The sequence below is a fragment of the Pseudorca crassidens genome, chromosome 15, assembly GCF_039906515.1.
Source record: "Pseudorca crassidens isolate mPseCra1 chromosome 15, mPseCra1.hap1, whole genome shotgun sequence".
Taxonomy (NCBI): domain Eukaryota; kingdom Metazoa; phylum Chordata; class Mammalia; order Artiodactyla; family Delphinidae; genus Pseudorca; species Pseudorca crassidens.
Window position 1 is genome coordinate 19275457 of NC_090310.1, and position 132426 is coordinate 19407882.

At 40.6% G+C, this 132426-nt stretch overlaps 1 protein-coding gene across 7 annotated transcripts; it reads right to left on the bottom strand.

The window, feature by feature from the left end:
* Window positions 1-17860: 17860 nt before the first annotated feature.
* TNRC6A (trinucleotide repeat containing adaptor 6A) lies at window positions 17861-115349 on the bottom strand. Of its 7 annotated transcripts, XM_067706352.1 has the most exons (25): window positions 115173-115349; window positions 114755-114802; window positions 92869-92956; window positions 85638-85659; window positions 68488-68871; window positions 56134-58707; window positions 54639-54815; window positions 53575-53750; window positions 52414-52446; window positions 50747-50827; window positions 50322-50373; window positions 45308-45450; window positions 44767-44913; window positions 44466-44603; window positions 43867-43995; window positions 43338-43415; window positions 42866-43076; window positions 39222-39353; window positions 28133-28291; window positions 27326-27466; window positions 25794-25901; window positions 24348-24569; window positions 22133-22203; window positions 21206-21345; window positions 17861-20690 (listed from the first exon to the last, which is right to left on the bottom strand). In XM_067706352.1, exons 1-25 carry the CDS (start codon window positions 115175-115177, stop codon window positions 20315-20317), a joined length of 5835 nt encoding a protein of 1944 aa, XP_067562453.1. In that variant the 5' UTR covers window positions 115178-115349; the 3' UTR covers window positions 17861-20314. The 7 variants fall into 7 exon arrangements, with proteins under 7 accessions (XP_067562453.1, XP_067562457.1, XP_067562452.1 ...); XM_067706356.1 differs by lacking the exon at window positions 68488-68871 and having other exon boundaries at window positions 115173-115348; XM_067706351.1 differs by lacking the exons at window positions 114755-114802; window positions 115173-115349 and adding an exon at window positions 103732-103859.
* Between the last annotated feature and the right edge of the window lie 17077 nt (window positions 115350-132426).

A 132426-nucleotide genomic window follows, 5' to 3' on the forward strand; every position in this document is an offset into this window, starting at 1 on the left:
GTCATAGTTTGTCCCATTGTCGTCCGTCAGAGAAGAAGAATAGACCACAATACAGAAACAGTTAAAACTCCACGAAACACATATACGTATGGGCCACCGCGAGCTCGCTTCAAAACCGAAACTTCTTCAGATGGCAGTTATCACCAAGGGAACTGCCGAAACCGAGTGAAGGGGAGACAGAGTTTGCCTCTCCTTCCAGATGAGCCACCAGGGCGTCCCCTAGGGCTCATGGACGCCGGCTATTAGCACGTCTGCCTAGCCAGAGGTCCGATACAGATTCCATAATAAGCCGATTCTTACGGCTTTCCTCCGATAATGGCCCACAAAGAACAAGGGACAAACAGACAATCAAGCTCGAGCTTACCTGGTACCTCCAACTCCCGATGTTCTTGTGGTCCGGGGCGAGTGGAATCCCGGACGAGCCCCCAAATGTTAGACCTGCGCGGTCTCCTAGGAGTTTCGACTCGCCCAGGAAACAACAAGAGTCGGAAGTCGATGCAAAACGCAAGAGGTTTATTGAAGGCCGGTGCACCGGGGTTCCTTGGTCCTCACGCAGGAGGTCGATGAAGGAACCCTTTTGGGCGCGAATATGTCAGTTTTATAGGTTCCCACTTCCCCGTATGTAAATTATAGATTTGGTTGTGTTCTCCTGCTGATTGGTCCCGGCTTAGGCTCGGACCAGAGAGGGAACTTGTCCCCAGCTGCCTGATTGGTCTTTGACAGACACCTTTTTTACATTTTGTTATCTCCCTCCTTCTCGGAAGGGGGCCGGACATCCTGGAAATTCACTCATTGTCTAAGAAGCCCCTATTGTCTGGAGAGTTCTTAATCATTAGCTGGAACAATGTCCCTCGAGTCCCACAATAGTAGCCACTTGCATGTGTTATCTTACAACAGGAGGTCCTGGTAAGGAACGCAGAACTAACAAGCTACCACCAACTGGAAGAATTTGGGAAAGGTCAAAAGGAGAGAGGAGACACCAGTCCATATGTCCTACCAACCTCCCAGAATCCTTCTCGCTGGAATCCAGCTTGGCTGAGCGATGCTCGTGTCACCAGGAAGGACCCTGAGTCACAATGATTGGCCAGAGACCACCCAGCAACTAACCCCATCACCATAAAACCCGAGACTGTGAGCCACGTGGCAGAGCAGTTCTCCCGGGTTCCCATAGCCTCCTGCTCTCCTCCCGGGCGCCCCTTCCCAATAAAAAGTCTCTTGCTTTGTCAGCACCTGTGTCTCCTTGGACAATTCATTTCTCAGTCTTAGACTAGAGCCCACTCTCAGGTCCTGGAAAGGGTCCCCCTTCCTGCAACAAACCCAGTTTTTGGGTAGCAAAACTCCATGGAAAACCCCATTTGTTTTCAGTAGGACAAACTAGTGACACATAACGCCATGCATGAATCTCAGAATTATGCCAGATGCAAGGAAGTACACACCTTATGGTCCATTTATGTGACGTTCAAGAAGAGGAAAGATGAATCTATGGTGATAGAAGTCAAGAGAGTTGAAAGCATTTTCTGGAGAGAGGAAAATTTCCATATCTTAACTTAGGTGGTAACTATCTGGGTATATACCACTGTTCAGATCCATTGGACTGAATAAGATTTGTGCATTTGATTACATGCAAATTACACCTGAAAAAATAAATAGGGCAGAAAGTGTGAATGATGAGTTTGGCAAATGCGGCTCTTGCTTCTCCGACGGTAGAGACTGTGGTCTTTACTCAAATCTTACCTCCCAGGATTTAGTTCCAGCCCATTGTCTCCACGTAAGAACGTGGGTCCCATGTTGTCGAAGCGCCTGAGTTTTCAAGAGAAATCCCAAAGTCTGAGTTTTTATATGAACGCTCCTGTTTATAAGGTCTGGCAAGTAATTTGGAATTAACAAAAACCGTTGAAATGCTGTACAGTCAACCCTCTGTATCTGCAGTTCTGCATCCTGGAATTCAACCACCCACAGATCACAAATATTCAGGGAAAAAAAATCTGGAAAGTTCCAAAAAGCAAAACTTGAATTTGCCTCGTGCCGGCAACCAGTTATATAGCATTTACATTGTATTAGTATAAATAATTTAACGATGATTTAAAGTATACAAGAGGATGTGATACATGTAGGTTATATACAAATACACCATTTTAAATAAGGGACATGAGCATCCTCAAATTTGGGTATCCGTGGGGGTCCTGGAACAAACCACCTGTGGATTCCAAGGGACCACTGTGTGTATCAAGTGATGCGTGTGTGATGTTGTGATTTATAGGAAGAAATATACATTTGGTCTTCAACCCCATTTCTGGCACAGAGCTCCTAAAACTTTTGGAATTTTCTAATTGACCAGAGTGAGTAAGGTGTCTTTTGTTTTGTTAATGAGGCTACATTGGGACCTCAGCTATGGTTGGGGGCCTGGTTACCAGGACAACTAACCAGGTGTTTAGAGGGTTGGGGAAGGGAGAGGGGCTGGAGGTTGAATCAGTCACCAATGGCCAATGACTTAATCAATTGTGACTATGTAATCAAGCCTCCGTAAAAAATCCCAAAGGACAGGGTTCTGAGAGCTTCTGGGCTGATGAGCACGTGGAGATGTGGGGAGAGTGGTGCTTTTGGAGAGGACATGGAAGCTCCTGGCCCCTTCCCCATGCCTTGCCCTGGGCATCTCTTCCAACTGTCTGTTCCTGAGTTATATTTTTTATAACAAACGGGTTATCTAATAAGTAATATGTTCCTCTGAGTTCTGTGAGCCACTCTAGCCAATTAATCAAACCTGAGAGGGGCTTCCCTGGTGGTGCTGTGGTTAAGAATCTGCCTGCCAATGCATGAGACACAGGTTCAATCCCTGGCCCAGGAAGATCCCACATGCCACAGAGCAACTAAGCCCGTGCGCCACATCTACTGAGCCTGCGCTCTAAAGCCCGCAAGCCACAACTACTGAGCCTGCGCTCCAGAGTCCATGAGCCACAACCACTGAGTCTGCGTGCTGCAACTACTGAAGCCCACGTGCCTAGAGCCCGTGCTCCACAACAAGAGAAGCCACTGCAATGAGAAGCCTGCGCACCGCAATGAAGAGTAGCCCCCGCTCGCCACAACCAGAGAAAGCCCCGCACACAGCAACGGAGACTCAACACAGCCAAAAATAAAAACAAATAAATTTATATATAAAACAAATCAAACCTGAGGAGGGGGTCTTCGAAACCACTGATCTAGAGCCGGTGAGTCAGAAGCACATGAAGACCTCGATTTGCAATTGGCGTCTGAAATGGGGGAGGAGGTGGAGGGGGGCAGTCTCGTAGGACTCAGCCCTTAACCTTTGGTATCTGATGCTACCTCCAGCTAGATAGAGTCAGAATTGAGTTGAATTGGACACCGTGCTGGTATCAGAGCATTGCTTGGTGGCCAGGGGAGGGGGGGCTGGGGAGAGGGACCCACACGCTGATATTGGTCCCAGAATCTTACCCAGTATCCCCAGGGCACACCCTCTGCCAGGCTGATCTCCGCAGGAGGTCATGATTCCTTCCTGTATTTTCTACAGCCTTTTAGAAACACACTTTCATCCACCCACACTCTATCGTCTGGTGTTGCTATTTATAGCAACAACTGAAAAGAGCAAACCCTAAAAACACTGAAATAGATGAGTTTTCCTGACCAGCAGGCAAGGGTGGAGCAGTGAGCCCAGTTGGGGGATAAAACGGGATACATTTTTTAACTTAGTAGCTGTGAGACCTGGGTGCAAACTGATGTTCACGCGCCTGCTTGGCAGGAGATGAAATGAGGATGAAACAAACGAGATGCCACAGAGAAACACCGGGCTAGTAGAAGGTGCTTGGTCAATGCTGGCTCCTTCCCTCTGCCTGAATGTAACCCCCAGTTACCTGTGTGCTGCCTGCCTTCCGTTTAGTTGCCACTGGGAATCTCAAGCCTTATTCTTTCTCTTTATGATGGCTTCAACCAGGAAACACTGAGCATTCTCCCTCTGTTTCAGGTTATGTTTGCTCCCTGCTCCCAGAGTCACGTTTCCCACAAATCTGTGACTTGGGTGGCCTTTCATCTGCAGCGGCTGCAGAACAGTGAGCAGCTTGGGAGCCCAGAGACGGGGGCAGGCAGACCCGAGCCTCCTTCGTGTTCCTCTGCTGCCAGCTGTGTGTCCTTGTGTAAATGACTTAACTGCTCTCTGAACCCAGGTTTTCTCATCTGAAAAAGGGGATGTCATAAGAATAGTCCCGAGCCGTTTTACCAGGAAGACTCAATGATTTAATCCATATAACATTGTCCATAGTACTAAGATGCTATTTATTTCTTTTTTTCCTCTCATTATTTCATGAATGCCCAGTTGAGTTTCTGGAAAACTACAAGACCTGAGGCGTCACGACAGACTGAATGCAGAAGCAGATGTCGGCATCCAGCTGTCTTCTATTCAACCAGTCATTAAAGAGATTTTCAAATGGGTAAAACAATGCCACTCTTCTCACTCAATCTTTTGGGAAAATATGGTTGTTTTTCATAAAAATGTTATTTACTTAACATGCAAAGGGTTTGTTACTGTTCTTCTAAAATTAATTAACATTTTAAATTGTTTCTTCATTTAAACACCTGATTTGGTAAATATCTCTACCTATAACCCACATCAATGAGATGAAGGTGTTCTTCCTTATAATGGGATCCTGAGACAACAAGTTTGAGAATCCCTGCGCTGTGACAAACTTGACAGGAGCCTGTGGATGTGGGAAAACTCTTGGGAATGGTCTGTCTAAACCCAAATCCACATAATTCATTAAAAGGTGTGTTCTGATCAAGTGGACCCTGCATGGGAAGCCTATTCGTGGCCACAGGGTCTGTGGGAGAAAGTTGTTTGTAACTCAGGAGACCTTGCCGGTCAGTGTATAGTGTGCATCGTTAATGAATGAACAAGGATTCTCCTTAATCACTAAACACTTTAACAGCAGGTCATCTGTGACAGCGAGGTTGGAGTTTGGTGTGTGACATGGACACACTTGGAGATTAGTGGAGTGGAACAGGATCCCGTGAAAGCCAGCCTGACCCCCACTGCCCCCACTGCCCCACCAGACACTGCACGAGTCTGGGTTACAAGAGGTGGTTGTAGTGACAGCCTGTGGTCATTGCCATCATGTGAGTTCCAGCCTGGGGCCAGCCGTATGGCTTGTACTTGAGTCCCTGGGCTCTGCCTCCAGTGTTTGTTGAAATCCTCGTGCTAACTTGGTGGCTTACAGCCGCCTCTCGGCTTTACTGTGCTGTGCCTCAGTCTCCCCCATTTGTCAAATAGTCAGGGTTGTTGTAGGGATTAAATAAAAGAATTGTTTGAAGTAGTGACTGGCCAGCAAAATCTGCCCTCCTCCCTCCCTGCATGACATGTGAGAGGGGGTGGAACGAGAGGGGGTGTGATCTAGGTGATTTCTGTCTCTCTTGCTTAAGAGAGAGCCATTCTTTCCTGCCTTCCTGCTGGTCAGGATGGGGATGAACCGGAGTGACGTTGGAGGCACATGTGGAAGCCAGAAGTGCTGCCAGCAGCCTGGGTTCCTGGTGAAGCAGAGAAGCCGCCAACGTGGAGCCTCCCGTGGATGGAGAAATGAAACAGACAGTGTTGCAGGAAGGGGGACCCCTTCCGGGGCCTGAGAGTGGACTCTTTTCTAACACTTGGAAATGAATAGTGCTGAATAAGCAACAGACTTTATTGGGAAGGGGTGCCTGGGTGGAGGGCAGGAGGGGAAGGGAACCCAGGAGAACTGCTCTGCCACGTGGCTCGCAGTCTCGGGTTTCATGGTGATGGGGTTAGTTTCCAGGTGGTCTCTGGCCAATCATTCTGACTCTGGGTCCTCCCTGGTGCCATGTGCATGCAACCGCTCAACCAGGATGGATTCCTGCAAGAAGGATTCTGGGAGGTTGGTAGGACATATGGACTGGCACCTCCTCTCTCCTTTTGACCTTTCCCGTATTCTTCCTGTTGGTGGTGGCTTGTTACTTCCGTATTCCTTACCAGGATCTCCTGTCGTAAAATAACTCATGTAAATTGTTACTGTCTTTGCCTGGCCACGGTGGGCAGTTTCAGTCAGTGTTTCCCCTAACAAGACTTTGGAGCAGAGAAAGGTTTATTGCAGGGCCAAGCAAGGAGAACGAGTGGCTCGAGCTCAAAAAACCTGAACTCCCCAATTTTATTTTATTTTTTTTTTTGACCAGGCGGTGCAGCATGTGAGATCTTAATTCCCCAACCAGGGATCGAACCCATGCCCCTTGCAATGGAAGCACAGAGTCTTAACTGCTGGACTGCCAGGGAAGTCCTCCCCAGTGGTTTTGGGGGAAAGTTTTTATAGGCAAAATTTGGGGTGAGGGCTGCAGGGTGTGTGATTTTCTTCTGATTGGTTGATGGTGAGGTAACAGGGAGGTGCTCCAGAGATCTTGCTCTCAGCCTAAAATTGCCATCCTCCACCGGGGTGGGGGCCTTAGTTCTACAGAAGAACTCAAAGATATTGTTATGTATGTTCCTTGCAGAGGAACCAGGGCCCTGCCCCATGACTGCACTATTGTTTCTTGACTGCTCCCTCCTTTGTTTCTGCATTATTTCCCTTCCCTGATTAGCAAGTTTTGCCCTTGCTCTCTGCCCTTTGGAACTCAGGGAAGGTCATGGAGGCTAAATGAAGCCTATTTCCTACAAACAAGAAACGGGACACACAGAAAGGATTTGTACCCAGGAGCCCCACAGGGTCCTGCTCAGTTCCACCCACCAAATATGGCCCCCTGCTTGTTTTTGTAAATAACGTTTTATGGGAACACAGTCATGCCCATTTCTTTGCATATTGTTTCTGACGGCTTTTGTGCTACTGTGGTAGAGTTGAGTACTTGTGACAGAGACCATATGGGCTGTAAAGCCTAAAATATTTACCATCTGGCTCTTTACAGAAAACTTTTGCTGCCCCCTGACCTACAGCACCACTCAGTGAGTTAGTGTCCCCAGAGTTTAAGGCACTAACAGGAATGATTTTCATCCCCAACTTTCCCTCTCAGAAGATAGTACAACCCTCTGGTTGGGGAAATGTGAGTGGAAAGAAATGTCATCCAAAGCAACTCTCTGGTAAGAAAGATAAGCCATTCTCAGAAACCCTTCAGGGGACTTCCCTGGTGGTCCAGTGGTTAGGACTCCGCCCTTCCACTGCAAGTTCGATCCCTGCTTGGGGAACAAAGATCCCACAAGCTGCTTGGTGCAGCAAAAAGAAAAATGCCCTCCAGTCTGGCTAACAAGCCATGAACATCAGTATGGTTATTTTGAGGCTTTTAACGTAAATATAATCCTTCTATATCTTTATCAGATCCATTGAGAAAGGCAACAAACAGGACAGGATTGTGACCAAAGCAATCTCTCGAGACTTCTCTCTGTTACATGCTTTCATACTTAAAATCTCAAAATAGTATGCTGAGGGGAAGAAGCCAGACAAAAATAGAGTCCATACTGAATGATTCGGTTTACACAAGATTCTAGAAAATGTAAATGAGTCTGTTGTGACAACAGATTAACATTTGCCTGGGGGTGGGGATGGCAGGACAGAGGGACATTACGAAGGGGAACAAGCGAATTTTGGAGGTGATGGGTCTGTTTATTAGCTGCATTGTTGTCATGGTTTTGTCAGTTACACCTTTGTCAAAACTCTTCCCATTGTACATTTAAATATGTGTCCTTTATCTTAAGCCATTTATACTTCAACAAAGTTGTTTTAAAAAGTATGAGTCTTAAATATATCACTTATATGTGGAATCTAAAATATGGTACAGATGAATCTATATATAAAACAGAAACAGACTCACAGATATAAAAAAAACCTTACGGTTACCCAAGGGGAAAGTGGGGGAGGGATAAATTAGGAGTTTGGGATGAACAGATATACACTACTATACATAAAATAGATAAACAACAAGGTCCTACTGTATAGCACAGGAAACAATATTCAATATCCTGTGATAAACCATAATGGAAAAGAATATGAAAAAGTATGTATATATATATATATATATATAACTGAATCACTTTGCTGTATACTTGAAACTAACACAGCATTGTAAATCAACTATACTTTAATTGAAAAAAACAAAGAGAACTCAGATTGAAAAAAAAGTGTGTCTTAAAAATAGAATAAAACAAAATAAAAAATATAAGTCTTCTGTAAATGGGTTCTTATGGAGAAACACAGACCAATGCAACATAAAAGGGAAGCAGTGAGGATCTATTTCCAGTTCTTCCTCTACAAACTTCCAGAAGGAGATGGTTAATCTCCACTGTTCAACCACATCGCCCAGCCAGGATTCCTTTTCTATGCTTCCCGCTGTGCTCTGTGTCCCAGAAGGCTGACTTCAACGAGCTGTATCTCCTGGCCTCCTTTGCTTTCTGGCCTCCAGTTAGATTTGGCCAACGGGAGGCACCAGCAGGAGATCAGAGGGTAGAGAAGAGCGGTCGGGGTAATTTGTCACTTCCCCTGGGCCACACTACCCCTGATCCCTGGCTGCATCCCTGCGGTCCTGGCAGTGGCTTCGTTCTTCCATGGCCACTGCTCTGCAGAAGCTGTGTAACATTATTCCCTCCTTCTTTCCAGTCTAGGAATAACTGTTCCCCACGGTGACTATACCAACCCTTGTTGGTACCCCCTAACCCCGCCTAAATCTCAATAAACAGTCCCTTTAATACGGTATCTTTGGTTAAATTCTTTGGACTCTGATATCTCTTTCATGCCGGAACCCTGACTCACAAGGCTTCCCACTGTCTGTAGGATAAATTCCATATGACACACTCTGTAGGGATTATCCTCCTCTCCTCGGTTCCTGGGACCTTGGGTGTGAAATTCTACCTTTTAGTTACTTGTTTATTTATTTATTTATTTTGGCATAAGTTTAGTAGATTTTCCAGGAGAAAGGCTTTCCTGGGTCTAGCTGTCTGCTCTTCTAAACAAAGGTTAAAAAATTTTTTTTTTTTCCTGAAGGTCATGGGGAGTGGTATCTTTAGACACCCTCTTGAGTGTGAGCTACAGAAACCCAACTCAAACTAGCTTATGCAAAAATGTTGGTTCACACAACTGGAATATCCCAAGCTTCAGGTCTGGTAGGATCCAGTGTCTCACATCATGTCATCGGGCCCTGATTTCCGTGGCTGTGATTTCTGGTCTTGTCTTTGCTCTCAAGCAGCCTTCTTCTCCACCATGGTCTTGAGAGGCTCCAGCTAACATCCACTCAGGTTCAAGTCCAGTAGGAAATGAAGATTCCCCAACAGATTTGACAACAGTCCTAATGGTCCTTGGCCTGACTCTTATTGGTCCACACCGGGTCACATGCCTATTCTTGAACCAATCACCTGAGTCACGGAACGCAAGATATTTTTCCCTGCCGTCCTTGAGTTGTTGCCAAAGAAAATCAAGGTTGGTATTTCTAGGAGAAGGGGAAAGGTGTGCTGGACAGACAAAACCAATGCACATCCACCCCCTTTGCTCATTGGTTCATTATGAGGACTGAGTGAAAAGTGCTTGGCTGGGGCAGGGTTTATGACGGGCTCTCCCACAAGCATGTGGCTGTATCCTTTCCCTCACAGAAATTGAATGCCCCAAATCCCTTCCGTGAGAGGGTAGATGTGCCCAAGAATGCAGACAGTCCTACGTCATCTTTCTGTAACTCCTTTCTCTCACATAATCCCCTGAGGAGCCATACCCTCCTGGGAACCATTCCAGACTCTTCCTAAAACTAAGCAATGTAGACATAGAATGCATGTGTGACCCATCAACTTTATTTTCACCCCAATAAAAATGAGATAATCCTAATAGGGTTTTCTGTAACTGTACTTTGTTTCACTTAACTATGTCAGAGATGCCTTCCCGTAGTGCCTTATCCATATCTATCTCATTGTCTTAGTGGCTGAATATTCCAGCTTCTGGATAAACTATAGTTTATTTAACCAGTCCTTTCTTGGAGCAAATACTGCTGATGTCACCCAATATCCAGTTTCCACTTTTTCACTAATAACAGAACACTCGCATTGTCTATGGGGACATGACATTCCAAATAAAGACTACAGGTCACAGCCCCCCAGCTCGGCGTGATTAAGTTCTGCCTTGTGGGAGGTGAGCATAATTGAGGCATCGACATGGGGGTCCTGCCCTTAAAGAGAAGGGGCATGTACTCTCCATGCCACTATATCTCTTCTTGCTGGCTGGGATGTGACCAAGGGAAGGAGATATCTCAGGCCATGCAGATGAGAGGAACACTGCAAGCATGGAGGGAACCTGGAGTACCAGCCCTGACTCCTGGCAGCCAGACTGCTCAGTGAGAGAGAAGCCATAGCAACATGGTCCTGTTAGTGAAGCCACTGCTCTTTGGGGTCCCTAGTCCAGGGGGTGAGCCAATACCCTGAATATGTGGTCCTCCAACCAGCATCAGCATCACCTGGCTACACCCCAGACCTCGGGACTCTGACTCTGCCTTGCTCCAGACGCACAGGCCAAGTGGCCATGGCTCACGGGCCCAGCCGCTCTGCGGCATGTGGGATCTTCCAAGACCTGGGCACGAACCCGTGTCCCCTGCATCGGCAGGCGGACTCTCAACCACTGCGCCACCAGGGAAGCCCTCTGACTCTGCCTTCTAACAAAATCTCCAGGCGAGTCCAAGCACTTTAAAGTGTTGGGGTTTTTTTTTTCACTTTAAAGTTTTAGGACAGATCTGATATCCTTAATGAAGGGCGGTTCCACTGTCTGCAGTTTTCTATTGCAAGCAAGGCTGCAGTGACAATTGTGGTCAACGTCCTCTCCTAGACTGGAATCTCTCTAGGTCAGATCCTAGGCGTGGGATTGCTGGTCCATGGAAGACGGACCTTTACAAAAGGTTTTGAGAGTATTTTTTGGCTGTTTTTGATTTTTTGGTTTGGTTTGGTTTTGTTGTTTTTTTTTTAAGATTTAAGAAGTTTCTAGTGGGAAAGCCTGCTAATCTCAGAAAACCTTACTTCTCACACCTTCTTCTAGGAAAAGGGAAATCACGGTATGCCCCCTGGTGGCTGTCTTCTTCATTTACAGGCAAGTGGGTCCAGGGCTAAAAGACCTTGCAACCCCAAACCCGCCAAGGGTTAGTAAACCCAGAGCAAATGAGGATTATGCTCTCACCAGGGCTGACTGGGTGCCTTCAAGGCTACTCCCCACAAGAACCGCTGCAGTGGTCATGCAAGCAAAGGGCTGTATGCAAGAGGACTGACACGCCAGTGCAAGACTGACAAAAAGAGTCCGAAAAGAATGGCTAGATGGAAACATAATTGTTGCACAACAAACCACACATATAAAAAATGTCCAACGCTTCCCTGGTGGTCCGGTGAGTAAGACTCTGCTCTCCTTATGCAAGGGGCTTGGGGTCGATCCCTGGTCGGGAACTAGATCTCGCATGCCGCAACTAAGAGACCTGGTGCAGCCAAAATAAATAAATAAATACATTTTTGTTTTTTAAGTCCAATGGATGAGTTTTTTTTAACTTAAGTATAGTTGATGTAAATATTATATGTTTCAGGTGTACAACACAGTGATCCACAATTTTAAAGGTTACACTCCATTTACAATTATTATAAAATATTGACTATATTCCCTGAGCCGTACAATATATCCTTGTAGCTTATATATTTTATACATAGCAGTTTGCATCTCTTAATCTCTTACCTCTACCTTGCCCCTTCTTTCTCCCCACTGGTAACCACTAGTTTGTCCTCTGTATCTGTGAGTCTGTTTCTTTTTTGTTATATTCACTGGTTTTATTTTTTATACTCCACAGATAAGTGATACCATGTGGTCTCTGTCTTTCCCTGTCTGACTTATTTCACTAAGCACAATACCCCTCAAGTTCATCCATCCATTTTTTACAAATGGCAACATTTTATTCTTTCTTATGGCTGAGTAGTATTCTACTGTATCAATATATATATCCCACATCTTCTTTATCCATTCATCTGTTGGTGGACACTTAGGTTGCTTCCATATCTTGGCTAGCGTAAGGGATGAAATAAAATTTATATTTTAAGCAAGACAAGAAAAATTAAACAAAGCGTTCTCTGTGTTTGCTTGGGCCTCTTCCCTCCCTCCCTAAGGTGCAGTGTGCATCTGCGTTACACATTAACCAGAGCTCCTCAAAGATGGGAGTGCCTGCTCAACCATAAAAATCAATTTTTTTCTTTCTTCTGACACTAGCAATGTAAATTCTTAAAGGAATAGTGTTCTGTCCCAACTCTGCAGGGGGTCATGACGACCTGCTTCTCGCCTCGTACATGCTTACTTGGACTATGTACCCTTGGTGAACTTTATGTAAAATGATCAGTATGTCATTTTGATGTATGGTCCTTAGTCTCGAAAATGTGTATGACTGCGTCTGGCTTCTAACAGGCAAGTTAGCTCTCAGAGCTTTCTAAGAGTCTGTTTCCTGGGTTATAATCCTCAATTTGCCTCAAATAAAATTTTTTTCTCCTTAACCTGATTGTTAATTGAATTTTCGTCGAAATAAGTAATGCTGCTATGAACATTGAGGTGCACGTATCTTTTCAAATTAGTGTTTCTGTTTTCTTTGGGTATATACCCAGGAGTGGAATTGCTAGGTCATGTGGTAGCTCTGTTCTTAGTTTTTTGAGAAACCTCCATACTGTCTTCCACAGTGGCTGCACTAAGTTACGTTCCCTCCAATAGTGTACAAGGGTTCCCTCTTCTCCACATCCTCACCAACATTTGTTATTTACAAATAACTTTTTTTTTTTTTTTTTTGCAGTACGTGGGCCTTTCACTGTTGTGGCCTCTCCCGTTGCGGAGCACAGGCTCCGGACGCGCAGGCTCAGTGGCCATGGCTCACGGGCCCAGCTGCTCCGCAGCATGTGGGATCTTCCCGGACAGGGGCACGAACCCGTGTCCCCTGCATCGGCAGGCAGACTCTCAACCACTGCGCCACCAGGGAAGCCCACAAATAACTTTTTGATGATAGCCATTCTGAGAGTTGTGATATCTCACTGTGATTTTCATTTGCATTTCTCTCATGATTGGCAATGTTGATCATTTTTCATGTGCCTGTTGGCCATCTGTATGGCTTCTTTGGAAAAATGTCTATTCAGGACTTATGCCCATTTTTTAACTAGGTTGTTTGTTTTTCTGATGTTAAGTTGTATGAGCTGCTTATGTATTTTGGATATTTACCCCTTGTCAGTCATATCATTTGCAAATATGGTTGTCTTTTCATTTTGTCGATGCTTTCCTTTGCTATGCAAAAGCTTTTAAGTTTAATTAGGTCCCATTTGTTTGTTTTTGCTTTTATTTCCTTTGCCTTAGGAGACAGATTCAAAAAAATATTGCTACGGTTTATGTCAAAGACAACCAATAAGTTTTGACATATGCATGCACCTATGAAACCATTGACACAAGAAAATATCCAACATCCCCTGAAGTTTCCTAGCACCCACCCCATCCCCAGACAGTCAATGATCTGTTTTTTGTCTCTATAGATTAACTTGCATGTTCTAGAATTTTATATAAATGGCATTATGTAGCATGCACTCTTTTTTGTTTGGCTTTTTTCACTTAGCATCATTATTTTGAGATTCATCCATGTTGTTGAGTTTATCTATAGTTATAGTTCCATTGTATTGATTGATCAATTGATTTTTAAATTTTTTCAATTAAAACATTTTAATTGAAGTATAGTTGATTTACAATGTTGTGTTAATTTCTGCTGTACAGCTAAGTGATTCAGTCATACCTATATATACATTATATATACATTCTTTTCCATGACAGTTCTGTTGTATGGATATACCACAATTTGGTTTTTTATAAATTTATTTATTTATATTTTATTTTTGGCTGCGTTGGGTCTTCATTGCTGCACACGGGCTTTCTCTAGTTGTGGTGAGAGGGGGCTACTCTTCGTTGTGGTGCGTGGGCTTCTCATTGCAGTAGCTTCCCTTGTTGCAGACCACGGGCTATAGGTGCACAGGCTTCAGCAGTTGTAGCACGCAGGCTCAGTAGTTGTGGCTGGTGGGCTCTAGAGCGCAGGCTCGTAGTTGTGGTGCACGGGCTTAGTTGCTCCACGGCATGTGGGATCTTCCCGGACCAGGGATCGAACCTGTGTCCCCTGCATTGGCAAATGGATTCTTAACCACTGCACCACCAAGAGAAGTCCAAAATTTATGTTGGTTTTTAAAAGGGTAAAAAGCAAAGCTCGCCCTAGCTGTTGTGAGGAGGGTGGACTGTGGGGCAGGAGCAGAAGCTGGGAGAAGAGAGGAGTGGCTCCAGCAGGAGATGTCCGGGCTGAGGTCGTGGGGCTGAGGATGGAGAGATGGTCAGATTAAGGATCTCTTTTGGAGGAAAAGCAGATGGATTGTGGATGTTGGGGGTCAGGGACTGAGCTGGTAGGTGGTCTGATGAGAATTTCAACCCAGAGTGGTCTAATTCCAAAAGCCACGCCCTTAACCGATAAAGGTTCTTTTACATACTCTCCCCCTCTCTTTTTTTTTTTTTTGGCCACACGGCATGCGGGATCTTAATTCTCCAGTGAGGGATGGAACCCATGCCCCCTGCAGTGGAAGCACGAATGGAATCTTAATCACTGGACCACCAGGGAAGTCCAAATGGTACCTACTCTCAAGGGCATGGGTGGGCCCATGGGAAGAGCTTTCCCTCTGCCATGTTCCCTGGGCCTTAGGCACTCAGGAAATCCCACTTCTGCCCATCACCTGAACCGCTACTTATGTAACTAAGATGGTCTTTATTTTTTATTATTTTTTTAAAAATAAATTTATTCATTTATTTTTGTGTTGGGTCTTTGTCGCAGTGTGCGGGCTTCTCATTACAGTGGCTTCTCTTATTGTGGAGCACAGGCTCTAGGTGCGCGGGCTTCAGTCGATGCAGCACGCGAGCTCAGTCGTTGTGGCTCGTGGGCTCTAGAGCACAGGCCCAGTAGTTGTGGCGCACGGGGTTAGTTGTTCGGTGGCATGTGGGATCTTCCTGGATCAGGGATCAAACCCGTGTCCCCTGCATTGGCAGGCGGATTCTTAACCACTGCACCACCAGGGAAGCCCCAGGGGTTGATTTCTAAAACTATGAAATTAGCAAAAACCCAGGTGGTTCAGTGATATGGTGAAACTGAGCAGGACCCTGTGGGGCTCCTGGGCACAAAAGCCTTTCTGGGTCCCCCATTTCTTGTTTGCAGGAAAAAGGCTTCATTCAGCCTCCATGCCCTTCCCTGAGTTCCAAAGGGCAGGTTCAAACAGTTGCTAATCAGGGAAGGGAGGGGATGCAGAGACAAGGAAGGAGCAGCCTAGAAACAATTGTGCAGCCTTGGGGCAGGGTCCTGGTTCCCCCTCAAAGGATACACGTAACAATGTTTTTGAGCTGTGTTGCAGATACTGAAACACCCACCAGGTGGGAGAAGTTAACTGTATGCTGCCCACAAGCACAGACCCAGACTGGATGGATCCAGAAGGTTGATGATGCTGACTCCCAATTGCCTCACCATCAACCAATCAGAAGAATGTCCACAAGCTGACCACACCCTCTTGGAACCATTACTATAAATCTCCTCACTGACCCCCTCCAGGTCAGGACACACAGTTTTGAGGGCACTAGCCCGCTGTGGCCCCTTTTGCCTGGCAAAGCAATGAAGCTATTCTTTTCTACTTCACCCAAAACTCCGTCTCTGAGACTCAATTCGGTACCGGGTACAGAGGCCAGATTTTGGCTACAACGGTAACATGGTAATGGGGTCCATGAATTGGATTCAGGCTTGCAGACTGTTTAGATCCTGGGATCCATGTTTGTCCTCTTCTGGAAGTTGCTGGACTGTGGATACAGCTTCCCTCACTATTCAAAGCCCAGCCCTGCTGTACCAGCAGGTTGGGGTGCTTCCCCACCTAGTGAGTCAATGGCTGGCCAGGACAGGGGCACACTGGTCCCTGAGGGCTGAGACAGGGCCCCAGAGACTCAGTGTAACCTAGCAGGACTCTATGGGGACCTTCCCCCAGATACTCTGCTTTCGCTCCTCCATGAAGTACCTAGATAATGGTATTTGATGCAAATTTCCTGGGTTGTTCTGCAGACGTGAAACTGCCCCCCACCAAATGGAAGATGTTAACTACTTGATGACCATGAGCACATAGCCCCAGGCCTCCTGGAGCCTAAGGACTGATAAAGTTAACCCCTGTGACACCGCCCTGTTCCCTCACGTCGGTACCCTGGGACCCCCGCTCCCTCACCTGGCTTTTAAGAATGCTTTGCTGAAACCCCTGGAGCTTGAGGCTTTTTAAGGCATGAGCCACCTTGTCTCCTTGCATGGCCTTGCAATAAACCTCTCTCTGCTCCAAACTCCGACGTTTCAATTTGTTTGGCCTCACTGTCCGTTGGGCACGTGAACTTGTGTTAACATCAGGACTGGGAAGTCACTCTGATGCCCCTTTACCAGAGCAATCTCTGCCACTCAAGTCATCCGGAGCTGGAGCTCTCCAGCCCTGCTTCAATTCAAGTGGGGTTCGTGGGCCTTATCATGGCCCATCTTTCTGAAGCAGCAGAGACTTTTTGAAGAACAGCAATTTAACTGGCTATTTGAAACATTATTTCTAGGTGAAAATGGGTATCAGGGAGCCAAATGCAACATTCATATGCAGCTTTAACCTGAAGTGAAGAGCTCAAAACTCTGCCCCCAGATCCCAGAGAGATCCACATCTTCTATCCTCTCCTTAACTTGGGGAGTGTGTTGGTGGACAATTTGAGCCACACTGTACTAGGACTTTGTGTTTCCTGTTCTAGGGCCAGGCTGGGGTGCTCTGAAAATGAGAAAACACATACAAACACTAGGTGTGTAGAGAAGCCTTTAACATACTGTTACTGTTATCCCCTCCCCCCGGGACCCTGCAAACACCTACTCAGAGGCAGGGCCAAAGCCCTGGTCTCTGTAAGGGGCTCTCAAGTTTCATCTGGGTGGTTTCTGGCTCTCATCTGGGGACCCCGCCGCTCACATCTGAAATCAAAGGATCGACTGGAAAAGATCTCCTAAGTTTTGAAGAGGGAAAATCAGTCCAGTCCCAATGCATGCAAATTATCTCTCGGCCAAATGTTAAGCCAGCTTGCTCAGTGCAACCTCCTTGTCGCTCCCGTCTTGATTCAGCCATCTCCTCCTTTGGCTCAGTCGTTACCCTTAACACTACGTAGACCCTACCTGTCAAGAACTTCACCTCCACCTTCCCTGGTTCATGCACCCTCACAGTTTGACAGCACGGCACTACCACAATTTTTGGTCCTCAAATGTCAACGGGCAACAGCTGTTATCCCTTCAATATCTACTCAGCAACTACTGTGTGTGTGACCACGTGGATTACAAAGACTAGCAAGAGATTATGCACTGGCTGCAGCTCATTCATCAACAGCAATGATCAGAAAGGGGACCATGGTTTTGAAGCAAGCACCAACGGGAGGACGCACCTAAATTTGACCCGGGTAAGCTGAACCCAGTGATTACTGTCTTTGAGGGGAAGGCAGGGTTGGGCAGGCCTACAGGGGAAGGAGAGTGGAGCCACAGCAGCAAGGCACAGCAGCTCAGGATGTCTAGAGCTAAGACACGTCCAGGGGCACGGAAGCTGTGTGGCCCTTGCGAGCTATATTTGGAGATGCATGACTGGACGTGTTACAATGTTTAGATCAACTCTTACAGGCTGTTAGTGACTTGAGGTCACAGACCCAGGGGAATGTCACGGTCAAACTAATGGCCTGGACTAAGGACTGAGGGACAGGCAATTGGGAGAGATTAAGAAAGATTTAGGAGTAACACAGTCGCTTAGGGACCAGAGCTGTTGTATTTAAGGACTAGGCAAACACCAAACCACTTTTTAATTTTTTAAATCAAACACTTTATTTTCACAAAACAAGCGCAAAAAACTCCCAAACACTTTAACAATACAATTAACGCAGTTATGAAGTCAATTATATACTACTCAAAGCCCCAAAAGGTCAATCAGCTTAACGTTCCAAACATTTCCAGACGTGGTTTTTCAAAGCTACCTTTGGTTTTTGGAAAAACCAGTATGGAAGTCAATATACATTGAATGCATTGAACAGCATTTGCTTATATTAAGGTGTCCACCGACATTAGCTTACACCTGGCAAGTTGGAGCATGATCTGAAGTCATACACTGAAATACGTACACAGGTTCTGCCCCGGAGCTCCTGCAGTGAGGAGGGAGGAGGGCCGTGAAGGGGGAAGAAAAAGGCCAGTCCAGGCTGTGGCATTTCTCGTTGTGTAACAGAGGTATGAGAGTTTAACACTAGAACACTGTCAAGTCATTAAGCTTCATGTTCCAAATGGTCTCTTGCTGAGGCTTGAGATGGGCACAAATGGTGGGGAAGATGAGTCACAGAAGAGTTTTGAGCGACAAGATCCCAAAGATGCTCAGAGGGCCAGAAGGAGCAAGCGACAGTTTCCCACTGTTCTCACATTATTTCAGGGTGAAATTGTGTATAAGTTCGGATAAAATATTCAAATATTTGCTTAGATTTTTACCAGTTGCTCTATGAGAACCCTCATACATAGCAACTTTGAAACTTTCATTATAAAAAAGAGCGTACAAATAAATTCACAAAAAAGAGACAATTAATGTTGAGCAGCCAAAAAGTCATGGTTTATTATATCTGAAGAAATTTCATAATTCAAACACAACCAAACTGTACATTTTACAATCACATTCTATTTGTAAACAGTTAAAAGCCACTGACTTCTTTTGCATCTTAGGACACAAACAGTTAGAATCAAGGCAATGAAATGATGGCAAATTCTGTACTGTTAAAATTTTTACCCTTGTTTAGTCTCTCTTCTTTGACTAAGCAAGCATTATAATACCATTTGTGGGCAAAAGAGGGGAAAGGAGAAAGAAATTTTAAAAATGGTGTAACTCGTTAGTTTGCAACAACATTTAAAATTTTCTTTATACAACGAACAATTCTGTAAGCCCAATACCTTGGTTACAGTATGCATAGTTACTGATTTCGGCTTTAAGGTACAACAGTTAAACATTAACACAGTCACAAGAGAGCAGAAACATATAGAGCCACTTGATGGGATTACAAAAAAATTATTACCTACTGATTATTAGCAAACCATCATCACTCACTAATAAAAAGACAGCATCTGAAAGCAGAATCTCAAACTCCAGCTTTAAGCGTTTTTTTGTTTTTTGTTTTTTTTTCTTTTTGGCAGAGAAGATTCTTTAACAGAGCAATATGTAGTATCAGTGCTAAAAGTTGGGGTTTTTCTTTTTTTCCTATAAGAAACTACAAGGAGGTTTTTTTTTTTGTTGTTTTTTTTTTTTTTTTTTAAACTGGGGAACTGGTTTTCCTGAGAACCATGCTCTTTGATTTAGGACAGGAATAGAAAAACAAAAGAACATGGCCAAATGCTGCTCCTTTTTCCCAGAGATAGAAAGCATCTTTTAAATCATCCTCCATTTTTTTTTTGTCTTTTAATTTTTTTTTTTAAATGATGGAAGAGTAAACATTTTTTTCTCAAAAAACAAACAAAAAAATCTGTAAACAAGAAGGTTCAACGTGGGAACCTTCAAAACAAAATGGAAAGCCTATTCAAAGTGCAGGGCCCGTCCTGGGTGGCAGGTGGGCTGCAAGTCACAGCTGTGGCCACAGTTTTTCAAACTGCAGAGCGAATTCTTTAGTTTTATAACATGAAAAAACTGGTGCAATACTTTCATTTATAGTCCTAAGTCAGTATCATAACTTGATCTTTTAAACTCCACGATACCACAATAAGGTAGGCAAACATCAAGGCATAGTAGAGAGCGCACACCTTTTAAGAACATCCTTGAGTAAACATTTACACTGGAACAGCTGCCCCCCCATATTGCCGATTAGACGGAGAGAACATCATTCAGTGCAAAGTTAAAAGCTCATACATTATCAGCCCAAAAAAATGGTTTTGCAAAAAGAAAGAAAGAAGAGAAAAAGAATGAATGGGGGGGGAGGGGTAGAAAGGGGAAAATTAAAAAAAAGAACCCAAAGGCTAAACATGATGAATATACACAAGTGAGCTCATTCTATACGGTGTAGCATGTATGGCGCTATTTGGGAGTGTAAATAGATAGATACCTTTTCACATTATAATATTGGCCTGCATGATTCAAGTATTCAAACTGATATGTTTCAGGGAAAACAAAGTGGAAAATGTGCAGAGAATAGCTGTTCCCACAGGTGGCCCTGGCTGCAGGCGGCGAGCCCAACTTAGTGCTCCTTTCTTTCGCGTCTTGAGGTCGCAGTTCTGAGTCGAGTCTACACTGTTACATGGACTCTCCACCCCCACCCAGGTGGTCAACAGAAAGAAAAGCGTTAATGGGGGACGGGCTGCTAATTCCCCGGGGGTCGCTGCTGCTTGGGGGACCCCACAAGCTTGTGGAATAATGTGGGGTCCCCCAGAGGGAAGTGCCGTGAAGCTCTCCACAGTTGGCTCCCGACAGCCCAGCACCATTCCAGTGATTGAGATCGGCCCGGCTGGAGAAGGAGTGGGAACAGTCGAGGGAGCCCAGCCGGCTCTGGCTGGACCCGAGGGACTGCCAGCTGGGAGAAGGGGTCAGAGACTGACTTTGTGCAAAGAAACGACTGATCTCCTCTTCACTGGCAAGCTCAGCAAGAATAGTAGTGTTCCCCAGTACACACCTGGAGGAGAGAGACACAAGCGGGCTAGCTGAGGGGTCTGGGTCAAAGTCAGGGTGACACTGTCTCTGCTACAAAAGCAGTGGAGGGCGAGAGGAAGAGGGCGGGGCACACAAGGACCCAGCGTGCCCTCCCTTCCAGCCAGCGTGTGCCCCGGAGGCTGCACACGGCGGGGGCACAGCGCCCAGGGCTCTCCAGGCCCAGCCGTGCCACCCGGTGCTGCTGTGGCATCAAGATCATGTCTTCTTGTCCCTAACAAGCAATTTAAGGGACTTTCTAGGGCCATTTGCATCTGGTGTGATGCATCCCTTTCTGAGCGCTGCCCCTGGAGCCCAAGGCACAGTGAGGCGGCAGCTTTTATGAAGCGCTCACTGCGGGACCCCAAGTGCTGGCCCAGAGATGGCACACAGAGTCACCAGCTGCACTTTCATACACACAAGGGAGCCCTAACGAGAGAATTCCAAACTTGCAATCCCAAGGGCATTTTCCAGGTGCCATGCGCAGAATGGCCAACTTACATGTGCAGAGACTTTTGTGCCTTCACTACCTCTTCTTTTGAACTGTAACGGACCAAAGCATTTCCATGCGGGAGGTTCAGGTGGAATGTGATCAGTGGGCCATGCTGCATGCACAGAGTGCGCAGAGTTGAGCCGTCAATCTAGGAAACAGAGCGTGGGAACTGCCAATTAGATGCACCGCTATGAAGACTGTCCGGGTAGGTTGTCCCAGGCTGGGACTCTGGTCCTTTCTCTCTTGCCCAAGGTTCTTCACTCCTGGTGCCACTCTTCACTGGGACTCACTGCTGTGACAGGGTACAGTGCCCCCCTCCCCACCTCCACTGGTCCCAGAGCCATACCTCTGTGGCCTCTAGACTCCTGGACATTCCCCAGATCCCCAATTCCTTAGTTAGTCACTGCCCCTGCTGTGGCTTCATGTCTTCTCTCTTCCCTGCCCTGAGGACAGGATGCATCAAGGCACTGCTCCCTGGGGAGGAGGGGGGTGGGCTCTTAACACCCAGCCTCCAGAGGAGGGGGCAGTCCAGGGACTAAGAAAATGTTCTCATCTAAAAGGGCAGACAAGTTTTCTCAAAGTGCAGTACAAGGACCACCTGCATCAAATCCATCTGAATGCCCTTATGGAAATGCAGGTCCCTGACCCTAGCCCAGATATACTAAATGAGAGTCTGTGGGGTGAGGCCTAGGACTCTCTATTTTCGGTCAGCTCCCGTGCATTTTACAGTGTAAAAACCACTGGGTCAGACCACCAGCCTGCCTGAGGCATCTGAAGACCATTCTCTGCTGTTTTCTCTGCCCGGCCTTGACATCTACTCAGCACCACTTTGGAAGGCCTGGGTAGTCCCCATCTCAGACTTCAACCAGAATGCAAACCTTTGCTTCCATGCTACCTGGCGTATCCACATAAGCCAGGATACCTGATGTTCTTACCTGAGGTGTAAGGTTTTTCAGAACAAGCCAATTTGTTATTCTCCCTGAGCTGCTCTCACCCCAGCTGGAACCTAAACAAGGAAGAAAAAGGACAAGTCAGTTTTCCAAGACTGTGGCCTGAATGACTGTTCAGGACAAACATACTCCAGTCAAACTGCAGACATTCAGGAGGACCATCTGGGCTCGTGGCGTCCTCCTCTTCCTTCTTACTTACCTGTGCGTCTACATGGGGTATTTTCTCTGTGGGCCCAAGATGCCGGCTCACTCCAGCTCTGACCAGGTGTTAATTTCTGGGGCACGTGGCTCTGCCTCTGGGTGGAGAGGGCTCAGAGGGCTGCCAGCTCATCACACGGTGGGCTAGTGAACCAAAGGCCAGATGCCTTTGGGGTCTTCCCATTTATAAAGCTAGAACTATCGCAAATGGTAGCCTTTGGGGAATCGCCTCAGCTCACGATGATCTCAGGTTATCAACCGATGACTGCATGTACGTCCCACAGGGTGTGAAGTTCGAGGGGATTTAAGAGCTTGCAGTCGTCCAGACATTCCTCGTTTCAGTCTGGGCTACCACAGGGGCTCCACACCTGGCTCTCCTGCCTGGCCCTACAGCATCGTCTCTCCCTCCCAGCAGCAGAGCTTTAAGACATGATCAAGTCAATTCTGCCTACAACTACTTAAAAGTGCCTCAGACCTGATGAGGATGATTATAATTTATGTGACTTTCTGTTTGAATATAAAAAAAAAAATCCCACAAGGACTCAGAGGCAAAAAATATACAAGTCAATTTTCACTGCAAAGTAAAGGAGCTGTTACAGTAGAGGATTCCTGGACTGAATGTCAATATTATGACATAGTGTGCGTGTGTGGTAACTGCAGTCATTGTAGCTTTTGTTGTGGTCATCCATTTACAATGCTTGCTGTCAGTTTATTTATCTCTTGTAAAAATAAAATACAGTGTGTGTGTGTTAAAAAAAAAAAAAAAGAACTTAAAAAAAAACCCAAAAAAACAGTGCCTCAGAAACACTCCGGGTGGCTTAGGAAGATGGCTGCGTGACACAGCTCGTGCCCACTCAGCTCGCCCTGAACACCACCCCTTGCCAAGCTCCAGCAACTCCAACAGGAAACGCTTGTGCTTTCCCAGGTCTCTGTGCCTGGCACATGCTGCGCCCTCTGCTGGCCTGGCTGTGACTCTTACAGGCTTCCTGAGCCCATTCAACTCCACCAACCCTCCTGAGGGTGAGGGTGCCACCAGGCACTTAGCCGGCATCCAAAACACATCTGTGGCCTGAAAGAACCACTTACACACGACACCAATTACACTAACTTGCATTCAGTGGCTTAGAACAGACTCATGTGCTTTTTTCACATAATTAAAACTTTCCCCCAAAGGAAACACTGCAAGTTTTATTTCAGCCAATCACCTGTCCAAAGAAGAAACTATTAATGAGGTTTTACTGCAATTTTCAGCCTGGAGATGAGAAAGTTCGGTGCATTTGAGGGGTGGGGTAGAACGGATGAACTGGTAGACGAGCTCTGAGTTGTATTTGTGGCTGTGTGTGTTGTGTATGTTGTGCGGAGGCGGGTGAGGACATGATGCCAGTACAAATCCAGTGCTAGCCATTTACGGAAGGAGTAGAGAGGTAAGGGAACCATCTGTCCCAGTTTTCCTGGGACAGTCTGGTTTAGGCCTGTACAGTTAATTAACAGCACCCCTTTTCACTCTCAAACGTCCCTGTTTAATCAATAAATTTTATGATCATCCTAAGTACAGGCCAAGCTTTCACCCAAACAGACCCCATTCTTCAAGGTCCAGGTGGGCTGCTCCCACCTCCCCGGGCTTGTCAGATGACACTTCTGCTCCATGTGACGTGGTATTATGACAAGCCTGCCATGAGCAGGAAGTTACTATACCTAATAAGATGAGCCCCTGAGGAACTTCTGAAAGAAAGGAGATCGCCATTCCATTAACTTTATCACTGACAGGTGTGTCTTTGGGGAAATGTAAGTAAACTGGGCAAAATTTAAAATAAAATTTAAGACTCTCAAAAGCATGGCAATTGCAGAAGATAGCAATGAACTAGGAATCTTACGTTAAGTTCTAATCTTACTTTATAGAGGATGCAACAGTCTGCTATTTAGGTCTCTGTTAAACTAGGCTGTTGGTACTGATTAGTGTTCAGCAAATAAACCACATGAAACCTTATGCATGTCGTCTTACCTGGGGTATACCTGGCGTCAGAATTTCCCCATCCTCCACCTACACGAAGGGGAGAATTATCCCACGTAGACAAGGGTGGCTTCTGACCAGTCAGTCCCGGAGGTGGGCGGGACGGAGCAGTGATGTTTTTAGGTGGCAAAGGGACCTTCCACAGCTCATGAGCCAGAGAGGTGTTTGTAACTGAACCAGGAGACCATGTCAATTTGGAATCACTATTTCTGGCTACTCAAAGGAAAAAAACAAAAGTGGGCAAGAGGGGAGATAAACGCTTTCAGAAAAGAGAAAATTTAAATAATGACAACACTCATTCCCCCACTAAAAGCAAATCAAACAAACAAAAAAACTTAAAAAAAACCCCAAATCAAACTAAACTGCAGAACAAACAAAAAGTCAAAAGGAAACCGCTCCCTTGCCTCAAAACAGACTGTCTGTCTCATTAATAGTTTTAAGACCTGTGAAACCCTTAGTCCAGCGTATACAACTACATTGAACACTGCTTTGAGCTGCTCGAAAGTAGCAAGTGGGAACTCCATACCTTAACAACCATAATGAGCTGCTCAGGACCAACACTTAGGCCATTTGATTTAGCATTGTGTTATTCATTCGTGAAAAAAGGACTACAAAAGCAGCCCTAACTCAGGGAATCTTCACAGCAGACATTCGCTGGGGGCTACTCTATGCTGAGCGCTGGGCTGCTGGGCGCTTGGTGTACGCTACCTCTAATCCTCACACACATTTTACTGAGGTTCAGAGAGGTTAAGCAACTTGCCTATGGGTCCAGTGCACAGCCAGGAACACAGAAAACTAAATCGAAATAAACCCAAAAAAATGAGCGAGCAGAAGGGGATAGAAAATTTTATAACTTCTGTCACCATCAATTATTTTTTCTACCTGCTCATAAGGAGCATGTCTTTAAGTCAGCACGTCTCAAAGTGTGATGGGAAGACTGGTCACAACACAGTTTATTACTGGTCTGTGACAGTACAAATACAGAAATTCAGAGTGAGCGTTTGTAAACTCTTAACAGCAATCTGATGCTGCTGTAACTCCCAAGTGTGTACTCCAGCAACTCGAAGTCCAGGTTTACTGTATTTTACAAAAGTTACCAGTTTGCAAAGGATTGGGCATTAAAAAAGTAAAAGGTCCTTCACTACAGATTGTTGAGGACTACTGCTTCGAACTAAATTATATTTAATCTGAGACAGCTCTCAGATGAGAGTGGCTATTCAGTGAAACCTGATTATTTTAGTAAATGACTACTGGAGACAGTACATTTTAAAAGGGGGCAAATGGTGTTAAAAATATCTTCCCAGGCTCAGAAATATACTCTCCCAGCTCCCTGAAAAGAAGACTCTGAATCAAAAGAAGAGGTGAACACAACGGCCCTGGCCCCAGGTTCTGCCCCTTCCTCTGCCAGAGACTTGGCAAACCCAGGACAAGCCCCACCTGAAGTGCTTTGTGCTGTACTGCTGAGGGGAACGTTGTAGTTGGAGGCACGAATGGATGACCAGGCACTAGTTGAAGGCAGCGTGGTGTTCAAGGATGAGGATGACCCTACACAGGAAAAGAGCACAATTAGTCATCCCCAGAGCAGGGGACATGGCATTCGAGAAGAAGCAAAAGCACCCAGTGGACCTGCACCTTAACAGTATGCCACAGAAAGGAAACAGCCACGTTCAGGGCCACGGGAACGGTGCCCATGACTGTAGCTTCCTTCCTGCCTTCAAAACAGCACGTGGAGAGCTTGCTCACTGTTTCCACCGTGGCTCAAGAGGTATCCCTCCCATTCCGGTCTTCTAATAACTGTCTGTGAGAACGCACCCCAACAACGGGATCCAGCAAGAGACAACAGCAGCCCTGCTTCTCAGCAGTGGGCTCCACCAGGGCTCCCAGTCTGTCTCTGAACTCTAATGACTTCTTATTGGGCAGCTCACCAAGGTGCCCTGGCACTGGCACTACCAGTGAGCCAGGCCTCTGTCCCCTCCCATCGTGCCCTACATTCAGTCTCGAAAACCTAGCCTTTCTTCCTATTTTTTAAAAAAATCCCCTTGACCGCTACCCTAGTTTAGCTCCAGACCCGACCATTAATGGGGATCACTGCAACAGCTCCTGCTGCCAGACTCTTTCATTAACCACCAGGCTGTGAGGTTTTATTGCTGGCTCCGTCCCCACGTTCTCCTGTGAAGGCAGTGAGTGGCTTTAACTATTGCTATACACAGTTGGCTGCTAAACTCAGTCGTTTTAGAATGATGAGGATTCTCATCTTACCACTGTGACCTGGCAAACACCTGGTAACACATTCTGTATTTAACGAAGTGCTGACTGTTCTACATTTTCTTTATTACAAACTGTTTAAGGGGACAGCTGTGAGGCTGTACGTTACAGAAAGAGAAGAGATCGTCACTCATTTCATTCACCTTTCTTCTACTGCATGCATGGAGTACTTACATATGCCTGGGGTGAAAGACAACCACGGGGTAGGTGGGAGGAGGATTTCATTGGATAACCCACTAAAAGTGCATCTGGACTGCAGCGACCCTTAAATTTTTCTTATTTTCAGTCTCTGGGAGACAAAGAAAGCCAATTCCTTCTCCAGATGAAAGTTCTTTAACATCCAGAGTGTATAAACAAATAATAATATAACATCTTCCATAAGAAACACCCATTTCTTAATAACCACAATACGGAAACTTGTTATAAAATGGGTAACAACCTTCAGTTGTTAATAGTTACTGGAAAGCAAGTGTCTGCTGGTCCTCTGCGTTTACCCCATCAAGTGATAATAAATCCTCATCATTTTAAAAGTGGCTGAAGAGTCACCCACGGGAAACCGAGAATTCTGTTATCCCTGTCACGAGCCCCTTGGAGGTCAGGCGCTGTGCTGTGCTGGAGTGACTCTCGCTGCTCAAATTTTCACATCTACTTTGAGCCACTGTCCTGCATCATTCAGAAATCCTGAGTCGTATCCGCCTACATACCACTGTTCCTGTCCCTGAGGTGGTCGACTTCCCGCACAGTATTAATTGAAAGATTGTTTATGACACTGCCAGGAGTGACATAAGGGTCAGTTTCAGGGTCAATGTTTGGATAACCTTTCCATGGTTCACCAGGGCGAAATTCTGGAAATAAAAATTTAAAATTAGTTCAGGCTTAATCATCAGCTGAAAATCCATCGGTAACTACCCAAAAGTTTTATTCCTAAAGTCTATGCAATTATCAAATATCTCCCAATACTCTCAAATTATTTTCCAATACCCTAACAGGCTGACTCAATATCACAATTAATATACTGTTTTTTATGAATAACTTGCAACTTTTTTCTGGGTTTATATATCCTTAGAAGTAACACTTTAAAAAAAAAAAAAGTAACACTTTAAAGTGCTTTATTACAAATCACAAAGCCACAGCAAGTTGGAGAGGACGAAACAGGTCATAGGTGCATTTCTGGTGATTCCTCAGTAAATGCAAATGCTGTCACCTCTGTCCCCAGACACAGCTAGAGAAGAACAAGGAATGAATGTTTATATCTTTCTTCGCGCTGGCCTAATCCCTTTGTGGGACTAACCCCGCCTTCACAGACTGGAGCATAAAGGCGCTGGCAATGGGCCAGGTCACTCATCAGCCCAAGACCTGGGCTCAACTTCCCGTTCCCATTTCTGTGTTCTTCCTCATCCTTCGCGTAGTTCAGTCCAATCACAGATTCAGGGCCAAATCATTAGTATATCTAGAGGTATCGAAACCTTAATGGACACAAACTCTCATAAAAGAAGATGTCGGCATTTTACCTGGTGGCCAATTAACACTGCTAGAGCCGTTAGGCGATTTGGCACGTGGCCAGCCATCTCCTACTGAACCCGGAGGACTGGCTGGTGAAGTACTGCTGTTCATAAAGTCATAGGGAACAAATGGAGACTCTTCCAGCCTGAAACCACTTGAAATAGCACCTAAAGAGAGAAAATGGAAGGGAAATGTGACCAAAATACAGTATCACATTTATTTCTTGTAGTTTGTCAAATATAGTAAGAAAACTTTTCATTAGATCTGTGGGTTCCAAACTGTCCTGTAGATTATGTGAAGATGTGAGGAGAAAAGAAAGCCCTGTGCTTTCTTCCAGATTTCAATCACTTCTAGCCTCTGATATGAATGAGGCCCTTGCCCACAACGACAGTATATTTTCACAAAAAGCCAAGTAAATGGACAGAGGGCAGAAGGAGAGAATGTGTGTCAAGGAGGGGGCAGGGACAGCATGGAGAGTCTGGGGGAAAAGATTCTAGCCAGTGGGTGCGGCCTGCACAAAGACTTGAGGAGAAAAACTGTTCGGCACATTTGAGGAACTGAAAGATCATTTTGCCTGAAAAACAGTAAACGGGAGAGAGAACAACATGAAGGAGTGGGGCCCTGATCTTGAAGGGCAGGGATGACCAAGTACATTTTGTTTTAAATGCTTGGAATTCAAAGATCCTGAGGTGGGGTGTGCACACTCTAGCTGTCCCAGGCCCTACCACTCCAGACTGGCCTATGCCCTGCCTGTTCCCCGAAAGCATCAGAATTTACAACACCCTCAGACAGGGCTTTGTAGGACTTGGCAAGGAGTTCTTTATGCTGAGGGGTTTTAGGAAGGGAAGTAATACAACCCCATTTGTTTTGAGGTCACATTTGCTGCAGTGTGGAAAATGGAAGGAAGGCTAGCATAGAAGCAGGGAGACCATTAGGAGACACAACAGATGCATACACTACGTATTTTGGAAGCAGAATGGGTACTATTCACAGATGGACTCAACGTGCAGACTGGAGAAAGGAAGAAATCAAGAATGTCTCTTAGGCCCAAATACCCATCAACAGATGAATGCACAAACATAATGTGGTACATATTGTCCAATTCAACTATAAAAAGGAGTGAAATACATGTGCATGCTACAACACGATGAACCTCGAAAACATTACGCCAAGCCAAAAATACCAGTCAAAAAAGACCAGATATTATACGCTTCCACTTACATGAAATGTCCAATACAGACACATCTACAGAAAACAAAAATATTAGTTTTTACTTATGGCTAGAGAGATGGGAAAATGGAAGTGGGAGAAATGACACCTAAGGGGTTCTTCTAGGGTAAGGAAAATGTTCAAAAGTTGATTGTGTGGGGCTTCCCTGGTGGCGCAGTGGTTAAGAATCCGCCTGCCAATGCAGGGGACAGATTCGAGCCCTGGTCTGGGAAGATCCAACATGCCGTGGAGCAACTAAGCCCGTGCACCACAACTACTGAGCCTGCGAGCCACAACTACTGAGCCTGCGTGCCGCAACTACTGAAGCCTGCGCACCTAGAGCCTGTGCTCCGCAACAAGAGAAGCCACTGCAATGAGAAGCCCACGCACCGCAATGAAGAGTAGCCCCTGCTCACCGCAACTAGAGAAAGCCCACGTGCAGCAACAAAGACCCAACGCAGCCAAAAACAAGCAAAAAAAAAGTTAAAAAAAAAAGTTGATTGTTCGATGGATACCCAACTGAGAATGTTACTGAAAGCCACAGAATTTTATACTTTAAAAGGAGAAATTGTATTATATGTAAATTATCTCAAACTTTTTGAAAAAGAGAATGCCTCTTAAACTTCTAGCTTTAATAACTTGATTGAAGGAGGTACAATTTCTGGAATGGGGAGGAGCAAGGGTGAAGAAAGTAAAATTGAGCAGGTCCCTGTGTGGCCCTCCCGTGTACAAAAGCCATTCCATGTCCCCCATTTCTTGTTTGTAGAAAAAAGGTTTCAGCCTCCTAGACCTTCCCTGAGCCCCAAAGGGCAGATTCAAACAGTTACTAATCTGGGGAGTGAGGGAATGCAGAAACAAAGGAAAGGCAGTCAAGAAACAATAGTGTAGCCACCGGCCGGATCCTGGTTCCTCCTCAAAAGATATACATCACAACCTGATAGAAATCTGAGTTCTTCTACAGGAACTGAGGCCCCCAACCCAGGTGGAGGATGGTAACTTCAGGCTGATCACAAACACTGGACCACAGACTGGATGGGACCAGAGGGCTAACGACTGAGACTCCTGGAACACCACCGTGTTATTTCCCCACCAATCAACCAGAGGAAGGTTACACCCCCTGTAGCCCCCCCACCCCAATTTCGCCTATAAAAATTCTTCCCCCCCTTAAAAGCATTGGGGAGTTTGCGCTTTTTGAGCACAAGCTGGCCATTCTCCTTGTTTGGCCTTGCAATACTCCGTTCTCTATTCCAAACTCTGACATTTCAGTCTGTTTGGCCTCACTGCGCATCAGATGAACTTGGATTTGACAACAGAAGGAAAACCAAGTGTCTTGTCCATTCATGTAGAGTTTGAAACAGATGTAAGGAAAGCCCTGGTTCATGGACTCAAGGCTGCTCCAGCTATGAGCTTCTGGTAAAATACAAGACCTCATGCCACTCACTGGTGGGCACTAACCTATCCCTGACTTGATTCAGTTATTCCACCAATTCCATTTCCCTCTCTTCTCTGGCTTCCTCATCTAGTTATTACTTTTATCGTAGTGAACTATGTATCTTAGGCTAATTAAAACCACTTGGAAATACAGTGGGATATATAAAGTAGTAGTTGCAAGTAATACAGTAAGTAAGCATAACTGCCAAACCTGAAGTGATTAATTCTTACACAAGAACCAGCAATGATGAAAGCATCCGCCCCCCTTTTTAAAAAGAAACAATATCTACTTATTCAAACTTCATTTTATTTAAAAGGACAATAGACACAACTTAAGCGGCAGCCATGATCCAATTACATTCTATTAGACACTGCATGGGAGAGCATCAGAAAAATGAAATGTAAAATTTATGTGGTAGGTTTAGTTTAAGCAAATAGAGCTGGATTTACACTGGAGAAGTGGTGCCGTCTTAGAGGTAGGGCACTCATGAGATGACAATGACGGCAATAACAATAATGATGAAAGCTGAGACCCACCGGCCACTTATGTGTCTAACCCTGTTCTAGTGCTTAGGCGCTTCAGAGTTACTGCCTTATCAATCCTCAAAACATCACAAGCATTACTATTATTACTCCCATTTAGCAGATGAGGGACCAAAGTTCAGAAAGGTTAAGCTACTTGCCAGCAGCTAATAAACAGCAGAGCTAATTAGGAGCAGAGGTAGGTGTCAATTCTAGGGTCCATATTTATTTTGACATTTTGCCATTGTCTCAGCTCCCACTCCCTCTCTTAAGGAAAATTCCAAACATGATATACCACTGTATGGCAAATTAGCTTAGAATTCAGAGCTGCTTGATTTCATGTTTCAATGTTCCTTCAATTACATGACAATTTCACCTTTAATTTCTGATAATCATCAGTCCAATGTGTACAAACCAGCAAACTGACCTTTAAGCCAAGTTTAGTCAAAGTTTCAAGATAAAATCCAATGAAAAGGGAAGGAATGAATGTAACAAAATATCCTTTTAATACTAATCAGAGGAACAATGATTTGTTGTTACTTAAGTCAGAAAACAAGAGTCTCCCCTGGCTCTTCCCTATTATTTTAAAATCACTAAGTCCTGTCAATCCTGCTGCCTACCTAGCTCTTTTTTCTCCTCCTGTGATTGCAAAGATTTCTGAATTACTTTGTTCTGGGTCCCCCTGTATATAGCATAGAGTCAGATTTTGCTTTATGATCCAATATGAATTTCTTTATAGATTCTTTAAAAACTCTTTGAAAATGTTGATTTATCTTTTCTGAAACTGTGGAAGGCTTATAGTTTTTGTTTAGTGGGTATCTTTATAACTTACACATTTAACCTTCATTTCTTTTTAAAATATTTTGATTGAGATATAATTGACATACAACATATTAGTTTCAAGTGTACAACATAATGATTTGCTATTTGTATATATTGTGAAATGATCATATAGCTTTTGAATAATGACACATGAGATCAGACTACTGTCATCTCGTTTGACCACGCTCTGGATTAGGCAGAAGTTTCCTAACTAATCTCTCTGTCCACTTCTACTCCCCAGTTCTTCACACTGCCTCTTCAAAAATGCCAATCTGATCATGTCACTTTCCAGCTTAAAACTCTTCAACAGTTCTCCATTACAGAGGAGTAAAATTCAAACTCTTCAGTAGTTTGTAAGGCTCTTAAAACTCTAGCCTCTACTAACGCTTTATGGTTTTCCCTCCTTTGACCTCTGCCTGGCTAATGCCTGTTTATCCTTCATATCTCAGCTTAAGGGATCACAGGCCTCCTGGAAACCATTCCCAATTGCCCTCAACTAACTCTAAGACTAAAATAAATGTATTCCAGCTCCTGAACATTGTACTTGTCTCTGGCAATGAGGAGGGGAAAGGGATTTTCTAAACTCTGGTAAGTCACAGAATCTTAGGACCATAAAGTATCACAAATACCCCAGTCCAAACCTCACTTGACCCACAATTCCCCTGTTAAGCGGCCTTGCCTCCACTCTACTCTACTTCCCTTAATGAATCTCGTTTTTTGACTCTGGAAGGTGTGCAGTAAAGGGTCAGCACAGGGCTAGACTGCACATGGCAAAGAGCTTCAGACTAGTCCTTGATGGCTCCTGGGTTCCTGTAACTCACAGAATAGCACGCCAGATTAAGAGTTCCTCTGCATACACTGGGCCATGGCCATGCCAGAGAGTTTATGATAACAATGTGATTTATGGTGAACATCTGTTTTTGTTTGCATGGGGCCTGGGTTACGCTGTTTTGGTCTGAACTCTGAAGGGTCTGCAGGGGGTTGGAGACTGACAAGCAGGTGTGCTCCATGTCTACACAACTGACCCCTGACAAAAAAATGAGGACACTGAGGCTTAGCTGAGCTTCTCTGGCTGGCAATACTTTGTACATGTTGTAACACATTGTTGCTGGGAGAATTAAGTCCGAGAAACTGCACTGAGAGAGGACAACAAAAGGCTGCTCCTGGTTTCTCCTGGACTCTTTTCTATGTGCCTTTTTCCTTTATTGATTTTAATCTGTATTCTTCTGCTCTAATAAACCATAACCATGAGTATTTCCGTTTTTCTGAGTTCTGTGAGTTCTTCTAGGAAACCAGTGTACTTGGGGATCTCTGACACGGAAGATTCTCTTGAATTTGCCCTTTCTTCTCTGCTCCACAACTATCTTACTAGCCCTCTAAGCTTCACTAGATGGGGATAAAAATAGAACCCACGTAAGATTGTGATGCAAAAGATCAGAGCCAGCCAAGCGTCCCCACAGGCCTCTCCTGTTTCCAGGCTCAGCCCATCTCAGCCCAGCCTGACTACTGCTATCGGATCATTCCCGCTTAAAAAATGATCTCTACACTACTCTGGTACTATTGAAAAACAACCCCCGTTTTCTACAACATGGAAATACAAATGCCAATAAGGCCAATCAGGTTTCATATACAAGTGAAGCAACCTGCCTACAGAAAAAAAATCCCATGGTCCCTCCTCAGATAGAAACATGACTACGGGGAAATATTCCCCTGGTTAGGGAGTACAGAAAAATATTTCTCCACCAATGGGAGGGAAGGTACAGGTGTGAGGGGAATGGGAAGAATGAGCCATGGGCAGCAGCCACTCAACTCTGGGTGGTGACTGCTCTGGAGCTTGGTGCTGGCAGACCTTCACATTTCTCCAGAGATGCCAGAAATCTGAATCTGTACGTGAAATTTCCTGAATGTTTAAACAGATGCTGGTTCAAAAAAAATATTTTCAAAATAGTGTGTAACAAAGCATAACACTCAGACCAGTTTTGGGATCTCTTCTAGAATACAAAGTTAGATGCCAATTTTATTTTTATAAGGACAAAAGAACAAACTGCACCAAAATAATAATGGAAATAAGACGATGAACATTTCTCTATTTTTTTAATGTAAGGAAAACTGAAAACAAAGCAAACAAATAAAAAGAGTGTGCCTGAGAAGAAGATTCTATCTCTACCAGGAGAAAGAGAGATAGTAAGAGAAGGAAAAGAACCACAGAGCCAAGAGGAGCGCTTCTGGGAGAAAATGATAGTATAAACAATTAGAGAATTATTATGGTAAGAAAAAGCACTTTCTTTAAACAGACTGAAAAGCTTAAAAAAAAAAAAAACAAAACAAAAAACAAAACCCCAACCTTTTAAGACTTGAAATTTAGAGGGTTCTTATATACAGATATAAAACCAACCTGGTCTTTCTTTCTAGAGATGAAGACCAAAACCACACCAGGTCAAGGTATATTTCTCAAGTCATTTTTACAAGGAAGGAAAAAATACAACAATGAAGAAAGAATAAAAGCAACCACAGAGAAGAAATTCTATCAAACAGTCTTGATTTTTAAGGGGATAAAGTAAAAGTCTGGAGATCTCAAAATAGTATCCATGAAGGGAAGACTACTAGTCTTGGGCTGCTTCACATTAGTTACAGGGCCTGCTAAAGTAAAGAAAATGAGAACATTTCGGGGGTGGGGAAGCATATAAAATTTTTGTAATTTTTATTAACAATACAAAAATAATTTAAAAAAAGAAAAACTGACAGTTCCAAGATGTCAAGTTAAGTAAATAAAGAACAGTAGAATAAACTCACACTTATGGTCAATTAATCTACGACAAAGGAGGCAAGAACATACAATGGAGAAAAAGACAGTCTCTTCAATAAGTGGTGCTGGGAAGACTGGACAGCTGCATGTAAAAAAATGAAATTAGAACATTCTCTAACACCATATACAAAAATAAATTAAAAATTGACTAAAGACCTAAATGTAAGACCAGAAACGATAAAACTCCTAGAGGAAAACATAGTCAAACACTCTTTGAGATAAATCCTAACAGTATTTTTTTGGATCCGTCTCCTAAAGCAAAGGAAATAAAAGCAAAAATAAAAAAATGGGGCTTCCCTGGTGGCGCAGTGGTTAAGAATCCTCCTGCCAATGCAGGGGAGACGGGTTCGAGCCCTGGTCCAGGAAGATCCCACATGCCGCAGAGCAACAAAGCCTGTGCGCCACAACTGAGCCTGCGCTCTAGAGCCCGCGAGCCACAACTACTGAGCCCGTGTGCCACAACTACAGAAGCCCACGCACCTAGAGCCTGTGCTCCGCAACAAGAGAAGCCACTGCAATGAGAAGCCTGCGCACCGCAACGAAGAGTAGACCCTGCTTGTTGCAACTACAGAAAAGCCAGTGCGCAGCAACAAAGGCCAGATGCAGCCAAAAATAAATAAATAAAATAAATTTATTTTAAAAAAATAAACAAAAATAAACAAATGGGACCGAATTAAACTTAAAAGCTTTTGCCCAGCAAAGGAAACCATTGACAATGAAAAAACAACCTAATGAATGGGAAAAAATACTTGCAAATGATATGACTGATAAGGGGTTAATATCCAGAATATATAACAGCTCATACAACTCAACATATAAAAAAAAACAACACCCAATTTAAAAATGAGCAGGAGACCTAAACAGTTTTGCAAAGAGGACATGCAGATGGCCAAAAGGCACATGAAAAGATGCTCAACGTCACTAATCATCAGGGAAATGCAAATCAAAACCACAATGAGATATCAGCTCTCACTGTCAGAATGGCTATCATCAAAAAGACCACAAACAAAAATATTGATGAGGATGTGGAGAAACGGGAACACTGTGCACTGTTGGTGGGAATGTAAATTGGCACAGCCGCTGTGGAAAACAGTATGGAGGTTTCTCAAAAAATTAAAAATACAACTACTAATGACCCAGCAATCCCACTTCTGGGTATATATCCAAGAGAAATGAAAACAGGATATCAAAAAGACATCTGCACGTTTATTGCATCATTATTCACAATAACCAAGATATGGAAACAACCTGAGTGTCCATCAATGAATGAAGAAGGTGTTGTATACACATACAAAGGAATAACATTCAGCCTGGAGAAAGAAGAAAATTCTGCCATTTACAACAACACGGACGAACCTTAAGGGTATTCTGTTGAGTAAAGTAAGTCAGACAGAGAAGGAAAAATACTGTATATCACCTATACGTGGATTCTAAAAAAATACAACAAACTAGTGAACATAACAAAAAAGAAACAGATTCAGATATAGAGAACTAGTAGTTACCAGTGGGGAGAGGGGCAAGATAAGGACAGGGGATTAAGAGGCACAAACTATTAGGTATAAAATAAGCTACAAGGATATACTGTACAACACAAGGAACTTAGCCAATATTTTGCAATATCTACAAATGGAGTATAACCTTTAAAAGTTGTGAATCACTATATTGTACACCTGTAACTTATATAATATTGTACATCAATTATATTTTAATTAAAAAAAAGAATAACAGGAACATACACTGAAGTAAAGGAGAAAGAGCATCAACCTCCTTATTCTGAAAAAGAGAACGTTACTAGAATATGTTCATTAGATTGCTATGTATACAAGAATAAAACTATTTGTTTAAGCTAATTACTAAAAAACAAAAACTAACTGCTCACATTCCAGGTTTATGCAAAATCAAACAATAAAATGCATGATGAAAAAATAAAAAACAGATACTAAGTTTAAAAAAACAGAGAAGATAAAATACAAAATTAAAATATAAAATTACTAATTGAATTGACTGAAAAACAAACTTATGATAATAGGCTGCTTATAAGAAGACATCACCACCCACTACCTGCATGTCACGTGCCAGGCAATGAGGTAGGAGCTTAATAGTTATTATCTCATTCAATCCTCAACAGTTCTATGATGCATCATTTCCACTTTACAGATGCAAACACTGTGGCTTAGAGGTTAAGAACTGGGATCAAATCCCAGGTCTATCTGCCTTCAAAACCTATGCTGCGGGCTTCCCTGGTGGCGCAGCGGTTGAGAGTCTGCCTGCCGATGCGGGGGACACGGGTTTGTGCCCCGGTCCGGGAGGATCCCACATGCCGCAGAGCGGCTGGGCCCGTGGAGCGCTGGGCCTGCGCATCCGGAGCCTGTGCTCCGCAACAGGAGAGGCCACAACAGTGAGAGGCCCGCGTACCACAAATAAAAAACCAAAAAAATCCCTATGCTGCAATGATGACATGCCATTTATATAACGCATACCATATACATACCAGTATGCCCTCAGTAAGTATGCTGAGCACTTGAGAATGTATGATATACATTACACCTAAAACAGCAGTGTGAGAAAGGAAACATTTTTACAAAGAAACTGAGGGTCAGACATGCAAAACAGACATGGAAAAACTCATTTTAATCAGAGTAGACAGAAAACCATACGGCAGAGACATTTTTCTGGGTCTCCACGTCCTACCTCTCTACCCATTCTTCTCCAGGTTTCTTTACTACCACTGGCCCTAGGATTGTGTGTCCTTATTCCCTTCTATGCGCCGTCTCTCTGGGCAACCTCATCCATGTCGACGACATCAACATTCTGATGAACACAAAATCTTACTCTCGCCCAGATTTTTCTTCTGAGTACCAGGCCTCTAATTCTAATTTCTTACTGGGCTTTTCCACGTTGAGCTATCCCTAAAATACCACACTCAACAAGTCTAAAATCCATCCATTATTTGTCCCAGCAGGCCTGCTTCAATTCCTACATTTACTGTACCATTAACTGCATTACCGGCCACTCATCCTTTCACCTAGCAAATGTCCCCCGAGTGCTGCAATGTGCTCAGTGGGCCCACAGGTAAGCAAAGCATGGACTCTCTCCTCCAGGAATTTATGTCCTGTTACGGAAAAAGGCCTAAATGGATACTAACACAAGACAGATACACATAAGAGGTGCTATTCAAACACAAAGCCTGGAAGAGGCTTCTTGGAAATGACTCTTGAGCCCAGGGTAAGGTATAGGGTTGGACTGAGGAAGGCAAGAAGCACAGGAGGCACATCACAGATAATCATATATTTGCAGAATGAATTAAGTTAGTTACCAAGCCCTTCTGTCCTTAATTCTAACACTCTCTTCAATGCATTCTGTCTTCTCATGTCCGTTGCCCTCTGTCTCACTTAGACTCCTTTAAGCCTTAGGTGCCTTTATATATCCATCATTTTCATGTTTAAAGTGATTTTTTTGGCACAAAAGTTTTCCACGATTGCTCAATACCTACTATTGCAGCTACACCTTCCTCCTTTCTCTCACTTGTACCTTCACCCCCAGACATGCCCACCTAGCAGAGCTCACCAGGAGGTCCTGTCTTTGAACGTTTCACATGCTATCCTCTCCATGGTGTTCTTTCTCCACTCCTTTGGTAAACTTAAGACTCAGTTCAGACCCATGGTTTGTTATTCCTGACTCACTTCTCCATTAGATTTCACATTCTTATACTATTTATCCTATTGTATGTATTAACTTTTATAGCAGCTATCACAGTGTAGTAAAGCGGTTTACATGTTTATTTTTGCTACCAAACAATGAGCTTCTTCAGGGCAATTATTTTTACTTGTTTACATAGTCAATTGTGCACATGTATGTACATATGTATCTATGTATTCCAGGTGGCCTAGCACAGTTCTTGGAAAGCAGAAAATACTCCATTAACAATTACTAGATGAATGGAAAGGAACTGTTAGAAATCAAATTATGGTGGAAGTTTTTAATCCCTTATACCAGATTAAATTGAGTAAATGTTAAGTAGAACACTAAAACAATAAAATAATAGCAAAAAACTAAATGATCATCTAAAGAGGGAATAATTAAAAAATAAATGTGTAATCTGACCTGTTTTTCACAATAGCACAATAAAGGTCATTTTTTTTGGTTTTAACTAAGACTTAATAACTAATAAAGCACTTTTTAATAATGAGAAAAGGTTCTTAAGAGAATTTAGCTATGAAAAAATACATATATAAAATAAAATAAAGCCTAAATTTAATATTCTAGTTATTTTTTTAAAAGTCAAAATATAAGAATGCATTTTATACCATGTTTGCTGGAGTTTTGATCCAAAGATGTGTTCACAGAAATGCTGTCCACTGTAGTCCACTTCCTTAGTCTTGACTGTGGCTCTTTAATACTGTTCATATCCATATTTACATTCAAGTTTGAGTTCAAGCCTAAAAATAAGATAATAATTTTAAAAAACCACTTTATAAAATATAGCGTATTTTCCTTCTGGTACCACAACTTTCATTTTCTAGAAAAACATATGTAGCTAATCTAATGTTTTCAATCCTAATGTTCCTTAATAAATACCATCCTGCAAATGTGGCACAGCCAGAAGATTATAGACAAAGGCAAGGCAGGCAGGACAGACACTCTGGACTCCTGGCCGATGCCACGCAGAAACAACGTCAGAAGAGCGAACCATGGCTAGATTATCAAAGAAAGCAACACACAGAAATCCTAAATAGCTTGTCTAACACTCATTAATATAACATTTTCAAAACTGTTAGTACCATAAAACTGTTAGTACTATAATTGCATTAACTGTGGGAAACTACTCCATATAATATTGATTATTTTTAAATTCCTTGGCAAAATAACAGAAAATTCTATGACAGCCGAATATTAAAGTTTATCTCTCTATTAAAATATACCTCTTTAGGTACTTCCCAAGAGAAGAATTACATATGATCACTTTCAGTTGCTAACTTTTGCTTATAAACAATTTTCAACTGCCTGACCCGCCAAAGGATAGTATCATTTAAAAGTAAAAATGTCCTGCTCTAACAATTGTACCTTAGGACGAGACTCCCATATCCCAAGGTGCAACTTACTTGAACTCTGCTGATGACACACATCAGACTTAGATATTCTCTTGGAACAAAGATGGAAATTTCTATCTGAGATACTACAGTCAGAAAACTGACCATTAAGCCAGTGTTTCTTAAAGTGTGATCCTGGGGACCATCATCAACAGAATAATCTGAGATGCTTGTTAAAAATGGAAACTTTTCGGAATTCCCTGCTTCCACTGGGCACGGATTCGATACCTGGTCGGGGAACTAAGATCCCAAAGGCCGTGCATTGTGTCCCGCCCACCCCCCCTCCCCCCCGCAAAAAGAATTGATGATAGATGTTTTCTTAAGCTTAAGTATGCACAGGGTAAGAAATTACAAATATAGGGACTTCCTTGGTGGCGCAATGGTTAAGAATCCACCTGCCAATGCAGGGGACACAGGTTCAATCCCTGGTCCAGGAAGATCCCACGTGCCACAACTACTGAGCCTGTGCTCTAGAGCCCATGAGCCACAATTACTGAGCCCTTGTGCCACAACTACTGAAGCCCGCACACCTAGAGCCCGTGCTCCATAACGAGAAGCCACCGCAACGAGAAGCCTGTGCACCACAACTAGAGAGAGCCCGTGCACCACAACTAGAGAGAGCCTGCACACCACAACTAGAGAGAGCCCGGGAGCAGCAATGAAGACCCAACGTAGCCAAAAATAAATAAATTTAAAAAATACAGTTTAAAAAAATAATAATAATTTTAAAAAGTATATAAATGGGCACACAACGAAAAGTCAGGGTGAGTTCTTAAAAAGTCAGTCAGGTTCTATTACTTTCTTGCTTCCATCTTCCAAGTGCTGAAACTCACACTAAGATCCTGCATGCCATGTGGCACGACCAAAAAAAAAGAAAAAAAGTTTTCAGTGGGAGCCAGAATCTTCATTTAACACACATCGAGGTGGTTCTTAATCTAAAGTTTCAAAACAAATGGTTTTTAGATACTTGGGTCTGATGAGTCCCTGTGATACCAGGTCAAGCTTAAAACTTTAATAATATAAATTCTCTAATACCACCCCTATTTGGAGAGAGTAATTAAATTTGCTGCTCTCTGGACTCATTAATTAGACCCAATACTTGGCAAGTTTTTTCTGTGAAGGTTTAGATAGTAAATATCTTAGGCTCTATGGATCACATGGTCTCAGTGTCTCTATGCAACTCTGTTGTTACAGCACAAAAGCAGCCATAGGAAATACATTAACAAAAGAGTATGGCTGTGTTCCAATAAAATTTTATTTATAAAATCAGGCAGCTGGCCAAATTTGACCAATGGGCTATAGTTTACCAATGCCTGATTCAGACAACCATACTGGTGCTTGCTGGGTTAAGCAGACTTCCTTTTTTTTTTTTTAAATAAATGTATGTATATATGTATGTATGTATTTATTTACGGCTGTGCTGGGTCTTCGTTGCTTGCGCGGGCTTTCTCTAGTTGAGGCGAGTGGGGGCTACTCTTTGTTGCGGTGCGCAGGCTTCTCATTGCAGTGGCTTCTCTTGTTGTGCAGCACGGGCTCTAGGTGCGCACGCTTCAGTAGTTGTGGCACATGGGCTCAGTAGTTGTGGCTTGCGGGCTCTAGAGTGCAGGCTCAGTAGTTGTGGCGCAGAGGCTTAGTTGCTCCGTGGCATGTGGGATCTTCCCGGACCAGGGCTCGAACCCATGTCCCCTGCATTGGCAGGTGGATTCTTAACCACTGCACCACCAGGGAAGCCGCTAAGCAGACTTTCTTAATCAAGAAGAAGTCTCTTGCTGTAAGGGTAGCGAGGCTAGGAAATCCCTTATTTAGAAACTTATCTCCTCATTGGCCCAATTTATATGTCCAGTATGTGATCAGTGAGAGTCACTTCCTTTCACTAGTGAGACAAAACCTCTCAGTGTACACGTGGGTATTCTTTTACCACTATACTGTTGTCTCTGGGATGACCCGGCTTCTCTGGTATTCACCTACAGTGGTAACTGACAAGGGAATGTGAAGAGATTGCTAACAACTCCTAAAACTCAAAGTTCCACCTATGTCCTAGCAGAGAGTCCATGGCAATACCAGGGAGAGCCAAATCCTGTATCAGGTTCAGCCAAAGTGAAACGGCACCAGGGGCAACAGCAGGCCCAACTCCTGCCCACAGCCCAGAACATGCTAGTTAACTGACTTGTCTTCAACAAAACTGGGCCTGTTGACCAACAAAGCTGGTTTACAAGAGAGAAAGAAAAAGTTAAATGAATAGGGTGTGAACGATCAAAGGTCAAAATATATTCAAAGGCACAAGAAGAAAAGGGGCCTAAGGAAGGAGAAGACATATAAGCCTGAAATTCCCAGAGGGAATAAAAAGCCTGGAGACGTCATAAAAAAAGAGAAGGGGGGGGTGCTATGGCAAAAGGAATAAAGGCAATCCCTTCTCTCACCCCTATTTTCTACATTTATGCCAGTAATCATTTATAAATATTTAAATAGTAATTAAAATTTCAGATGTGACTGTTCCCAGTTGTTTCCTCAAAGCAGCACTGCTCAAAATTTCTCTGGCGTGCTCTAATAATTTCAGTCCTCCCCTCCAATTCATATCCTACAATTAAGATATCTGAGTGTTAAAAAGAAATAATATCTTTATACTAACTCATTTCAAAAGAGCATGGGATTTTTTAAATAGTGTGATTTTCTTGAATGGAGAGAGGCGTTCCTGAAGCATGAAGAGGCTAGCGCTAGAAGAGGCGTGGCCACCCTCTGAGAGGGAACAGCTAAAGATCAGTGTGGCACTCACAAGAGAACATCTGGACAGGTAAGACAGCAGGATGTTAACTTGTGACCATGAAGCACCAGCCGAATGCTTTGGCCAAGGAGAAACCCACCTATGGGGAAGTTGCTGAAAGCATTTATTGGTGATGGCCCTTTTTGCAGCTCAGGTGTAGTGTGGGGCATGACATTTTCAAGGAAAGATTTCATGGCTGGCTGATGGAGTGACTGCTGCTGAGATGGCGGAGTCTGTTGCTTCACCAGCAGGTTTGGATCAAGTTGACGAGACGGCTGCATCATCTGCTGCTGCACACTAAGAGGTCGACCCTTAAAACGACAAGACGACTGTGAAAAACTGTGGAGAAAAGTCTTTACAGACACCTTCATTCCCCTTCACTTTTGAATTCACTTCCTTCTCAGTAGGAAGGTGAAGAATCACTATATACCAGTTAATAAGACTTCTGGGCAGACAGAAGACTTAATGAACAACCTTTTCCATTATAGTTCAATAAAGCATTTCGACTGTCTTCTTACAATGGAGTTGATATAAGCTGAGTACAAGCAAACAAGGGGAAGGATCAGATCTACCTGCTGGTCTTGCTGCTGCCGGTTCCCAGAAGGCACGCTTCTCTGACTCTGCGCCCTTTGCTGCTGCGCTAACAATCGCTGGAGGGAAGATTGCAAAAAGGTCATCAGTACCACGTCATCACAGACTAGCGTGCCCTAGAGTGACGGTGGCAGAGGGACCTACAAAGGCATGGTTTCATCTAGTCAATGCCCACATGCCCTGCCTCATCTAATATCTCTTGTTTAGACTCTCTGGCCTCCAGCCATTCTGTTGAATTCAGTCTTTTGCTCAATCTAAACTTCCACTCCATCAGGGAAATTTTTCCTCCTCATCATACCCCGACCACCAGCCCAGACCTGGCTGGCCTTGCTCACAGAGCACCCTGCCCTTCGAGTTCACCATCTGTCTTCACACATGGACTGTTAGCTCCCTGAAGGCCATGGCTATGCCCGTTTTATTGACTGCAACACTTCCTGTGCACACTCTAGTGTTCAGCACACAGTAGACACTCAATAAATGTATACTGAATAAGGCTATTATTCTGCTTACCTGTAACTGGGAGATCTGAGAAAGCTGGTTTAGTTGGGATAGCTGGTTCAGCATGGCTACCTGCTGAGGGCCAAAGAGCGGATTCAGGCCACCGTTGTTTGGTGCATACTTCAGCAATGAAACTGGAACCTGAGGATCACAATGGCAGGTTAATAACAAAAGTAACTCAAGCTAACAAAATGTACTGTGTATTTTAAATTATCAGTAGAGCAATTAAAATTTGTGGACTATTACTGGGGGGGGATTGTGTTCTAACTGTCTTTCTTGACTTCACTAATTTATTGTTCACATATGTTTTCACGTGTTAAGTATAAAGTGACAGAGATGAATCTTAAGCCAGTCAAATTTACTTTGCTATTGTCCTCCTCCCCTCAAGGTATTTTATGAAAAAGAACGATAAATTTTAGATTTAAATTATCTTTGACTCATTTTCTTCACCCTACCACATCCCTCTGTAATAATAACTAATTCAGAATTAGTTTCATCTCAAAGTTGCCAATAAATACTATGATGATCAACTAGTCATCTCATTCAAATATAAATTTATTCAAGGTTCTTTTCCAGGTAAAGAGTAGAGAATATAGTGGAAATTTATTCACCTGAGGGGAGAGTAATGGAGGAGGCACTTGAGCACGGAGATTAGGCTGAGATGAACTGAGAGGTTGTGCTGGAGGCTGCTGCAGGCCCCGGGGTTGTGCTGCTGTGTTTCCAACACCAAACATACTGGGATTGCCATTCTACAAAAACAAACAACCACCACCAAATAACACTGGGATTCTTTAGGGACAAACACCTCATTACCACACTGAAATACTGATTTAAACACAGCAACTACATGTAAGAGAGATCTTATTACTTATACAAATCAACAGAGAGCCTAAAATACACACGTGGACTTACCTGTCTAACAGAATTCAAGTTTTGCATACCCAGCCCTGCTATGGAGCCAAGGGCCTGGTTAGGTAGTGCACTATTTGAAGGGGGAAGCTTCATGCTTTGACTGGACATAAACTGCATGTTTTGGGATTCATCTGCTACAATGCCATCCTGATTGGACAGACAGAAAGATGTGCAACACCAGCCAAGCAAACAAGTGGAAGGGAGAAATCATTGCAGGAACAGAAGAGAAGTCATATGACATTCCAGCATCAACAGGAAACAGGTAGAAAACAGAAGAGATCGGATTAGTGTTAATTCTAGAGTACATAGAAAGAACCAAACATACTTTATGGGATTAAGAGGAAAATATAAATGCAACCCCTGTGATAAACCGAGACATAAAAGGACAATGAACTACAAGTCCAGTAATATTTGGCACTGGGTTATAAACACTTTATATTATATTAAATGTTCTAAACTGTTAATGAGAAAATTATGCTATTAAGTGTATTGCTTTCTTAGCCACAGGGTAAAACAAACATAAAACAAAGGAACAACTTACCTTATCAAAATAAGGACTGCGCTCCATGGAAGACTCTTTGGAAATCTGAGGCCGAGAACCAGGGCCTTTCCCGACCGTTCGATTGTAATCACCAATATTTAGGCTATGTTTATCTATCTCCATTCGTTTGTCTTGTAACATTCCTAATAAATGCAGGAGACTACGTTATCAAGTAGGAAGATAACTAACCTAGATGGTTTCAGATAAATGTACAGTAGAAAGAAAAATACTCACTTCCAAACCAAAATGAATTCTGCCTTGACCAGGACCATGTGAAGAATGCACTTAATAAATCTTGCATTCCTCACAAGTTGGGTTTAGCGAATACTGTTATTTTATTGAACCAAATTAACTTGAAAATAGACTAGGAAATAGACGGTTAAGACATCTATTGGTCATCTATAATCTGCTTAATTTTAAAATAACAACATAGTTTCCAGTAACAAACAACAGAAATAGCACTAAGACAAACCACCATCTAGCATATGCTCATAAAGTGCCAGGCACCGTTCTGAACATGCATTCTCATTTAATGCTAATAATTCTACTATCATCACCCCCATTTAGCAGACAGGGAAAGGTCTTCCTCTTTTCTCAGGGCTTGCTCCGCTCTCCTCATTCTGACTAAGCTGCAGTAAATATGACCTCCTCTCATGGAAAGCCCGTCTGGCAAAAAATCTTCACTCAAAATAGCCAGCTCCCAGGCTACAATCCTACTTAAACAAATCTCTAACTCCACGTCCTTATCATATTATACCCGTTCTGGGTTCTCTTTCTCCTCCTCTTTCCATAGCTGAGCCCACTTCTTTGTGTTTCTTCAATGCTGGGATGTACTCAGTATGTTTAAGGTCTCACTCTTTCAACTCTCTCTCTCAAACTGGCCTCCCCCAGGCTTATTCACTACCAAGGTGACCCTTAAATACAAATGCCTACTCTGAATTCACTCCTGTGCTCAGTCACACATCTTCAACTGCCTGCTGAGCATAGCCACTTAAGTGCCCCTTGGTCACTTTTAACAGGTGAAACCAAGCACATGATATCGCCTCTAGATCTTCATGGGACTCAAAAGTGGCATCTTCATTCTCCTAGTCACACAGCCTTGAAACCTGGTTTTTACCTTGCGAGAATACCTTTTCCTCCCATTTCCCTGTTCCTCAGTCTCCACATTTTCTCAGTCCTCAGATCTCACCCATAATTTCCTTGCAGCTGCTGTCCTTCTTTGAGATGCCTGCTGCTGCAGCCACCACAACACTCACCCCTACTACCCTCATCCTAGGCAAGTGGAAAAGACAAATTTTAACAAAAGGATTCTTAAAATAGGTACAATTTTCAAATGCTGCTGCTTTCCAGAAGTACTGGTCCAGATATGTGAATAACCCACACTTCAGCACTTGTAATTAAGAGCTCTCCCTTAAATGGCAACGAACTTTTTTTCTTTGGCAACAAACTTTTGCAACAACCTCTCCTCTGTTCTCTTTCCCCCGTTAATGGTGTCACCATTCACTGACGCACCCAAGCTAGCCATCTTGAACTCTTTTCCTCACTCTCCACATCTAATCTTGTAACCAAACCCAACCAACTCTTCTTCCAAGTCTCTCTCCAAGCTGTTCTTTCCTAACAATCCACATTATTTTTGCCTCCCTAAATAAAATCTTTTCAAAAAGTGGCATGATACATCCTTTCTCCAAACCATTCTGTGTCACTTTATTCATTCATTCATTCATTCATTCATTTTTGGCTGCGTTGGGTCTTTGTTGCTGCGCACAGGCTTTTCTCTAGTTGCGGCGAGCAGGGGCTACTCTTTGTTGCAGTGCGTGGGCTTCTCATTGCAGTGGCTTCCCTTGTTGCGGAGCACGGGCTCTAGGCACACGGGCTTCAGTAGTTGTGGCCCACAGGCTCAGAAGCTGTGGCTCGTGGGCTCTAGAGCGCAGGCTCAGTAGTTGTGGCGCACAAGCTTAGTCGCTCCGTGGCATGTGGGATCTTCCCGGACCAGGGCTTGACCTCGTGTCCCGTGAACTGGCAGGCAGATTCTTAACCACTGGGCCACCAGGGAAGTCCCCGCATCACTTTAAAAACCATCTGAGTGCCAAATGTGGCAGCCGCCCCTTGACCAATCCTTTAAGAAGACCCTTGGCTAAAGTTACCAATGACTCGTCCTAACCCCCAGGATCAAATCCATTCCATGACAATCACTTTCCTCTTTTCAAATCTCTATTCTCATCTGACTACTGAAAAATTACTCTATTCTACTCTAACTTGTTCCATTTCTCCTCAGATCTCCCTTAAATGTCATTATTCCCCCTGGAGTTTGTCTTTGGCCCATTACTCTATAAGCCTCTAGCTGACCTTCTTTTTTTGTTAAACTTTTTAACCTTTTTTTTCTTCCTGGCCGTGCTGGAGCAGCTTGTAGGATCTTAGTTCCCTGACCAGGGATTGAACCCAGGCCCTTGGCCGTGAAAGCTTGGAGTCCTAACCGCTGGACGACTAGGGAATTCCCCAGTCAACCTATTTTTTGAGGCTGTACTACCATCAGTGTCTAGTTACACTTATTATCTCCAGCCCTATCTCTTCTAAGCTCCACATCCAGATTTTCTACTGCTTACTGGACGTCACCACATGGTTTTCATAGCAACTTTAAACTCAGTAACCTTGTCTATCAAACCTGTTTCCCCTACTATATTTCCTATCTCAAATAACGCCCAGTTATTGATTTATTGTCTCTCAGCTCCAAATTCACACTTTCTGACTGCTCTGTGAAAGTATCTGGGCTCTACATTTTTTTCTTTCACCAGTTGGCACTGAGGCTTTGTCAATAGAGGGCGCTGGAGAGACACTGCAGGCGGAAGTTTTGCCTACGTGCCCTTGGCGGCTTTGGCAGTGCTTCCAGCTTCTCCTGTGCCCTACACTTGCAGTACAGGGTGATCAGCCTCACTCGGAGGCCAGCTTCTCCCAGCATTCCCACATACCTCCAGGCAGCTTTGTAGCAGAGTGTCTAAGGTGAGACATCTCTCCATGAACAGCTTTTCCCAGCACCCTAGAAGGGTAGATTTCCAGAAAGTTCCAACAGCACAGCAGCACAGCAACTTCTCTGCCATTCAGTGAGCCATGGAGGAGGCAGAGCCTTGTCATCACAGGAATAGATGCATATTCTGGATACGGACTTCCCCCCCCTGCCATCCATGGTCTCACAAAAGGCCTTATCCATCACCCCTCACAGCACTGTGTCTGATCAAGGAACTCACTTCATAGTAAAGGAAGTAGAGTAATGGGCTTAACTAACTGGTCTTACCACATGTATCATCACCCAAAAGTAGCTAGCCAAACTGATAGGTACAAGTGGTTCCTGAAGACCCAGTTACAAAGCACGCTGAAAGACAACATTCTAAAAGGATGGGCTTCTGTCCTACAGGATACAGTTAAGAACCGATGTCACTGAACCAGCTGGCAAGGGGGCGGGGGGCTCACCTGCTGGCTGGAGTGACTGACTCTGATTACCAAGGGGGACCTGGTTTCCTGCTACAAAACGAAGGCAGCAAAGACTCTGGAATCCGGGCAGGTGGGCAGGGGGTGGGTGTGTGCGTCTGGGGGTGCTTCTTAGTAATTCTGTGCCCAGTAGTAAAGGTTAATGAAAAAACTATAACAACCAAAAAAGCAAAGATGACTGAGGGCTCAGACCCTGCAGGAATGAAGTTTTGGGTCACTCCACCAGCAAAAGAACCCAGAGCAGCTGAGGTGCTGGCTGACAGTGGGGAAGTATGGAATGGGTAGTAAAAGAAGGAAGCCAAAGATACCAACGAGAGCTTGTGACCAATTACAGAAATAAGGATGGCAGTAGTTTTGCATGTTATCTGTTGCTTATCTGTATAGGCCATCTTCTTTTCTCTTCCCTTTTTTCACTTTTTAAGCTGTTGAACAGCTGTTTACGCTGTTGAGTTTATACTTTAGTCTTTAGGTTACTCCTTGTATCTGCTATTCGTATATTCATATATTCTCGAGGAGTCTCGTTATTATCCCTTCCTAGCCAATCCCTCATTAGTCTAATAGTGATTCTTTACATTTGTATTAAACTTTCCCTGTCCAAACTACTATGTAGTTTCTCTCTTCTGCCTGGACTCAGACTAATACAACAACAACAGTACCACATACTAAACTGCCCAGGCAAGAAAGCTGGGAATTATCTTTCAGCACACCCTCACCCTCATCCTCCATAGCAGATCGATTCAAGCCAGTTATCAACTTCTATTGATTCTAATTCCTGTATCTACACTGAATTAAGATTCTTCCCACCAACTGTCTTAGTTTAGAGCTTTGAAAATTCTCACTGGCTACAGCAACAAATCTCTAACTGGTTTTGCTATGTTTAGTATCTTTTAATCTTCCTCTGCTGCCAATGTTTTCTGTCCCAAGTTATTTTCAATCTACAGCCATGATTATTTTTGTAAAACATAAGACCAAATCATTTCATTCTCCTGGCTTAAAGTTCTTTAATCCCATACTTTCAGAATAAAGCTCAGACACCCAAGCTCCTCATGATTTAGCACCTACCTAGTTTTCTGGCAACCTCACCTAAGTAAAGCTTTCACCGTCACCACACTCCCACCACCACAACCAATTTATATTTCTTCTTCCATTGCATGGAACTACTTGCCATTTCCCCAGTATGGTTTAAGATATCTCTATCATGTATCTGGGTCTTTGTACACATTGCTCCCTAAATTAAGAAGACTGTATCACTCAACCTGGATAACTTATTCTTGACAGGACCAAATTTGAGGTAATCAAAGGCTAACAGTATCACTACCTTAGATCTGCACAGTGATTTACACTTTAAAAGGCATACTAACTCAGAAAACCCCCACATTCTAATGTATGCTAGAGAGAATAGGAACACTGAAACAGAAACCCAGGTCTCCGTCTCCTGGTCAAGGTCAGTGCTCTTTCAGTAGGATCATGTCAGATAAGTTTCTCCATCAATGATGAATATAAAACTCAAACTGATTTAATTTTTTCTTACCTCCAGAAAGGTCCATCTTATTGCTCTGTACATTTTCTTCTGGTGAGTCTCTCTGAAGAAGGAAAAAGTAGCATGTTAGTAGACCTTAATTTATCAATGAAAGTAAATTAAAAGTGAAGAATTTTACTTTATTTCCTTATTTGTAAAATTTAAGTGGATCATAAAACTTCATTTTTCACTGCCTAATATGATAAAAAAAATTTTTTTAAATAAGACTAAAAAAAAAAAGATACGTGATCAATGTTTTTAGCTAAAACTGTAAAAATAAAGAAGACATCATGGAAAATTTTATTCTAACCTCAGCATATTCATAAGGACTCAAAATAATTATTTGTTAAGAAAACAAAAAAATGAAATTAGGGTATTAGGGTAAGTTTATGGATCGCCATTAAAAGGGAAGGAGGTTGCCAAGAAAACATACTTACCGAAAAACTGATATTTGAAAACTGTTTAACAAATGGATTTATCCATGCTTCTTCTTGTTTGTTTCCACCTTTCATCATTCCCTTTGTAAAATAAAAGAGTAGAAAGATGCCATGGCCATCTCTATTTATCTGGGTATAGTGATGGATTAATAAAACTTCAAGACAATTCCCAACTCTCATTTTTAGCCAATAAATTTCTCCTCCAACCAACTCTTCTCACAGAGTTGTTCATAATTAAAAATCAACTTATTTGATTTTCAACTTCCTTTACTCCAGTCCTCTGGTATAGCTGTAATGCACAGAGAAATCTCTAAAGGCAAGCAGTCAGAAGGAAAAGACAGAAGCAAAGGGCCTTGATGACCCACAAAAAGTTAAAAAGTCCTCTGGATAATGGAGAACTGTTCATCAGACAGTTTCCAATTTATAAATGAACTGTGTCCTAAAAGATTAATTATAATTTGGATTTGTAGAATTCTCACACAAAACCAAAGTAAGAAGAGTCACCAGGTTTCAGGTTAGTCCAAAGAAACCAATTAAACCCATAATTTAATTATGCTATGTGCACTGTACTGAAAAAACACCATATGTTTCCATATGAAAGAGTATTTTAAAATTCCAATTTATGCTGCCAAGAACACAATATCCCCAGCAGCAACTAAAGCTGGGATTCCTCCTACTTGGTGTTGGCTTTCTGTGGCTGCTTAGGGTATGGGAGGTACGGAAACTACTTGGAGACATGACTTCAGAGAAAAAATGATCCGTGATTAGCAGTTTGGTAGACAGGGAGGCTGGAAGCCATAGAGACCAAGGCCTCCCATTAACGTGAGGATCACAGAACAATTCTCAGTTTGTTGCCTTCATTTCCCTTTCCCATTGCTACTACCTATTCCTTCTGACTGTGGAACAGAACACAGCTTCGTAATTTCCCCCTAACTGCAGGTCTCTGAAGCAAGCATCTAACCCTTTCCAAGGTTTCTGAAGTGGGCTTTGATTCCTTTTCCTTTTTCACCCCCACCCCATGCCTAACTGGTTGCCAATACCTGTCTCTTTTATTCCAAATGTCTCTCACAACAATCCCTTCTACTAAACATTTATTCTTGCTTCCCAATTCAGGCTGTCCTTTCTAACCAGAATGAATGCAGAAGCTTCCGAACTAAGATCACTAACTCTGGTCTCTCCTCTGTTCCAATTTATCTTTCATACTATCACTGGTTAGCTTTCTTTAAAGAAATTAATTTTAAAAACCAAACTGATGTTGCCTTCTATTCAACTTGACTGGCTCCATATTTTATACAAAATGAAGCTCAAATTCTCTGGCATGTTACTGTAAACACTTTGGTATCTGCCCCTAATCTAACTACAGATTAGATTGTCACACCTCTTCTCTAAAATTCTGTTATTTTAGTAACATCAGCCTAACACTTTCCCTAACACACCCCACCCCGAGGCATCTTCCAAATTCAAGCTAACACTCCTTAGAGCAACTCTTAATACCCCATACTAGACCCTGAGCTCCTTGAAGGTATGCTCTTATCCTAGTGTTTCTGAACCCCCAGCACCAAGCACAGTACCTGGCACACAGCAGAGGCTAAATAAATATTTGCAGTTGCTTTCTAAAAGATTTTTACTAGTAGAAACAAAGGAGAAAGAGTAAAAAGGCTACACACCCTTTCCCTTCTCCTTTTTTTGCCACTCAGACCCTGTAAGGAAAGACAAAGTCACAAAACAGCATGGTCCAGTGGGAAGAACACAGGGTTTGGAATTGGAAGACCTAAACTTAAGTCCTTGCTCTGTCACTTACTAGTTATGCAACTTTGGGCAAGTCACCACTTTTTCCAGTCTCAAATTCCTCATTAGTATGCTATCTCAGAAGGTTATGAGGATCAAATGATTTATGTAAAATATGGGGAAGCACTTCATAAGCTATATGGTGAGGCAATAGGCAAATTCAGCCAAATGAAAAATTTTTTAAATGAAAATGGCAGGTCCTAGACTTAGAATCCCAGGATCAAAAGGGAGGGACCCTGGCAGTGAGCTACTAGGTATTTGACTTCTAAGGTCCCTCAAAAACAAACTGTTCTCAAATAGGGTCGAGAGGATATATTAGAATCACCTGGGAGATTAGGCACATATTTTCAAAATGGTCCCCAAGAAAATCTGACACCAGTGTTCTCAAACCTGGCTCTGCATCAGAAACATTCAGAGAGCTTGTTTAGGACAAGAAACTTGGTCCAATTTCCAAAACAACAGTAGCCTAGGGTATAGGATATTATACTTTTTAAACAAATGTCATACAATTCTGATGAACAGCCAGGTTTGGGATAAGATGTGTCCACATTTAAAAGCAAAACAAAACTCTACTCATTCCTAGGGATTTTTGTCACAGGACCTTTCAGGGTGGAGAAGGGACAAAGATGGGGGATGAATAAGGAGGATGGTAACTCTGGGTAATGCGGAGGTCGGGGACTCCAGGTGAGGAGGTGGAATGGGAGACGAACTGGCAGTGGGATGGAAAGAGTCGACATGGAGATTTGCCCTTCTCTTCATCCTCAGCACTGCAGGTACCACCCTGGGGTGAGGGGTTGTCCCAGGCAGCACTGGTGGAGGGGGAGGAGGAGAGAAATCCCAAGCTGTAGCAGTGGGGAGAAAGGAAGTTCCTGTAGTCTTATGTTTTTCTAGGTGGCTGCCCATACAAGAGGTTCTACCTAAGTTGGGGACTGCATGGACTATACTGATTGCATTAAACGGGTAGGCAGAACATTAATTTTCTGTGGGTAAACTACCTTTGGAATTTAAAGTTTCAAGGGCTTTGCCCTTGAAATGTTTACCTTCGACGACATTTTCTTTGTATATGGTGGCCAATTTAAAGATGAATTAAGCTCTTGAGATGAATTACTATTCCACATTCCAATCTCTACATCCTCTTCCTCTTCCCAGCCAGTGGGGCGATTTCCAGGCAATGGCATATCATCACCACACCAGCCATCTTGCATAGATTTTGGCCCTGATTGTGGATTTGTGATAAAGAGAAACATGCTTTAATCAAACAATTCTTTCTGGAGGCTGAGCATTCATTAAGCAGGCAGAGCAGGGGGAGAACCTAAAAAACCCTCCTTTATCTCCCTTACCAGATCTGCACGGCAAAAATGTATGTTATATGCTGAGCCAAAAGCTACATTAAACAAGAATTTATTTTTATTAAAATTTTCAATAAAACACCTGCCATGCTTTTACAAGTCAGAGGGTTCCTAAACATGGGACATCGGTGGCACTCTTGTTCGTACTTGCTTAGCAAGCTGCATGGTGACGCACAGGGCCAAGAGGACGAACAGAATTTTTAAAAATTAATTTTAATACATATTTTTAAGGAGAATGGCCCAAAAGCATAGCAAGTCGAAAGCAGAAAGTATTTCATCTCTATACTCGGCCTTTGGAATTCCTATGGGAATAGTGACAATGTTCATCTGAATATTGAGGGTCCTTCCTGAACTCTGTTCATTTTCTGTGTAATATTCAGGGAATTGTCTGGAACCTGAGCCAGAGAGTTTGGACATATGTCCCCATGACTATTATACTCAGTCTCTCGTGCTGGATAGCATGAAAGTTGCTTGACTATTTCTAAATAATCCAATTTGATAAAATATAATTTAGATTTGGTGAAGTACATGCAAATCATTAATAGTTATACACTTCTAAGAAAAAGAAAAGATAGGAAAATTCAGAAAGGTAAAAAAGCAAACCACATTAACAAGTTCAAAGAGCCAAACAAATAGTGAAATCATCCAGTATGATAATACATGGATACATTATCAATGACATAAGCATTATCCAATTACTTAATTATAGTCAATGAGATCATCACTGCTACAGCCAGGAATTATCAATAACTTACCAGATTTGCTTAATGCTTGTGGACCAACAGAGCTGGAGCCCCACGTGGATGTGCTGGATGCCGCAGCAATGGGTTCGCCCCAGCTGGGACCACTGTCTATGGGTTTACCCCATGCTGAAGTACCATTATCCACAGTTGTGGCTGGAGTAGAAGTCTCACCCCAGGGCTCACCCCAGCCTTTAGAAAGTGTGGGAAAAGAAGTCATCAGCACACGGTAGAGGCAATAAGGAATACTTAGGGAACAAAAGAAGACGACCTTCACATTTATGTATTAAATAATAATGTGATAGGCAGAAAGGATGGCATCTGTTTTATGTAAAGAAGACAAATAATTTCCCATTATTATAATTTAACTATATGGTATGAATTTTTTTTTCACCTCTTCTTTCAGAATTGCCCTCTGGGTGTACAGCAGATTCTTTTGAATAACCTTAATTATGGCAAGTCATCCTCCTTTGAAGATGAATTTAACTCCTGGAAAAGTCAAGTCATTCTGAGTCAAACCTAGTGAATTAAAGCAGGTGATCAAGCTGGGTACAGTATGTGTATAAAATTTTTACTATACGTACAACCTTTCAACATCACTGTTCTGGAAAAAGCAATTTACTGTAAGACTAATAATAGGTAGGCATCCTACTTTTATACATGCTGAACAATGCTTCTTAAAAAATTTATTAGGTTGTCCGAAGCAAGGCAAAGCCAAGCCATAAACACGTTGTTTAAAAGAACCAAAACAGCCTTCCCCTTAGATACATACCTGTTTTTTCTAAGAATTATATCTAAATTAATAATACTCAGAAAAAAAGTTAGGTGCTGAAGGGTTAGTTCATGAAAACACTTCTGTCTCTACATCCAATGGATTATTCAATAAAACCTCCATTCACAAAGGCAACACATCTCAATGACAACTAATGAAAAATGTCATTGTCAGGATAATTTGCAGAGGATAGGAATTAGTTCCTTGCTATAAGACGAAAGTGGAATACACTAGAAAGATATTATTAAATGTTTTAAGCAAGCATACATACATGCTATATCCAATAGACTTAGATTTCATGCCTACTTAAGTAAATTCCTTCTAAGGCCAAATATAGTACCTAGTTTCTTAGAGAGCACTGTGTTTATTAGATACTTGTTTTATTTCTGGGGATATTTTAGTCAAATAATAAAACCAAAACGTGATGGCTTGACTCAGAAGAACTGAAAAAAGTGTACAGCATTCCAGCTTGACATCACTTTTCCAATTCTGCCTTCTACAGCGTTCCTAACGGAGAATGGAGTATGTGGGATTCACAGCCAACACTGCCAAAGGCAGAGCTCTGTTCCCTGATGGTAAACACCTTTCCCATAATTTTCTTCCCTATAAACTTCTCCTGGATTAGAGTTAAAAAAAGCTTTGTGTGCACATCCAAATACTTCGTTAGACAAGTTTTATAATAGGTTCACAATACTGTGAAGTACTTTGTAACACAGACTCCATAAAATAAAAACTCACCAGAGCCACTGCTCGCCTCCTTGTTTGAGATGGCACTTGCAGACGGCAGCAGCTGATGTACCTGTGCTTGCTGGTCTGAACGGCTGCTGCCGTTTGGGACATTTTTGTTCCACATGTTCACATTTTTGTAGTTGTATTTGCTTGGATCTCCCCAAGCTGAAGTTCCATCATCGATCTCCATTTTGCGACGTATGGATTCTGGGGATGGTTCCTCCCAGCCTGTGGGCTCTTCTTCTTTTGTTGGGGCTGGTATAGGTCCTCCCAGCCAGCCTGTACCAGGAGGTTTGCCTGTAGCTGATGGGATTCCCCAAGATCCGACATCTTGTTGCTTGTTCCAGTCCGGAGAACTGACTGGCTTTGACGAATCTCCCCAACCTAGAGACTGATTAGACTTTGGAGGATCTCCCCATCCCTGGGAAGGATTCGGTTTAGAAGATTCATCCCATCCTGATGAATTATTTGGATTTATGTTATTTCCCCAAGTAAAAGAACTAGTTTTACCAAGTTCGTTCCAACCAGAAACGGACCTATCACTGTCACTACCTCCTGAGCTAGATTTCTTATTAGCCTCACCCCAATGGTTACTCCTTGAAGTTTCTCCCCAGTTATCACTGGCAGAAACGGACCAACCTTGGTTTGATTTTTGTCCATCACCCCATCCCTGTTTGTTCTTTTGCGAATCATTCCATGCAGACTTCTCTTCTTTGCAATTCCCCCACTGATTGCTCTTGGCCATTCCTGTAGCAGCAGAATCATCTTCCCATCCCCCCTGGCAGTTTGAGCCTTTGGAATCTCCCCACCTCAGAGTAGGTTTGGGATCTCCCCACCCCGATACAGATGAGGTATCATTACTACTAGGGCTAGTCTTATCTGTACATGCCCCTGAGTTAAAAGTCTGTGTTGCAGAGCTTCCCCAGGCCTCTGTCCCATTGTCAGTCTTTCTTTCCCCTCTAGGTGATGTTTCGGTATCCCAGGCAGTATTCTGCTTAATAGGAGTCTGTCCCCAACCAGAGTTGGATAGGACACGTGGATCTAAGTCAGTTCTGTTTACAATGCTTTGGAGTAATGTGTGCTGATCAATTTTTCTTCTATCTCTACTCTGATTTTCCCCAGTTACTTTTTCCTCAAGGCGTCCAGTGCTTTCTGTACTACCTTCACTCTCCACTGTACCTCCCGTTTTGGCCCACACACTGTTTTGCTCATTTGTCTGAGATGTGGCAGAACCCTGATCCTCTTCCTCAGTAGATTTCCATCCGTTTGTAAACTTCTTACCATTGCCATTTGCACTGTCACTGGAATGCTGATTGCTAGGCAGTTTGCTCCATTCCACGCTGGGTATATTAGTGCCAGTGTTTTGTGCAGGAGTTCCCCATCCTCTTCGACTTCCTCCAGAATTTGCACCATTTCCCCATGATGCACTCTGGGAATTCACTGCCCCAGACTCCCACACACCTCCTCCTTTATTTGTGTTAACTTGAAAGTTAGTGCCCATAGGCCCATTTATGCCAGGCTGCATTAGAGTTGCATTCACAGTGTCACCATTAGCTTGGCCATTAGGGCTTGAACATTTGTCTCCAGAGTAATTAGAACCATAGGCACCCCATGTAGTACCATAAGAGCCTCCACTTTTTGACTCTCCATTGCTAAGGTGAGAAAGGGAAGTGCCATTTACAACCGACGGAGCCTGTATCTGAGGATGATTCATTGTGCTCACACGCCAGGCCCCTGTATTACTAGGCAGCTCATTATTCTGTACTGAACCGGAGTTTGGTAAACTAGAGGTCACAAAGTTAGTAGTGTTATTTGGTCCAGTCATTTCAGTGGTAATATTTTGAGGTTGACCACTGAATGAAACCTTCTGTGTACCACTTACTTCAGATTCACAAGTTTCCTGAAGGCTTCCCCAGGTACCATGGGTAGAAGAACCACCCACTTTAGAGTTAATACTCTGATTGTTAGGCATCTGGCCTAAGGTACTGCACTGAATATTGATGCCAGAACTACCACTCCCTACAGGCCCTTTTAGGGCAAGTCCGTTGTTCTCTAACACTGGCCAGGCACCATGGTTGCTAGCTGAATTCAAAGTGCTTGGATTTAACCCTCCATTTGATGAAGAACTTACAGTGCCCCAAGCATTCATTCTATTGTTGCTACTTTCTGATTTGCTTTCAGGAGCATCCACAGAGACCTGACATGTGCTTATTATGGCTCCATGGGAAAAACCCCACGGCCCAGTACTACTTCCATGGCCCACATTATTGCTGCTGCTACCAACCACAAACTTGTTTTGGGATCCAAGTCCAGTGCTATTCCGAAGGCCATCGTTTTCACCACCTGTGCTCCCTGAAGCCATGATAGTGATGTTTCTCTCTGATTCAGAACTGGAGGCAGAATCAGCATCCACACATTCTGAAGCCAACTCTAGATCACTGCCAGGGACTGAGGGCCATGCTTCTTTTTCAGGCGAGTCGTTTACAACAGCATTCTTACAGTTTGTGCTAGAGTCACTTGTAGAAGACACAGGTCCCCACTGCGAATTTTCATAATGGGATCCTGAAGTATTGTGGTTTATATCTAGAATAAAGAAGAAGCACAAAAATGTATGAAATGTTTGGAAAACTGATGAATATATTATAAATGTACATGGCTCCTCAACATCAACAAGCTATAATACTTGGCAGTATAATTACAAAGGCATTCGTTATATCTCAGCCACCAATTTTCCATATCCAATAATTAATTCCACATAGGCAGGGAATTTTGCTGCTTTCTTCATTGATGTTATTCCAAGAGCCTAGAGCAGTACCTGGAACATAAGAGTTCCTCAATAAATATCTGAATGAGTGAATTGTTAACATATCAGCAAGTAAAGAATCTGGAGTCAGGAAGGACAAGGTAGTAATGATGTATTAGGATAATGGAGCAACCCAGGCTTGGAGGCCCAACATGGGAAAGAAGGCGCTGGGATATAAACGGTTAAAGACAAGTGAACAGGCCAAACTTGATAAAATGTATTAGAAATATATTAGGAATCCTTTTCTATCCACACTTTTTTAGAATAGCTTTTTCACAACTGTTTTGGGTATTACAACAAGTTTATAAGAATTATAAAGGCTTTTCCATTATATTTCCATTTCATTAGTGTTCATATTCAATCTGAAAAATACTACATGCAAGTAAAAATAATTTTAGTTCTACTCTCCTTCATAAAAATGTCTTAATAGCCATGTTTATTAGAAGACAACAGAAAAATGGTTGATATGCTGAAGATCAAAGTTATGATTAAAAAATCAACTCCTGACATTTGAAGACATTAATGACTGGTCACATAATCCTGTCTTAGACTTACTGCTACGTACTGATGTTATCATCTAGTTATTGTGCTGCATGTAGGGCAGGCAGTTTTAGTGCTTCTAATGCTTTCCCAAATTCATTACTCTCATTCAGTTTAAGGATCTGGTAGATGGCAATCCTCAGAAATATTAACCTGCATAAGATGTTTGCATTTAGACTGTCCCTAGCGGGTTGCTCATATTGTAGTTCTCTACTACAGTAGTAATCAGAATCATATGCAGTGTTTCTCAGTAATACATATGCTCAAGTCACGTCCCAGATGCAATGAACCAACCACCAGGCATTGTAAGCCCAGAAAGTTAAGTGTCACTCACTATAAGGGTATTGCTAATATGGAAAATCAGGTTCATCTTGCATCATTTTCTCTCAAAGCACAATTGTTAAGCAGCAAAAGGTGATGAGCTAGAAAGAGTAGCAAAAAAAAAGGACTAGACAGAGACCAGAAATGTATACATAATTCACCAAATACAGATATACAGATATAGATAGACAGATAGATAGATATGAAGTTCTGTGACTGTGACTTCTGCTCTCTGATTAAGAATCATTTGGCAGTTTTAAGCTGCCAGGTAAAGCTTTTCATCTTTCAGTGCCCATGAGGAGGATTTTTCTCATGAAATAAAGGATACTAACATGTCGCTCAGTCTTACTGGGTAAAAGCAAATCTACAGACCAGCACCTGCACTGTCAGCAACACCATTTGGCACTCTGGAGCACGTGCTTTATGTGCAATGTTGTCACTGAATCCTTGAAACAACCCTAGAGCACAGGCATTACCTTCACTTTACGGATGAGGAAATCGAGGCTCAAAGGTTGTAGAAAATAAGGTAAGAAAGGCAAGATTCATCATTAGGTAAAAAAGCAAGGTGGCTCAGAACATGGTTGGAACTCTAGAGATACCCAGGTTCAAGTCTGGACTCTATGCAGTAGCTGTGTGACCAAACCTGCAAAATGGGGATACAAACAGTACGTACGTACTTCTTTACCTGGTTGTTTAGTTAACCTACTGTCATATGCCAAGTATGTAGCTCAGTGCCAGTTTCAAATAAGTGCTCCATGAAGGGCAGTTTTGTGTAGTAATTAAGAGCAAAACTCTGAAGCCAGCCTGCTTGGGTTTAAAAGCCGCTCTGCCATTTACCAGCTATGTGACCACAGGTAAGATCCTCAATCTTTCTGTGCCTTAGTTTCTTCATCTGTAAAGTGGGAATAGTAACAGTACCTATCTCATACAGTTGTGAGGATTAAATGATTAATAATTAAAAGTGCTTTGAACCATATCTGATCCAGATTAGGTACTTAATAAATGAGGACCATTATTTTCATTAATTAATGTGTATCAGTGATTTTCGTTATTTTCAGTCCTATCTCTAAAGCACATGTCATTCCACCATGCCTCCCTCAAGAAGAACAAAATTAGAAATCACATACGAAATTGCTTACTTTAACTCTCCATTTAGATATCTCAAAAAGGATGCCAGCTCCTAGATTATACCACTACAGGTGCCTCCTCCCAAAGGAAGAAACAATCCTGCTTCTTTACTAGTTTTCCTCATTTCAGTAAGTTTCCTAAAACCTAACATTTATCCTTGATTCCCTCCTGTGCACAGCAAAACCAAAACGTCACGAAGTCCCAAATCCATCCACTTTTCTCCAAATCTAAAACAATCAAGCCATCATCATCATCATCTCATGGACTATAGCAAAATGGGATGAAAAAAGATCCTAATTGTAACGGCCACAAAAACTATAAAGGAAGTTGGGGGGCTTCCCTGGTGCGCAGTGGTTAAAAATCCGCCTGCCAATGCAGGGGACACAGGTTCAAGCCCTGGTCCCGGAAGATCCCACATGCCACGGAGCAACTAAGCCCGTGCGCCACAACTAGAGCTCACGTGCAGCAACTACTGAAGCCCGCGTGCTCTAGGGCTCGCGTGCCACAACTACTGAGCCTGCATGCTGCAACTACTGAAGCCCGTGCGCCTAGAGCCCGTGATCCTCAACAAGAGAAGCCACCACAATGAGAAATCCGCACACCACAACGAAGAGTAGCCCCGCTTGCCACAACTAGAGAAAGCCCACACGCAGTAATGAAGATCCAACACAGCCAAAAAATAAAAAACTATAAAGGAAGTTGGAATAAAGCTAACATAAATACTTTAAAAAGTCATATATGATTAAACTTTACTGCAGACCAGAGCAGACAACTTGATTAAGTATAGAAACTTGTTCCTCAATAGGAATATATAACAATGTTCCTTTTAAGTTTAATCCAATTATAAAAAAATACTAACAAGAGTCTATAATTTGATTAAAGTGATTTAAAAGTTCACGTAAAACAAATAAAAGGATTAAACAAACTCTTGTTATCATGTAACAGTTAAATAGCACTGTACTACCAGAGTACATAAGAACTTCAATTGAACAGAAAAAGTAATCCAGAAACAGCCCCAAGTATATTATCTAAGGTTATATGTCAATGGTTAGCATTTTAAATCAGCAAAAGGAATATTCAATATTTTATAAAGATTTTTTTAAATGGACAACCTATCAAAAACAATACCAAATGATTCAGTGTTAAGACGAAACCAAGAAGTTACTTGTGAATGAGAATTTTTTATACGTAAAAGCAAAGAAAGAAACCATTAAAAAAACAGAGATTGGACTACTTAAAGTTTTTCTTTTTTTTTTTAATGCCCAAATACATCAAAAGCAAAAAGCCCCAGAGAACCGCAGAATACACTTGGCAAACCAATTCTATCACCTTTAATGTTAGTGAAACTTTCTCTCACAATCTGGTCATGACCTAGTTTGGAGGTGGTAATGTTCTAAATTTGCCTTTTGCCGTGTACTCCCATGCATTTTAGGAAAATAAGAGATGCCATCAGTAATTATTAGCTAAAATTCCATTTTTAATCTGGAACCTACTTAACACTTTCCCAAAAACCTAAATTAAAAGGCTATCTCAAAAGCTGCATTTACCAAGGCTGGATCACAAAGCCATTTTTGTTATGAAAAACGCTGCAGCTTAGATAGAAAAATAAAAATCTAAAAGTAGGAGAGTGGGATAGGGAGTCAGGGTGTGGGTGGGGAGATTACTAGCCTGACTAAAATTATAAAAAGTGCAGGACTCCTCAGCAATCATGACTAAAACATTTCAGAGTCAGAGACTACTTCAGAATTGGAAGAAGTCAAATAATATATTTCCCTTACACATAAGGAAGCCAAAAGCCATCATTACAAATGATCTGGAAGACAAACATATAGAAACATCATTAAGTAGAAGATGATAATTACACTTTTCCAGGAAAGGGGACAGTTCAGTATTACTGAGTGTAATGCAAAATACAAATTTTAAACTAAGATTTGGAAGACTGAACTTAACTGAGAAACATCTGAAGTCCAAAATATCATCAGCATCCTGCTCTCATACAAAATTGCCTTAGGAAGACTGAGGGCAGCTCTAGTACCATACCTCAAAAAGAATATTAAAAAAAAAAAAAGGAATTCCCTGGCGGTCCAGTGGTTAGGACTCTGCGCTTTCACTGCTGAGGGCCCTGGTTCAATTCCTGGTTGGGGAACTAAGATCCCGCAAGCCATGAGGCATGGCCAAAGGGAAAAAAAAAAAAAAGGACACAGCAGTGCATTATGTAGCACCTATTCAGAAAGAAGACATGTGGGGTAGAGCAAAGACTGGTGATAATTCAAGGGAATTGCATAATTCATTCAGGAAGAATTTAGATCCAGGAAAATTCATACAATTTCCTAAATAAATATGTATCATGTAACAAAATGGCTAAATATGTGCTTTCTGCCTTAAAGACTTCCAATCTCACCAAAAATAAGGACCTTCAGAAGTTAACAGTATTTAGGTTTTATAGTATTTCCAGGAAGTATGAACTGTTATCATTGGGAATATGAGAGAACCTTAGATGCACAATTTCAAACAGTACTTGAGTGAGAAAGTTAAAAATGTTTCCTTAGGGGCTTCCCTGGTGGCGCAGTGGTTAAGAATCCGCCTGCCAATGCAGGGTACATGGGTTTGAGCCCTGGTCCGGGAAGATCCCACATGCCGCAGAGCAACTAAACCTGTGCGCCACAACTACTGAGCCTGTGCTCTAGAGCCCGCGAGCCACAACTACTGAAGCCCACGTGCCTAGAGTCTGCACTCCACAACAAGAGAAGCCACCACAATGAGAAGCCCACACACCACACTAAAGAGTAGCCCTGCTCACCGCAAGTAGAGAAAGCCTGTGTGCAGCAACGAAGACCCAACGCAGCCAAAAAAACTTAAAAAAAAGTATCCTTAGTTATTCTAGCCTCTAGTCCAAGGGCTGGCAAACGTTTTCTGTAAAGGTCCAATTAGCAAAGATTTTAGGTTTTGCCAGCCAGATGGCCTCTGTGGCAACTACTTACCATAGTAGCTGGAAAGCAGCCATAGATAACATGTAAATGAACGGGCATGGCAGGTTAAAGAAGACAAATGCAATACCACAACCAAATGCAGTGTATGGATCATGACTGGTTTCTGGGGTAGGGACTGTGGGGAGACGACTATAGAAGACATTCATAGGGTTGTTGCTCTAGACCAGGTGGTGAGTGTCTGAACCAGGTCAATGGTGGCAGCAGTGCAGAGGAGAGAGGAAAGCTGAGAGATGTTCTGGAGTTAAGGTCAGCAGGGCATGATAAACCAGTGGCCTGTAGACATGAAGAAGAAGGAGAGTTAAGCATGATTTTAAGAGTTCTAGATGGGTGACTGGATGAATGGGGTTGCCGACCTTTTGAGCAATGGGATCCAGAAGGAGAAACTGGCATGTGGCAAGATAATGAGTTCGATTCTGGACATGTTGAGTTTGAAGGGCCCAACATCAGCTGAAGAAATCCAGAAGACATGGAACCTAAAACTGGGGAGAGAGATGAAACAAAGCCTTGGGAGGGAGTAACATCTGAAAACTGGTCAAAGAAAAATGAAAGAATGAAAGAGCTTTAAAAAGAAGGAAGGGGTCAATGATAAAAAATGTAGATATAGGTTAAGATAAGAATGGAAAAGTCTATTTTGTAACCACAATTAAAAATAAGAAAAGTCTGGGTTTGGCACAGAGAAGGTCAGTGCCCTTAGTAAGAGCTACTTCAGTCAAGGGAGCAGGAGCCAGACTCCAGAGGAATGAAGTGATGTATCAGAGATTCCAAGTCTAGAGTATTTCTGTAAGAACTCTAGAAGTAGAGAGAAATTCTACAACAGCCCCAAGAGAATGGGAGTTCAAAGGAATTTATTTTAAAGATTATAAAGACTTGAATATGTTTACAGACCAAGGGACAAGTTGAGAGCAAGAAGTGGAAGTTACAGGACAGCGAGGATGTGTACTACACCGAAAAGGCAGTGACGAGCACAGCTGGATGGACAGTATTTTAATCTTTAAACATCTCTGGAAACTTTAAGTTTCTTAAAAAAATTGAAACGTAGGAAAATCTATAGTGTAATATAAAAAACACTCACACACCCCTCACCTTAAGGTATATACTACTAATATAATAGAAAACTCCTGTGTACCCCTCTCTTGCTTACATCTCCTTTCTTCTACAGTAGGTAACTGAGTGGTAACCACACAAAATGCTATATTTGAGTTTACTCATAAGCAAAATATGTTGTTTTGCAAGCTTTATATTTTATATAAATGATATCACACTATAAACAAAGACTTTTTGGTACCATCTGCAAAAATGTGAACATGAACTACGTATCACAGGATATTGCTGAAAACATCCCTCTTCTGCTTAACGGTGACTGTGGTATCATGGTTGTATAGAAGACTATCCTTATTCTTTAAGAAATTACCTGTGGAAGTATTAAAGGTGAAGTGCAATGAACATTTGTGCACATGTTTGCATATGTATGTATATATAATGTACTAATAACGGATGGATCTGAATCTATTTGTTTAACTTTTCTGCATGTGTCATGTCAGTTGGATGATAAAAATGTGTGTTGGAACACTCTGCCCCATTAAGAACAATACTGCTGCCAGCCCTGTTAAGCGTTAAGTCCCCCCAAATCCTTTATCACACAGCCTTCAGGCCCCCCAATTCAAGGGTTTTTTTGGGGGAGGAGCAAGGCCTGATACCTTAAGGCTCTAAGAAATCAACTGCAAAAGAGAGGTCCTTCAGTGATGACTGAAACCATCATTAAGTGTTTGAGGCACAGCCACAAACTGGCAGCTCAGCCTGCAGCGTTGTGTGGTTTGACCAGCACAGGTTCTAAATACTTAAAATGAGAATGTAAAGGTAGTCAGGCAGGGTACAAAATCAATACATTTACCACAGTTCCCATTACTTCTTTTCATCCTTTACTCCACTTACCTGCTAGCCTATGAAGGCATTTAGTTTGTGTGACCTCTAATTTAGAAAATACCTAATGTCATCTAGGTACTATCCCTCTTCCTTGACTGCAGTGAACAAACGAGAAATGCATTCTGTGAGGACAAGGGAAGTGTATCCAGAACTCATCTTTACCATGCAAACTTGTAAGTAAATTTCTATGTATGTATTGCATGTATTAATTTAAATGTCAAATCTATTCCATTACCTATCTCTGTTCAGGAAACAAAAAAACCAAACACAAGTACAAAGAGACAAAACAGTTAAGATTATGTTCCCAAATTTCTGAACTACATGTAATTCACAACATGCAATTTTGGGGTTTCTGGGCTATTGTTCATGCTGTTTGTACCGTCCAGTACGCTGCTCTTGATTGATTGCTAAGCTATTCTCTAATCTGCAAAATGAAAATTAAACATGTTAATACAGTGTGTGGGTCATAAGCACCCCATAAGGGTTAGTCACTATATTATTATTATTATTGCTGTTATATTATTATTAGCCCTTCAGGAGCCAGGAGAGACCTGAGAAGTCCTCCCTAATTCACAGACACCCAATGCCCTATTATGTGACTAGTGTTTCTATTATCATTTCTAGTAGCACCTACAAAAATATTTTAAGGTAAATACGTGACTATGTTGTTAAAGGGGGAGTCATAAATGTTTAAAACAAGACAAAAGCACAAGTCTGGTTCTTCTGCAGAATGCTTTGCCTTCATCCTCTGCGTTCTCTAGCTGTGTGGGGATTTACTTTTAAACCTCAGGCAGGTTGCTGCACCCTCCTTATTTCCATCGTAACCTCCACATTAACACAGTCCACCTTTGTAAAGTTGTTTTAGAAACAGGTGGGATATTTTCCCTTCTCAGCCTTTTTTTGAAGACTTCTTCCTATGCCCACATCATAGGCTTTCTTTTCATCTGAATGTATACCCATAACACTTCTGGGTTTCTTGACCCATACCAATTTTTGAGAAATAAGATTCTTATACTCCCATTGTTTCCATTTCAAAAACGGCTTTGCTCTTTCATTTCCCAAATTGAAAAAGCATATTCAACATATATTTTCTAAATTTACTATCCCACTTTCCTGTTTGTTAATTATCATACCACTATTACTTAGCTTGCAGTAGGTACTCAAGCATTTGTTGTATAAATAACCTCTCCTAGGTTTTAACCACAATGATGCTGATGACTCAGTACATCTGCTTTGCTTCCAACCTGACTTCCCAGAGGAACTTCAAACCAAATTATTAATTGCTTGGCATTAGATCTAACATATCTAAACCAGACTCTTCCTCCTGAAAAGTGCAGGTCCTTCGGTAAAAGTTTCAGGGAAGATAATTCATGCAGTGCCTAAATATTAGGCACTAAACTAGCTGCTTTAACATGTCACATAATATCATCCTCAAAGCAACCTTACAGATTGGGTACTACACTTTACAGGTTAGCAACGACAGTCAGATAAGTTAAGTGATTTGGCCAAGCTTATGCAAGAAAGTGTGTAGGGGAGTAGAAGTAAGTATTAACTTGGGCTGATAATTTAAGTTTGCATCCTTTCCAATAATGCGCTTCTCTAATTACCTATGCTCGAAAAATCACATCTGTGCCCTCTTCCTCCTTACCCATCACTACCAATATGCTGCCAAAGCAAAGCACGGTTGTTAGGAACATAGCTTTGGAGTCAGACAGATCTTGATGTGAGTGCAGGCTCTGCTACTTATTAGCTGTGAAATACCATATTACAACGTAGAGTAGTTCCTGGTATATATAAGAGAGCATAGAGGTAGAAAGTGAATATTCTACCTGAGATAGTTAGGAAAGGCTGCTCAAATGAGACTCGAACACACGTAACAATTAAGTAACCTGCCGAGGTCACACATGCTGGTATATGGTGGAACTAGGACTTCAAAACCAGGTCCATCTGGCTCTAGAGACTCTGTTCATTACCAGTCTGCTACTGTTTTCATGTGTGGGAACCTTGATTATCCTCAATTCTCTATATGACTTGTGGTAAAACTGTCAAAATAGTTCAATAAGTGAATGGACAAACCAGTCGTCAGAACATATCAAAACAAACTGGGCTTTGAGAAAACTGTAATCACATACTGGATTTATCTTCTGCCTCACAATCATTACTGAGCTGAGAAAAGCCATTCTGAGGCAATAACTGAAATGCATGTGCTCTGAACAGAATTTTCAGAGGTGGTAGTCTCTTTACGGCACGTGGTAACTGATCTCAAGCCATTTTTGTCTTGGTGCCTCAGTTTCCTCTACTGAAAAGTGGAGATAAGAACAGCTTACACCTCTCAGGGTTGTTGAGGATTAAATGCAATAACGTGCACAGCTGCTTAGCACGTGACTTGGTGGGGGGGTGCTCAATTTTAGCTATAGTCTTAGAATCAATTTTAGCTATAAGGTGTATATTAAAATGGGTAAGATCTGGAGGGAGAGCTCTAGTTAACCTACAGGAAACATTTTCAGATTCCCCATTCATAACTTCTGTATAGAATTCTTATTTTTACAACACAGATACTGATGAATACAAATACATCACCAAACAGGCATGAGTTTATAAACTTGCTACACTGCTAATGACGACAGTTGGAGTCTCGTAAGAAATGCCTTCTCTCACCTGACTGGGTTTTGCTGATCTGCACCTCTCCGTTATTTTGTGGCTGTTGATTTGTTAAAGCACTGCTCTCTGACTGGCTGCTTAACACTTTAACAGCAGATCCCAGGTTTGCTGCTATGACAGGAAAATGCTGACCCCTCTTTAGAAGCTGCTTATGTTCCTGGTGGCGAAATCGAGGTGGAACTTCGCGCGGATACCGAGGCAAGGCCTGTGGTGGCTGCGGCTGCGGCGGCTGCTGTGGCTGTGGCGGCGGCTGCGGCGGCGGCTGCTGATTGTTGGCTGTGGCTCGCTTGGCATTATTATTAGTGCTGGTTGCTGTGGAAGTGCCGTTATTAGAGTTGGCAGGCTGAGGCTGGCTTACACTGGGCTTTATCTGTTCTGGCACTAATCCCAACAAAAGAAAAGGGGTGGAAAAGATTAGCCAGTAAAGTGCACCTCCATTGCAAGCCATCTAAGTAAAAAGGCACTAAGAAAAACAATCCTAAAGGAACAGAAGCTTTACGTGTGCAGGGATATCCTTCCTCATTCACGGGCTCCAGTTTTCTTGAGAAGGATCACTGCCAAGCGTCAAATTTTACTTCTGCTAACTACCTATCTGATAAGGGAATGGACACCAGTCAGCATTCCCTGTCCTGGATGACAGTTCATGCTCACCATCTCCCTCCCATATTATCTCCAATTAGAGAACAAGCACTGTTTATACAACTCTGGAACTCACAATAACTAAAATAACAAAGGTGACAAATCAAGTTTTGGTAATCCCGAAAGAATCCTCAATTTCCCAGTAAGTGTTCTTAATCTGCCTCATGTTTAATGTGTTTGGTCCCTATTTTTCATCTTTGAAAGACAACACAGAGTAAGGGTAGAAAATAATCCTGCTAGTTCCCTTACAAAACAGCAAAGTTAACACTGTTTTTTGTTATTAAAATGTAAAGCCTGAATCAAATAAGACAAATTCAGAATTGGGATGTATATACAAAGATCACAGACTGAAATCTATGAGACTAACCAAAATTGGAGAAATAACTTGGATACCCTGTCTTAAGCAAGTCTGAAAAACAGCTATCTGTCTACTGTATGAACAATCAGAGACTATAGTGAATTTCTGGACTCCTAAAGGAGATTAAATAAGTAAATAAACTGAGGGAAATGCTCTAAACCAGTGAAAATATACCCCATCTCTAAAACTACAGGGAGGCAGCGTGGTATATGAACTTTTGGTGCCAGATGGACCCAGGTTTCAATCCCAGCTCTGCCTTTAGTAAGCTTTGTGTCTTTGGACAAGTTGTAAAAACCCAAGCCTGTGGTCTCCTCTGTAAAAGAGGGATAACACCTATTGCTTGCAGAGCTCTCCTAAGGTTAAATATATTAATGTTTACAGAGCACCAAACACAAGGCTATACACGCATACTCTGGTTTATTGTGCTTCGCTTTATTGCACTTAGAAGATATGGTGGTGGGTGGTTTTTTTTTGTTTTTTTTTTTTTACAAATGGAAGGTCTGTGGCAACCCTGCATCGAGCAAGTCTATCGGCGCCATTTTTTCCAACACCACCTGCTCACTCTGTGTCTCTGTTTCACATTTTGGTAATTCTCGCCGTGTTTCAAACTTTTTCATTATTATTAGTTATGGTGATCTATGATCGGTGACCTTTGATGTTATCGCTGCAAAAAGATTATGACCCACAGAAGGCTCAGATAATGGTTAGCATTTTTTAGCAATAAAGTATTTTTAAATTAAGGTATGTACATTTTTTAAGACATAATACTATTAAACAATAGACTACAGGATAGTGCAAACCTAACTTTTACATGAACTGGGAAACAAAAAAATTTGTGACTCGCTTTATTGTGACATTCACTTTATCATTTTGTGTGTGGCAGTTTTAAGTTATTAGTTTTTAAAATAAAAATATACATTCACTTTACTCCGGTGGCCTGGAACTGAACCCACAATCTCTGAGGTATGCCTGTAGAGTGCCTATTTTTTAATGACTGGCATAATACCACTTTATACTTTTGTAGCAGTTTAATGTTTCTCTGAGATTTTGATGCATCTTCACAGATGCCACTGTCAGATAAATAAAGTGATTCGTCTCCATGTGATCAGTGAGGACACTCAGAGAAAACTGTTCGAGAGTTAAGAGCTCCAACCCCACCACTCACTAGCTACGCTATTTCTGTGTCTTTTTCCTTGTCTATATGGTATAGACAGTCTTGATCTAGTACCCAGAATAATGTAAACACTCAGTGAACAAAAGGTATTACTGTGGCCCGAATAAAAGAAATATTTATCAAATGCCTAAAATGTATATGATTCTGTGATAAAGTGCTGGTCACATGGGTTGTTTCCAATAGCCACCCAACTTCCTCTTACAAACCCTCAGATCTAGAGCCACCTTTCATTTAACAGTTTAGCCTCACTATTGTCTTCTTTCTCTGAAATGGTGGATTTAGTCTATATCACTAATACTGATACTTTTTATTCTTAATATATGATCTTGACCTCTTATTTTTTAAAATCTGATTTTGATTTTTCTAAAGTAATACAAAAAAATTGTATTTCAGGAGGAATTACATTGAAAAATCACAAACATTCCATCTATTGCTTGGAATTCCTTCCATTCTTGAAGGCAAACCGAAAAGCCTCTTATTAGCATTTGGGCCAAGTGCATTCTAGGTCTAATTACTTTATGTAGAAAATTCTGTCTCCTAGACAATTTTATGCTCCCAGAATGTAACAATAATGTATATTCCTCTGTCATGAGGAAAATAAGGAACTAGAATATTCTAAAGTACCTCTGAAACCAAAAGACGATCAAGTATATGTAACTGAAATTATAAGGCACATAAAAACTCTAACTCAGCTTTTACATGCCTAGTATTGGGCTCAGTATGGTATTTGGCAATTGAATGTAACATTAAAGTGGTGCAGTTACCCACTGCTAAAATACAAGTTTGTCCGCCACTTTATTACTAAAGGGAAAAGATTGTGACAACAATTTAATACCCAAACAAGATGTTATTTATGTGAGACAGCAACAGGAAAGTGTTGTTTAATACATTCAGGAAATTAGAAGATATCCTACATGCAAACACTGTGAATAACCTACATGAAGACGTGTATAAGAACCCTAACACTACTTCAGAAGTGACTAGGAACTCAGAAGCAGTATTTACAACGGTCATCCAGCAACCCCACACCTACCTCAAAAATTCAAAGAACTCCTGTATTTCTTATCAATAAAGCGCCATGGGGAAAATAAGGCTGAAAGAGATACTAGTTTCTTGGGCCAGAAAACTTCACTGACACCAGTAAAAACATTAAGACATGTAACTACTGACTATAATACTAAACTAAATAATCTAAGGTAAAATCTCAGATGTAAACATGGGATGTAGTAGTAAAGAGTAAAGGAGAAGCTAACAGTGCATGTAGGTGTGCCAGGGTAAGGGTGGAGTTGCTGGGTAACAGATATAAATACTGAATAATTTTCGCTGCTGTATATGTGTAGTTAAAATTTAGGTTAATTATGTCAGTAAATATCTAAACCATTGGAAGGGGGAAAAATGACAAAACGATCCATTCAACAGACAGAAAATGCAATAAAGAGAATTACTTTTAAATTGTGGTTAACATGAAATACAAAATGAAATGTCAAGCATAAAACTCAAAATATCTGTAATCAATAAAAATGTGAGTGGGTTAAATTAACTAGTTAATAAAAGATCTTAAACAGGGTTAAGAAAAGAAAAAACAAACTTAAGGAATATACTTATCAAAACTCACTCCTGAAACAAAACAATACAGGAAAATTGGTGGAAAAAAGTACAGAGACAGATATACTAACAAGAAATGCTAACAAAACTTAGATGAAAGCAACATTAATATCAGACTTTTAAAATTCAAAGAGAAAGCATTATAAAGATTTTGCATACTGATAAAAGAAACAAACTAAAAAGAAATAAACAACTAAGAACCTTTATATACCAAATCTTAGTATCAAAACGTGTAAACCAAGTGGGGACAGAAAAGAAAAACTGAGAAAAAGCAAAACCATATATCTTGAAATGAGGTAACACCTTTTTTGACAAGTACCCGAGAAACAGTCATGAAGTGCACACACAAACCATCCAGCACTAAAGAAAACATCAATAAATTACAAAAAGTAGGAATAATACAGATGGTATTTCTGGATTACAATGGCATCACACTAGAAACACAGGCAAATACAACTGCCTTATTTAAATAAATTTTGAGTTGAAGAGGAAATAAATACCAAAACTGTAGAATTATATTTAAAAAAATAGTGAAAACAATACACATAATAAATTTTAAGGTATCATAGACTTAATTATTTTCAATGAGAATGAACGTGAAGCAACCAACTCAAGTTAAAAATCAAACTAAAGGAAGCAGTAAGAAGGAATCAGTAAAAATAAAAGTAGAAATCAATGACTTTAAAAGTGAACCAATAGCAAATAAAGATTTGAATAAATATATGACACAGATATAAAAAAGGAGTATAAACAAAATATGCTATAATTTTACATTTTAATCTCCGGAATATTATACATTGTTGATTCAATAAAAGTTTTTTGGAATGCAAATAAGTGAACCAATAAATCCAAGGCATGGTTCTATGAAAAAAGTAAACTACCAATTAACCTAATTTTTAAAAACGAAAATGGAAAAAAAATAAGAGATGATGTTCTAAAATTAAGGTATTTCTTAAGGCTTAACTCATTAAATAATTGGAAAAACTGGAGGAGGGAATTATTTAACACTGATCTCAGAAGAGGCAGAAAAAAATAGATTAATTAGCATAGAAGAAGTGGAGAAATTTATGAAATCATCAATCAGGATCACATAGTTTGATCAATACTACCATGCATACTTCATTTTTTTTTTTAACTAGCATACTTTTAAGAGATATTTATCTCTAAATTAAATGCTATTTAAATTGTTGTAGGGCACAGCATAAGATGGAATACCAACATTAACACTGTTACAAATAAATCAGACAAAATTTTCGTAATCCCAAACAATGGGGGAAATAAAAGAAGCAATATAAATAGTACTGGGGAAGAAAGGACATAACTTCAAATATAGAGATTCTGTAAAGACAAGAAAATACTACAATCTATACCAATAAAACAGAAAACCCAGCTAAACTGAGTGTTCTACAACATGGCTTGGCAAATCTTTCCTGTAAAGGGCCAGATAGTAAACATTTTAGGTTTTGCAGGCCATACAGTCTCTGTTGCAACTACTCAACTTGCTGCTGTAGCACAAAAAAACAGCCACAGACAGCACGTAAATGAATGGATATGATTGTGTTCCAACAAAACTTCACATAAAAAAAACAGGCAGTGGGCCAGATCTGGCCTGCAGGCTGCAGTTTTCCAGCCGCTGCTCTGTAAAATATAATTTACCAAAATGAGCTCACAGAGGAGTAGAAGATCCTATGGAATAATAACAGCTGAGGACACTGAAAGATCCTGCAAGATTTACCTCCCTAAAAAGCACCTGGCTCAGATGACTTTACAGGGAGTGTGTAAATAAAATCCTCAAGAAGCATATATAATATCAATCTTACATAAACTGTTCCAGAACAAAGAAGTAAAGGTTCAAAAGACTGGCTGGATTCAAATTTTGGCTCTGCAACTTACTAGCTACATGACCATGGGCAAAGTACTTATCCCCTCTGTACCTGTTTCCTCATCTGTAAAACAGAGGCAAGTATTAATACCTACACCCATCGGGTTTTTGTGAGGTTTTAACAAGATAATAGATGTAAAGAATTAAAAACAGTACCTGGCACATGGTTAGTACTCAATGAATGTTAGTGATTACTATTACCATCTGGGTAAAAAAAGGGAGGAGGAATTAGGATGAACCCCAGGTTTCTGGCCGGGAATCCGAGTAGACAGTAGTACCATTTACTAAGATATGAAATAGAAGACAAAAATTAAATTTGGGAAGTATGTGAGAATGAGTTTAGGTTTTTTTTGTTTGTTTAATTGTTAGGTTTGTTATTACTATAGAACAGCCACTCTCAAACTTTTTGGTCTCAAGACCCCTTTACACTTAAAAAAATTACTGAGAACACCAAAAAGTTTTTGTTTATGTGGGTTACATCTATAGATATTTACCATACTAGGAATTTAAACAAAGAAAATTTTAAAATATTTATTGACTCATTAAGAAAGTCCTTTATATATTAAAAATAAATTTTTGAAAAAAAATTTCCAAAACAAAAAAAGAAAAGTATGCATTGTTTTACATTTTTGCAAATCCCTTTAACATCTGGCTTAACAGAAGGCAGGTGGATACTCACATCTACTTCTGCATCCAATTTGTTGTGACTTGCACATTATGTACCCTCAAGAAAACTCCACTGTATACTCATGAGAGAATAAGTGGCTAGACAAAGCCTTTCTACTATTATTATGAAAATAGTTTTAACCTTGTGGATCTCATGAAAGCTTCAGGAAGCCTCTCAGGTGCCCTTGGGTAAACTATGAAAACCACTGCTATAAGAATGCTACTGAATATATGGTTCTAGAATTCAGTAAAAGTTTGAACTAAAAATATGGATTTAGGATTCAGCATACAGGTAGAAAAAGAAGTTATGAAGTTGTAAAATAAGAAATGGCAAGACCTAAAGAATAGGTTTAAATAGAAGACCGAAGAAGAGAAGTCATGGCAAGAATAAGTTACAACTGCCAGAGAAGTAGCAGCGCTGTTGTTTATTTTAGTAAACGGCCTCACTATCTATCTAATTACTAAAGCAGGTACATCTTTCTCAAATTCTCCCTATCCCTTTAGGTCCAGTCAGTCTAAAGGTCCAATAGATTAATTATCTCCTTGATACAATCCAAATACATCCTTGTATCTCCAATGTCACTGCTGCGATTTAGGCCATTATCAATTTCATCCTGCAAAAACCTAATTGGTCTCCTTGGCTTAAGTGCTGATCTCATCCCATACCCTTTTCACTCTCCCCAAATCTATCAACTCTCTGCCCCACATTATCTATATTATTAAAGTGCTCTCAGAATTAATGCAAAGTCCTTAGCACAGCCCCTATCTACCACTTTTCCAGATTCATATCCTGCTACATCCACACACATCTCCTCTTCTGCATCAAATACCTCCAATTCTCTGAAAGGCATCATGCTCTTTCATGACATTCCTTTCTTGAAAATCTTTCTGTCTACCACCTTTCCTAGGAAACAACCAATCATCCCCCACTACCCCTCTATTCAGCTAATCTTAGAAGTATTTTATGACAACATCCCCTCCCCACTCCCATAAAACTCTTAGGCATTCCTTACACCAGAAGTCCCCAACCTTTTTGGCACCAGGGACCAGTTTCGTGGAAGACAATTTTCCACAGACGGGGGTGGGGCGGTGTGGTTCAGGCAGTAACGCGAGCGATGGGGAGCCGCACATGAAGCTCCCCTCCCTGGCCTGCCACTCACCTCCTGCTGTGCGGCCCGGTTCCTAACAGGCCCGGGGGTTGGGGACCCCTGCCTTACACTACATGTGCTCTGTAAGTGCAGGTTTCTTACTTCTTCTTCCTTTTTCCACATGGTGGTCCCAGCACCAAGAACAGCAAATGGCATGTTCAAAAATCCTAGAGAAATCAGATATATACCTTTTCCTGGGTCTTAGCTCTGCTTCTTCAAGGAACTCTTACCTTCCTACCCAAAATTTCCCATCTTAAATTACCAACACAAAGAGGAACATAGCTGATTTGTCCTTCTACAATCCTCTAGGTTTAGGTGACTGAGTAAATTCTTCCACCGAGCTTCATTAATGAATTTCTGGATGAAACCACCCTATTAACCAATTCTGCTCTTCAGCAAAACACCTTAGGCAAGGTACATCTGTTCTAACGTACAGATCTTCTTTAAGAGCTAGAGGATACCCATACAATATTCACAATATGGTATTCCCAAGATCTTGGTTAATCTGTCCATCAAATTTTGTCCAAATATGTGAGATGCAGAAAAGTGGGATGTTGAAAGATTTATTTTTCAGGCAGAAGCACGTGTTTTAAAAAAAAAAAAGTAATCTACTGTATAGCACAGGGAACTCTACTCAATATTCTGTAATAACCTACATGGGAAAAGAATCTGAAAAAGAATGGATATATGTATAACTGAATCACTTTGCTGTACACCTGAAACTAACACAACACTGTAAATCAACTATACTCCAATATAAAATAAAAATCAAATTAAAAAAGGAAAAAAAAGTCAGATTGCCCTCAAGTCTCTCTTTCATAACTAACAATTCTAGAAGTGATCCCCAAATTTATTTAATTAAAAGTGCTATGGGGCATATGTTTAAAACAAAAACAGGTTCTTCAAGCCTCACAGATTTACTAAATCAGAATCTGTATTTTTAAAAGCACATATCACGTGGTTCTCATTTCTGAGTAAATTCTGAAAACTAGATACTGTAGCAGCATCTACAGAGCTTCTGACTTCCATTTGTGAGTCCAAAACAAAAGATAATACCTAACAATTTCAACTAGAAGTTAGTGACAGGAACAACAAAAAAAAGTCCCAAACACACTGGGGGAAAAAAAAAGTTTGCAAAAGTTATATAATAAAGGAATTTTTAAATTTAATTTTTGATTAATTTGATTTTTTAATTAGAAAAAATGGTCCCAAATATATATAAAAATGAAGTTCAGATAAATTAAACAGTTAGACTATACAATGCTAAAATTTTTTAAAGCTTTCAGAAAGCACAGGCAAAACTTTTTCTAAAATCTGAATAAACGGTAGGTTTTCTCAGCATAAAAATGAGTCAAGAAATCAGAGTAAAAATTGTTAAGTTTGAGCAAATAAAATTATGCAGTGTATTTTATTTTTTCAAAGGTGTCTGTGTGTATATATTTATTCCAAATTAAAAGACAAACTGGAAAATATTTGTCCTTTGGAACAACTTAAAGGGATCCATTCCCTACCCCCCTCCCACTGCCCACCCCAATTTTCCCTAACCAAAGGGGAAAAGGTACTGTTTTGGTTTAAGGCTGCTAAACCTAACATAGGAAAGCATTCAACAGAGTCACTAGAGTTTAGGACCGGAGTCTTAAACTAAGAATATAAATGTTATTTAATTTTGCTTTCCTTCTTCTAAACATATATTTGCATCTTCTGCATATGTACCCCCTATGGGGTCTGATATTTAGATATTTCTACCTGGTATCTCATCCTCAGAACAACCTCAAACATATAATACAGTCCATAATCTTAGAAATTTTTGCATCAAACACATTAAATGGAATGTTAATGAGCTTCTTATACAGAGAGCTCATGTAAATAGATAACAAAAACTCTAGGCCCAAGAGGAAAATGGGTAGAGAATAATGGGCAATTCATAAGAGCAAAAAAGTACAATTAAACATATGATACTCCATTTTATCAATAAACAAATTGATTTATATTTAAAGCAATAAAATACCAATTTTGGCCTGACAGATTTATAAAGATAATATATCCCATTCTTATGTTGCAAGACATATTCCTTGCACTGTGGCAGAGACACTGCACTGTGATTCACCCATGCTGGGTTGGGTTCTACTTTAATGAGAGGAAAAAGCCAGTCATCGTCTGGGTGAGGAGGAACTCTGAAATGACTGGGGAAACTGCTAATATGATGTTTCAATGGACTAAAAGGTTGCTAGGATACTGCAAAACCACAGTTGTGGGAGTTACAATTTACCAAGTATCAGTTGGATGCCACACAATTTATCTAATATCTCTTTATCCTCACCATGATTCTATGCATTTGAATTATTACTTCCATTTTACCAATAAGGCAACTAAGGGCAGAAGAAGGCTGCCCATGACTAAACATCTAGTAAATGGCGGAGCTAAAATTTAAAACCAAATCTGACCCCCAAACTAATGTTCCTCCTAGTATACATTTTCATCTTACTTATAAGAGCAAAATCAAACTCTCCAAAAATAAAGGAATGACTAATTCTGGCTTAATGACTTTGAAAGCTACAAATCAAAATTTTCTAACCAGCGTTTATAAGTTATCTATCACATACTCAGCATTAACTACCCTCCAGTGACTTATGTTCTATATTATATATCATTTCATTCCCACATTAAGTAACCTGGATTATCTCCTTTTAACAGAGTCAAACCGAAGTTTAGAGGTTACAGTACTTGCTCAAGGTCACAGAGATAAGAACTACAAAGGCAGTATTCAAATCCAAGTTTATCTGACTCAGAAGACTGGACTTTTAACCACTATGCCTGGTTTACACAAAAATTCCAGGATTATCTTATTAGATGAATCAATGCTTTTCGCTTCTGGCAAAATGCTGCCTTTAAGTAACATTTTATCAGGCGTACTTTCACTAAGGCTACTGGCACTGAGAGAGAGAGCTCTTAGTAAGCATTCTGAAGCACAGCTACTATTCTAATTAGAACTACAAGTATATAAAAGTGAAAAAGATGATACATCATGTGTTTTTTCCTAGTCTGGAGCTTTCTTTTACCTGGTTATAACTGATAAAGCTATTCTTGCGAATCCATCCCAACTTCTACTCCAAAATTTAAACCAGAAGACTCCTGATTTGTTTTCTTTGAAATTGAAGACCTAATTGTTGCCCAAGCAGAGTATCTCAGGGCTCAGGACACAACCATACGATGCCTCCAACAACTATAGGCTCATTAGTCTCTGAATCTAGTTTTCGACAATAGTTTACTTTGTTAACTGCAGTAATCTCTGCTTTTCTCATATCTATTTCCTGTCTCCTTTGTCCTGCTCCAGTCTCATCAGACATCTGAATTCACCAAAATCTTTAATTTCTACTTATTTTAATAATTTATTAGTATTTATAAGCAAAACACATCTACATTTGGTAGAAATAAAATGGTTCTTACCTAAAACAAAAAGAGGTCCTTAGCATTCTTCATAACCTCCTGAGTACATAAATCTAGATTTACATGTATAAATCTATATAAATCATTTTTCTTTCTCAGTAGGAGAAAAGGAAAAATGGTGACTCTGATATACCTAAAAACAGTACTTTTTATTGACTCCCATGGAAGTAGAAGCCCATTTCCCCCCTTCCCGTTAGTGCATAGTTAGACATCTTTTTGTTACACAGCTCAAAGACATCTTCATAGAAACACATTCACCATTAGTAAATTCTTAATCAGTAACAACCTCCTCTTCTTCAAAGAGGTCAGTACCCATTTGCCTTCAAAATCTCTCATAAAGCCAAAGTACTATCATGGCACATTTGGAATCAGAACCTGGTCTTCCAAATATTACCTAATACCTGCCTGTGGTACAAAAGTCATGTTTCTACCATGCATACTGTGGAGAAAAACACTGAACTGAACCCCGGTTCTATCAGCAGACCTTTCCAACCTGTGTGCCAGGAATCGGTTAGAGGGATGCTGAGGGGAGCAGCACTTCAGAGTCCAGGTGACCAGACTCTCTATATCGTCATCCTCAGCTGAGAGCAGCCTCTTCTGTTTACAATAGCCCCACAAATGTCATTTTCTACATGTGCCATTATGTGAATAAGGTCAGGCAATGTGCTTCAAGTCACAATCTATTTGCGCCTCAATTTTCTCCTGTATGCAGTACAGTGATCCTTTGTCAGGCCACCAAAGTTCCTGAATTTCATTATTGTAGGAGGCTTTGTGATTGAGAAACTTATGATCTCATGGAGAAAACAGAGTGCTAAGCTGAGATCACAGGTAAAAACATTTAAAACAAAGATGAGAATGGAAACACACTGGGGACAAGGACTTGGAGTTTTGTTCATGCACAGCAGTGACCACAACAGTGCATGAAACAGGGTGGGCACACAATAAATATTTCATGAATGTTAAATGGTTCCTGAAAAGTCAACCACTTCACACATCACAAAATTGTCGAAACCTCTCTGATTCAAAAAATGTTGCTGGTAATACAATTTTTTATTTATTTCTTTGTGCTCAGTCAACAGGGAAATACGATAAAATCTGTTAGATCTTTCTGTAATATTTTTAAAAGATGCATTGTTTTAGTTCATTCATTGCATGTTATTAAACCATGGGCAATGGTGTAGCTCTCCTGTTCTGTCTTCCATGTAACTAACTACAGGGATATTTTCAAAGAAAAAGAAGCAGTAGAGCCCAGTAGGGTTAGTAGTCCAACCCTTACTCAGACACCAATCACCTGCATAACCAATAGGAAAGTTACTTAACCTTTCTTAATCTTGATTTTACCTGTAAATGGTGATAATACTATCCACTCTCATAGGGCTGTTGAAACGATTAAATGCAGGCTTATATTGTGCTAGTACACACTGATGAAGCCCTATTCCTGTATTAGTTTTTAAATATCCACTGCGTTAAGTCTCACAGTTCCCAGGCTGCTGCCCTGGTGCCTTCGCTGGGTCCCACACATTTCTCAAAATTCAATAGCTAAGAGTTACTCTTAGCACATTAAGATCTTAGTCTGCTCCAGTACAGTGTTATGAATCACTGGTGCCCATTCACTATTAGTAATTAAATATTTAGAATCTCACCTTGACTAATGAAATATAATCAAGCACAATATAAATATAAAGCACAGTCCATGCTACAGAGTAGGTGCTCAGAGTTAGCTATCTTGACGCCTCCAATATGATGTGACATGCAGCTGATTTAACAGCTCTTGAATATTCTGATCACTCCCTAGATCAATGGATTTAAGTAATGAAATTGTGTTTGATAGAAAAACAGAAAGGCTAGAATTGAATACAAATAATGGTTTCCAACTATGGCAGGAACAAAAATGTGTTTTAAATGTTGATTCAATTCTCATGAGTTTTTAATTAATCCAGAAAGAGAATAGCCACAATTAACTATGCTTCCCTATGTGATCACCAGAAAACAAAAAATCTGTATCAAATTTTCTCTATTCCTGCTTCCATCCCAGGCTCCCCTCATCTCCTTTAGGAGCTCTAGGGTTTGCTATTCTCTGTAATTAGCTTGCTTATGAAACCACTTGAAGAAAGCACTGGCATGATATAGACAGACAGAAAAATAAATATTAGCTGTCAAAAATTAACAGTGCTTATTCTTTCGCAAGGAATGTACAATCAGTATGCTTCCAAAACAAGCCAGTGTCAGAGCTGGAAAGCTGTTTTTAAAAAATGATGTTTATTCTTGATAGAGTTCCCAGTCCTTCCCTGTCTTTACAATGTATAGGTCCACAGGATACCCATCCGTTCCTATACCTCACCATAATTTTTTTAGCGCTTCATTCCCCTGCTGTTTCAACGAGATACTCATCATATACATATTTTAGAAAGGAATTTCAAATATTCAATATGCTCCTTACAGTTTTTCCAAGTTCAAGTCACAGGTAAGAATAAAATTTTCAGAAATTTCATTATGTCACTCATTATAATGGTCCACATTTTTATGAGATGACGCATGAGTCCACTGCACCAAGAAATAAACATCATATTGTTTTCATATAAGAAAGCTGGTCAAGAATTTAATTTATGATACCTTACAAAAATCCAGCTTTTATACAGTTTCACCACTGAATGAGAGCAACATCAGCAGGTATTATTTAATCGGGAATGGCAGTAGCCTTAGAAAAAGAAATAGCTCATTAAGGCAGAATTCTACAGGGAGTGCCGGGCCTAACCAGTTATGCAGTCTGAGCACTAAAATCTTGACTCTTAACAACCAAGAAGGCTCTAGAACTATGTGGTCCAATAAAATTTAAAATTCAGTTCCTCAGTCACATTAGCCACATTTCAAGTACTTAATAGCCACATGTGACTAAACCTGGGCTTTATATAGACTCTATAATATAGAAAGACAAAAATGATGCTGACAGTATAAACTATAATCCTGAATTAGGTGAATTCTCCTAATTTTTAAATGTTGGCAATCAATTAAAAATTTAAAGGATAACAATAAAAACACTGTGTGGAGACCATAGGAGATGAGGGAGAAATGACAACTAAACAAATTACCTTGCATTGGATCCTAGAACAGAAAAGTTAATGGAAGAATTGGTGAAATCAAAATACAGTCTGGAGTTCAGTAATACCAACGTATGTCAGTTTCTTGGTTTTGACAAATGTACCACAGAAACGTAAGATGTTAATAATGGGGAACCAGGTGAGGTCTATATGGAAACTCTCTGTACTATCTTTTCAACTTTTCAGTAAGTCATAAATTATTCCAAAATAAAGTTTAGTAAAAAAAAACAACGGTGTGAGCCAAACCCATACCACAAGCCTCCTAAATTTATAATCTAATCACTGCCATAAACACCATATATTGTACACACCACGAAAATAAATACATTTTCATGAATCAGAATAAGCGTGACCAAGTATGAAGGGAGCTGCCATCAAAAGAAGGATGAAGTGAGTAAAATAGTTGGCAAAACAACGTAAAGCATTTTGAAGTGACTTTCATATACTCAGCCTAACATTCTCAGAATTGTGGAAAATCTAAAAAAAAGATTCAAACATGTTCATGTTTTATGTATGGATGTAAAAGAATGACTTACATTTGGAAAGGATGTAAGCAGTAGGTACTCAAAGGTCATGTCTGAAGAAACAAATATCCATGGACCAGTCAAAAATCTAAGATAGAATAGTGAGTGCCCCAAGCTTAATACACATCACAACACCCTAAGAAAATGGAAAGGGAAGGATCAAGGGCAGTTAGAGAGATCCACTAGAAGATGAGTTCTGAGAGCGTTAGAAAAGCTGAAAGGCATCCTTGGCTAAGAAATGGGATCAAAAAGAAACAAACAGGAATGAACATGAAAAAGATAAGAATGATCTGAAAAGTATAAAGGAGTGATGGGAAACAAGTTGGTTAGATCATGGGAGGTCAGATTAAAGCGGGACTTGAAAGTCAACCAGGAGTTTGGTTTTGAAGCAAAGCAACAAGGAACAACTTAACATTCCTATCCAGGCGAGTGGTGTGAGAAAAGTGGAATTTTAAGAAAATTAATTTGGTCATGTTCCTACTAAAATTTTTTTTTGGGGGGCCCATGCCACAAGGCTTGCAGGACCTTAGTTCCCCAACGAGTAATGGAACCTGTGGCCCCTGCACTGGAAGCTCAGAGTCCTAACCACTGGACTGCCAGGGAATTCCCCACGTTCCTACTGAATTAATTTGGCAGTGCTACTCCCTACATCATTCCACATCCCTGTAACTTTCTTAGACATCCAAATTCACAGCCACAATATCACCTTCTGATCTCACCAGTTGCCAATCCTGTCAATTACATCTCAAACATCTGTCATCCATCTCCTACCTCTACTGTCAAGACCTCAGTTCAAATCCTCATTACCCTATTCCTTCTCTTCTCTCTCTGGTACTGCTCCTTTTTGGTGACACTAGACACAACTGACAAAGAAATGTTCTTAAAGCATAGCTTATGACCATGACCTCTAAATGCAAGAACCTTTGCTAGCTCTCCACTCTTTAAGCAGCATGAAGTCCATCCTCTGGTTCCCCCTACCTCTATGCCTATATTCGGCCCCTTCCCTTTAACACCCCTATACTCATTCTCTGAATATTCCCTCTTCTTGTCCACCTGCCTCTTCTGCCCAGTGTCTTTTTTCTGTTAGCTCCATCTTTCAAATCCCTGCCTATCTTTCAACCAAAACTTTCCATGTAAGTAATTGCTAGATTTAAAAGAATGAAAAAACAAATGATGTCACCATCTTCTTAAGCTCTTCAGTGGCTCCTTGAGTACATTTAGCATATAAGGTCCTCTCTGACCTGGCCCCTGCCTACCTCCTTCAAAAAACCCTTCAACCCTGACCACTTATCACTAGGTATTTAATGCTCTTGGAATACCACCAATGCACATAACATCACATTATGTCTTGTCTCTGTGCCTTCAATCATGCTGATCCCTCTGCCATTTCATTCTTTCTTTGACCGGCTGTCTCATCTTTAAGACTCACAACCTCAAAAAGGTCTTCCTTATCTGTTCTTGTTCACTCTCATACAACTGCACCTAAAAATGTTACCTTAAGCAATGCCTTGGACTTCCCTGGTGGCACAGTGGTTAAGAATCCACCTGACAATGCAGGGGACACAGGTTCAAGCCCTGGTCCGGGAAGATCCCACATGCTGCTGAGCAATTAAGCCCATGCGCCACAACTGCTGAGCCTGCGCTCTAGAGCCCGCGAGCCACTACTACTGAGCCCCGCACATCACAACTACCAAAGCCCACGCACCTAGAGCCCGTGCTCCGCAACAAGAGAAGCCACCGCAACGAAGAGTAGCCCACGCACCACAATGAAGAGTAGCCCCTGCTCGCCGCAACTAGAGAAAGCCTGCACGCAGCAACGAAAACCCAACGCAGCCAAAAATAAAAATATAATAAATTTATTTAAAAAAAAAAAAAAAGCAATGCCTTACCTTAACCTCTAATAAAAACAAGCAGTTTTGAGTGCAGTATCAGCCAAATGCAGAGATTATACTTTTGGTATAGCTTACGTAAAAATTCAGAATCTTTAGGCCTAACAAGTTCAGCATCAGAGAGCCCTACACCTTTCATTACAGGTAGTCAACTCCTGGGAAGGTGAAGAACTCCTGATTCAGGATCTGAGAGGAATTAGGTTCCTGTTTCTTTACCACCCTGAAGTCTTTTGCTTGGCATGTACTGGGGGCTGTTCAACCTAACCATAATGTTAGCAATCTACTATTCTCAGTGATAATATAGAATGGATGTCAGTCTGCCTACAGGAAGGAGTGGGGGACAATATTATACAGAGAACAAGGAATAAAGTCCTAGAGGTAGCTCCAGACAAGAAGACTTTTAGATGGAAGACTGAAGGAAAGGCACATGTGCTCAAAGACTCCAATCAAGGAAGTATGTTAGGAAGTGGTGTTTATTCTAGGAGATAAATGTAAGGTAGGTCTCGAAACTATATTTTTAAGGTGGTAATTAATATATACTACAATAAATCATAAACCCCAAAAGATGACTCCACGGTGATGTCACTGAAGAAGTCTGTCCCCACCCCCTGTTCCTTTCATGCTCTTCTCTCTCCCATCCTGGAGGTGAATAAAAATGCATATCAACAACCTTCCTTTAATGAAAAAAAGAATAAAAAATAGCTTTAAACAACGTACCTTTGATTTTTTGTTCAGTGGCCTAAAATAAAAACAAACAAACAAAAAACAATGTAAATATGAAACTGAAAGAAATGGACTGTTATGATAAAATGCTCATATATTACTATTACATAAGACATACACATTTTTATTAAATAAGGAATTTGTCACTTAGATGAACTGCATAGGAAAAGATATGCAAAAAAAGCATGCTTTTCCCACAGATGTGCCCCATTGTCCCTGACACAATGTTTATTAGTAAAAAAAAATTCTGGAAATGCTTTAGTCACAAAGCAGAAAAGACACCATTGTATGACAGTATAATAATAATAATGATAAATGGAACTTCTCTTCATTTAGTTTTAAAATTATATAACTGTCACCTTTACCTTTAATGGATCTAATGAGTTTTTCAAATGTTTAAAGGGCTTCAAATTTTCTTGTATCACATGATAAAACATGAATTAAGTTTTCTGGAAGAAAAGCTGCATAAAGCTTCTTTGGCCAAATTAGTTAATACATTTAACTCCTGGAAGTTAGGCTGCTACAGTTAAGCATGGTGAACTTTTAAGTATTTTTGGGTGGGAAAAATTTTGAAACGTTTGTCACTTCTGACACATCTGACAATTCAATTAAAATGACTGTGTTCTGAAGTTAAGCTGACATGGGCCCTGCTTCCCATGCCTGCCCCTACTTCCACTGTCTCTGACACAACAGGGAGAGGGGCTTGAGGACAGTAGGACTGCCTCAAGGTGGCTGGCTCAAACTTCAAGGGCCTCAAGAAGAACTGATTACAGACAAAGGCCACAAGTGAAAATCAACTTTTTGATTATGCCCAACTGTGTGGGAATCCTAAAAGAAAAAGATACAAGGATAGGCAGGGAGGTGAGGGAAGACTGAATAATTAGTAACTGAATAACCAGGAATTGCTTCTAAATGAAGATAAAGCTTTTCTTAACTGTCATAGGGCAGGATAATTCATTTTGCTTAGTCATATTAAATTGTTACCAAAAACACCATTTTAAAAATTATATCATTATAGAACTATATGGTAAAGAACTATATGGCAATTACCATAATACTGAAGCCAAACATTAATCTTTCCCTGGAGAGCCAGAGTCGATCTAGGCACTGAAGTACTTTACCAAGTTTTAGAGCACTAGTGACACATAAAATAATGGAGGCCCATCTTTTACTTTATATGGATCGAAAATTAAAAAAAAAAAAAAATTGATGGAAGGACAATGGCAAAAGACCAGTCAACTAGCTTGAACACTTCATTTATTTCTGGAAGAAATTGTTTTTAAAATCTGGTAATAGAAAAATAGTCTTATTAGAGAGAACTCAGTATCTGAATACTTCCAAGTATTACAAGCACCATGTCAAACTATAAGATAACATAATTTTCTGAAACCCAAAAAATAAACACGGAAATTATTCTGCATGTTGAACAGATTGTGTGTTGTTTTGTGCACTGTTTTGGTTTTTTTTGTTTAACTCACCTGGTCTCTTCCACAGTTTACTTCCAAAGGAAACTAGGCTACAGTACATAGAAACCATGACCACATTACTAAACCCCAAGATATACAGCGTTGCTCTTCTAGGCCTTACAGCATAAAGGGTATCTACTATGCCAACTCCTTTGGGAAAGAAACCTTCATGTTGCTTGAGAACAATGATCCACCTCATTCAGTATTGTGTCATCTACAGAGAACAGCACCAGGGGACACTCAAAGGAGTGTCTGAAGGACACCCATCAGAACACCAACTAATATAGTGAAAGAATATAAGTAATAGAACCCAAGAGCTCCCGATTAGGAGGAAATGGAACTGAAAGAGTTCCATTTCGTTCAAATAGGTTTTTGTTGGTTGGTCCAGGGAACTTGTATGTTACTCAAACTATTAAAAAGAGAATTTTCCAAGTGGGGTCAGTGATTTTAAGAATATTTGTCTGCACTGTTCAAAATGGTGGCCACTATCCCATGTGTTTACTGACCACTGAAACAGAGCTAGTGTGAAGTGATATGCACAAAATACATACCAGATTTCTATTATTCAGTATTTTTTAAAAAGGTAAATAATTTCATTGATAATATTTTATACTGACTACATGTTGAAATAGTAATATTTTGGATATACTGGGTTATATAAAATATATTAAAATTAACTTCAACTGTTTTTTGTTTGTTTTGTCTTACTTTTAAATGACCTTGTCATTTAAACCCTCTGGGTCTCAGTTTCCTAATCCCTCAAATGGAGAAGGAGAAAAAAAAACTGTTCTGCTTACCTTTTCAGGGCTATTACAGGGTTCAAGTAAAATATAAAAAGATCTTTTCTGGATAAATAATACTATTCAAACGTGACGTATCATTGTGGATCTTGTACAACAGAATTAAAAGATTCTGGCAAACTGAGAAGCAAAAGTATTTCTATTTTGAATATTTTTTTCTTAAAAACAAAAAACCTGAGCTGTGATTCCACAAGCAATTATCACAATTGCCTCAGTTTATTAGTGAAGGCATCAGACAAGTGGCAGACACACCCATGCCAGGTCCTTGCCAGGTGCTTTGTTTCTGTCGGGCTCTGCACCACTTGTCCCAGCTCCTCGACCCCTAAGTACACCTCAGTGGTTAAGAGCTCAGAGTCTGAAGCCAGACTGCCTGGCTTTGACTCCTGGCCCCACCATTTACAGTGTGACCTTGGTCAGAATTAGTTAACTTCTCTAAAGCTTGGTTTCCTCATCTATAAGACAGGAACAAAAACACCTACCTCAGAGTTGTTGTGAGGCTAAAAGGATTGAACTCATATAAAGAGCTTAGGGGAAAAAAAAAGAAAGCACGCTTAGGACAGTGCCTAGCATACAGAAAGCATTCAACAGATATTCCCTAGTGCCCTACTCACCCATGCTTTGGCTCCTTCCTCTCACAAACTTGACTCAAACTCACTCCCAGCTCCCAGGTCCTACTTTTTTCCTCTTTTTCTAATCATCTAAAATGTCTTAACAGTGCCAGGTATTAGAAACTAAAACAAGGACTAAAGAATTAATAGTTTGATTCACTTATTTTAAATGAGATAATTACTGGTTAGAGATCTTTTCTGTGATTTCTCAGCAACCAGCACACTGTCTAGAACCCAGGTCTGCTGAATTATATTTTTAAAAAAAGAAAATAGAAGAGTAAGCTTAAATAAGGGCCAGGACTGTAAAGACAATACCTAACTGCCCTTGATGAGTACAATGCTCCAGGCCTGGTTATATTACCACTTAGGTTACTGAGAAAATTTGCTACTTAGACTGATGAATATGGTCTCTAGTCTCAGAACAAAACAGCCTTTGGGAGACATAACTAGTAAACACTAAAATTTCCAAAAAGGAGGAATGAAATTGGAAGTTTTCTACAACATAAGTCTAATTTAAGCTCGAAATGAGTACATTTAAATCCACAAAGCCTTTTATAAAAATCCCTTCAAGCTTTTAACACAATAACAAAAATATCCATGAACACTGACTTTTAAACATTCTCAACTGAAAGATCCCAATTTGTGTTGGTGCCTCCTTCCAACCCTCAACCATTATATGCTTTCTAGGAACTACAATTACATGTTTAAAGTAAAGTTTATACTAAACGATCCCTCTATAATTAACCTATTTCTCATCCTCCTTTTTCCTCCTCACTACATTTCCCTCAAGATTCCATCTAGAAATTTCTTCTAAAAACAGAACCTAGAGATAAATCCATGATAACAACCTACTACTACTATTGTTACCCTTTTCTTAAGTACAGAAACTACATTCCTGTGCTATATCAAATTATTTTCTGAGCCTAGAATCAGAAGGTAAGCAAATAGCCGTAATTCTTAGATGTGAAATAGAAGGCTTTTCAAAAAATAAAAAATCATCCATTGATTTCTATTATTAACTAGAGATGTACGGAACTGAAAATAAAAACCATGTAATTTTGTGTCAAAAATTTTTTAAGGAATTTAAATATTTAAATTGATATTTAACAGACAAAATTAGAAAAACTATCATAGTACAAATAGTGCAGTGAGCTTTGTTTGGTGTCTAATTGTTTATATAAGGAGTTGTATATCTAGTTTTTTATTTAAAATAGAAATTAACTCTGGTCTGAATTTAAATTTCTTTAAAAGACCACAGTTAGGGACTGTTAAATCTGTTCTCTGTATTCATGGCATAAAGACTTATTAAATGCCTTATAAAAACCACCATATTATCTCCAGCTTTAAAGTTCACCTTTAGTTGGTGAAAAATAAAGTAAAAGTATAAGATAATGTTCTGTACCAAAAGGATAAAGCCATAGCACCGAGTTTTGGAAAACCTAGGGGAATAAGAAGATTTCAATTCTATTCCCGTTCTGTCACCCTGATGGTGACACTTAACTCATTTTAATGCTTGGGTTCCTTATATATAAAATGAATGGATTAAAACAGCATCTGAAGTCTTTTCAGAAACAAAAATATATAGTTTTTTTCAAAGTGTGCATAGATTACATAAAACAGACAGATTGTTTTTGCCATAGTGAATTCATGTTTCAACATTTATATAAATGGGCCTGTCTCCCTAGCTTATGGAGATCTCTGTCACCTACCTGGATACACCTGCTGGCTCCTACGACAGACAAAAGACAAGCTCCAGGAAACTTATCTTAAAACTCCTGTGACTCACAATATATCATATGGGCTATAAGTGTGCCAACTTGGGATATTTTTCCTTTTATTTTGTTTTTAAAGAGCTATTTGGTAACAGCCTACAGAAATACCAGCTGTCCTCATTTCACCGATGGGTTGTATTCAAATTCAATTGTAAGCTGGTTATCTAGAATTCAGAGAACAGCCTTATTTACAGTGGCATTAGTCTACTAAGCTTAACATTTATTAGAGATATTAAATATTCCTTTATATCGTGTTCAATCACTAGATATTACTTTTTCTATAGGATACATAGGAATCCCTATTAATGCTGAAGATCTGACAAAAGAAAGGGGGAAAAAAAAACCCTCCCCATCTCTCTAATGGCTATGGAACCGTATCTCTGATGATGGTTCCAGTGGGACATAGTTGGGGTGAGAGCCTGGAACCCTACAGTGAGTGAGGCAGGGATGGAGTGGTAAACAGTATGAAGAACTCACTTCATATTTTGTGAGGGGCCAAACGCCATGAAAATCATCATTCGTGTGTTAAAGACACTGCCTTGGTGATTTAGATTTGGTTATAAAGAATATAAAGGTAAACTTTAACAATTAGAGTCATTTATTTGTATATGTTACAACTTAAAAATTATACTCACATTACATATTTAAAAATACAATATTTAAAATTTTAAAAGTTCTCATTACAAGAAAAAAAATTCTCCAATTAGGTATGGATATGATTAACCAGATTTACTGGGGTGATCATTTCACAATACATACACAAATATTGAATCATTATGTTGTACAAATGAAACAGAGGCCTAAGGCATTATCAATGCCAAAACTCTATAGTAGGAGTCTATTCCAAACCCTATGACAATTACCAATGCATCTCTTCCCATCACTCTTGAGTTAACAAACGGCCGACAACAAGGGTCACCTATTAAGTCACCTCATCCTCATCACTCTTAATCCTCCACAATGCTCTGTACTCTGCTCTTCCCCAGTTTACTCGCTTCATCACACCCTAAACCCTGCAAGTTCAGAACTGAATTATATTTCTTTTCCCCTTTCTGTGTATCCCCTAACCTGGTTAACTGCTCCCAAAATGTACTCAGCCACTCACTCTGGAACCTAAAAGTCAATCCAGGTTACTCTCCCTTCATATCCTTTCAACAAATTCTATGGATTCTTTTAATAGTCCCTTCACCAATATCTCAGTCTCTAGTTTCTACCCCTTCCAATCCAATTCCACAACTGGCCAAGGTTCTAAATACAATTTTAAACTACAAACTTTTATGTCACTCTACTAAAATGTCTTTGGTGTTTTCCCCAACACCCGATGGCCAAAATGGGAGAAGTGCCAACAGCTATGACCAACCCTCCAGTCTCACCCCGACACTTCTACACTTGGCTCCTTCCCACCACCACCCCCTGCAATCAAAACCCATACTTTAACACATACAGGCTACAGACACTTAATTCTCAGTTTATACTGCTGGAATCATTTTCCATTCTGCTCCTTATTCACTTAACTAATCTTAACTAATTTCTATTCTAAGAAAACTTCCCTGTCCCTCTACCCCATTTCAGGCTGAGTTAAGCACTTCTCTCTGTGCTTCAACAGATCCCTACCTGCCATAGTTTTGTATCCTGTTTTTCCCTACTAAATAGTGTGGAGATAACGATGTTGCTCTAGTCTATATCCAGGTCCTAGCACAAAAAAGGTATATATTAAAAATTAAAATCATAACTTTTCATTAGAATACAGAAATGGAACAGTAACGTCACTGGGTCTTTTAGAACATTTTTAAGGTCCCTGAAATGTTGATGTAGCAGGAGATGAGTGCCTAGCTCAGTTAACTGTCATCAGCCTCTAGTATTAATTTGGAAAAATCTTTACAGGCATCTTTTATTTTTCTGCAATTTGTGTTGCTTTGATTACAGTTTTTGATTAATGTATTGGTTAAAGATCTTTTGCAGCAATTATGTCTTAGGCTTATTTTTAAATATCTTAACATAACCTTCAAATTAAAAAAATCAGCCCAGGTACTAAATAAAAAGAGAAAAGGAAATTGACACTTTGTTTCCTATTATGTTTATTACTATTTCCTTTATTACTTTATTTTCTATTATGTGTATGTATTACATTATCTTATTTTATTCAACTCTCATTTTACAAAACGTAAGGAAACTAAGGCCCAGAGAGGCTAAATAAAGTTGACGGCCACACTGTTCTGTACGCTATGTGGGAGAGCCTGCTTTCAAAGCCTCTCTATGCAGCTACAAATGCCACGCTCTTCTGACTATAAAATGATGTATTATGAAAACCTAGGAGCACCTAATCGAAAAATAAAGACCTATGCAAAGCACTTACCTTCCAGAAAAATTATTGGCAAAATCAAATAACTATGCATTAAATTGTACACACTTAACAAGTTACTATTAATGCATATTCAAAGACATTAAATATTAAAATGAATCTCCACTGAAGTTAAAACATTAAATCAAATGCTTTACATAATCCGATAAGAGTAATTTTCTTTTTTAATCTATGTTTAAACTGCTTAATATAAATAATTAGTTTATACATATACTACCTTCTTTTGAGCAGCTTCCTTCTTTTTCTTGTCGTCTTTTTTCTTTTTCTTTTCTTCCATCAACTGTTCTTCTTCTTGCACTAAATCCCTGAACCACACAGTTGCAATTAACTTTCCCAAAATGAATTAATAACAGTAATGTTGCATATAGATTCATTTTCACTCATCAGAAAACATGGCAAATTATTCTTTTATCATTCATTGAAATAAAACACAACTTGCAACCTCAGTCTAACTATACAGCCACTGCACAGTACTTTTCTTTAGTAAGCCACAAGTAGTAGAGCTTTTATCTTAATGTTATATCAAGGAAGACAACCTAAAGTTAGCAAATTTTACACTGGGAAACAAGCAACTTCCTCCAATTCTAGCATGTAAACAACATCTCATGAGCAGAGTTACCTTGCTTCTGGCCCCAATTATCAATTAGTAGCTAATGGCAATGCCTGGAACCTTCCCCACAATCCTCTCCTGACCAGGTATCTGGGGTATCTTCAGCTCTCCTTGCTCTAAAAAGCTTTATACCTATTTTTAGAACACAACTTATTCATAAATAGATGATTTGTATTTTAGCATTATACTAATTTCATATCCTATAAACATTCTAAACAATTCTATCAATACTTGGGAAACAATCCATAATGTACTAATGTAAGTAAGTTTGTTTCAATTCTTAAAATCAGAAATGTTCAAATTTGTCAACAGAACCTCTGGCTCAGGATTTCAAAATGAATGGGCAAATGTATTTGTCTCCTCCTTTCTACTCTCCCTCACTGAAATGATAGGGAAAAGGGTACTAAATCTATTCAGAGCTGATGAATATACAAGAGCAAAGGAAGCTGCAACCTAAGAATAAACACAAGAGAAGTCTTAAACGGCTGTATGTGCCATCCTGTGGTAGAGCTCCAGAGAGGCTCCAAGATTAGAGCTGGTTGAGCAAAACAGGCACAGAGCAAAGACTGCATAAGGAATAGAAAGGCCACAACTACTCAGCTCTTTCCATCCACTTTCCATTCCTATATGGCTACATGGCCACAGGTAGCAAATGCATTTAAATCCAAAAAAACAATCAACACCCTTCACATACACAGGGCTCCCCATCAGCATCCCCCCAACCCTTTCAAGGTAGGGGACTACTGGGTAATGAAATCTACACAAAGATGGAGGAAACATACTCAAGTTACCTACATTAATTACCCTAGAGTCTAGAACCTAATCCTTCATTCATAATATCAACAGACAACCAAAAATCACGAGATACTTAAAGAAAATCAATACATAAAGAAAAAGTACCTAACTCTGCCCTGAGGAAGCTTTCCAGGGGGGACATTATGAATACCAGGCAGAGAAGGTTCAAGGGACAAGAACTAGACACTTGGGAAATTGTAAATAATTCATTAAGGCTGGAATGCATATGGCAGTGGGGATGCAGTAGAAGATAAAATGAGAAACACAGACAAATACATACAAAACTAGAAGGGGTGCTATAGGTGCACTCCATTGAGATTACACAAAACTTAAGGTGGCTTTGCTGATGGAAGAAACTGAGAGAAGACGCAGGGAGACCATGAAAAACAAAATGAGTGACATTATGTAAATTGAAGATAATTTAGTAAAGTTAACTATACAACTGCTAAAATCAGAAGTTGGAAGAAGAGGATGATAACTGTTGCTGTATTTCATTCCGTTTTGTTCAAAGCAGCACTGTCATGTGGCTAATAGAGTAGCAAAACAGATTCAAGCCAACTGTAATCATGACTCATTCTCTAGCATTCTGTGTGAGGGAGGTAATGAGACTGAGCAAGCTCACTCACTGTAATCCTGGAAGCCAAGGCTGAGATAGCCATAGCATGTGAGAGAAAGAATAAATTCGTAAACAAAAGCAAATAAGTTACATCATTGTCATGTTACTCAACCAAACCTGTTTACTAGCTCCAAATACTTAAACTCCTTCAGCCTCAGTTTCCTCATTAAAACTGGGGATAAATTACCGTATGCACCTACTTCCTAGCATTTCTGTAAGGTTTAAATGAAGAATGCTTACTTAACACATTTGAGTACGCAACTCAAATGCCTAGTCAGGAACCCCTCTCACCAATTCTCAGTGGCATCTCTAAGACTGTATTCACTCTACTTTTGTCAAGATATTTAGGGTCACTTATTATGCAGAAACTCAGGAATCTTTAGCATTTGTTCTTTGTGTTTGCCTGTGAATTACAGACAAGTCCTTTTCTAACCTTGTTCTACATCACTATAATTTTACTCTATGGGATGTTCCTTTACTATTTAACCGGAATTTTTTTCTCCCTTCTCAAACTTCATTTTGAAGACTTTTTGATGACATTAGCAAATGTTTTCCTGACCAAAAATGGTCTCTTTAGTACTTAAAAGATGAACCATATTTCCTCAAGGAAATATTATAGTATCAGTTGATACCAGAAGCATAAGAGAAAAAAGTTCTCTTCTTCAATACTGTCATCACCACCAACTAACCACACTTTTCCCACATCTCCTTCAGAAAGCCAACTGGAAAAAATATATATAAATATACCTAAACACTTCGACTTTCAGAATTTAAATGCTAGTAGAGAGTCATATAAGATATTTGATTCTATCTTTCACCATATCTATCAAAAGGAATAAGGGTCGATGGATCTGATAGGTCTAAGTTGTCCATGTTGTACATGCTAAGTTGCACATGGCTCCACAAAGACGACATTCCAGTCAGCAATCATTCATCCCTTGAAAGTTAGTAGCAAAATATCTCAAATATGCAAGTTCTGGATCTAGGAATGAGAACAAACCTCTGAGTGATTAAAATGTTACAGTGACTATGCTGGGCAGTTTAAATATATTTTCCCATTTGTCACTTTTTTAAAACGATAGGGACAGGTTTCCCTTCTACAGATGAAGAAACTGAAGCTCAGAAAGGTTAAGCGACTTGTCCAAGGTCATACGGCTAGTATACAGTGGAGTAAGGATTCAAATCTTGGTTCTCAAAAGTCATGGTCCTTCCTTTCCCCTACACCATAATACCTCCCAAAGTACTAGCTCTCTTTTCAGAAGCCATAGAGAATAATCCTTTTCCTTTAGATAGGTTAAGTGATAGATCTTCTCACTTTTATCTTTTCTTCAGACTGTGTGCCTCCACAATCCTTTTCTTATTTCCTTCCACCTTTTATAAGAACACTTAAGAACAATGTACTACAGGAAATACAAAGTATTGGAGTTCCAAAAACCATGGGGTGTATAATCAGGAGCAAGAACTGCAAAAGACTCAAAGACAAAGACTAAACAACCACTGGTTTTAACAAGAGGGGACCAGGCATTGGTGATATTTAAGACAGCAATTTCAGTATTTTTTATTTTGTGAATGTTTGTAGGAGGACAATGTGGGAGAAACAACTAGACCACAACCAGTGAATAGCTGTAAAGTCCATACTTGAGGAGTTCAATCGTTTTGTGGGGTTTTTTTGTTTGTTTTAAGAAAAAAGAGAAGTAGGAGAGTAGCTAAAAAGCTATCAGAAGTGAGCAAAAATGCCTGTCTTTTTAAAAAAACACTCATGAAAAATGCAAGGTGCATGACAGAGTACACAGTATTCTACCATTTGTGTATAAAGTGAGAGAGCCTATGTATTCATATTCATCTGTATGTGTCTAAAATGACTCTAAAAGAACACCTAAGAAACTAATAGTAATTGTGGGGGAGGAAGCAGAAGGAACTAAGCATTTGGGGCCCGAGAGGAAGGGAGATCTCACTGTATAAACCTTTTCATACAGTATTTTAGTTTCTGAGCTATGTAAGTATTCAAAAACTTAAATATTAAAAATTTTCCAGTATTAATATTAAATTTTACTATTTAAAAAGTAAAAGGCTGTTCTGTTTCTGGTTTGCTCGGAGATCCAGTCATGAATGCATGCTATATTCTCTTAGATTTCTTTTTTGTATCTATTGAAATGGTTACAGAATTTCTGTCTTTTGATCACTGATATGATTAACTCTATCAACGGATTTTCTAGTATTGAACCAAGCTTTGCATTTCCTAGTATAAAGCCAATTCAATATATTATTTTTTAAATAAATTGCTGAGTTTTCTTTCTAATAAAGGCAAAAAACTATAATGCTACACTATTTTTTTATACTAATTTCACTGGCAAAAATGTTCAAGAATAATAATATCCAGTGCTGGCAAAAATGAAAGTTAAGAGGTTCTTGCTTATATAACTGGTAGAAAACTACTATAACCTTTTGGAAAGTATTGTGGTAACAGTTTTAAAAATTAAAGTTACACATAATCTGAGAATTCCCTGGCCGACCAGTGGGTCAGAATCCGCACTTCCACGACAGGGGCCACTGGTTCAATCCCTGGCTGGGGAACTAAGATACTGCGTGGGGGGGCGGGGGGGAGGCAGGAATGAAGGAAGGAAGGAAGACATAATCTATCCAGCCACCCCATGCTTCAGAATGTGTCTTACAGAAATAAAGCACTAGTACACAAGGCCATATGCATATGAAGGTTCACTGCAAGGTTCACAAGGGCTGAAAAGCAGAAAAGTTGAATGTCCATCAATAAAGAAATGGCTTTATAATAGCATAGCATATTGGATTGAAAAAAAGTTGATCTGTTTATTGATTTGAAGGAATGTCCCTAACATTGTTAAATGAAAAAAAAGCAATTTGCAGAACTGTGAACAGTGTTAGCCCATATTTTTTTAAAGTTGTCTGTGTATTTGTATAACTTTATACAAATTTAAGGAAAGACATGAAGAAATACCCTCCTGAACTAGGACACTAGAGTAACCTCACAACTGAACCAACTGTTTGGGGAAATTGTTATGTTTTTTAAAAAGCATATCCCCATGGAAAATGTTATGGTGAACATGCATTATTTTTGTAAATTAGTACCAAAAAAATGTTTTTTAAAAACATCATGTCTAGGATTTGCTTTTACTACTCCAGTCCCCACCCCATCTTCCCAAAAAAGGAAAACAGAAAAATGAAACAAGATTGACAAAATGTTGACAATTGCTGAAACTGGGTAATAGGTACGTGAAAGTTCTTTATTCTGTTCTATTTTTGTGTATGTTTGAAATTTTCCATAATAAAAGACAAAATGATCACAAGCCTCCAACCAAATGGTTAAAGGCAACAAGGTGGGAGATCAGAGATAGATGAAGCAGATAACTGTGTGAACCAAGTGTCTTAGGAACAGGAAGAGAATGGGTAAGACAAGTGTCCATAATGGCAACAAGATAGATCTGGGATCTAGAAAGCCCATCCTGGAACTGCTCTTCCTGATGCTTGGTCAGTTTTCCCTACATTCCCAACACGAGTATCATTAAAAACAGTCACTTCCAAAGGATACTCCTGTAAACTGCTGTTGGATATGGACTAGCAAGGACCTCTGGTGAGCAACTTAGAAATATCAATATTAAACTTTTAAATGTCACTATGTTTATGACCCATCAATTTCAATCTAAGCCTCTACAAAAGGAAATGTACAAAAATAGATACTGCAAAATAATAGCCTAAAAGCCAATCAGTAGGGAAAAATTAAACAAATCATAATGTACTCATACCATGAAATACTACGCATTAGTTTAAAAAAAAAAAAGGAGGGGAGTTATAGATTTCCATGGTGTGCAGAAAGGAGTTATTAACACAGCAGGTTTGAGACTGTGATCCTAAGAAAGGACTGCAAGGTTGGCCACTGGCTGGTGTCAAGGAACTTGGATTTCAGGGAGGTTCCCACCAATCCCTAACTGATATGGGTAAGCTTAGTACAAACAGTATAGTTTTGCTGAAAGCCTACTTTTCTTATGGCAGTTGGGAATTTTGGTACACGTTAGGCAGAGGGTACCTACATAACCAGCCCCTAAAAAAACCCCTAGGCACTGAATTTCTAACCAGCTTTCCTGGTAGACAGGTTTACATATGTTATCATAATTTGATGCTAGAGAAATGAAGCACATCCTGTGTGACATCACAGGGACAGAAATCTTGGGAGCTTATACCTACCTAGTTTCCTCTGGATTTTGTCCAATGTGCCTTTTCCCTTTACGGATTTTGCTTTGTATACTTTCACTGTAATGATTCACAGCCATGAGTATGACTATATGCTGAATCCTGTGAGCCTTCCTAGTGAATCATCAAACCCGAGGGTGGTCTTGGGGAACCCCCTCAACAAATGTGGCCTTACAGAAAAGATCTCTAAGACACACTGCTGAGCTGAAAAAATGTCACGGCCCAGATTATTATATCATTTGTTAAAAAAACAAAAACAAAATCCCATTAAAAAAAGTACACATCCACAGGATAGCAAGGAAGCGGACCCTCAAGGTACCTGGATGATCTGACTCTCTGTATCCAAAATCATTTAATAATAACCTACAAAATGTTTAATCAATAAATCAATAAGAATGTGCCTGGGGATTCCTAAAGTCAAGCAGTCTGCTGTGTACTGGGAGAACCCAAGTAGAATACATGGTTTTAAACTACAATTTTGTAGGAACAACAACTGAACACACCCGCAATATGGAAACAAGAAATCATTTGGTAGAGGCCATAAGCAAGTTCAGGAAAATAAGACATGCATATGAGCTGTTACAGCTAAGCAAAGCTTCATGGAGCAGTAAGAAGTTGATCTGGGTCTTAAAGAAGAGGCAGGATTTCTAAAGAGAGGTGGGCTTTTTCAAGCAAGGGAGCACAAAAGGGCAAGGACACCAGCAAAGCATGGAGAACTGTTAGCACGGCAATTTCAGGGTCCAGTGTTGACTGGGATAGAAAAGGGAGGAAAAGCACTGGGTAAAAGTAGGAAATAAATTTGCTCAATAGGGTGAGAAGACTGTTGTAGTAATCCAAGTAAAAGTGTTATGTCCTGAACCATGATGGTGGCAAGTGGAAATGAATAGCAAAGAATAAATCCAAGATAATCACAAGAAATTGGAATAGTTGACAGTATTAATAAGAATGGGGCTTCCCTTGTGACGCAGTGGTTGAGAGTCCGCCTGCCAATGCAGGGGGCGCGGGTTCGTGCCCTGGTCCGGGAGGATCCCACGTGCCGTGGAGCAGCTGGGCCTGTGGGCCATGGCCGCTGGGCCTGCGCGTCCGGAGCCTGTGCTCCGCAACGGGAGAGGCCACAGCAGTGAGAGGCCCACGTACCACACACACAAGAAAAAAAAAAAAAAAAATATATATATATATATGTGTATATATATATATATAAATAAGAATGACAAAAGAGAGACAAGATAATGACAACTCCAGATTGTAGAAAGCAAAAATTTTTAAATGGAGGCTCTGCTGTTAGAAATGATTATAGAAAATAGGGGGCTACTTTCCATAAGGCCCAACTAGCCTATCAGTCTCAACCTACCATAAGCCAGCTCACCTTCACACAGAAACCAACTGTATGTTACAAGCTAGTTTTGAAAATAATTTCACATCTTCTGCCAAAAAATGTTGTTCACCTACTTTTTCTCTTACAATTTATTGTTTTCTCCCAGCCTTCCTGCTTCTCCTTTTTCTATCTGCTTGTCAGCCTCTTCTTTTTTCCTCCTTCTTGTCCTCCTATGCCTAAATTAATCACCAAAGCCAGTCTAGCACCACAACAGGAAGTCACTGGTAACCTTCAAAGCTGTAATTTCACCAGATAGTAAAGATGGAAACCAAACTGCTGCAAAAGAGGTTAAGCATGATCAGATTTTCAAAAATTTAGCCATGATATGAAAAAAAAAAAACCAGGATAAAACTGAAGTTTTTTTTTTTAAATAAGGAAGACTAGAACTTATTTGGAAGTAGAAAAGGGGTTAAGGAATAAAGGTATCAGACAGGGTGATAATAGATGGGGTAACACAAGAGAAGCTGGTTTACAGTCACAGGTAGTTTATACCTGCAAATGCTAAAGTAGTTAAATAAAACTGATACATCCGTAAAATGGAATAACTATACTGCTGTAAAACAGATAAGGAAGGCCTCCATATTCTGATATGAAAGGACCTGAAAGGTATATAGTTAACTGGGGAAAAAACTAAGGTTCAGTATACTATCTTCTGTGTTAAAAGTGGGGAAGAGATAGGAATATATATCCCCCATGTGCTTGTATTTGCGTAAAGGAATTCTAGAAGCACACACATACAGAAACTAATAAAAATACCTATTTGTGATAGAAATATGTGGAGAAAAGAGGACAAAAGACAGGATGGCGGCAACACTGTATTTCTAGATAGCATTTGATTTTGAACCATAAAGCATAGGCAGGTAGTGAAGCACAGGCAGGTAGTGAAGCATAGGCGGGAGTGAAGTCAGCATATCTTCCTCTTAAGAATGAAGAGAAAGTAAGAAAATAGGATATGATGAGGTATCAGTGAAGATACAGATGATACATAGTCTGGATCTCTTCCAAAAGTAGGAGGATGAGCTTGAAGGGGGCTTCTACTGGCCTCATAAACTAAGCAATAAAATAATGCTAGTAAAGGATTACAACCCATTGAATAAATGAAGAATCCATGAGTCCCTACTAATATGAATAAATGAATAAATGGATGAATTAACAGGTAAAGGGACAGATCACACAGTAGAATGTCAACTAATGTAGCAAAAATAATGGACTTAGAAAATCACCATTTAGCAATCTATTGACTCAGGCAAGAATCTTGATGAGAAATAATATATTTACATAGTTTCAAAGTACTCCCAACAATATAATTATTAATTACAAAGAGAAAGTACTAACTTTACAGTGGTGAAACCTGACATATACCAGGTAGTTGGTATTCAACTTACCCAAGTAGTTTAAGTTACCATCGCCAATAATGAGATAAATGGACATGATGCACCTCCTTATATGAGGCAATAAGCAAAACAACATCAGTCCTGTGCTGTTCCTGCCAAAAACACATAATGTAAATCTAATCAAGAGGAAACATCAGACAAATATAGATTGAGGGACATTCTACCAAATAACTAACCTGTACTCTTTAAAAAATATCAAGGTCTTCAAAAACAAAGACAGACTGAGAAACTGTTCCAGAATACTGGTGACTAAACAAACTTGAAAACTAAATGCAGCCTGTATCCTAGATTGAATCTCTGACCAGAAGGAAGTTGTTGTTTTTTTTTTTAATTTGCTCTCAAAGTTATTACTGAGACAATTGGCAAAATTTGAGTAAGATCTGCAGATTTGCTATTAAGATTGTACTGAATAATACTTTTCCAATTTTGATAATGGCACTGTAGTTACTAAGAAAATGTCTTTGAATTTAGGAAATATTTATTTTTAAATTGAAATATAGTTGATTTACAATGTTTCAGGTGTCCAGCAGTGATTCAGTTTATACACAAACACACATTCTTTTTCAGATTCTTTTCCATTATAGGTTACTATAAGATATTGAATATAGTTCCCTGTGCTATACAGCAGGTCCTTGTTATTTTATATATAGTAGTGTGTATCTGCTAATCCCAAATCCCTAATTTATCCCTCCCTCCCCTCCCCTTCAGTAACCATAGGTTTGTTTTCTATGTCTGAGTCTGTTTTGTAAATGACTTGATGTGTATTATTTTTTTAGATTACATATATAAGCGATATCATATAATGTTTGTCTTTCTCTGACTTAACTTCACTTAGTATGATAATCTGTTTGCAGCAACACAGGTCCACCCATGTTGCTGCAAATGGCATTATTTCATTCTTTTTTTATGGCTGAGTATGTTAGGAAATAAATATTTAAGTTTTTAGGGGTAAAGGGACATCACGTCTCTAAGTTACTCTCAAATGGTTCAGGAAAAAAACCATTATGCATGTAAAAAGAGAATGAGAAAGCAAAGGTGGTTAAATATCACCATTTGAGGAACACAGATGGAGGCTATTCAGGAATTTTTTGTCTAGTAAAATTTCTCTCAGACTGAAATTATTTTCAAATAAAAAGCGCAGGTCGGGGATAGTGATATTAGAATTTTAAAAGAACTGAAACCCCCCACCGTAGCAACAGGAGCACTGTACAGTTTACAAGGTGCTCTGAAGAGATCATCCATTTTGAACCACAATGCCAAAACACAGAATTTGTTATTGCCATTTGACACTAAAAGAAACCAATGACTGGAAGCTCTAAATGACCTGTACAGTGTAAGACAATGGTAAAGGCTGACCCCAAATCCGGTTTGCTAAGCTACGCTCCTAAATCTACTCCTCTTTTGAGGCTTAACAATTACTAGTTCCTTCATAATTCTTTCCAACTCATATAAAACTCACCCTTGGCCTCTAATTAAACAATGCTCATTTTCTAATTATTTAAGATGTTAATCTCACTCTTCCAAATAGAACTAATTACTGTTCTGGGGACAAAAAGCAGTTCTACTTATATTAGTACTCCAATTTAATACCAATTCCTTCTTCCCTGCTGTTACTAACACTCTAACGCCATCCACCACCAAACATGCACTCTTTTCACTCTCTTCTACCCACATTCTACTTCTTTAAGGACCAGTTTAAATCCAATCTATTCAAACAAGCATTTCCTGGGCAGCACAGCATGAGGTTAAGAGCTCTGGCTCTGATCCCAAAGAGACGTGGGCTTAAATCTCAACTCCACTACCGACTTGTGTAAGCAACTTGTTTAATTTCTCTAAAGCCTCCGTCTCCTTGTTTATAAGAGGTCTTAAACTGTACCTCCCTCAGAGGGTTGTTGTGAAGATTAAATTAGGTAATGCAGAGGAAGTGCTTAAGAGATGCACATAAGTGTACACTAAACATTAGCTACAAGAAACTAGGTACAAAATATGGCGCTAAACTAATGTTAGGACACAAAGAAGATTGCGACCAAAGAAAGGAGAGCATACAGTAGAAAATGGAATTGACTCACCTCTTAGAATGGTTGTCATCAAGAAGACAAGAGGTAACAAGTGTAGCAAGTGTCGGTGAGGACATGGAGAAAAGGGAACCTTTGTGCACTGCTGGTGGAAATGTAAATTGGTGCAGCCACTATGGAAAACAGTATGGAGGTTCCTTAAAAAACTAAAAATACAACTACTAATGGCCCAGCAATCCCACTTCTGGGTATATATCCAAGAGAAATGAAAACAGGATATCAAAAAGATATCTGCACTCCCATGTTTATTGCAGCATTATTCACATATAGATATAGAAACAACCTAAGTGTCCATCAATGAATGAAGAAGGTGTTGTATACACATACAAAGGAATAATATTCAGCCTCGAGAAAGAAGAAAATTCTGCCATTTGCAACAACACGGACGAACCTTAAGGGCATTATGCTGAGTAAAATAAGTCAGACAGAGAAGGACAAATACTATATGATTATCACTTATATGTGGACTCTAAAAAACCTGAACTTGCAGGGGCTGGGGGATAGGAGAATTGAGGAGATGTTGTTAAATAGTACAAACCTGCAACTCCTGAAACTAAGGAGAATAAGTTCTGGAAATCTAATGTACAGAATAGTGATTACAGTCAACAATACTATGTTATATGCTTCAAAGTTGCTCAGAGACTGGATTTTAAATGTTCTCACCACGAAAAAGAAATGATAATTATGTGACATGATAGCAGTGTTAGCTAATGCTTCAGTGGTAATCATATTGTAATACTGTAGACCCTTGAACAAGGCAGGGGTTAGAGGCACTGACCACATGCAGTCAAAAATCTGCATATAACTTTACAGTTGGCCCTCCAAACCCACAGTTCCACATCTACTGATTCAACCAACCACAGATCATGTAGTACTGTAATATGTATTTAGTGGGGGAAAAAAAATCTACATATAAAAATCCACACAGTTCAAATCCATGTTGTTCAAGGGTAAACATGCATATAAATGTCTCAAATCAGCAAGCTGTACACCTTAAACTTGTACAAAGTTAGATGTCAATTATATCTCAATAAAACACACACACATACACGGGCAATGCACTAACTGCTGGGGGGAAAAGAAAATGGAATTAATTTTGTTAATCATACCTTAATAAAGTGGGAAAAAATAAAAAGAAAAAGTGGAACTGGATATATAAAAACAATTATTAATGCACAATGCAGAATGAGGTAGATGCCAAACCAAACAGCTCAAGACCCCGGATTCTAGATTCCAAACCAGACCATACCTGGTACCAAAAGACAAAGATATCACAAGAAAGGAAAACTACAGATCAATAACCCTTATGACCACAGACTCAAAAATCCTTAACAGAAGACTAATAAATCGAATCTAGCAACATATAGTAAGGACTATATGCCTTGCCCAAGAGGGATTTATCCCAGGAATGCAAAGTTGGTTTAACATATGAAAATCAATGTAATACAACATTAACAGAACAAAGCATAAACCAACGTGACCTCAACAGACACAGAAAAAGCATTTGACAAAATCCAACACCCTTTCATGACAAGATAAAAACATTCAAACTAGGAATAGAAGGAAACTTCCTTAATTTGATAAAGGCCATCTACAGAAAGCCCACAGTTCACATTATACTTAATGGTTAAGACTGAATGCTCTTCCTCTAAGATTAGAAACAAGACAAGGATGTTCACTCTTGCCATTCCTATTCAACATTTTACTATAGGTTCTGGTCAGGAAAATTAGGCAAGAAAAAGAAACAAAGGCACCAAGATTGGAAAGGAAATTATAAAACTTATCTTTATTCACAATTAATATGGTCCTATGTATAGAAGTCCTAAGGAATATACACACACACACACACACACACACACACACACAAAAAACGGGTTCAGCACAGCTGCAGGATACAGGATCAACATACAAAAATCAATTGGCTAATGTTCTAAAACATGTATGAACCTTGAGAATATTATGCTAAGTGAAATAAGCCACTCACAAAAGGACAAATATTACGAGTGGTTCTAGGAACCACTCAAGAGGTTCCTATAACAGTCAAATTCATAGAGACAGAAAGTAGAATGGTGCTTCCCAAGGGCAGAGGGGAGGAGAGAATGGGGAGTTATTGTTTAATAGGTACAGAGTCTCAGTTTTGCAAGATGAAAAGAGTCACTGGTAGTGACAGTTGCACAACATTGTGAATGTGCTTAATTTCACTGAAATGTACACTCAAAAATGGTAAAGACAGCAAATTGGCCATACCAAAATTTTAAATTTTTGTGCTTCAAAGGACATCAAGAAAGTGAAAAGGCAACCCACAGAATAGGAGAAAATATTTGTAAATCATGTATCTAATAAAGGACTTGTATCTAGAACATATAAAGAACTCTTACAACTCAACAATAAAAATATAACCAACTGTAAAATGGGCAGAGGATGTGAATAGACATTTCTCCAAATCAAACACACAAATGGCCAGTAAGCACGTGACAGGATGCTCAGTATTATCAGTCATTAGGGAAATGCAAATCAAAAGCACAATAAGATATCACTCCACATCCACTAAAATGACTATAATCAAAAAGAACAATAACGGGCTTCCCTGGTGGCGCAGTGGTTGAGAGTCTGCCTGCCAAAGCAGGGGACACGGGTTCGAGCCCGGTCTGGGAAGATCCCACATGCCGCGGAGCAATTAGGCCCGTGAGCCACAACTACTGAGCCTGCGTGTCTGGAGCCTGTGCTCCGCAACAAGAGAGGCCGCGATAATGAGACGCCCACGCACCGCGATGAAGAGTGGCCCCCGCTTGCCACAACAGGAGAAAGCCCTCGCACAGAAATGAAGACCCAACACAGCCATAAATAAATAAATTAAAAAAAAAAAAAAAAAAGAACAATAACAAGTGTGGGTGAGGATGTGGAGAAAATGGAATACTCATACACCGCTGGTGGAAGTGTAAAATGGTACAGCTGCTTTGGAAATAGTTTGGCAGTTTCTCAAAAAGTTAAACATAGAATTACCATATGCCCAGCAATTCCACCCCAAAGTACATACCCAGGAGAACTGAAAATGTACGTCCACACAAACACTTGCACATGAATGTTCACAGTATCACTATTCATAATAGCCCAAAAGTGAAAGCAACCTTAATGCCCATCAACTGATGAATGGATAAACAAAATGTGGTACAGCTATACAATGGAATATTTTTTGCCCATAAAAAGAATTAAGTACGTGCTACAACATGTATAAACTATGAAAACATGCTAAGTGAAACAAGCAAGACAAAAGGCCACATATTATACGATTCTATTTATATGGAATGTCCGGAATAGGCAAATCCATACAGAATATAGATTAGTGGTTGCCAGGGGATGGAGTGAATGGGGAGTGATTGCTAACGGGTATGGGGTTTTTTTTGGGGGGGGGGCGGATAAAAAAATGTTCTGTAATTAGGTAGTTGTGATGATTGCACAATTCTGTAAATATACTAAACCACTGAATCATGTACTTTAAAAGAGTGAACTTTAGGGCTTCCCTGGTGGCGCAGTGGTTGAGAGTCCACCTGCCGATGCAGGGGACATGGGTTCGTGCCCGGGTCCGGGAGGATCCCACATGCTGCGGAGCGGCTGGGCCGTGAGCCATGGCCGCTGAGCCTGCGCGTCCGGAGCCCATGCTCTGCAACGGGAGAGGCCACAACAGTGAGAGGCCCACGTACCGCAAAAAAAAAAAAAAAAAAAAAAAAGACTGAACTTTATGGTATGTGAATTTAATCTCAATAAAGCTGTTAGAAAAAAAAATTGAGGTAGAATTTGAAGGAGACATTCAGAGAAGGAGGAACTGAGGACAGGGCAAAAGGTAGAAGGGATAAAGCTAAACAGATAAGCTTAGCACAGACAAGAGTTTGGGCTTCAATTCCAGAGTCACTAGGGAGGCGGCAGAGGTTTCTAAGAAATAGTGAGTGACAGGCTCAGAACTGTGGCTTGAGCATGATTAACCTGCAGCAGTGTAGAGAATGCACATTTTATGTCCCTTTCTATTTTTACATGGTAAGATTCTCACTTATATGCCTCACATCACCTAGGGATTCACAAGAAGAATATTAAGTAAAACATATTTCTCTGACAGCCTTTGTATGGTCAATTATCAAAGTAATGCTTAAAAATACATTTTAAATTAGTGCATATTTCACACCACACAGCACTATTTCCTTGTGTTTTAGGGGGATCCTCCAGAAGAATAAGAGAAAGAAGGGACCCAAGTCAACAAAACACAGATGTCAAAATTATAAAAATATTCAATATCACTGCAGCAAGCTGTTCAATAAATGCTGGCTGACTCAAAACCACTAGTAAGAATAGCAAAACAAGTGACTTGGTTTAATCTTGTTTGTTATTATACAAAATCCAATCAATTGCTGTTTGCAGAAAATATCTTGTAAGGTTCAAAGTATAAAATTCCTTAACCAAGTTTCAATCTGTTTTGAACATTCCATCTGAAACGGGAAGTCAGCTGAGTCATGGTCACACAACATACTACTGCCTAAAATTCAAAATGCTTTTCCCTAGTTACAAGAGTAGAAATGCTAGGATTTCTGCTTCATACCCAGCTCACACAGAGTATGCAATTCATTTTAAAAGTAAGACCACCTTAATATGACATTTAAACTATACAGCTGGCCCTCTATCCCGGGTTCCAAATCCACAGATTCAATCAACCAAGGATCAAAAAAAATTCCAGAAAGTTCCAAAAAGCATAACCTGAATTTGCCATACATGGGTATCTGTTCACATAACATTTACATTGTATTTACACCTATTTACATAGTATTTACATTGTATCAGGTATTATAAGTAAACTAAAGATGATTTAAAGTACACAGGCAAATGTGTACAGGTTATATGCAAATACTACACCACTTTATATAAGGGATTCGAGCATCCTTGGATTTTGCTATGGGCTGGGGTGCGGGTTCTGGAACCAATCCCCCTCAGATACTGAGGGACAACTGTATTTTCATGTTGGTCTTTTGGGTCTGTTTTTTTTTGAGAGAAACTATGCCTTAGTTGAATGTTACTTTCTCTCTTTTAAATCTTAAAATCTCCCTTTTACTGACATTATTCAGCTCCTCTAACCTCCCCCCCATAACACAATGTTTCTTAATATTTGCAGAGCCATGAGCCTTTGAAATCTGATAAATGCTGAGGATCATCTTTTTCTTCTTTTTTTTAAAGCACACATTCAGTTTTTCAAACTACCTCATACCACCTGTGGTCCCTCTGTGGAATCCAGGATGAGAAACCCTGTTCTGGTGGCACAATGCCACTCTAACTTCACTGGGGTATTCTTTTGAAGAATGCATATCACAAGCCCAGTCCTATGTTTCATTTTCTTACCAGGGTTCGGTTTACTACTGGTGAAAGCCAAAAACACGCAACTTTTGTGTCTAACAATGGAAGAGCTACCTTCAGAATAACCCTTCAAAAAAGCTGCAATCGTTATAGTTGGCCAATTTAAAAAAGACTTGTAATTACTGTAACTTCAACTATTTAAAATTATACCTCAGTTTCAACTAATTGTCATATCCTAAAATGAAAGAAGCACTGAGCTAATGTAAAGGTAAAAGTACTGGGTAAACTTTTAGCTAACTTCCTTCAAAGGGGACAGGGAGAGGGCCTGATGTGATGCACTAAGAACAAACACATCACCTATGTGGTATTCCTGCCAACAAGGTTTAACCTGAATCTAATCATACAGAAACCAGACAAATCCAAACTGAAGCCTGCAAAAACAACTAGTCTGGACTATTCCAAAATGTCCATGTCATGAAAGGGGAAGAAATGCATAAGGAACTGCTCCTGATGGAAGGAAATTACAGATGACTAAATGCAACCCTGGATTAAGAAACTGAGAGAAAAGAACAAACTACATTTTAAAAGATACTATTAGGGTTTTCCTGGTGGCGCAGTGGTTAAGAATCCGCCTGCTAACGCAGGGGACACGGGTTCGAGCCCTGGTCCGGGAAGATCCCACATGCTGCAGAGCAACTAAGCCCGTGCGCCACAACCACTGAGCCTGTGTGCCACAACTACTGAAGCCCGCGCGCCTAGAGCCCGTGCTCCACAACAAGAGAAGCCACCGTGATGAGAAGCCCGCGCACCGCAACGAAGAGTAGCCCCGGCTCGCCGCAACTAAAGAAAGCCTGCGTGCAACAACCAAGACCCAACGCAGCCAAAAATAAAATTTAAAAAAATTAAATAGCTACCCGACCCCCCCAAAAAATGTCCAAAAATAAATAAATAAATAAAAGACATTATTAGGACAACTGGAAAAATTTGAATATGGACCAAATAGTACTGTAACAAAGTTAAACTTCTCCGACTGTGATAATCTGATTGCTGTTATGTAGAATGCCCTTGTTCTTGGGAGATACATATTGTCTTATTTAGGGGTGACAGGGCATGATAAAACAAATTTGGCAAAATATTAGTAACTGGTAAACCTAGGTGGAGATACAGGTGTTCGTTGCACTATTCTTGCTACTTTGCTGAAGATCAGAATGATTTTTTAAATTTTTTAAATGAGAGGACATTTTCTCGATTTTGAGTGAGAGACGTCATAAGTCAGTCTGACAAGAATATATACAGCCATATCTATTTTAGTCTTTCCAATTATGGGCAATACTTCTGAGGTTGTCATAAAACAGAACTGTAAAGGACTGTATTTTATACTTGCACACTTACTTCAGATGCCAAAACTCACAAGAGTTACAGAATGGTACTCAGATTTTTTAATGATGTTTGTATTTAAAACTTCCAGAGGGTTGTTACACATTTTACAATTAAGCTTACAGTTTGTGATTCATTTATTCTACCAATTGATATACCACATAGCTGCCAAATAAAGCTAGAAAGAAACCTACTAATAGGAAATTGCTGGCCTACACTACATCACAGGAAAGCAACAGAAAAGCTTAACAAAATCAGAAGATTTTTTTTTTTTTTTCCAGATAAAGTTTGGTGAATTCCAAGAGCAGGATCCACCTTATCTAGGAAGACCTAATGCTCTGGTTTACTCCTGCTGTCCCTAGTCTTTTCTTATTTAGCATGTCCCAAGTAAAGGTCTCAGATAAAAACGTTCCAGTTTAGATGCTACATTATATGGTACACAGCATCTTTAACGACTTCTCTTGATGACATTTAATGGTTGGTTTAGAGACAAAAAAAAAAAATCAGCATAACATGAAGCATGTAGTTCTACTCTAGACAACACACCCTATGTTACAGTAAATTAGTAAAATGGTCACAAAATATATTGAGGGAATTGTTCTCACGTTTTCAGAAAGAAAGGAGAAATCAAAGTTATCTCTTTTCTGTTGTGCAATATAAAACAAAATGCTGCCTAGCTGTAAGAACCCTATAGTGAGAGTCAAAAGGCCTGTTTGAATCCCAGCTCTGTCACTTGTTAGAGACTATAACCTTGACCATAGCTTTCTCATCTGTAAAATGAAGGGATCAGAATATTGGCTGGGATCATGGTCCAGATCTAAATATTCAATGATTCTATCACTTTGGTATATATATTTTTTTAAGTTAGCTAAGTTGAGTTACAAGAGGTTTTTTACAACTATAAACTGTAACTTACCATCTTATCTCTCCAAACTCCTATTTCTGTTCTCACATCTGTTCTGTTCAGAGGCTGGGTCAATCTCCCATTCAGCTTGGACAGAGACCCCGTGTATTCACTCCTCTCACAACTAATCACAGACTAGGTAGCTGCCAAACCCCATACTCCACATCTTCAGTATCTCACACTCTCCCCTCTTTCTACTACCATTTTAATTCATGTCTTCATCACACCTCTTGCCCAGGTCACTAGTTATCATTTTTCTATCCTATCACCACCCTACCTAAAAGCACGTAGTAGCTTCCCACAATGTAAGATTTATGCAAAAAGTCCTCAACCTGATATTCAAGAAACTCGACACCTGCCCCCACCCTATACTTTCTGGATTTTGTGCCTTCATTTCTGCTGTTGTTCCTACAGTGCCTTTTTCTCTGCCTTTCAAAACTGATTCCATTCTTTAAAATTTAGTTCCAATGGCGATCTCACACATCTAGACATTACAGTTCTCTTTTGAATGCCCAGGATACCGACAAAAAGTGACAATTTTAATGGCCAACAGTAAATTAGATAGTTTACCTTGTGTGGGCAACTAAACTTATCTATTGTGCCAATTTTGTTTAACTGGCACGGGCTACCTGGCATGCTGTCTTGAGGGTTTGCAGTTTAGCAGAGGGAAGGGAGAATGGCAATGTAACTTTGTCATTCATTCAGAGACTAGAGTTTCCAAACAGGGGGTCTATACAATGGGAATTTGGAGTTCCATGGTATTAAAAGATATTTAACATTTAAAGATTTAACGTTAAAAATCCAAATGTTTGGTTATCTTCGTGAAACATGAAGATCTACAACAGTGTGGGTGACTTTGCCCTCCAGGGGACCTCTGGCAGTATCTGAAGACATTTTTGATTGTCACATCTGAGTATTTCTGGTAGACGCTGCTGAACATCCCACAATGCACAGGGCAGAATTCACACTAATCAATAATCTGGTCAAAATGTCAACAGTGCCCAGGTTGAGAAATTCTGATCTAGAAGTGTTGCTTGTATGTGTGGGTTGTGCCTCCCCAAAGATTTTTTCAAATTTTTCAAGGTGAAGAACCATGCCTCTTGTGAAGCAACACAATACAGTCCAAAGCGTACCAGTGGTGTGGCCTCCTGAAAGCTACTTAACCTCTTTGTGCATCAAAGTCTTCACCTATAAAACAGGAACAGTAAAAGTACCTACCTCACAGTGTTCCAGGATCAGATGAGTCAATATAAGACCTTCAGAAAAGTGTGCCAGGCAGACAGAAAAAACACTCAATAAATTCAGCTACTTCCATTCTTCCCCTCCCTAGTGCCTAGTCTTCCGTTTGGAACATATAAGATGCTCAAGAAATGGTTACTGAATGAATATAGGATAATGCCTTCCTGGGGAGAGCACAAATGGGTAAAGATATACTCTCCTTATTTGTGAAAAAGGAAGCACAGAGCTAAGGATGGAGTTGAAAGGAAGCATTTACCCACCTAATCATCTCTCTCCCGCCTCAGGAAACTTTTAACCTTTAGGAAATGTTCCCCTCTCACAAGGTCCTTAGTACACAGGGCCCTGTTGTTTTTCCTTTTCATTCCTTCTGACCAACTGAAGAGCCTTAAGTATATGAATGGAATGGTATCTTCTTTTGACTCTTACATCATCTACCTTGTATTAGTTATTTATGTACCCATGACAGTCCTCCTCCTAGACTGCACATGCTCTCTGTGGCCAGGGACAACACTTGACTCCTTTTTATAAAACCCTAGGGACCTAACGGACCTTAGCAACTAGCTGGCCCAAACCTCTTGTTTTATAGATTAGGAACAGAGAGGCTAAGTGATTTGCCAAGAGTCAAGGTCATACTGTAAGTGCCAAAGCTGGGATTCAGACTCTCATACATAGATGATACAGAGACTCCAAGTTCTATCCAACTGTAATAGCATATAAAAATTATACCTGTGGTAGAGACAATTTTTAATTTATAGTCCCAGAACACCTCCAAAGGAATTACACTGATATAGTTACCTGACAAAGCAAAAAAAGGAAGAGAAACAGACTGATACCTCCAAGCTCCTTTCTGACATTACACCTTAAATATTCAACCTCTTTTATTTAACGGTTTCATATCTTAACATTTCTTTAATAGCTTCTGACAAAACTTATTTAAATATCCAACAGTTAGTCAGTGACATCGGGTTTGATTTCCTTTAAATGATCCTGTAATTATTTTGAATAACAGAAAATCTCTTATTTGGTAAGACGATGACGTCCATCCTTCACCGACTTAACAGATTCTTTAATGATCACTTTAACAAATTAATATCTATAAAACTCAAAAGACTAGCAGTTTGAAATGATTCCATATGCTGAAAAATATTCAGATGATTTGAACTGTGAATGTTAATTAAGAACCTCAACACAAACATAAACCTTAAAATCACCAAGCACAAACTACATTAAGACCTGAGATAGAGAAATTTTATTTTATTCTGTTCAAGTGAAAGAAAGCTGCTCACTGATTAGGTTAATCTAGAAGTTTCTGAGTGTCCCAATACGATGCAAAATAAAACGGCGAATAAGAAAGGAAAAGACTGTAAGACAGAAAATGAATGTGAAAAAGAGTTAAATATGGTGCAATGCCCTGATGCTTAAGCAATTACAGCTCAATAAAGCTCAACATTTCCATAAAGGCATCGTTTAAAAAAACCAAAAAACCCCTTTGTGGTGAAGATTTAAATTACCAGTGCAAAAGCACTCAGGTCCAAGAGGAATGAGAGCCACTTACTGGAACAGATTTTTAATTATTTTACCAGCTGATAAAAAGAGCACATACAGAACGTAGATATAAATGTATTTTCAAAAGAAAACAAAACGCAGTTTATGCTTGGTAAAGTTCAAGGGCAACACTGTTTCTTTCCAGTGCAACAGAATCCGCCTGACTACAATGTGTTGGAAAAAAAAATGCGAACACATAGTATCTTTTTATAAAGGCAACAATTTGAGTTTCAAAGTAATAACGGGGAAGCCAAAACAGTTTGACAGCCCGCCATAAGGGCCGCCTCAATCATGAGTCACACAATGCCTGCAACCATTTACAATAGTAATTAATGCACAAGTCCCCTAATTAAATTCTAAAAGGGTGAGAATGCTTTAACTAAGTTTACAAGAATTGCTTTTCGCTGTGTTCCCCCCACCCCCAAAGAAAGGAACACACGCGTAATTACGCATCTCCCCGCAATCCCTCCATGCAGTATTCCCTCCGGCCTCTTCTCCGTGTCTGCTCCCTGCGTGCGAAAGAAAATGACACCGGGTAACTTCTAAACCCAGCAAGGTCGAGCCAGAGTGGAAATACAAGATTAATAGGTCGAGAGGCGGTAAGCTCGCCCATCTTACCTGCTAAGATTTCTTTCTGCGTCTTTGGTAGCTTTAGCTTCCAATTCTCTGGAACAGAAAAGAAAAAGGGAGAGAGAGAGAGATGCGCATGAAAACGGAGCTGCTGCGGCAGAGGCTCGCGCCGGGGCCGGATGGGGAGGGGGAGGGGAGCCCGGGGGGGCTCACAAAGCTGCGGGGCTGCAACCCCGACTGCGGTCAGGCGACGCGAGCGAGCCGCAGCCCCCGGCCTGGCCCCAGCCGTGCAGCGCCGCCCCTCCGGGCCTCCCGTCCGGCCTCCGCAGCAGCGCAGCCGGTTTCCCTCGCGCCGAGGCCCGAGATCTCGGGGACGCCCGGCGCCGCCGCTGCAGCCCGCAATCGGGGGCCCTGCGGCAGCGCCCGAGGCTCCTCCCGCCCTGAGGGAGGCCCCCGCCCCACTCACCTCATGTGTGTAAAGTGCACGAGCAAGTGGGGCGCGGCGAGTGAGGCTCGCGAGCCTCAAGCCCTCCGTAGCGCCGCGGGGAGAAGCCCGAGCCGCTGCACCAGCGCCATTTTCTACACCGACCCGAGGCCGCCGCCGCCGCCGCCACCGCCGCCGCCGCCGCCGCTGCAGGCCCCAAACCGGAAGTGAATGCCCCACTCGGCAACCCCTTCCGGGGGTGCCGCGGCCACCGGCCTCAAGATGGAGGTCCTAGCAACTAGAGCCGCAGGCTGGGTAGGCCCTTGGCAACCACCCCGGCGTGGCGCGGTCCCCGGCTGGACCTCCCTGGGGGGGGGGGGGGGGATCACAGCCTCCGAGGCGCCCCGCACAGCGGCAGGGGGCCCCGCCGAACTCCGAGCCCAGCCTTTTTTGGCACGGCCGCCTCGGATTCTGACTTGAGTCCCTCTCCTCCTTCTTTGCTGCGACACAAGTTTCCTTCCCTGCTGCCCGGCCCCTCCCCCACCAAAACACAGCAGAAAAAAAAAAAAATCGCATAAACCGCAAATTCTACCCCAGCCGCAGCATGATGATTCCTCGCTGCTTTTGAAATCCGCCACTTCTAATTATTTTTGACCTTGGGCCAATTGTTTAACCTCTCTGCTTCTCTGTTTCCTCCTCAGATAATAATGCATACCTGAGGATGACAGGTTTAGAAGCGATTTTTATCCTTCGAATTTTGCAGACCATTTGACTCAGCAATTCCACTTGCATGAACTTCTGTTCAAAAAATAATCCTAGATAGCTACAGATAACGTCACCATCGTGATATTAAGTCCTGCGTTGGTGGTGGTGAAAAATTGTGAACGGCCAAAATGTCCAACATGACGACATGGCTTTAAAAACTGAACTCCTGTAAATAGTGCTGCAATGAACTTTGTGGTAAATGTCTCTTTTTGAATTATGGTTTTCTCAGGGTACATGCCCAGTAGTGGGATTGCTGGGTCATATGATAGTTCTATTTTTAGTTTTTTAAAGACCCTCCATAGTGTTCTCCATAGTGGTTGTTTTGTTTACAGTACACTGTTTACAATAACCAGGACATGGAACCAACCTAAATGTTCATCAACAGATGAATGGATAAAGAAGATGTGGCACATATATACAATGGAATATTACTCAGCCTTAAAAAGAAACAAAATTGAGTTATTTGTAGTGAGGTGGTTCGACCTAGAGTCTGTCATACAAAGTCAGAAAGAGAAAAACAAATACCGTACGCTAATGCATATATATGGAATCTTAAAAAAAAAATGGTACTGATGAACCTAGTTCAGGATTAAAGAGGTAGACATAGAAAATGGACTTGAGGACATGGGATGGGAGGGCGAAGCTGGGGTGAAGTGAGAGTAGCATCGACGTATATACACTACCGAATGTAAAATAGTTGGCTGCTGGGAAGTAGCAGCATAGCACAGGGAGATCGGCTCTTCGCTTTGCCATGACCTAGAGGGGTGGGATAAAGAGGATGGGAGGGAGGCTCAAGCGGGAGAGGATATGGGGACGTGTGTGTTCATATGACTGATTTGCTTTGTTGGGCAACAGAAACTAACACAATATTGTGAAGCAATTACACTCCAGTAAAGATCTATTAAAAAAAAAAACTGCACTACTGCACGCGTTAGGATACTATAAAAATGCTGGAGAGGAAGAGTAATGGCACAGCGGAAAATGGTTACAATAGAATAACTAAAAAAGCAAGTTCCTAAGTAGCTCACACTGTCAAAGCATGTAGATACAGTAAGATACTTATATATGAAGACAGTAAGCTACATATGTGTACATAAAGTAAAAATATACACCTACATGTAGATACAAGATACCTACGGGTAGATACAGCAATATACATACCTGTATATACAATAAGATACATATATTCGTGTGCATATGTGTGTATTCTTTCCATCCTCTCAAAATGCTTTCTCTTTTTTTTCTTTTTATATTTGGCTGCACTGGATCTTCGTAGCTGCACAGGCTTTCTCTAGTTCTGAGAGCGGGGGCTACTGTTCGTTACCGTGCGCAGGCTTCTCGTTGTGGTGGCTTCTCTTGTTGCAGAGCACGGGCTCTAGTCACATGAGCTTCAGTAGTTGTGGCACGCAGGCTCAGTAGTTGTGGTGCATGGGCTTAGTTGCTCCGCGGCATGTGGGATCTTCCCAGACCAGTGCTCAAACCCGTGTCCCCTGCATTGGACACTGCGCCACCAGGGAAGTCCCTCACAACGCTTTCTCCCCCCAATCTAAAGATGATTCCAACTCTGTGCTTGCAATCCATTCCTTCTCAGAAACCTCACTTTATGGATCATCCCATTTTCCTCTTTCTACTGCTTTGATCCTTTCGTTGCCTTTAAAACATGCCCAAATCTCTCCCATTAAAAAGAAACAAAACCTCCCTTGACTGCCCAGTTCCTGTCCTCTGTCAGGGAGATGTGTAATAAGTTAATGTATAAGGGAATGAATGGATGCACAGAAAGTCCTAAAGCATATGTACCAAAATGTTAACTGATGATATAGTTTTTAATTTCCTTCTTTTAAAGTATCTGGCTTTTTTTCCCATTTTTATACAATAAGCATGTAAAAAAAATTTTTTTTAATCTGGTTTACGAAGTGTAAAATGTAGGGGGCACCAAATAAATGCTAGTGACTTTCCTTTTCTTGCCATATCCCTAAGTTCGATTCATCCATGCATATATTTGGGTTTGTTTTCTTTTATTGTTCTTTCTACTTAAAGCATTAAAAATTATATTACAGCATGTCTTTAGGAGTTAAAAAAATGAACATGTGTATATAGAACAGTATGCTTTCATACCAGGTTTATGAATAGTTTTCCACAAAAGCATAAAGCAATGTAATATTTATCAACATTTACACAGCTGTTAAGATTAACTGATTTTTTTTAAAAAAAATTAGACTTTCTTAGGTTTGAATAAATCATTGATTCTCATTTGGGGCAATTTGGCTCCCTAACCCTCACACAAAGATTTAGCAATTTCTGGTTTCTGATGGTCACAACTGGATGCTACTGGTACCTAGTAGGTAGAGGCCAGGGATTCTGCTAAACATCCTGCAGTGCACAGCACAGCCCCAATCCCCCCAGCGTGAGAGTATCTGAACCAAAATACCAATAGCACCCAAGGTTGAGAAACCCTGGAACTAATTCCCAGCTCCAGGGAAGCTGAGAAGATGTAATTTCTTGAAGATCTTTCCAGAGTGGTTTGACACAATCACATATGACTCCTAGAGGGCTGCATTATGAAGGTATGCTAATCACTTTTTGATTATCTCTTAAACTTGGTGCATAGGGGTAGGTCAAAGAAGAATGACAACAGAAAACCAGCACTGATTCCTTATCAGAAACCTACTGGACTTCCCTGGTGGTCCATTGGTTAAGACTCCATGCTTCCAATACAGAGGGCTTGGGTTCAATCCCTGGTTGGGGAAGTTCCACATGCTGCATGGTGTGGCCAAAAAAAAAGAAAAAGAAAAAAGAAGGGCTTCCCTGGTGGCGCAGTGGTTGAGAGTCCGCCTGCCGATGCAGGAGACACGGGTTTGTGCCCCAGTCCGGGAAGATCCCACATGCCGCGGAGCGGCTGGGCCCGTGAGCCATGGCCGCTGAGCCTGCGCGTCCGCCTGTGCTCCGCAACGGGAGAGGCCACAACAGTGAGAGGCCCGCGTACCGCAAAAAAAAAAAACAAAAAAAAAGCCTACTAAGGGGTCTTCTCTTATTATTCTTTCTCTTTATTAATAATTAGTCTGTCTATTGAATATTTCCCATCATCATACAAACATATTCTAGTAACTTCCACAATAAGAAAAAAATGCAAACAAAACAAAAAACAACTCCATGGATGCCTCATTCCTCTCCAGCTTCATTTCTTTTCTTTTTTTTCCTCTCTTTCCCAGAAAAACTTCTTGGAAAGGTGTTCTATACCAGCTGCTTCCAGTTGCTCACCTCCTTTCCCAGCCCACTCTAACCTGACATCCCCACTCCTCCCCACAAACAGCTCTTATCAAAGTCAGAAATGACCTTGAAGCTCTCAAGCTCAATAGTAACATTTCTATCCTGCTCTTGATTTACTTCATTTTTTTTTTTTTTTTGGCTGCGTTGGGTCTTCATTGCTGCACACAGGCTTTCTCTAGTTATGGCGAGCGGGTGCTACTCTTCGTTGCAGTGTGCAGGCTTCTCATTGCGGTGGCTTCTCTTGTTGCGGAGCACAGGATCTAGGCACGTGGGCTTCAGTAGTTGCGGCATGCAGGCTCAGTAGTTGCAGCACATGGGCTTAGTTGCTCCGCGGCGTGTGGGATCTTCCCGGACCAGGGCTGGAACCCGTGTCCCCTGCATTGGCAGGTGGATTCTTAACTACTGCGCCACCAGGGAAGCCCCTGATTTACTTTTTAGCTGTATTTGTCACAGCTGACCAGTCCTGCCTTCTTAAGAGAGCTTCTTTTCCAGAATGTCTTGGCAGCACACTCTCCTGGGTTTCTTTTTACCTCTCTAGCCATTTCTTGTTTTTGTATCCTTTGCCATCATCTCTTGCTTTGTACCAAATAAATGTTGGAGAACCCCAAGGCTTTGTTCCAGACTCTTCCCCTTCTCTGTCTCTCAACTTTCTCCTTCGGATGGGTAATTCCATCCTTTCTCTTGTATTTAAATACTATTTAAATGTAGATGACTCTCAAATTCATATTTTTAGCCCATATCTCACCTGTGTACCCCAGAATGCTAAAATGCCAGTCTGTCTGGGCAACAAATATATGTGCTAGGTACTGTGCTAGGGCCCAGTTCTCAGCAATACAGGAGCAACTACTCCTGTCCATTAAGTCTTAAGAGGCAGACAGATTTTTTCTTTTTAAAGCAAACTATGAAGTGTATAATTATAAACTATGACAAGTGCACAGAAGGAAAGAAATGTTGTGCTAAGCATGAAACAAAGGAACATTACATAGATTGTGTGGTCAAAGAAGGTTTCTTTGAAAATGTAAAGCTTCATCTGAGAGCTGAAAGATAAGGGGCAGCCAACCCAGCACCTAGGGAACAGCAGAGGAAGGGTCTCAGGCTGGAGGCTTAAACTGTGGGTCCTTATTGTGGATGAAAACAGGCTTCGTATTGTATTTAGCTTTAAATCCACTGGTGCCCCCATTTTTACTTACTTGTATAAACAATTAGGAACAAAACCAGAAACAAGGTTCTGTACAGAGTAATGGGTTTCACTAACATAGCTGGTTTAAGTAAGCAAATGCCATTTCCTACAACAAGCATATTCTCTAGATTAAGTGAATGTTATAATATGTTGCATGCCTTATGGTTGAAGTTTCCAGTTTGAGAATTTGTATATAACATTAACTGACTTTCCTACCATAGCTTTTTATGGAATAGCTCTGGAAGAATCTGTAACTATCTCAGGAAGCTTCTTGCTTCTTCTTAGTGAGCATAGTAAGAAACAGAGGCTGTACAAAATTAAACGTAAATAAGATCTTTTCTCCATTTGTCTTTCTTCCTTGGGTTTTTTGTTCCTTTGGTTTCTGAGGTTACCAGAGCTTAAGAATTCTTCAACCCTCTCTTCCTTATCTAAGAAGGGTAAATGACTAGCCTAATACTTGAAAAATTATGTACTTGAGAGGATTATTTTTTCTCCCAAGTCTCTACCAAATACCATCATGAAATCTATATATTTAGACAAAGCTCACTCAAAATATTTTTAAATTTAGAAAAATTTTCACAATAATGTATAAATGGATATTGAAAACATGAACACAAATGAGATTTCCTGGAAAGAGTATAATTATTTTATTTAACTGAAATCTATTTGGTACTTAATACATGCCAATTATGCATTGTTCTAAGTGCTTTAAAAATATTAACTGGGGGCTTCCCTGGTGGCGCAGTGGTTGAGAGTCCGCCTGCCGATGCAGGGGACGCGGGTTCGTGCCCCGGTCTGGGAAGATCCCACATGCCGCGGAGCGGCTGGGCCCGTGAGCCATGGCCGCTGAGCCTGCGCGTCCGGAGCCTGTGCTCCGCAACGGGAGAGGCCACAGCAGTGAGAGGCCCGCGTACCGCAAAAAAATAAAATAAAATAAAAATAAAAAATATATATATATATATTAACTGATCATTATCATTGTCCTCACACAGCCCAATGATGTTATCCCCATTTTACAGATGAGGATAATTGACTTGCCCAGAGTCACCTAAAATGTGGTAAAAATCAAGCAATTTGGCTTCTGAGCCTAGATCACTAACCACTACATTGTAGATCTTTTTTTCTCAACTCAATTAGACCCCGCAGCTCCCTTTGATAAGAAATATTTTTAACACCACCCTTTCTATCCCTAAATGATCATCATAGATAGTATAAGCTACCTAATATATAATTTTAAAATCACATAAAATGGCATGTCTGAAATAAAGAAGTCAAAGGAAAGTAAATAAAATGTCTTTCACTATGTAAATACTTGGTAATGGTCTACACTGGAAGACTCAGTAAAGTCGGCAGATCCTGGCACCTATGTGTTGAATCACTTCTACAAATGCAGCAGTGTTGAAATAACTACTCATACACCAAGAACTGTAGTGATGCTGGAGATGTAATTTATCTGGAAGAGAGGACAACTCTCAGTCAAGTTCTGAACAACTAGAGAACAATTCTCTTTCAATTTAGGGGAACATTGAATTAATGAAAATTTAAGTGTATAGTAATGCTGAATAAAGTAAAGAGTTAGGTCCTTGGATAATTACAAACATGCTTTCACTCATGAGAATGTCGGGGGAGGGGTCCTACATTTTGTGGGACTGTCCCTGTCCAGCCCCTCTCCACTGAATCCCACCTCTTTGTGACAGCCCAAACTCCTTCAGCAGTTTCCCCCACCCCTCTGAGGAGTGGAGGTGAAATATTACCCTATGGAGAACCATTGCTGTGGACTGAGGAAAGAGCAGAGGAATGCTACTCCGGTGACAACCTAGCAAGGCACGATTAAGAGGATTAAGGGTAGTATAATGGGGACAATCGATGCTTCTCAGATTGATGTGTCAGAATTTAGCCTTATTCCAGACTTCCCTGCTGGCGCAGTGGTTAAGAATCCACCTGCCAATGCAGGGGGCAGGGGTTTTGAGCCCTGGTCCGGGAAGATCCCACATACCACCGAGTAACTAACCCTGTGTGCCACAACTTCTGAGCCTGCGCTCTACAGCCCGTGAGCCACAACTACCGAGCCTGCGTGCTGCAACTACTGAAACCCGCGTGCTTAGAGCCCGTGCTCCGCAACACGAGAAGCCACCGCAATGAGAAGCCTGCGCACCACAAGGAAGAGTAGCCCCGCTCGCAGCAACGAAAACCCAATGCAGCCAAAAATAAATAAATAAATACATAAATAAGTAAATAAATAAAAGAATTTAGCCTTATTCCTTCTCTGTCCCATTCCCCCCACCACACACAAACCTGTCCCCAAAGAGACAGTTTCCCCCAGGTAGCAGTAATACCCAGCACTAAGCTGCCCCAGCCAGAAGCCTGAGTCAATTTTGACTCTTCCCTGCCTCTCATCCAATATATCACTGTTACTTTGTTTCCAAACTTCTCTTATTTTTCCCTTCCTCTGTTTCTCCACTGCCAGCCCCCATGGTATACCCTGAAAACGCCACCGATTCACTTTTATTTCCCTTTCTTTTTTGCTGTGGTATAGTTTACATACAATAAAATGCACACTTTTGAAGTCAAAAAAAATTGACGAGTTTTGACACATAAATACACCCGTGTAGTTGTTTGTCAAAATAAATACCAAAATTAGTGTAACCAAAATCACTACATAGAACACTTGGTCAGCCCTGAAAATTCCCTTGTACCCCTTTTCATCACTCACCTGATCCCCCCCCGCCCCTGCCCCCCCCCACACCTGACACCAAGAAACCACTTTTCTGATTTATATCACTATGGGTTAGTACTGTCTGTTCTGGAACTTCATATAGATGGAGTCATATAGTACGTATATATATATACTTTTGTGCCTAACTTCTCTTGCTGAACATATCCTAGTCATTCGTATTGTTGCATGTGTCAGAAGTTCATTCCTTTTTGTTACTGAGAATTATCCCATTAAATGAATGTACCACGGTTTGTTTACCATCCTCTTGTTAACTGACAGTTGTTTCCAGTTTGAGGTTATTATGAATAAAGCTGCTATGAATAAAGCTGTATTCTTGTACAAGTCTTTTTTTTTCTTTCTTTTTTCTTTTTCTGTGGACAGTAGACATATGTTTCTATCTCTCTTGGATAAATAGCTAGGAATAGAAATACTGAATCACAGAATAAGTTCATCCTTAACTACATGAGAAGCTATACAGTGTTTCCGAAGTGGTTACACCAGGTTACATTTCCAGTCGCAGGAGGGGCTCTGATGCACCACATCCTCACCAGCTTTATACATGTTCACATGAAATCATTCACCGTTCAGCAGCCTCAGTGATTTTTCTGAAATTGAAAACTTGATCATCGTACTCCTGAACTTAAAATAATTCAAAGGCTTTCCAAGGCTCTTGATTCAAAGCCCAGTAACTTTAACATGGTCTGCAAGGTCGCCCAGTGTTATCTCCAGCCACCACCCCTCTCTCCTTGCTCCAGACAATTCAATCCAAGGGCTTTTGTTTTTTTTTCTTGGCCATGTCACATGGCTTGCAGGATCTTAGTTCCCCAGCCAGGGGCTGAACCGGTACGCAGCCATGAAAGTGCAAAATCCTAACCCCTGGACCACCAGAGAACTCTGCAAAGGGCTTTTCTTTCGTTTTCTAAAACGTGTCCGGTTCTTCACCCAGCCTTACCATCCTTCAGCTCTCAACCACATGTCACTTCCTCAGGATAGACTTTTTGACCACCACCTGCCTTGACTTTATTAGGTCTCCCAATTACATATTCTAAAGGCATCCTCTACTTCTGCATTCTGGCATGATCACATCTGTAATGTAGTACTTCTATCATTATTTGTTTAATTTTTGATTCTCCAGATTCTTTGTAAGCTCCAAGAGAGCAAGGACAATAACTGCCTTGTTCTCACTATATCTTTCACATCTAGCATGTTGCCTAGTACATATTAGGCCCTTAATAAAATTTATTGGATGAAGGAATGATTCTTCCATGCTTGCTAACCTCCCTCTATCCAAATATCCACACTGCTGCCAAACTGGTTTCCTAACAAGTAAGTCTCATCAGGTGCTGCTGCTGCTGCTAAAATTTCTTTTTTTTAACACCTTTATTGGAGTATAATTGCTTTACAATGGTGTGTTAGTTGCTCCTTTATAACAAAGTGAATCAGCTATGTGTATATATATATCCCCATATCCCCTCCCTCTTGCGCCTCCCTCCCACCCCTCTAGGTGGACACAAAGCACCGAGCTGATCTCCCTGTGCTATGCGGCTGCTTCCCACTAGCTATCTATTTTACTATCTCACTTCGTCCCAGCTTACCCTTCCCCCTCCCCATGTCCTCAAGTCCATTCTCTACGTCTGCATCTTTATTCCTGTCCTGCCTCTAGGTTCTGCATAACCTTTTTTTTTTTTTTAGATTCCATATATATGTGTTAGCATAATGTATTTGTTTCTCTTTCTGACTTACTTCACTCTGTATGACAGTCTCTAGGTCCATCCACCTCATTACAAATAGCCCAAGTTCGTTTCTTTTTATGGCTGAGTAATATTCCATTGTATATATGTGCCACATCTTCTTTATCCATTCATCTGTTGATGGACACTTAGGTTGCTTCCATGTCCTGGCTATTGTAAATAGAGCTGCAGTGAACATTGTGGTACATGACTCTTTCTGAATTATGGTTTTCTCAGGTTATATGCCCAGTAGTGGGATTGCTGGGTCGTATGGTAGTTCTATTTTTAGTTTTATTAAGGAACCTCCATACTGTTCTCCACAGTGGCTGTATCAATTTACATTCCCACCAACAGTGCAAGAGGGTTCCCTTTTTCCACACCCTCTCCAGCATTCATTGTTTGTAGATTTTTTCATGATGGCCATTCTGACTGGTGTGAGGTAATACCTAATTGTAGTTTTGATTTGCAATTTTCTAATGATTAGCTACATAGAGCATCCTTTCATGTTTCTTTTGGCAATCTGTATATCTTCTTTGGAGAAGTGTCTATTTAGGTCTTCTGCCCATTTTTGGATTGGGTTGTTTGTTGTTTTTGATATTGAGCTGCATGAGCTGCTTATATATTTTGGAAATGAATCCTTTGTCAGTTGCTTCGTTTGCAAGTATTTTCTCCCATTCCGAGGGTTGTCTTTTCGTCTTGTCTATGGTTTTCTCTGCTGTGCAAAAGCTTTTAAGTTTCATTAGGTCTCATTTGTTTATTTTTGTTTTTATTTCCATTTCTGTAGGAGGTGGGTCAAAAAGGATCTTGCTGTGATTTATGTCATAGAGTGTTCTGCCTATGTTTTCCTCTAAGAGTTTGATGGTGTCTGGCCTTACATTTAGGTCTTTAATCCAGTTTGAGTTTATTTTTGTGTATGGTGTTAGGGAGTGTTCTAATTTCATTCTTTTACATGTAGCTGTCCAGTTTTCCCAGCACCAATTATTGAAGAGGCTGCCTTTTCTCCACTGTATATTCTTGCCTCCTTTATCAAAGATAAGGTGACCATATGTGCATGGGTTTACCTTTGGGCTTTCTATCCTGTCCCATTGATCTATATTTCTGTTTCTGTGGCAGTACCATACTGTCTTGATGACTGTAGCTTTGTAGTATAGTCTGAAGTCCAGGATCCTGATTCCTCCAGCTCCATTTTTCTTTCTCAAGATTGCTTTGGTTATTCGGGGTCTTTTGTGTTTCCATACAAATTGTGAAATTTCTTGTTCTAGTTCTGTGAAAAATGCCATTGGTAGTTTGATAGGGATTGCATTGAATCTGTACATGGCTTTCGGTAGTACAGTCATTTTCACAATGTTGATTCTTCCAATCCAAGAGCATGGTATATCTCTCCATCTGCTTGTATCATCTTTAATTTCTTTCATCAGTGTCTTATAGTTTTCTGCATACAGGTCCTTTGTCTCCTTATGTAGGTTTATTCCTAAGTATTTTAATCTTTTTGTTGCAATGGTAAATGGGAGTGTTTCCTTAACTTCTCTTTCAGATTTTTCATTGTTAGTGTATAGGAATGCAAGAGATTTCTGTGCATTAATTTTGTATCCTGCTACTTTACCAAATTCATTGATTAGCTCTAGTAGTTTTCTGGTAGCATCTTTAGGATTCTCTATATATAGTATCATGTCATCTGCAAACAGTGACAGTTTTACTTCTTCTTTTCTGATTTGGATTCCTTGTATTTCTTTTGCTTTTCTGATTGCTGTGGCTAAAACTTCCAAAACTATGTTGAATAATAGTGGTGAGAATGGGCAACCTTGTCTTGTTCCTGATCTTAGTGGAAATGCTTTCAGCTTTTCACCATTGAGAATGATGTTGGCTGTGGGTTTGTCATACATGGCCTTTATTATGTTGAGGTAAGTTCCCTCTATGCCTACTTTCTGGAGGGATTTTATCATAAATGGGTGTTGAATTTTGTCAAAAGTTTTTTCTGCATCTATTGAGATGATCATATGGTTTTTATTCTTCAATTTGTTAATGTGGTGTATCACATTGATTGATTTGCTTATATTGAAGAATCGTTGCATTCCCGGAATAAACCCCACTTGATCATGGTGTATGATCCTTTTAATGTGCTGTTGGATTCTGTTTGCTACTATTTTGTTGAGGATTTTTGTAACTATGTTCATCAGTGATATTGGTCTGTAGTTTTCTTTTTTTGTGACATCTTTGGTTTTGGTATCAGGTTGATGGTGGGATTGTAGAATGAGTTTGGGAGTGTTCCTCCCTCTGCTATATTTTGGAAGAGTTTGAGAAGGATAGGCGTTAGCTCTTCTCTAAATGTTTGATAGAATTCACGTGTGAAGCCATCTGGCCCTGGACTTTTGTTTGTTGGAAGATTTTTAATCACAGTTTCAACTTCAGGGCTTGTGATTGGTCTGTTTATATTTTCTATTTCTTCCCAGTTCAGTCTCAGAAGGTTGTGCTTTTCTAAGAATTTGTCCATTTCTTCCAGGTTGTCCATTTTATTGTCATGGAGTTGCTTGTAGTAATCTCTCATGATCCTTGGTATTTCTGCAGTGTCAGTTGTTATTTCTCCTTTTTCATTTCTAATTCTATTGATTTGATGAGTCTGGCTAATGGTTTATCAATTTTATCTTCTCAAAGAACCAGCTTTTAGTTTTACTGATTTTTACTGTCATTTCCTTCAATTCTTTTTCATTTATTTCTGATATAATCTTTATGATTTCTTTCCTTCTGCTAACTTTGGGGGTCTCCTGTTCTTCTTTCTCTAATTGCAGTAGGTGTAAGGTTAGGTTGTTTATTTGAGATGTTTCTTGAGGTAGGATTGTATTGCTATAAACTTCCCTCTTAGAACTGCTTTTGCTGCATCCCGTAGGTTTTGGGTCGTCATGTTTTCATTATCATTTGTTTCTAGGTACTTTTTGATTTCCTCTTTTAGTTCTTCAGTGATCTCTTGGTTATTTAGTAGTGTATTGTTTATCCTCCATGCGTTTGTATTTTTTACATATTTTTTTTTCCTGTAATTGATAACTAGTCTCATAGCGTTGTGGTCCGAAAAGATGCTTGATATGATTTCAATTTTCTTAAATTTACCAAGGCTCGATTTGTGACCCAAGATATGATCTATCCTAGAGAATGTTCCATGAGCACTTGAGAAGAAAGTGTATTCTGTTGTTTTTGGATGGAAAGTCCTGTAAGTATCAATTAGTCCATCTTGTTTAATGTATCATTTAAAGCTTGTGTTTCCTTCTTTATTTTCATTTTGGATGATCTGTCCATTGGTGAAAGTGGGGTGTTAAGAGTCCCCTACTATGATTGTGTTACTGTCGATTTCCCCTTTTATGACTGTTAGCATTTGCCTTATATATTGAGGTGCTCCTATGTTGGGTGCATAAATATTTACAATTGTTATATCTTCTTCTTGGATTGATCCCTTGATCATTATGTAGTGTCCTTCTTTGTCTCTTGTAATAGTCTTTATTTTAAAGTCGATTTTGTCTGATATGAGACTTGCTACTCCAGCTTTCTTTTGATTTCCATTTGCATGGAATATCTTTTTCCATCCTCTCACTTTCAGTCTGTATGTGTCCCTAGGTCTGAAGTGGGTCTCTTGTAGACAGCATATATATGGGTCTTGTTTTTGTATCCATTCAGCCAGTCTCTGTCTTTTGGTTGGAGCATTTAATCCAGTTACATTTAAGGTAATTATCTATATGTATGTTCCTATTACCATTTTCTTAATTGTTTTGGGTTTGTTATTGTAGGTCTTTTCCTTCTCTTGTGTTTCCTGCCAAGAGAAATTCCTTTAGCATTTGTTGTAAGCTGGTTTGGTGGTGCTGAACTCTCTTAGCTTTTGCTTGTCTGTAAGGGTTTTAATTTCTCCATCAAATCTGAATGAGATCCTTGCTGGGTAGAATAATCTTGGTTGTAGGTTTTTCCCTTTCATCACTTTAAATATGTCCTGTCACTCCCTTCTGGCTTGCAGAGTTTCTGCTGAAAGAGCAGCTGTTAACCTTATGGGGATTCCCTTGTACGTTATTTGTTGTTTTTCCCTTGCTGCTTTTAATATTTTTTCTTTGTATTTAATTTTTGATAGTTTGATTAATATGTGTCTTGGTGTGTTTCTCCTTGGGTTTATCCTGTATGGGACTCTCTGTGCTTTCTGGACTTGACTGACTATTTCCTTTCCCATATTAGGGAAGTTTTCAACTATAATCGCTTCAAATATTTTCTCAGTCCCTTTTCCTCTTCTTCTTCTGGGATCCCTATAATTCGAATGTTGGTGCGTTTAATGTTGTCTCAGAGTTCTCTAAGACTGTCCTCAATTCTTTTCATTCTTTTTTTCTTTATTCTGCTCTGCAGTAGTTATTTCCACTATTTTATCTTCCAGGTCCCTTATCCATTCTTCTGCCTCAGTTATTCTGCTATTGATTCCTTCTAGCGAATTTTTAATTTCATTTATTGTGTTGTTCATCATTGTTTGTTTGCTCTTTATTTTTTTTTCTCTTTATTAATTTTATTTATTCATTTATTTTGGCTGTGTTGGGCCTTCGTTGCTGCATGTGGGCTTTCTCTAGTTGCGGCAAGCGGGGACCACTCTTTCTTGTGGTGCATGGGCTTCTCATTGCGGTGGCTTCCCTTGTTGTGGAGCACAGGCTCTAGGAGCATGGGCTTCAATAGTTGCAGCACATGGGCTCAGGAGTTGTGGCTCGTGGGCTCTAGAGCACAGGCTCAGTAGCTGTGGCGCATGGGCTTAGTTGCTCCGCGGCATGTGGGATCTTCCTGGACCAGGGCTCGAACTCGTGTCCCCTGCATTGGCAGGCAGATTCTTAACCACTGTGCCACCAGGGAAGCCCTGTTTGCTCTTTAGCTCTTCTAGGTCCTCATTAAATGTTTCTTGTATTTTCTCTATTTCCAAGATTTTGGGTCAACTTTACTATCATTACTCTGTATTCTTTTTCAGGTAGACTGCCTATTTCCTCCTCATTTGTTTGGTCTGGTGGGTTTTTACCTTGCTCCTTCATCTGCTGTGTATTTCTCTGTCTTCTCATTTTGCTTAACTTACTGTGTTTGGGGTCTGCTTTTTTCAGGCTGCAGGTTTGTAGTTCCTGTTGTTTATGGTGTCTGCTTCCAGTGGGTAAGGTTGGTTCAGTGGATTGTGTAGGCTTCCTGGTGGAGGGGACTGGTGCCTGTGTTCTGGTGGATGAGGTTGGATCTTGTCTTTCTGGTGTGCAGGACCACATCCGGTGGTGTGTTTTGGGGTGTCTGTGAACTTATTATGATTTTAGGCAGCCTCTCTGCTAATGCATGGGGTTGTGTTCCTGTCTTGCTCGTTGTTTGGCATAGGGTGTCCAGCACTGTAGCTTCCTGTTCATTGAGTGGAGCTGGGTCTTAGTGTTGAGATGGAGATCTCTGGGAGAGCTTTCGCTGTTTGATATTATGTGGGACTGGGAGGTCTCTGGTGGACAAATGTCCTGAACTTGGCTCTCCCACCTCAGAGGCTCAGGCCTGACATCTGGCTGATTCACCAAGACCCTGTCAGCTACACGGCTGAACCACCCTTCTAATGTATCTGAAACTCACTTTGACTTTACTTGTCTAGTTTTCCACAATTTCTCCCAGAACCCAGTGGCTGTAATTAAGGATCTTGAGCACAGGTTCCAACAGAGCAGAAGGGTAGCGTACTGGAGCTGAAGGACCTAAAAATTCTTAAAGAGATCTCTGTACTCTATAGAATATTAACTGAAACCCCTTGCTTAGCATAAAAGAACCCTTCTTCAAGAACTCTTACTACATAACCTACTCTATTTCTTAGAATTCCTATTTTGTGTTCCAGTGACACTGAGTTATTGCTACTTTCTCATGTTTTCCAAAGCCTCTCTGACTTAAACATGTTATTTCTTCTGGGTGGAACATCTCTCCTATTATGTCTACTTAACATAAACTTCTACTTCAAAGCCCAGCTCAAATGCTTCCTACTTTAATAAACCTTCGCTGAGGTTCTCTGGACCTCATACTAATATAGATGGGATTCATGTATCAAAACTAACCTAGACTTCACTGATTGTTTTCCCCTCCTATTCAGGTGGAAACAGCCCCCCTAGAAAGGACCCCTTGAGCATTTAGGGCTGGAATCTTACATGTTCTCATGAGATAATTCATTTTATCCAGTCACTGCTGCCATGTAAGGTCCATAAGAGTGGGGACTTGTCTGTGATGTTCAGAGTTGTATTTCCAGTACCTAGAGTGGTGCCCAGAAGTATCAAACATTGAATTAATATTTGTTGAATGATGAAGAATGAATGTTGTCTTTCTTCCAAGCAGTCCCACCAGGTGTGTCAAGGAGCATCATTGTTCTCCCAGGTACCTGCTTGTGACCATCTTGACTACCAGCAAGAAATAGATTCTCTTAGACATCTGCTTACTTTTTTAGATCTGCTGGGTTTTGCTTTATCTTACAGATGCAAGTAACATTCTTTCATAATGCTTTTGTTTTCCCACCAGATCCACCAGGCACCTTCATTGTTTTGTTGAGGATAAAGTAGGTACATCTACCTCTTACCAGGTTCCTCAACATTTACTGCTAAAGTAATCAGTTATTGTTTCCCTTTTCCTCTGAATTGAACAAGTGATAATGGCACCTGCTTTGCCTTGAGGGCAAATCTCCCTTACTCTCAGTCTGTTAGCTTTGATGAAGAAATGCTGCATTGAGCATTTTTATATTTAAATTTTTTTATACCCACTGACAAAATTTAGGGTAATTTTAACACTAAAATAAATATAGTAAGGGATTATAACCCTCTGAATAAAATAGGAAACTATACATCTGCATAGACACAAATGTATATCATTCATTCATTCATTAAACATTAGGTGAGGAATAGGGGCTTCCTCATCCACTTCCAACCAAGGTGGAGCAACCAAAACTCTATTTACCCTCCCTTCTGAAAAAGCTAAAAATACAAACAAAATTTATGAAACAACAGTTTTTAAGATATTTCACATCAAGGAGTGAAAGAGAGTGATCCCTGAGAGAGGGGAAACAAATGAGGCGAGCCCTATGATTGCCCTAGATTACTGTTTGAGGATAGTTTCCAGGCTATGGTACAGTGGTACAGGGAGGGGGAACCCAAGCAGAGAGGACTCCCTGAATTGAGACAATGTAGCTGAGAGTCTGGAGCATTCAAGGTGGCTAGATTGACAGGTCAGAGGCCCAGAAAGCAGAGAACCACACACATGGAGGGCTCTGGAGATCTGCAGAGGGTCATGTTTGGGTCTTTAGCTGAGAACTGAATAGTGCCTTCATGTCATGAAATAATTCAAGATTGGGAAATATTGGAAGGATTAGAGGAATAGAGTCAGATAACAACAGGCTTCTTGTTAGAAACAATGCAAGCAAGAAGACATGGAACATATTTCAAGCATTAAAAGAAAAAAATATTAGTCAATCTAGAATCCTATTACCTTCAAAAATACTTTTAAAATTAAAGATGAAATAAAGACAGACTTTTCAAGCTTAGAAAATCTGAAATAATTGTCACCAGCAGATCTGTACTACAAAAAAAAAAAAAAAAGTGGTAAAATGAAGTCCTCAGACAGAAGGAAAATGAGCGAGATAGAAATCCAGAT

What these genes read in the sequence shown, in the direction of transcription:
- TNRC6A (XM_067706351.1), bottom strand. Translation starts at nt 103,796, where the DNA reads ATGTCCTCACCGACACTTGCTACACTTGTTACCTCTTGTCTTCTTGAT. An exon ending in TAAGATGGACCTTTCTGGAG is followed by an intron (nt 45,451 to 50,321) that starts GTAAGAAAAAAT and finishes TGCATTTATTAG; the next exon opens with GAATGTTACAAGACAAACGA. An exon ending in CTCCATTACTCTCCCCTCAG is followed by an intron (nt 43,996 to 44,465) that starts GTGAATAAATTT and finishes TGTGATCCTCAG; the next exon opens with GTTCCAGTTTCATTGCTGAA.